Raw genomic sequence first — 142,798 nt, 5'->3', positions numbered from 1 at the left:
ACTGCCATGTTTTTGCATCAATAGTTGTGGAGTCATATTACAGATACTAAATGTACATTTACACTTTGAAAATATAGCAGACATTTGTTTCAATGAATGTTTGCTTTCACATGGAATGACATGTTAAACAATGTTTTGGTGACTGATTTTTGTTTGTTTTAATCTAGATGCTAAATATTTGCTGCTAAATCTGAATAGAGATGCTATATATTTGCAGATAGCAATTCATAGGATCAATATTGATCTTTATTGTTTCTTTATCCCTAGTGAAGCCTGGCCAATTTCACTTTAATGATTTTTAACCATTTTAATAGTTGGCTGTTAGGTAGTGTTCGGCTTTACTTAAAACTCTTACCACTGGAGAGGCGGAATAGAAGCATTTTCAATAATTAAAAAGAAGCAAGAGTGGACCCACCACAAAACATGATAGTGCATCCCTGGTGTGCAGGTGTTACCTGAGCCTGTGGCTGAATATAGTGAAAAAAAATGTTAACAACAGAGACAGGCGTGCCTACTCTATTTTCTGCAGTTGTCTGAGGTCATCCATAAGAATGGGTTGTGCACCAATCATGCCCCAGGAAGACAGGAAGCAGAATTTCAAAGCAGATGGTAATAACTGGTAGATAAGCTGGAGGTGCCAAACCTCCAGTTCTGGACTGCCGAGCTACAAAGGTTAGAGAGAGAGACTTGGAGAAACAAACAGTAGATCAGCCCAAGATAGAGAGAAAAAAAGGAGTAGGATAGCGGAGACAGAGGGAATACTAATACCCTGGGAACTGGCCTCCTCCCACAGATGGCCTCATGTTCCATGGAAAGAAGACATCTGCAGGTGGGCCAGATGACCTCAGACACTGCAAAAAAGAACCCTTCACAGGTAAGACCAATGTTTCTTTTTCTACAATTGTTGGAGGTCATGCTTAACAATGGGACATGCCTAAGCAGAAGGAAAAATAGGGAGGGAAGAGCGGATGTCAGACCACCTGTTGTAATACCGTACAGCCTAGAGCTGCCTGGGCCGAGTGAAAGGAGGCAATTTTTCCATCCATGAGTCCCAAATTTCAGTCCTTTTTTGAAATAGTATGTAGATAAACCAGAGAGTTTTTCTAGTTCGGAATGTTAGGACTGTCCATTTTTGATTGCATACAAATGGAAGTATTTATATATCCCCACCCCAGGTTTCCCCCATTTCCTGCCCTCCAGTGTTAAAGAGGCTGAAACCCAAAGATACAGCCAAAGCTTGCTCACTCCTTTGTCTATGGTGCTGGTAGCAACATTTCGCCTGCATCACGGACAAGGCCGAGGAGTTCCTTTTCAAGCGCTTCACAAAGCACTTCCTCTTTCTGTGATACTTTGGCTCAACAACTGGTCTTAATTTTTAGCAAGGAATGAATGTGTCACTGGCAGCCAAATATTTCTCTTAAGAACATGCACAAGAACTGGGTGTCTGGGGACAGCTGGCTAACAGCTGTAGGAAGATTGCACAAGGGTCTGATATTTTGCATTTCGGAAGTATCCCCTGGAATGATGCGAGTTATGCACATTTTTCTCCTTTGGGGTTGTTCTCTGGAACGGCCGTCCTTTGGAGGAGAGACCGAGGGATCCCCCTTGCCATCCCACCCACAGTTAAAAGGAAATAGCTAGGATTCCAAGTGCAGAGTCATTTGCGTTCATATGATGCACAAACACGATGGCTGGAAAACACGGCAACCAAGCCCAGAATGTTTCTATGAGCTGCGGAAGAGGCCCAGGAAATAGCCTCTGGTTTAATCCAAACCAGTGTTTGAATGGCGGGGGAGCCCGAGGGGCCCCAGTCCCCTGACTCTTTGAGCAGCCGCCCCGCTTTCTGCTACTGCTTTTTGGAAGGCTGTGGCAAAAGCTACAGGGAGAGGGGGTTAGGACTTGGGGATATCATTAAGGGCCAAGCTTACCCTTCCCCGCTCATCATTCAAGCACCGATTCAAATGCCTCAAGCACTGGAGAACCCAGCTCCACACAGGAAGCTCCAGTGGTTAATCCCCCTGGGCAAGATGCCCAGCTCCCCATCTTTTCTTAGGACTTGCAATAATTTGTAAAAACAGACCTGCGCCGCTAGAAACACCAGACACGTGGAATGAGATGGTTGAAAGGAGGGGAGGGAGGAAGTTAGTGCTGGTTGTGTGTCATATCACACAAACAAAATCTACTTTAAGAGGTGAGGATATTGAAGCCCTGCCCCTTTGAAATCCTATCCAAATCCTATCCAACTCTCCTCTCTCTTGAGCTTATCCAGACCTTATGCTGTACTGTATGTGCTTTCAGGTGTGTCTGTACACATGTCCATGTTGTGTGTGACTGTACGTGCCTATAACTGAACAAGTGGGGGAAAGCAACAAGTGTCTCTGGGCCCCTGAGGGAGAGGGGGCCTGCCAGCTGAGTGAGGCGGGCTCTTCCACCTCTCTGAAGGAGGCAGGGGCCCATCTTCATTCTTTGTCCCAAGACCCATTCCAGCCTTGCTGGGCCCTTCTGCACATGTGTTCATTTTTAAAATGAACCTGACTACAGGCCCCCTCAAATGCAGGGTACAAATAGGAAGTGTACTACCGTACATGCCCTGTGCACAACAGTACATGTGTACACCAATTGTGTGTTGCACATAACACGTGAACAGGGCTCCAGTGTGCTTCGGTTCTGTCCACACCAGACATCTAAGAGCCATTCTTTACAACCCCAAGCATTCTATGAGCAGGGCAAGACATGATTTAAGGCTGTTTGCTTTCAAAGGAATCCTCCTGGCAGCTTACTCTGTAGCAGTAAATAGAAGAGGTGATCCATGTACTCAGACCACAGCTGTGGTTGCATCCCTGTTCTGCTGCTGCCCTGAAATGTATTTTGAGCAAGTCTGCAGTTACTTCAGTTAAGGGTTTTTCTTAATAATCATTAAAAAACCCCACCATTCTGGGCAATTGTGCACTTCCTTGGAAACTTAGCAAAGGTTCCTCTATGGACAAGCCTCCCCTACTTACCTCTCCATGCAATGTGCAATTGCAGAAGAGTATTTGATGGGTATACTCTTTGTTTGTATTTTCAATGCAACCAAGTCCAGAGAGGAGTAACATGAAAGCCAAACAGGCCCAGCTAGTGAAGAGTGCACGCACACAAACACAGGCACCCCCAAACCATCTGGAATGTAAGAGTCCTGTGACGGGCAAATAAGGGCTCCCTGGCAGCAGAGGAACCCTTTGGGCCGGACTTCCAGGTGGACATCCGGTCCTCCACATGGGTGTGTGTGTGTGTCCTGCCAGATGCCGGGGTGGCTGAGCAGCCGAGCACATGATGCTGAAGGTAGCGGCGGTGGCCTGCCCACCGATCTCTACTCGTATGTGGCCACTGGCTGGGGGCTGAAAGCCAAGTAGGCCTCCCTACGGCCAGCCCTGCTCAGGGCTGCCTACCTCAATGGCAGCTAAATAGGCCTAGCTTGGGCCTGGCCAGGTGAGTAGCCTGGAGCACTTGAGTTGCTCCAGGCTGCACCTGCGCAGTGCAACCCACAAGCACATGATGTGATGCATGTGTTGTACAAGGCAGGCAGCAGGCAGGGCGCAGGCGAAGGAATAGAGCAGAGGGAGCATTGTGACTGAGGGAGCACTAGCCACTGTGGATGCGAAAGAGGGATAGGCAGGCGACCACAGCACAGCAGTCACTGCATGAGTCCCTGTCTGACTCCCAGCTGTCCCACAAGCCAGTGAGGGCAGAGGCAGTAGTGAGGTGGCCGGCCCAGGAGGCACATGGAGCCAGCCAGCGTGTACTTCCCTTGCTGGGTGGGTTGCCAGCTACACCCCCTGACCAACAACCAACATGTGATCAAGAACTGAACAACAACGACTGAGTCCTCATGTTCTGTTCAAACCCCTTTCCCATCAAACAGAAGTCGATGTGAAAAAATGTCACAGTCCTCAACTATGGTGTGGGAAAGAAAATAATCTCATGTTTTGTGCAAGGCATCTTCTTCCTTCCTTTTCTTATTTGCTTATCCTTCCTTCCTTCCTTCCGTCCTCTTTGTCTCTTAAGTTCTTTATTCCTTCTCTTTCCCCCTACCCTGGTCCCCCATTAGAGTTTGGGAGATGCTCACAGGTTGGGAATTTGAAGGTATGCCCTAGGTCTGTGTTGGACTGTGGGGCGGCCTGGGTGTCCTTCGAAAAATATGTTGCTCAGTATTGCTAGGCTCTCGCAAGTGTTACGCTAAAGTTAAACAGAGCATGATCCTGAGATTCATTTGCGGTGGCAGTTTGTTTTTTATATCCAATGTGTTGCCTGCTTTACTTCAATGTTGGTTTGGCTGTATGGTTACTTGCAGGGTTCCTGTACCTTTCATAGATAGCTTTTCCTTCTGAAGAGTTTAAATGGTGGGGAAGGCTTCACTAGTTTGATTTCTGCCTTCCAAGAAGTTTCTAAAGGCAGAGAAGACCTGCCTCAAAAGCAGGTTTCTTACATGGTAAATAGGATTGCAGAGAAAGGGATTTTCTTCACTTGGTTCAGAAAGGTGTATCTATTAGTTGATTCTGTATTTCTGAGGTAAAAGCACCACCCTTCAGTTCTCATTACTGAGTCAAAATAAATTTGTTTTGTGAAAACTGCAGTAATGCTAGTGGCAGGAGTGTTCATGCAACATTTGGCATCTGTAGGTGGTGTAGGTTAGAGTTATGGATCTCCTATGTACCTTTAGTTGGGACCAGTAGTTTTTAAAAATGACTTGGAACACTTTATATCTGTTAGAAATAATTCTGTTTAGTCAAGGAGGTGCCCATTGCTTCATTTTCATCATGGAGGAAGTGCCTCTGTGTTTGTCACTGCTATTTAAACATTGGCAAGAACAATGGTGAATGCCTGTTTTCTCTGTAAATGCTTGCTACACTTTGTTTATTCTGCAGGTGTATTCATTATGTCTAAGTGTGCATATCCAAGTGGGTCTTCAAAACAGAAATTGGCCAGATCTTGTGGAGGAGGGAGCGACTGAAAAGCAGAAGAAAGCTCTTGGTCAGTGGCTGTCTGGCAGCAGCTGTCGCTTCTACATCAGAAGCTGGGATAGCCAGTGAAGCAACAGGAGAAGACCTGCCAGAAGCTGCTGCTTCCATACAACGAGTTGAGACAGCCAGTGAAGTTGGAGATGATACAGTAGACTTGCAGATCAAAGGATTTGGAACAGAGTCTCCAGATTTTAAATTGACACATGATCCTGCCACTTGGTGTTTTCTGGTGGGAAAAGGTCCTCAACAGGATTGAGAAAGATTATTCTTTTTGCAAAAATGAACATGGCCGACAATTTAAGGCAAGCTGGTTTTACAGAGTCCTTCCAAATGGTGAAAAGATAACCAGAAGCTGGTAACTATTCAGTGAAATAAAGAAGGCACTGTTTTGTTTTGCTTGCATCTCATTCATGGACAAATCCAAAGCTCCTACTACTTTCTCAGATCTCAGCAAGGGTTTTGCCTCATGGAAGCATATGAGTGAGGCAATTCCACTTCATGAAAACTCTTCCTTGCACAGAACATGCATGTGGAAGTGGAAAGAGTTATCCAACTGGTGAAAAAAAGGATGCTATTGATGATTGTTTGCAAGTCTAGATGGACAGTGAAAGAATAAATGGCATGCAATACTGAAAACATTGCTGCATAGTATTCTGTACTTGTGTGAAAGAAACCTTTCCATATTTGGAAAAGTGAAAACATAAGGTGAGCCTCGCAATTGAATCTTAGGATTCGTGGAGCTCTTAAGTAAATTTGATTCTGTTTTGCAGCAACATGTTACTTCTGTAAGGAAGTCCTCTACCAGGGTAGTCTCGTACTTCTCAAGCAACATTCAAAATGAATTTATAGCCATTTTAGCAGAAAGAGTAAAAATCACAATATTGGCTGACATAAAAAGCAAATAATTTTCAATTATGATTGATTGCACTCCTGATATTTCTCACATGGAGTGAAGCAGCAAAATCATTAGGTATGTGAAAGAAGGAGAAACATAGCTCGGAGTTTAGAAGCTGAACTACAACAGGAGGGCCTGATATGGGATGACTGTTGAGATCAGTGCTATGACAATGGATCAAACGTGGCAGGGAAACTTAAAGGAATTCAAGAAAGAATTCTGGCCCAGTACCTTGCTTTGCACATAGTTTAAACCTAGTTGGAGTTCATGCAGCATCACTGATTCCACAGTTCATCACATATTTTTAAATTTTAATATGTTTTTCTCTATTATTATTTTTATCTTTTTGAATTTTAAATGTGTTATATTTTATGTTTTAATTCTGTATACCGCTAGGTATTTTTATACTAGGCGGTATATAAATTCAATAAATAGACAGATAGAATATTTTGGCATTGTGCAGCAATGTTTCAAAATTTTCTCAGGTTCGACGTATCATTGGGATATAATGAAATAGTATCTCAGTTTTTCAGTGTTCACTCAGTTGCCAGAAACATGCCATGCACAGACTGCAATAATGACACTCCGATTAAGGGTGAGTCAAAGGCTGAGGCAACATAACTAAGGAAACAGTTGTCAAAATGCCCATTCATCGTTCTCTCTTTGCAGTCCAAAGAAATGCATGTGGTCTTATCAAAATGTTAATTGACTCTGCAAGCAATGAGGTGTACAACAAAATGTGAAGAGTTACTGGCAGGTGTAAAACAAGAAGCCAGAAGGATTGAAGGTGCAACGGAAAGCTTTGAAGAAACAAGGAAGAGGGAAAAGGGGTTTTTTAAAAATGAAAAATCACATGATGAAGCACAGACTATATGAAGAGGATAGGTTCCACACTGACAGCTTCTGCAGAGTGCTAGATAATATTGCCAGTAAACTAGAATGTTGTTTCAATGCTGTGTAGAACATCAAGAATACATTTTATATGCTAACAATGGCAACTTTAGAAAAAAGGATTGAGGTAGAGCTTCAGCAAAAAAGTGCAAAATGCTTTATCAAATGTATCGAAATGACCTCTCTGCAAACATTTTCTCTGATGAGCTTCACAACTTCAAGCATTACATAAAATCTATCAGTCCAGAGGCAACAGACCCAGTAAATCTCCTGAACATAATTAACAAACACAATTTGAGAGATAAATATTCTATTTATATCTATGTAAACAGCTTTGGGAACTTTTGTTGAACAGTGGTATAGAAATATTTGTCGCATTCGTATTTGTAATATTGACACTGCTTTAAGCATTTTCAATAGTCTACACATATCAGTGTCTTCCTGCAAGTGAAGTTTTAAGTAAACTGAAGCTGATAAAGAATTACCCGAGATCAACCATGACAGAAGGGAGATTAAGCAGTCTGGCCATCCTGTCAATTGAAAGCAAACTAGCAAGAGAAATTAATTTTGATGTTATTGAAGAATTTGCTGCTAGAAAAGCCAGAAGAGTAAGTAGCTACAGTTTGGTTTGTTTAATGCACACTTCTCCTTATAATACTTGCTCTGTATCAGTACATATGTATTTTCATTTATTTTCAGGTGGCAGACAATACCACATGTTATTGTTGACAACTCTTTAAATGGTTGCTAGAAGATAATAATGTTCCCTGTTGCTTTTGGATGTGTTAGCATGATACAAGCAGGAATTTGGCCCAAGTTTAGGAATCAATCAGCAGGTGAGCAAAGAGGGAGGGAGGGAGAGTATTCATTGTTCTTGCAGTGTACAGTAAATATGTGTTTCGTTTCTTGTGTTGCAGCTTTTCAGTTAGCAGATAGGGCCACAAGTAATTGTCGATGACAGTTCTCAAGATGGTTGCTAGAAGTTGTTGTTAGGTTCCAGCCATGTTGTATTTGAATTCACTGACATGGTGCAAGCAAGTAATTAACTGTATGCATTATTCAATTATAGGGCATTTATAAATGTTATTTTCTATTGTGGACCAGCCACCTTACTAGAAAGCTACTAGTGCTTGACAGAGCAGAATAGCCGGATCAGTTCTGCTGGATCAACTCTGCAGATGCAGAAAGCATGGGGGAAAGGAATATGTGGGACGGGAATATGTATGTGAAGTTACATGTTGGAATGTTTCGGCTAATGCATATCTTCATAAAGAGTCTTGTTTTACATCTTTACATTCTTGCAAATTTAGTTGCTTAAATACTGCTTAGAGGCAGAGGGGAGAGTAGGGAAAGAAATATATGGGATGAAAATATGTTAAGTTATGTGTTTAAATGTTTCTGCTAATGCATATTGTCATAAATATACTTGTTTTACATTCTTTTGAGTTCAGTTGCTGTTTGTGCCCTCAATAAGCCATGTGTTAAAAATAGTACATGTGTCATGGTGTGTGTGTGCGCGCGCATGCACGCACGCGTAGGGGAATGATGCTTACTGTTGGGGGGGGCGGGCACAAAAGATCTTTAGGTCCAGGCTCCAAAATTATCTAGGTGCACTTCTGCTTGGCAGACAAGCCAATATGAAAAGGATTCCTTGAACCAGCAAGTTGGGAAAGTTCTGCTTCAATTTAACAAACCTTCACAGCTCTGGTTGAGTGTTAGAAGTATGAAGGCAGCTAGTAGCCTGGCCTCTAAAGTGTGGCCTCCAGCTGCTTTTGGACTACAACTCCCATAATCCTCAGTGGCCAGTAGTCAGGGATTATGGGGGCTGTAGTCCAGCATCTGCAGGAGAGCCAAAGTACTCCTGCTTTAAGGAATACATATACATACATACATCCCTCTTTTGAACTGCCAGCTTGCATGCCTATGAGTAGAATAGCAATTACTACAAAGCGTCTTGAGGCCCTTACTATATTTACCTGAACTCAAGGTTTTTTCCAAGTTCTCTGATGTTAAAAATGGGGTGTGTGTGTGTCTTAAATTGAGTCCTCTTCCTTTTGGGTCAATACAGATACCTGTATTTTTAAAGGGGGTTGTCTTAAATTCAGAGTCATCTTCTATTCAAGTAAATACGATATTATAGCATCACAGTCCACTTCATGCATCCAATGAAGTGGACTCTAGTCCAGTATTTCCCAACCTTTTTAGTCCTGAAGCACACTGAAATTAAAAAACAGGACACACTGGCCCCCACAAAACACACCTTTTTTGTGGCAGTGTGAAAACCTTTGTGCTGCATTGACTTGCTCTGAATTTATACTCTCCGCTTTTGGAGCTGGCTCACTCCTATGTGCACCAGAAAGGCCAGGCTCCTCCCAACACATTATGGGGTGAGTCAGCCCCAAAGACGATGGAATTTAACCTCGGCACAAGTCAGCACACCAGTGCCAGGCAAACTGGTTGGGAACATTGCTCTAGTCCATGGGAAAAAAACCAGGCTGCTTACCTGTAACTTAGGATCTCTGTGGGGATCCATGGTCACTCACAATTGGGTCTTCTGTGCCTGTGAAGAATCCATAGCTCCGTACAGGTGCTCTCTGGCCCTTTAAAGCCTAGCAATATTGGAGGCTACAAAGCTGGCTGTAGGGCACCTCCCTCTTCGGTTCCTGAATCGGCCGCTGCGAAGGGACTGGCAACATTGTTAGAGAAGACAGCAGACAAGCCACAGCAGCCTAGGTAAGTAAACAGTTCATGCCAAACTAGCAGAGGGAATGGCTGGGTGGGTGTTGTGAGTGACCATGGATCCCCACAGAGATCATAAGCAACCTGTTTATCTCTGTAGGGATCCATGGTCCCTCACAACTTGGGTGAGTGACTAGCTCTTATAAAGATGAGGTGGGTGCTAGCATTTACAGTATTTTTTAAAAGACTGCCCTACCAAAATTGGCCTCTGAAGCAAGATGCAAGTCCATAGCGTAGTGATGGACAAAGGGCAGGTCTGAGGACCAGGTGGCAGCCCTGCAAATGCCATTCATACTGATGCCAGATATGTGGGCTGCTGAGGTAGCCAAGGACCTAGTGGAATGCGCCCACATTTTAGAGGGCAGCCGAACACCTTGCTTCTTATAAAAAAAGAAAATCAGTTGCACCAGCCAATTGGACAATATTTGTCTAGAAATGGTGAAACCTTTACTAGCTCCTGCATAGAAGATGAACAGTTTGTTAGAATGCCTGAACGCCTTCGTGCAATCCAGGAAATAAAGAAGACACCTGCGGACATCTAGGTCATGCACACAATGCTTGAGAGGTATAGATGGGTCACAGAAGAACATAGGCAACACAAATGTCCTGATTGATATGAAAGTCCAAAACAATCTTTGGACGAAAAGCAGGGTCTGGATGCAGGACTACCTTGTAGGGGTGTGCATGGAACCGACTGGGGGGCTCGGTCCGAACGTGTGGGGGGGTTTCAGTTCAGCCCAGAACAATCAAACCCCTGAACCGAACCCCCAAACCAGTTCGCACATCCTACTACCTTGTCCGGGTAAAACTGTGTATATGGGGAATCGGCCCTTAGAACCGTGAGCTCACTTATACGTCTTGCAGACAAGGCAGGCAGTCTTTAGGCACAGCAGTTTCATGGAGACCGACAACAGGGGTTCAACGGGGCCTTTGTAAGCGTGGATAGCACAAGAGAGAGACCGAGGCTCAACTGGTGCCAGCACCAGGGGGTACAGGTTGTTAACTCCTTTCAAAAAAAAAAACAATGCTTAGAGTCAAGGTGAACAAAAACCAACTTGCTGTCCCAGCCCAGGTGGTGAGCCGAGATGGCAGCGAAGTGGACCTTAAGGGAGGTGTTGGAGAGACCCAAACCCTTGAGAGAGGTGAAGTAGAGCAGTATCTGACAGACTGGAGCCTGGAGCGCGTCAAAGACCTTAGCAGACGCATAGGATGCGAAATGCTTTCATTTGCATATATAGTCCCATCTTGTAGAGGCCTTTATCTCATTTAACAGTATCTTGTCTAAAAGTTCAGCCTCCACGCTGTTAGTGAGAGGGTCCAAAGGGCATGGTGTAGGACCACACCTTCATCTCTCGTGAGGAGGTCCCGTCAAGGTGGAAGGTGAAGGTAGGAGTTCTTGCACAGTTGAAGAAAGTGAGCCAGGAACCAGGATTACCTGGGCCGCCAGGGACAGACCTGTATTGACTGCATGCACTCTTGCAGTATCTTCCCCACCACTTTGCACATTAGCAGGAAGGCGGGGAAAGAGATAACAGTGTTTGTCCTTCCATTGCAGCTGGAAGGCATCCTCTATTGAGTCTGGGCCAATGTCCGCCCTAGAACAGAACAGAGGACACTACACATTTTGTGCAGTGGCATATAAGTCAACTTCATGGACACCCCAGGAGTCAAACACATCTGACAGAACAGAGTCATTCAGTTCCCACTCATGAAGGTCTGGGTTACTTTAGAGAGCGCGCCTTCTTCTACATGATCCCCACCGCATGTTAAGGAGGAGGTCCGTCTTCAGTTACCACAGGCATGTCTGGTGGCAACACAGAAGCAGGCCATCTGAGGTGGTCCGTCTTCAGTTACCACAGGCATGTCTGGTGGCAACTCAGAAGCAGGCCTTCTCTGTAGTTGCTCCTGGGCTGTAGAATGCACTCCTAGCAGAAATCCGTAATCCAAGTTCATTATTGGCCTTCAGGAGAGCTCTTAAAACCTATCTGTTTGGCCTGGCCTTCCGCGGTTTTTAAATTGTAGATGTTTGGCCTGGTTTTCCAGGGTTTTAAAAACTGTTTTAAATTTTTGAATTGTTAATGGCTTTATGTTGTTTTTACAGTTTCCAATGTTAACTGTTAATTCATGTTAGTAGTTTTAATTTTAATGTAAATTGCCCTGAGCCACTTTTGGAAGGGTGGTATTGAAATGAAATGAAGGGTAGAGATAGAGAGATCTCAGCTAAGGGAGTCAGCCAAAATGTTATCCTCCCCCTTAAAATGTATAGTCATGGGTAAGATATCAAATCTCAGACACCACTCCCACAATTGCAGTGCAAGTTTGTTCAGGGACAAAGCCCCCTTGATGGTTCAAGTAGGCGATAGCCGCAGTATTATCGATATGGACCTGAACCACTTGGATCTGGATAACAGGTAGGAATGCCTTGAAAGCAAGGAAAACTGCTAGGAGTTCTAAAAAGTTAATATCGAGCTCCTGCTGCTGGGAGTTCCAAAGGCTTGGTGCCCAGAGGGAACCACAGTAAGCACCCCAACCCTGCATGGAAGCATCGGTAGTGACCGATATAATAGGGTTCAGTTCCTGAAAGGGAACCCCTTGAGAAAGGAAGTAAGGCAGAGGAGGTCTCACAAGATATTCTCTGGAATGACTAACCACTTGTTTTGACTGTATGTATACGCAGATAGGCAATGACGGCCACCATGCACTTAGTGAAAACTCTAGGGGTGATACAAAGGCCAAATGGGAGCACTTTGTATGGTACACCCTTGTGCCCAGGCAGAAATGTATGAACTGGCCATGCCAAGGCCTTATGGAGACGTGGAAGTAGGCATCCTTTAGGTCTGGGGACACAAACGGCTCCTCTTCCCACAATAGTGGAAGAATGGACTGCAGGGAGATCGTGCAAAACTTGAAAGTTTTGACAGATTCGTTCAACTCCCTTAAGTCCAGGATGGGACAGATCCTGCCATCATGCTTAGGAACCTGGAAGTATCTAGAATAGCCGGAATGCATGCAAGATGATGGAACTGAGAGCCAGAGTGGTATAGTGGTTAGAGTGCTGGACTAGGACTGGGGAGACCAGCATTCAAATCTCCATTCAGCTATGATACTTGCTGGGTGACTCTGGGCCACTCACTTCTCTCTCAGCCTAACCTACTTCACAGGGTTGTTGTGAGGAGAAACTTAACTGTGGGCTCCTTGGAGGAACAGCAGAATAGATATGTAAAAAAATAAAAATAAAATCAACTGGTTCTATGGCGTCCTTTAGGAGCAGTGAAGGCCTCGGCATCACCAGTTCCTACATTTCTCCCTGGGCACAAAGGTGCTCTCATTTGGCCTCATCTGTGTCTTTAGAGAATAGCCCTTCGCCGAACAGTAGGTTTTCAATTTGATCTTTCATGCCCGACTCCAAAAGGTGTGGACCTGAGCCAAGCATGGTGACAGAGAGCGATGGACCTAGCCAGCACTTTGGACTCCGCTTCCGTTAGGTGTTTAGTCGTACTCAGATGCTGCCTGGTAAGATCAGCAGACCTGGAGAGTGTTGATGGGAATTTGGCCTTAAAGGGCTCAGAAACATCAGCAACTTCCTCTTTCAATGTGTCCCATGCAGGCCAAGTAGTTGGCAACTTTAAAGGAAAGGCAAGCCAAGGAGTAGAACCTTCTTGCCATAGTCCAATTTCTGGCCTTCCTTATTCACTGGTGCTGAATGTTTCCGTGTGGACTTTGCTTGCAGCGAGCAGTCTACTACCAGCAGGTTTGGTGCAGAGTGTTTGAACAGAAATGGACAAGAAGCCTCTTGGACCCGATACAGACTCTCCATCTTTTTACAAGGAAGAGTGGATGCAACTGGGGCAGACCAAGCGGTTTTATAAGGCCAGAAGCATTTACTAAGGCCAGAAGGATAAGCAGTGCCATAGGGGGAGCTACAGATGTAGAAGCCAGGTAGCCATAAACAGGATCTTTTATCATATCCTCAGGAGGCGGCGCCTCCAGGCCTAGGGCCTTTGCCATCTCCTGTATTTGCATACGGCAAGATTTAGTCTCCTCTGTTGGAGAATTAGACGGTTGCGCAGCTACATTATTGTAACGGAGTCCTTGGACAGGGTCCCGAGGAGGAACAGCCTGTGCAGGCATGGGCAATACTGACAGCACAGGCATAGGCGGTGGAGCCCTGGACAATGGCGTAGCCCTTGAAAGGACAGGCAGTGTGGCAGGGCATTTAAATTGATCAGCCAGATCTGGAATAAAGGATGCTGGAAGAGTCTCTCAAAGATGCATCAATTTCCTTAGCCCATATTCTTGGAAGTCATATGGCTATGCCAGGGAGCTATAAAGGGAGTGAGTGCAGAAATACTCCCTTGTCCTCAAATCTGGTGGGTCAAAGGGGGTCCCCTTGGGACATGGGAAGCAGAAAAGTGGAAACATTCCTTCCAGGGCACAGCTGATGGACAAACCAGCATCGAGATGGAAGGGCCACCTGTAAGAGTGTTGGGAATAGGCAGAGGTGAGCTGGGTTCATCAGTGCCAAGACCTTGGGAAGGTGGAACCCTTGAAAGTGGAGCCTGATGGTGTTGAATTTGTAGACCTGAGTAGGTGCTCCAGTTCTTGTCGGAGTAGGTTTGCCAGCACTGGAGAGTCTAAAGAAGGTGCAGCAGGCTGCAATAGTGAAAAGTGGAGAGGAGACTGGTCAGGCGTCGACTCATGAGAGATGACAATGGGTGAAGGTGGTGCCGAGCATACAGGAGAGAGATGAAGAGCAGTTGACTTGGCGCCGAGACACATCCTTGCCTTGTGGTGTTGACACTGCTCCCAATGTTGGAGGCTTGGAAGAGGATGGTTGAGGTGAAAATGAAGTGGTCGGCTTTACTGTAGAAGGCGACAGAGTCTTAATGGTAGATGTCGATGACTTAGGCGTCAAACTCGGGGCTGAGTGTGACTTCGGCAAAGTGGAGAGCATCGAACTCTGTACTGAGGACAAAGAGTGCTTCTCGTGTGGCTCTCCCACAGACGAGCGGTGTCGGTCATGCTTATGTTTCCAGGAGTGCTCACGGCTTCTCTCCAAGGGCTTCTTAAAATCTGCACTTAAAGACAAGGTGGTCATCAGTGGGGTTGGCGCAGAGAGGCTAGATGGTGCCGATTCCAGCTGCGATGGCGGCCTTGGGATCCCAGAACAGAGAATATTTTCATACAACGAGACCTTCAGTCGTAATTCCCTGCTTCAACGGGTCTTTTCTTAAATGACAAACAGACCTTGCGGGTACTGGTATTATGACTATTCCCCAAATAAATGAGGCAGTCAGCATGGCCGTCATAGGAGGGAATAGTGCTCTTGCAGCTCGTACACCTTTTAAAACTTTTAGAAGTAGACATAGCCAAGTCCAAAAAACTATCAGAGGTCAGAGATAAATTGCCAAGTCTAGAGAGCAGTCAAACCCAGTTTGAGGTCAAACAATCCAAATAGCAGTAAATTCAAAAGACAGAATAGTCAAACACACAGAATAGTCATTTTTACCTATGTTATTGTATTGTACTGTATTGCTCTTTGCTGTAGTGTTTATTTGGTTGTTGACCGTAAATAAATGAGTTCAGTTCACAGAATAGTCAAACACACAGTCCAAGTCAAAGCACAGAGTTAGATAAAGAGTTGTCAGAAGACAATCCAAGTCAAGACCAAGAAAACAGTACAAACAATATCCACTTTCTCACATGAATGAGGGAACAGGAACAAAGCCTTCATGAGGCAGCACAAGCAGTGGATGAGAAGGAACTGAGGCACTCTACAGCCGGCTTTGTCGGCTCTGATATCACTATGCCTTAAAGGGCTGGAGAGCGCCTACACTGAGCTATAGATTCTTCCATGGGCCTCATGCACAGAAGACCTAGTTGTGAGGGACCATGGATCCCTATTGAGATCTTACGTTATCATAAATGTGTTGTCTTTAAGGTATCACAGGACTCACATCTTTGCTTCAATGGACAAACACAGGTACCCCTCTGGATCTAGTAATTACTATTAGTACCATCCTTTCCCAGTTTGTTGCCTTCCCCCTTTGAGAGAGGTACTACTTTATAGAAAATCCAACAAAAGGAGGCTCTGGGATATTCTTACTAACTAGTAAATGTCTGTGTTCACAAAGCATGTATGAACTGTGACGGACATAATGAGAAAAACTATTCAAAGTAGTTCCATTGAAATTAAAAGGACAAGTTAGACAACCTGAATAACCCGCACAGAAACACACTATTTGCCTTTGTTCATATGGATGCAGCCAGAAAAATCAAGGAAGTTGCTGCAACTTGAATCTGAGCTCTTGCTCAGAACACATGCCAATTTTAGTAAGACCAAGAGCAGCCTAGTACAATACCTGAAGTAACCCTTAGTCTAAAAATATGCATGGTCAGACTTTGGAATGTTTATGGGAATATCATGAAGAACATTTTTTTTAAAATGGGGTTTTTTTTGAGAGAGAGAGGAGACAAGGAGAAGGCCCATCCAAGTGCAAGATCCTTGTTATTGAAGTGATTCCACATTGTTGAGTGTCAATATTTTACAGTCCTCAATTACAAGTTAGAAGTATATGAAGAGATAATTATAGGGTGATTGGAAAAAAGCCTGTGAGAAGGCAAAATAGAGGCCCAGATGGCAACCTCTCTGCTCACATTCAAATTAGTCACCTCATTCCATCTGGCTGACTCTGAAGGGTAGGTGAAGCACCATAATGTTGTTAAAGGATAAAAGGGTGAATCTTCTTTTACACCATGCTTTGTTCATATACTTGCAATGTGGCTAGGTCTTTAATCACAGAAAATTGGATGAGTAGGTTACCTCTACTTATGCCAGAGGCACTTAAAAGGGACAAAGTGTATCCTACTAGACTAATGGAAGGGGAAAAAATCATTAATTTTTGTTAAATACACTCCACTGCTTTAAACCAGATAAGCTTGTTACTGCCACTAGAAATCCTCTAGTAGAAATGTAGGATGACACTTTGACAGGACTAAAGGATTTAGCTTTTTATTTCCCCCTCCTCTTTATGCTTTGTATCTGCCTACTGCTGATGGTTGTTATCCAAAAACCAAACAAGGAAATATGGGGCAAACTGGTCTTAAACATTTATAGGCTGGCAGCAAGAGAGCACAAGGCTTACTTCCCTATTCAGGAATTAATTGATTCCCCAACTCCCAGATGGGTTCAGGGTTGCCCTGGTTTTTCTGATTCTCCTTGCTTATGTTAGCAGTGGATAATGCGCAGTGATCCAATAGACATTTATTCAGAACTAAGCTCTACTGATTTCCCTGGGATTTATGATCAAATAAAGAATGTCTAGCACTATAGACTTATATTATTCCATGCCTTTCATATACAGTGGAGTAAGAACATCATGCTTCCTCCCTTTCTACTTGTATCTTGATGATAGTTTGCAGCTTTCTCTCACCTTTAAAGCTCTTCAGGACCTGGGATCCACAACTGCGAGACTGCCACTTCTTGTAGGAGCCTCCATGGTAGCTGCAAGTAGCAGGTTAGGCAATGCTCCAAATGATTTTTCTAAGTGAAATTAGAATCTCAGCAGCAAGATATTGTCTCTTTTCTAGCACACAACAGTCCAATATAGACAACCAAGACACTGTATCAACTGGAAAGTCTGTGATGTTTTTGCTTGACTGCCTGCATGCATGAAAGTTTGGTGTGACTTTTGTTGTCACACCTAATGTGTGGTACAGTGTGGGAGCTTTATCTTTCCCACATTTACTGACATATTATCTCAGTGTTGGACACTCATATAGGATGCTTGTTTGGCATTCCTGCACTGTGACTATCTAGGCAAAAGGATAGGGTAGGGTGTCAGGAGGCAATATTTACTGGACTGTCCCGCAGTTTCCAAGAGGACGCCTGCCCAATGTTTTGGGAGTTGATCAATTTTAATCTAGAAGACAACTTGCCACAGCTGTTAAAATACTTAGAAAGCATTGCACTTAGCTCACCCTCATACAGATATTGAGAGTGGATTCTGTTATATCAGTGTAATAGTCACATGATTCTGCCCCTTCACATAGGAGATGTACAATTTGTCTCTAGAGGTTCTACTTCAGAGGAGATAAAAGGACAGGAACTATAATGTATTAGACTCCAAAACCACTCTGTTTGGTGGCCTAGTATTTCACTTTTTCTCACAATAGTTGGATCCTATGGACAAAAGCACTTTCAGTCCAAATCTTTCACACACTTAACATAGTGAAGCATAATCCTGTGCTTTGAAGAAAACTGATCCAGTGTTTAGCCTCCGACATGCCCCTAACAGGGTAAAAGCAACTAAAGACACTTATTGTCAGTTTTGCCCACTGAGGGTTCTGAAGCCAGAGTAGGGAGGAGGAAGTGCTGGCACATTTTATAGAGAGACTTCCTGGCTCTGAACACAGCTGTTTAATAAGAAGACTCTAGGAGCCCTCTGGCACTTCTAGAGTTAAACAAATGCTAGCTTTCACCATCTTTTCCTTGGGCTTTTCTTTTCCTCTTCCACTGTGGCAATGGCAAGGAGCCTTGGAAAGGCACAAACATGTTCAGACTGCCTCTGAACATGAACATTCTACATCAGAGATAGACTGCCCATCTATGAATATATAGTCTCCACTCAGCCAGCAAAGAGCTACTATTAAACTTCATTTTCCCAGTGCCCAGTCAGATTTTTCTTTTCAAAAAGCCTGCAAATATAGTTATCCAAAATCCTTTGGCATAAGATGAAAATTTAAATGCTTTCATTTTCACTGATGCCCTAAAAAGCATGGAAATTGCAAGTTAAGGTGCCTATCTTAACTTCAGCACCATATAAGCTATACAGACTCATATTATGCTCCTTTAAGCAATGAGGCTCCATGCACTTACATCTTAACTCATGAGTAGACCCATAAACTCACTCTGAAAACTTTGCAGCCTTGCTCATGGGTAAGTAAGGGTCTACTTAGAACGCAATCACACTCACCAGTAAGCCCCACCTTCTACTCCTGAGTAGACCACACCCATATTTCAAAGTAGATTTGCAACCTTGCTCACAAGTAAACTTTACATTATCTCTCAAGAGTAGACCTTGAATATTCTTTGTGTCCGTCTTCACGGCAGAGGATACTGAGCATATACCTGTTCCCGAAACAGGCTTTTCGGGGATGGAGGCTAAAGAACTGAGTCAGACAGAAGTGTCAAGAGATGATGTTCTAAACTGTCTGGAAACTGAAAACTAACATCGCTAGGGCCGGATGGAATCCATCCAAGTGTCCTCAAAGAACTCAAATGTGAAATTGCCGACCTCCTTGCTAAAATATAGAACTTATCCCTGCAATCGGGCTCTGTACTGGAGGACTGGAAAGTAACAAACATAACACCAATTTCCAAAAAGGGATCCAGGGGTAATCCGGGAAATTATAGGCCGGTTAGCTTAACGTCTGTTCCAGGCAAATTCATGGCAAGCATCCTCAAGGATAAAATTGTAAAGCACATAGAACAACAGGCCATGCTGGGAGAGAACCAGCATGGCTTCTACAAAGGGAAATCTTGCCTCACAAACCTTTTGGGAGTTCTTTGAGAGTGTCAACAAGTGTGTGGATCAAGGTGATCCAGTTGACACAGTATACCTGGACTTCCAAAAAGCTTTCGACAAAGTTCCTCATCAAAGACTCTTGAGGAAACGTAGCAGTCATGGGATAAGAGGACAAGTACATGTGTGGATTGCTAACTGGTTGAAAGACAGGAAACAGAGGGTAGGGATAAATTGAGAGTTTTCACAATGGAGAGAAGTAAGAAGTGGGGTCCCCCAGGGATCTGTACTGGGACCAGTGATTTTTAATTTATTCATATATGATCTAGAAGTAGGGTAAGCAGTGAGGTGGCCATATTTGCAGATGATACCAAACTCTTTCAGGTAGTGAAATCCAAAAGAGATTTTGAGGAGCTCCAAAAGGATCTCTCCAAACTGGGTGAGTGGGCAACAAAGTGGCAAATGCAGTTCAAAGTGTGAAGTGATGCACATTGGGACGAAAAACTCCAAGTATACATTGATGGGATCTGAGCTGTTGCTGACTGACCAGGAGAGGGATTTTGGGGTCGTGGTGGCCAGCTCGTTGAAAGTGTCGAATCAGTGCGTGGCAGCTGTGAAAAAGGCCAATTCCATGCTAGGGATCCTTAGGAAGGGGATTGAAAATAAAACTGCTAATATTATAATGCCCTTCTACAAAACAATGGTGCGGCCACACCTGGAGTACTGCGTACCATTCTGGTCACCACATTTCAAAAAGGACATTGTAGAACTGGAAAAGGTGCAGAAGAGGGCAACCAAGATGATCAGGGGCCTAGAGCACCTTTCTTATGAGGCAAGCCTACAACACCTGGGGCTTTTTAGTTTAGGAAAAAGAATGCGGGGAGACATGATAGAGGTCTATAAAAAATCATGCATGATGTGGAGAAAGTGGATAGAGAGAAATTCTTCTCCCCGGGGGTGCAGCAAGGTTGGAGTAGGCCCAGAGATAAGATTTTAAAATGGGCCTCCCCTCACTGAAGCTCAGCTCATGGAAGTAAAGAAATCTTAAATGAGGCTGAATAGTGGTAACAAAAAGCATAGTAAAAAAAAAGTGTGTGTGTGTGTGTATGTATAACCTATGTGCCACAATAGATCATCATCCTAAATTATTTTTTAAAAGGTTTTGTAAATTGTGGACGATGCAAGTCATTTAATGGTACTAGAGAAAGACATGCTGTTCTGGTAGCTCCAGGTCTTAACACTCACATCAATTTCAGAGGATGAATACCACTGAAGGATGGGTGGGTGCATGGCTGGGGGAGTCAGTCATGTGACTTGCCTGGGGGGGGGCTCCCCAAGGCAGTGGGCCCTCAGACAACTGTCTCCCCTTGCCCTATTATAGTTATGCCCCTGCTTCTCCCTCTCACATAATACAAGAACCAGGGGTCATCCCATGAAATTGATTGCCAGGAAATCTAGTACCAACAAATGGAAGTACTTTTTTACACAACGCATAATCAACTTGTGGAATTCTCTGCCACAAGATGTGGTGACAGCCAGCAACCTGGATGGCTTTAAGAGGGGTTTGGATAACTTCATGGAGGAGAGGTCTATCAACGACTAGTTGGAGGGCTACAAGCCACCTCCAGCCTCAAAGACAGGATGCCTCTGAGTACCAGCTGCAGGGGAGTAACAGCAGGAGAGAGGACATGCCCTCAACTCCTGCCTGTGGCTTCCAGCAGCATCTGGTGGGCCACTGTGTGAAACAGGATGCTAGACTAGATGGGCCTTGGGCCTGATCCAACAGGGCTGTTCTTATGTTCTTACCTACTTGCAAATAAGGGTGAGGTCTACTCACAAGGTTCAGGTGCTACCCATGAGCAGGTTCAGATCTACTGGTAAGAATGGAAGGTCTACCCACAAGTAAGGGTGGCTATTTATGAGTAAAGCTTCCAAGCCCTGCTGTAATACATTTCATTTGGCACATTTATACACCGCCAACACACATATCTATAGGCAGTTTACAAAATGTTAAACACACAGAACACACACACTTAACAGTTAATTTTTTAAATTAAAAGCCTGAACAGGTGCATCAAGATTTTGTTTTAAAAGCTAACAGTAATGGCAAGGCTCTTATTCCAACAGGGAGCACGTTCCAAAGCCTTGGAAGTAGCTATAGCAAAGGGCCCAGTTCTGAGTCAATGGCAGCCATAGATGGACCTACCAGGACTATCTCAATAGACAGTGGGCCTGATGATGAAGGCATTCTCTTAAATACCCTGGGCCCAATCCATTTAAGGTAAATAGGTAACAACTAGTACTTTATAGTAAATAATTATATAGGTAAAAACTAGCACTTTGTAGCCCAGAAACATATTGGTAGCCACTGTAGCTCTTTAAAAATAGGAGTACCCTATTTTTGTGCATAGTCCCCACACACAGCAACTGCCCGCACCTGCCTAGAGCCCACACTTGAGGAGGATACTTGTAAAAAGGATATTCGAAAGCCTCACCCAGCTGCTCTCCGCAGGGAAGAGGCAGAACAGAAAAGATCGTAGAACATGTGAATAAAAACAAACTTTTAATATACAACAGAAAATTGGACAGCATCATTCTTATATTAAAACAAAAGATTTCTTTCCTATATTACATATATTTACATTTGCATACTGAGGAGGTAAAGTGTCTAAGTGGCTATTTTACAGTTTTTTTTCCTAACAAAACATATAAAACCTGAAACAAATATAAAAGATCAAGTAGGAGCCAGTGATAGGAGGAGACGAAAGAGGGAAAAGTGTAGTAGATGGGAGAAGGGAAGAGAAGCAGCAGGGTTTTTTAAAACCTGTAACTGATGTTCTTCAAGCAGTCATCTGTGCATTTACACCCAAGGGAACTACTGTGCCTGCGCACAGCTCCATCTCAAAACTTTCAAACTTTGCCTCAAAGGTTTTTGGTGGTAGCCCCACCCCTGCTACTGCCAGGCCAGCCTAAGGCAGCATGGCTGCCACCTCTTCCTCCTCAGTTCTGACGGTCTGCCATAGCAGACTCCTCATAGGGAACAGAGCCACTCAGCAGAGAGGGAGGGTTGTCTGAATGCACAGGGGACAAAAGAATGCAAATCACAGATTTAAAAACCTCTGCTTTTCTTCTTTGTGATTTCTGTGCATTCACACTTCTGGGAGAGTGTCAAGCTTAATTACTTGGAAAGAGGGTGCAGTGAATTAGATACAGAGACAGTTCAAAACAAGCCTCCTCAAAGCAGAAAGCATCCTAGTAGCATAGATTAGGAATGGCGATGCCAATATCAAATGTGGCAGACATGGCCACAGTGCATATAGAACGTGTGCAAAAATGTTGTAGCACCTGGACTTCCTTGTTGGGATCAGAGTACCAGACAAATGGAAAAAGAGTGCTCAAAGGAAGTAGATTCCCTATAGAAGACAAAAGCCCTTCGCATGTCCAAGAAATGCAGAGTTCGCTTATCTACAGATGTTAATGAAGGGGAAAAACAGGCATATAAAGATATTTCATATGTTCTACCTATTTTCACAGGTAGAACCTATGAATGACCATGATCTCAGTTCACTCTATTTTGAGAGTTTCCGGCTTGCTCTTACCTCTGCCTGTAACATGCAGTGTACTTAGAGCGCTATGCTCCAACCACTCCTCCCTTCTTTGTTTTTTTACAAGGACTGTAACAAAAACAAGACTCTGCCAGACTTCCAGAACAAAGATAAAGGATCTGACTTCCAATGAAATATCTGGAGGCCATTGGAAGCCAGATCCCTCATCTTCCTTTTGAAGGTCTGGCAGAGTAGTACTTTGTCCTTTTGAAAAACAAGGAATAGAGGGCTGAAGCATAGAGCTCTGCTTGCACAACATGTTACAGGCAGAGGTAAGAACAAGCAGGAAACTCTCAAAAGAGAGTGAACCGAGATCATGGGCAGCCATAGGTTCAAATGGTTTAGACACAGGTAATTTCAGGGAGGGGGTACTGTGGTTTCCAGATGGTAAAGATTTGTAATCGTTGTAATTTGTAAATGTTGTTAAGAACGTCTTCAAGAATGGTAAGGAGAAGTGAAACAGATGGAAGATGGTCATGATATGCTGAACTGGCAAACTTTTAGGAAAGGGCTACTGAGCCTCAAAGCTGCCAGGGAAGGAAAGGAGGAGAAGATGAGCTCCTGTATACGTTGGGAAACATCCCAGGCCATAACAATGTTCATGAAAGATTTTCAGTTGGCCACATGACATCTGCATGTGGATGGCCTCCATGATTACAGTACAATGTCCAACATCTCTGGGAAGGGTCTTGATTAGGCTGTTTGTATCCCATTCTGTAACCCCATTTTGGGTACTAAGACTCAGGCAGGTATCAATACAGGTACTTATACAGAGAAAACTAATGGCCAGTAAATAGAGCAAGACATAAGGTATGCACCCTGGTCCTGGAATTAAGGACCATGTTTAGTACTGAGGTGTGCATGAGGATTAGTAGGAATCTGGATATGAAAGACACCAATATTACAGTTTATTCTTGCATACTGAACTACATGTACACATCCCATATAAAGAGGGTAAGAAACCGAATGTAGTCAGAGATTGAGACTGCAAATTATCTTGGTATCTAGTCTTTGCTGCAGAGAGACTGAAGTTCAGTATTGAGGGTTGTACAGTCAGTACTTTCAGGAACAGGCGAAGAAGTGCTGTACTTTCTATATGGGGGTGGTTTGGCTTAGGTACATAAATGGCAGTTAGGTACAGAGGCTTTGTTTGTATACTGAAAACGAGGTGCCGGGGGTATGCTAGATAACATGTACTGAACTGATACTATAGCAAGGACTAAGCACAGAAACTACAATTGGGTGTCAAGGAATAAAGGAATTTATACCACAGAAAGAGTTAATAACAGAAGCTTTGAAGAGTTCCTACAGTAGGACTTAGAAACCAAGACCCGTGTTAGATGCTGTGGTTGTTCAAAAGACTGACGGCTTGTACAGAGAGAGTTAGGTACTAAAAGTTTAAACTGCAAATAAAATATGGTTTAATAACCAAGATCTAGCTAGAGCTAGGAAGTGCAGTTACAGATACCAAAAGGTTAAATTGTCTCTATACAGCAATAGTTAAGTGCTAAGGGTTTGAGCAGTCAATACAGTGAGGTCTAGGGACCAAAACTTGAATTAGGTCTCTAGTCAGCAGGGCAAATATAGCTTTAAATGAGAGATTAACTTCTCATAGAACTAGCACTTGTTTGTATTGTTACGAGAAGCTGTAGTCAGCAAATCTGACAGCAGTGAACAACAGCAGTATCAAGATAGAAGCAGAGGCTGGGAGAGCTCTGACAGGCAACTGTTGCTACTGAGGCTAAATGTCTTGGGACACTGAGAAAAGAACCTCTGGAACAGTATGGAATATAGCCAGATTTGGGGCTGAACCTTCAGGATTAGAGTTGACCACTCCACATGAGTGTACAGGTAGCCATCCCTCCTGGATGGAGGCTGTGTAAGTAGCTTTGAGTCACAAGACTTATATCAGAGCCTTGGCGTCATCCTTTCCATATAAGCCTGAATGCCAGAAATAGTCTTGGGAAGAAACCTGTTTAGGCAGCCTTGATTAAGGTGGCTTATGTCCAGGCCTCAGTTTCAGTAACAGTGCTGAGGCACTTTGGAACTGCCAGGTCCAAGCTGGTTCACCAGTATTATATGGCCCAGGGTTAGAGATGGAAGAGCCTATGGGGGAGCCAATTGATATCAGGTTCCAAAGCAGACAATAACTGTGGTTGATGAAAAGTCCCAAAGAGCTGTGATAGAAGGTGCCAAAACATTATGCAGCAGCAGTCAGGCAGGTGTATTTTGATTCTTGGTCAAGTAATCAAAGGCCAATAGCACTTCCTCAGGAGGATAATGTCTGCAAACAAGGGTGAACATATCATGCTCAACACATGAAATTCTGATAGTCTCACCGCTGCCCCCAAAGAGTAGATGTTTGTTGGGAGTTGCTCTCACAAACAGACACACTTTTAAAAAGGAAATCTCACTGACCATAAGCCTACAGCCAGGACAGTAGCAGCAAGAAGAGGGAGGAGAGATAAGAAATGTGAAAGATTAAATAATGCTGAAAGGTATATGTGATCTTAAAATTAAAGAATATAAGCAAGATACAGAAGCAAAACAGTTTGGCAGGGCAAGAAACGTCCAAAAGCATTCACGAAGCAGCTGCTGTGAAGCCTGAAGAAGAACTGATGAGGCAGAAGCCATGCTGGCCCTGCAGCAGCAGGGGGATGGAGCTGCTATCAAAAATATTTGATGCAAAGCTCTGGAAGGTTCCAAAACAGAACTCTGCAGAGGCACAGTATTTCCCATAGGTGTGAATGCACAGAGATCATGAAGGAGAGAGAGACAACGGTACAAGAATGGTCTGTTCTGAAGCCAGGGTGCCACCTGCCACAGATTAATAGCACCAGCTGAGAACACACACCTTCCATCTTTTACATAAGAAAAAGATTAAGGACACACCTGCACTGTAAATTAACTCTTGCACTTCGAACGGCTATCAGACTCTTTCGTGTCTGATTGATGCCAAGATGAATCAGACTGTTTGTTCCCCAACTAGAATTTCGTCTTGTAACCTCCTTGATGTTCAAGCAAACCTAAAGGATGTCTGGTTGGGGTTATTGATTTCCATTGTTTTTCTGGATGCCCTTAGTATGAAAAACCAGACAGAAATACACTTGGCAGAGCACTGCACCACTGTTCTTCCAGAAGAAGAAAAACCACACATGCATGGCAGGTAGTACAATTGTGTCTGGTTGATTTTTAGGGGGAAAAGCAACCATCAATAATTTGTGTAGGTCCTAGACTTCTCCTTTTGATGCACAGGGGAATGGACATGAAAAACAGTCCTGTGAAGTTTCATACCAACGTATTATTGTAACAAGAGAAAGAGAAGCAGGGAAATGTGTTTCTCTTTAGCCTAGTGTAAGTGCAAAATGTAAATTGCACTCATTTTCACTGGATAGGTACATGTTACAGTATCTCAGTGTCCTATGAGCCCTGCCCTGAATATAGTGTGTGTGTGCTTTTATGCTCTTCAGCTAGTTTATTTATTTATCATAGTTGCCTTGCTCCTCCTCTTATATGGCTGCAGGTTGGCACTGAGCAATGTTTCTTCTGCACATTTGCAGGGCTCTTTGGGCAGAGTGTTGTATAAATGCTACATGGATTATTTTTCATACCTCAGAGACCCAGTCACATATACAGATACATGTATATGCTATAGAACTTTGAGCCAGCAATTGCTATTCAGCCCAACCCTTGTAGACTTTAGGAGGCAACAAAACACAATTAAGCTTATACATGAGGAGAAAGTGACAGCTGCTTACATGTATCTTGCATGCATGCACACATGTGGGGTGGGAGCAAATTCACATAAGGCAGAAGTGAATTACACCCCCATTTCAAACTGCCTTTACATGAAAGCATATCTCGCCGATTTGAATTGAACCTATTCATAAGTGTGTGCTTAGGAGGTCATGAAGGTAGTGTTCCAGAAGAAACAAGAAATGTGCTCTGGAAGAGGATTTACTGCTTAGCAATAGCACTTACATTTATATACCGCTTTTATAGCCGGAGCTCTCTAAGCGGTTTACAATGATTTAGCATATTGCCCCCAACATTCTGGGTACTCATTTTACCGACCTCGGAAGGATGGAAGGCTGAGTCAACCTTGAGCCCCTGGTCAGGATCGAACTTGCAACCTTCTGGTTACAGGGCGGCAGTTTTACCACTGCGCCACCAGGGGCTGCTTGGGAGAAGTATGTGCCTACAAGAATGCTGGGTCATTCAGCAGCAGGTTAATTCCACAGGCACAACTTTCTCAATGTTCCACACCATCAAGGTCAAGAAGTCTAAGGACAATGGCTCTCTAAAGAGTTAAGAGAGACCCTCGCTCAATGGGGGACTCAGCAATAGCGCTCCGTCTCTATTGGAAAACAACGGTGTATTTCCCATTACCCAATTCTCACATTTAAAACCATATGATGTACAGTTTTAGATTTCCAGTGTCAGCAACCAACAGATCATTCTTCTCATTTACTGCATAGGAATACCTGCTCTAGAATGATTTCAAGGTGCCTTTAATTTTAGATCTGAGATGTAGGAATGATTTGGCAAGCTGTGTAGTAGCCTCTGGCTCCAAAACAATCAGAAGAAAATCAGCGAAGAAAGCATGTTTTACAATCAGAAGCGCAAACACCACATACCCTTCTGTGAATAAGAGCGCCTGAGATTTTCAAAACACAGCCCTGGAGGAAGCAACAGCTTGTTTCAAACCAAAAGGGAGCATGAAATAACTGACCCCAAAGTACAATCAACAACTCTTCAATGTTACACACCAACACAGTTGCAGACAGGAAGATGGGTTTGAGGGAAGGGAGAAAGACACACACTCACACTCACACACACACACACGCTGCTCTGTAGTCTTAAAAAATGTCCTGCATCAGAATGGAGAGATCACTTCTCCTCTTGGAAGCCAGGGCTCATGGTTTGAGTAGGAACAGTTCCAGTGTAAAATTGAGCTGTGCGCCTTTTTTTCCAGGTTTTTTTTTTTTGCAGTGATTTCTTTATAAACAGAACGAGAGGTAATCACCAATGTTACTTATCTTATAAAGAACAGTAAAAAAAAGTTAAAATCCAGACTCTTCCAATAAAATAATAATTTTAAAAAATCAAACTCCAGTTAGAAGTTATGGCTTCGGGAGTTATCTACCACACATATCCAACACAACTCACAGAGTTTTTGCTGCACTCTTTGCATCATAATACAGCCTCTGGCTGTCTTCCACACAAATGTGACAGCCAAATCAGTCTTCTCACACCCTGATTATTCAGTTTAAACAAAATGCATGCAGTTAATCAATTCCCAACTTTCTCCTAACCCACCCTCAACTGACACATAGTTGCTTCCAGAATATGGGAGACTACATACACACAGATATACACTTCTTTTTAAAAGACTCATTTGCAGTCGTCATTCTTTGAGAGAGAAATCTTGCCAGCAATCTTCTGAATGCATGTTTCCACATAGATGCTTCACTGTTTAGAACACCCAGATTTAATACACTAGAATTGTTCTGCCAAAGGCTCCTTGAAAAATGAAAGGGCCATGATCCCAAGAGGTCAACTTCTTTTCTCAGCCCTCCTTTTGCCTTATTTCCTCTCACAAGATCAAGACTAATTCCTGGCATTTGTTCCTCCTGCAGATCACTCTACTTGCTAGACTATAATTGCTACCCAGCGTTATCAAAGGGGGAGGGGGCATATGTGGGGGAGGGGGAGAGCTAAAAAACAAAATAAAATTCCCTGCTTTAACAAGAGGGGAAGGTTGGCAGTGAGATAACTTGTATAGTGTCCCTAATAGGTCTGACAATTGGCAGGGTACATCCATACCCCTCCCTAGTAAGAAGAAAGCTAGATAATGATCAATTAGTGGATGAAGAGGGCACTAGCACCTGCACTTCACAAGAGGACAGTCTACAGTTGCACATGCACAGGAGCACAAGCGGACACAATACATACCTTAGGGGCACAGGGACACGTACCTTTGCACATGCACACACCGTTGAGCACTAAGCGCTGCGCTGGCTTAGGACCTGTCAAGCTAGAAAAGGGCCAAAAGCTTCAATATGGCCAAATGGGGAGCACACAAGGCTTCCGATGCCTAGTGTGTGTACAGGTTAGCTCTCAAGAACATCCTCCACACCACCCCCAGACTACTGTTCAGTACACGAATAAGTCTTTTTCTCTCCCAAGCCATAAGGCTTTCCCCAACAAACATGTCACTAGAATTTACAGGGATTTCCGTCAGAAAAAACCAAGATTACAGTTGTGGTCAACATCTCTCTATACAAGCCCCTCTTTATGTTCTCAGGAGGGGATCAGGAAAAAAAAAGATGCATTTCACTCCTGAACCAGGAAGAGAGCTTAAGTCTATGAAGTCCACCCTCCTCACCGAATCACCTGCAGGCCAAGTTGTCCAGCTGATAGCAGCAGGCTATGTAGAAATACGAGGTAGGCCTTCTTCACCATATATCAATTCTAGCATGGTAGCTTTTGTGCAGTTTCCTCAGGATGTGGCCTGCTGGCTAAATTTTCACATCTTCCTGGACACTCAGCTGAGAGAGAGTTTTCTTGATGCGCAAAGCTGTTAGTCGTGCTGCCCCATTAGCATACCAGCACTCACGCATCATTTTCCCCATTACTCGCAGAGCCTAAGAGCAGAGGAAGAAAGATGCAATCAGAGATTTCTCCTCATCATACAAAATCCTATGGCTCTTTTAGTTTACAGGCAGTTAAATTGCTGGCCATTATGGAGCATCTTCTGTTTATCTGCAAAGAATCTAGCATACAAGGAACTATGTATGCAAAAACATGACCCTGAGATACATCTTCTTACAATAAAGGGCATTTCTCTAACAGTGCTTTTCATTCTCGACAGGCCTCGTATCTTTTGGCTAGCACACCCAAGGTACCATATGCATATTTATTTATTTATCACATTTCTAGACTGCCTAGTATGTGAATGTGAAAATAAACTGGTATTTATTTATTTTTGACAGGATCCACTGGAGCACTGAATCAAAAACCCATAGGATAGTGGAGAGAACAGGCTTACTGGTATAATCCTAGACTTATCAAACCTTACTGATGAACCCAGTAAGGATGCAATTCTAAAAACACTATCAATACTTTATCTATGCAACTAAATGGTCAATTTAGTTTGTAGGTTTATTTTCAATTAATTCTGATCTATTTATCAACCTAGATCTTGATAGATCTGTGTCAACCTTGCTAGATGACATGGCAAAACAGCCAAGCAAATGCTCCAGCACATTCCCAGACTATTATGTAGTGCAATGCCAATGGGACATTTCAAAATGATTATTTAAATAAAGACTGGCATACTAAACTGGGATCTAGACACTTGGTGGAATGTTTAGATACCACTTTTATCATGTGTGCTTATCCATCTGGTCTATCAATGATGACTAAAAACAAAGCCCAGTCTTGCTGTGAATTATCCCTCAGTGGAAACATACATGGTATTTTCAAAATCACTAAATGGGATAAAACTCTCAAGATGACCCCCGTTCCCTTTAGCACTTTGAAGAGCTGCTGTGCCATGGAAAATGATTGGTTCTCTTCTTAGTGAACCCTTCCCCCTTTTCTCCCAAAAAGTAGATAGGAAACAGTTTCTGAAAGTTGCTCTATCTTTCTGTCAGGTTGTTGTTTTTATTATTATTTCTTGTTTACACAGTCAGGCAGGTGTTACTGACTGGTTTGTTTTATCCAGACATCGAGTCCTTCCCAAGGACCTGGGATGGCTGAATTTTATTGTCAATTGTTATAGATATCGTTGCAGAATATAGGCTGTTCCCAGTAAAGCTGCTTTTTGTAATTGACTGATGGTGATTTCTGTGACCCCTATGGTGTTGAGGTGCTCTTCAAGGTCTTTTGGAACTGCACCCAGGGTGCCAATTACCACTGGGATTATGTTGTACTACTACTTCTACTTCTATTTATATCCCGCTCTTCCTCCAAGGAGCCCAGAGTGGTGTACTACATACTTGAGTTTCTCTTTCACAACCTTTCTCAGGTTAGGCTGAGAGAGAAGTGACTGGCCCAGAGTCACCCAGCTAGTTTCATGGCTGAATGGGGATTTGAACTCAGGTCTCCCCAGTCCTAGTCCAGCACTCTAACCACTACACCACACTGGCAGGTTGTTGGAAAGAGAATTAAGGTAGGAACTGCAAAGCACTTTGTATACTGAAAAAATGGCTTGGGGACCAGGTTACCTGAGAGAGCACCTTGCGCATGTCTCTACACGAACCTTAAGATCTTCTTTGGAGACTCTCCTCCAGGTGACCCTGCCAAACGAGGTGAGGTGGGTGGCTACTAGGGAAAGAGTCTTTTCAGTGATTGCACCCCATTTATGGAATAGCCTCCCCAGTGAGGTTCACTTGGCTTTGTCACTTTGCTCTTTTAGACACCAGGTAAAGACTTTTTTTGTTCACCCAGGCCTTTTAAGTTTTGCTTTTCAGTTTTGATCTGATTTTTAACTACTTTAAAAATGAGTTTAATCTGCTTTATATTGTAATTTCTTTTTTGTTATGATTTAATTTGTTATGTGTTTTTATTATATGTTTTAATCTTCTGTTGTGAGCTGCCCGGAGAACAATTTGTTACGGGGCATCTAACAAATAAAGATGATGATGATGATGATGATGAACACACTATAGAAATGCTTAGCATGTAGGTTTTATGGATTGCCATAAGGAGCATGCACAGGTCTTACTTGCCAAATTACAGGAAGTCACTTAATCTCTGGGTGAAGCACTGACTTCTGCACTAAAGGTAATGAAAACTTCAGGGATGAGTTTAACAGGCACCTTCTTTCTATAACAACTGCTGCCAAATTTAATGCCAACTGTACGGTAGGGTTTCCCGCTAAGTCCTAGGTAATGACGACAAATACTATCCTGTACTAAAAGTTACGTTTCTGTCAGGATTGCCTGCCCTGCAGGTGGCATTCCCTCTCTTTTAGCCCTCAGTGACAGATTATACCTCATAACTCTGCCACCAGTTGGGGATGTTGGGCCGCAGCTTCTGGTCACACACAACCTTTCGCATTTCTTCAATGGAGGGATCAGAGGGCACAAGGTCATAGTATGGAAGTTGATATTCTTCATGAATACCTGATGTGGGGGTAGAGAGATACATCAGATTGTCATTTCAGCCATTTTCCACAAACGCAGTAGCCACACATGGTTTAATTCCATATAGCCCTTCAGGAAAGACACAAAGGAGTCTACAAATCTTAAGGGTGAAGTTACAAATATGGACTCTAACAGAGAATCTGGTAGTTGCTATCCTGAGAAAGTTGTGTTTTTAATAATTGAAAATTCTCTCTCTCTCTCTCTCTCTCTCTCTCACTCTAGCTTTCCTACCAAGAGATAAACACTACTCTCTGCAAGCATGTGGGCTGTTTCTGCTAAATATGCCAGCTCAGAATAAGCTCTAACCCTTCCTTGTGGCACCCCCCACTGCCCCAATCTCTTATACTACCCATAGACTTTCACCCAAAATATGAACTAATTACCCCTTCTGGGGAGAAGATTGGTTTTTGATTTTTGTTTTTTTAAACACAAACTAATTTGTGATCCCAACGATAGGCAAACTGAGCAATCTATACTGGAACAAGTTGTACAATCTTGTAATGAATTTTTCCAATAATATTTTAAGAAGTCACAAGTTCTGTAGAGAGCTATGCCAATGCATAAATTGCCAAACATGGTGGCAAATACTAACCATACTAGATGTGGAGAGTCTGATTAATACCATCATGTTCATCCAGAACACTGACTTCACCACCAGAAGAAATGCCCATAATCCTCCCAACCTATTAGCAAGATTCTGATTAGAATTCAGATTTATTAAAATATCCAGAATCAACAAAGCAACTTTCTTCTCCAAATAGGAAATGTAACTCCCCATGCATCATATCCCCAGCATACCATAACCTCAAGCTACTTCCTTATACATTTGGATGATACCATCCATCCATCCATCCATCCATCCATCCATCCATCCATCCATCCATCCATCCATATCTCCTGTGTGTGCCCAGGGAAAATGTGTCCCGGCAGCCCAGCTGATTGGCTGGGCTGCAGAGGCGCCTGATTGGCTAAGGTGCACCCAGGAGACTTGGATGGCCCGGCAGCAGAGAGGAGAGGTCTGGCAAGACCGCAGCGGGCCCAGCTGCGCCATCACTAGGCCTGGAGACGGGGACATGGGGTGGAGGGAGAGGGGGCCAGCCGGCGAGCTGGCGAAGCCCTGCTGGCCTGAAGAGGTGGCCGGCGGGCGGGCAAAGCCCTGTCATCCTGAGGCAGCGGCTGTTGTGAGGAGGAGGCGGGCGGGCGAAGCCCTGCCGGCCTGAAGAGGTGGCTGGCGGGTGAGCAAAGCCCTGCCGGCCTGAGGATGTGGCGGCTGTTGCGAGGAAGTGGCCGTTGTGAGGAGGTGGCGACGGGCGGGTGAAGCTCCGTCGTCATGAGGAGGTGGCCCGTCGTGAGGAGGCAGTGGGCGGGTGGGCAAAGCCCCATTGTCATGAGGATGTGGCTGGCCTGAGGAGTAGTGGCTATCTGTCTCATATCAGTTGACATAAGCAATATGTACAGGCACTCCCCGAGTGACAAAACCTGACTCCATAGCATATGACATTAAGGAAGTCCCCAACTTAAAAACACCAACTTGAACATATAAACAAGTCATGTTCTTAGAAATTATATGCATTCAGAGTTATGAAGATCTAACTTACAAACTTTTGGAACACTGGGGCAGAAGACCGGGGGGGGGGGGCGGATGGCAGGCGAGACCCTGGGGCAGAAGGCGGGGGGGGGGGGGTGGATGGCAGGCGAGACCCTGGGACAAAAGGCGGGGGGGGGGGGGTGGATGGCAGGCGAGACCCTGGGGCAAAAGGCAGGTGGATGGAAGGCGAGACAAAAAAAAAGACAAAGGGGGGGGGCGGGTTTTTAAGGACAACACTGGGGCAAGAGGCGAGGTGGATGGAAACCAAAACACTGGACTGTGAGGGACAAGGGTAGCCAGTCTTACCACCACCACCAAAATAAAAAAAATAAAAAAATGAAAATTAGAGGGTCTACAGTAGCCACACTCCCCACAAAAACAAATAATATCTAGCTACTACCTGACCCTGCTAAGAGGGGGAGAAAAAAACCCCACAAAACAGCAGGGACAAGAAAAAAACCCTAACCAAATACTTGAAACACCAACCTCCCCCAAAGAGTGCACTGATGCTCAGAAAGAATTGCAAAAAGACAACAAAGACACATGGGAAAATAAAGAAACAACTGAACAACCAGCCAAATTCTCACAACACAACTCCAAGAAGTAAACAAACTACCGCACAGAAGCTCTGTGCGGGTTCAGCTAGTTTTATTCTAACATATGAAGCCAGCAGAAACTCTCTTGATTACTAGATGGACAAAAGGAAAAATCAAATTATTACCTCCAGAATTGCATCTGCGAGCAATTTCCCAATAGACCAGGCCCAGGGCGTAGATATCAGCACATTTAAATGAATCAAAATGCTTCATATTAATAGTTTCATCAAGAACCTCAGGGGCCATGTAGCTAAAGCAAAATAAAAACCACATTAATTGCTATAGGATCTACTAGGAACACACATGATAAGAACTATAACTAATGATGGTATCTAAGTGCAATGTGGACATTCACTTGCTGCAGACATGGCTCAAGGATGTGGCAGGGTTCCTCGGAGGAAGGCCAATCCAGCTAAATTGAACCTTTGAAGGAAGGGTGTTTTTTTAAAAAACCAACCAACATAGAATGTATAAATTGCAGCCTTGTTCATAAAAATAACTCATAAAGAATTTTACTTGCCTGCTTGGAGAAGGGGGCATCTAGTGGCAGTGGTGGGGTTCCTCTTTTTTCCTTCCATGTCTCTGTGGGCAGTGGCAGATTCAGCAATGTTTCAAGTAGAAACTGTATTCCTAGCAAGTTAGCTGCTACTAGCTGCCTTTTTTTTAAAAAAAAAGTCTCAAATGAGACTAAATGGCCTAGAGTTATTTCCTGCCTCACTGTAGAGCAGGGCTTACAAATTTGACGATGAATATTTATATACTGCTTTTCAATGAAAGTTCCCAAAGTGGTTTACCTAGATATACATAAATAAATGTTTATCTTTAAACTTATAATTATATGTTGTACAGGGCTGCACAACATATGGCCCAAAGGCTAAATCTGGCCTGTGGGTGAATTTCTGCCAGCCCATGGTAGAGGTAGACCACCGCCAGCACCATCCACTTCCTGCGGGTGGGTGATAGGAATGGTGGTGAAGTGGCATGCTGCTGCAGGTGTGTTGCTGCTGCTTGCCTTGGCTCCCGAGCCAGCAGCAAGGGAAGCAAGCAGAGCTCCTGTTACCCATCCAACTGGGCTCCAAAGCCCTCTGCCTCCATAGGGTGCCGGGAGCAAATGGGCTGAGATAATCAGACTGAAAAGGAGGACACGCATGCACCCTGTATCTCCATCAGGACACATCTACACCCTCATTCTCAGGAAGCCTCTGGCCAAGGCAGAGGGGCTTGGGAGCTGGGGGCAGTGACAACCTTGCGTCTGGCAGCAGTAGCTGCCCAATGGCTCAGGAGCCAGGGTGAGTGGCGCCATACCTACAGCAGTGTGCTGCCCCATCACTATTTTCTGTTGCTTGCCCACTCAAAAGGGGCAGAAAGCGGGGGGGGGGAGCTGAGGAGGGGGCTGAGGGCCACTGGCTTCAACCGTTAGTTTACTATTAATTCATTTAATTAAATTTATTTAAACAAACAAATTAATTAATATCAATTGATATTATTTAATCATCAATGCCCTAAATTTCAGGCCTAAAAAGTGACTTCGGTCCCAGCACAGCAAGTCACAGCTGGTTTTGGCATATGAGTTGTACACCCCTGCTAGAGAGTAAGAAAACATGGTGACTGATGGCAGCCAGCTGCTGGGATTGCTGTTCGTGCTTGAAATGCTGCTGAATCCATCACTGCCCATAGAAGCGTGGCAAGAAAAAGTTGAGAGAGAGAGAGAGAGAGAGAGAGAGAGAGAGAGAGAGAGAGAGAGAGAGAGAGAGAGAATATCCCTGAACCACTGCCTACCTGGATATAAACTCCAGGTCACCAATGGTGACTAGGCAAGCAGGTCACAAGACTGAATTAATCACCTGTTTAAAAGAGGGAAAAGACACACAAGGTGACATGAGCAGCCAAGTTGCTGCTTCCAACAGTGCCATGTAGTTCATTGCAAATATGGATATAGGCTGGCAGCAGGTCAACTATTTTATTGGACTGTGGCCAAATGTTCCATGAAGATAAGAATGCCACTAGGTAGGTGGCAGCTTAACTTTTCTATTTCATTATGGAGTCATTTGTTAGCAAGGAATGAGGACTACCTGACCCCTAGCCCCTGAAACACTTTTTGAATTCTTTTGCCAAGTGTCCAGCTACTGTTAAAGCCAGATTATCACATTCAAATAGTAAAATGGTCTCATTTGTAATGGTCTTCTCTAACATTAAAAGTTATAATACATTACATTTTTTAAACAAGTCCATTTCATTGATTCACAGTAACTAACTTGTTTTTTTAATTAGCGTAAGTATCAATTCTGTTAATTAAAATATTTTTGTTTTAATAAAGTTAGTGTTTTTTTAAAAAGTTGATTAATATTCTTTGGCAAGTCAAATCCCCAACCCTAACTTTGCATGTAGAAAAAACTGTGGCTGGCAGATGGGAAACACAAATCCATCAACACCACTCCCCTCTGGTGAACATGATGAGATAAACTCCAACCCTGAAGCTGAGAAGGGGGTGGGAATAGTGCAGACTCACTCAGAGAACCTTGGAAGCAAAGCACAACTGCTGGGAGAAATACCACCACCCTCTCCAGCTCCAGAAGAAGGCTGGGGCTTGTCATTTTTGTGTTGGGCTTCAGAGGCTGTGCAATTTCAGGGATGGTCTCTATCCCCAGCTTCAGAGTAGGACCTGAGGAGGGGAGCAGACTGCCCTTGACCTTGTGTGGAGGACACAGGGTGAAGGCAGGGCACACATTTTGGGATGGATACCAAGGCCAGACCAATTTTTGGACTTCCTGGGTGTCTTGAAATAGCCAGATACCCAGATCATTTGATATCCTGAATACTAAGTTGACAACCAAGGAGTTGCAGAGAAAGGGGTAGTATAAATGAAGCATTTGCAACACTTTCAAACATACTTTGTCTGCCCACACAAGGCTACCAACACTTAAACCCCAATCAGAGCTAGTTTTACTTTTCTCTTACCGTTTTGTTCCAACCCTCTGATTGGGTGCAATGTCGATTGTATCGGTAACTGAGTCATGGCGGACAGCCAAACCCAGGTCTGCAATGGCACAAGTTCCATTCTTCTTCACTAGTATATTCTTGGATTTCAAATCTCTGTGTGCAATCCCAGGTTTCCCTAGCAAAACATAATGAGAGAGAATTCCACTGTAAGCTCTTTTGCGCATCAATCAATACCTATTTTTTAAATATAGAGCAAAAAAGGGGGCAACATCAAAACTGACACTCAGCTCAGTCAGTTTTAACTACTTTTATGCTCTGTCAAATTGATTACTCTGAAGCAGCTCTACTATTGACCATAGTATCCTTCTGGAGGGGGTTGGGACCGGGAGTGGGAGGCATTGCTTTGCGGAGGTTCTGCTCCTACCTATCCGACAGGTTCCAGATGGTGTCCCTTGGAGAAATTTGAACTTTTATATGGTGTCTCTGATGTTTAACATCTACATGAAACCGCTGGGAGAGAACAGCAGGAGATTTGGTGCAGGGTGCTATCAGTATGCCGATACCCAAATCTATTTCTCCATGTCAACATTGGCAGAGGGCATAACCTCTCTAAATGCCTGCCTGGAGGAAGCAATGAGCTGGATGAGAGATAACAAATGGAGACTGAATCCAGATAAGATGGAGGTACTCATTGTGCAGGGTCAAAACTTGGAAGATGAGTTTGATCTGTCTGTTCTGAATGTGGTCACATTTCCCCAGAAGGAACATGTATGCAGTCTGGGGATGCTTCTGGATCCAAGCCTCTCCCTGGTGTCCCAGGTTGAGGCGGTGGCCAGAAGTGCCTTCTATCAGCTTCGGATGATACACCAGCTACATCAATTTCTTGAGATAGATGACCTCAAAACAGTGGTACATATGCTGGTAACCTCCAAACTGGATTACTACAATGCGTTCTATGTGGGGCTGCCTTTGTATGTAGTCCAGAAACTACAGTTGGTCCAGAATGCAGCAGCCAGGTTGGTCTCTGGGTCATCTCGGAGAGACCATGTTATACCCATACAAAAATACAAGGTGCTAGTTATAACCTATAAAGCCCTAAATGGCTTGGGCCCTGGGTATTTAAAAGAACATCTTTGTCATGAACCCCACCACCCATTGAGATAATCAGGAGAGGTCGGTCTGCAGTTGCCACTGGCTCGTTCGGTGGCTACTCGAGGACAGGCCTTTTCCGCTGCTGTCCCAAAGCTTTGGAATGCACTCCCTGCTGAAATAAGAGCCTCCCCATCTCTGACAACTTTGTAGAAGTCTTTAAAGATGCATCTGTTCACCCAGGCTTTTAATTAAATATTGTTTTAATTGTTTTAACATTGTTTTAAAATTTTAAATTGCTGTAATGTTTTTAACCTTTGCTGTTATTTATTTTGCTTTGTTGTAAACCGTGCAGAGACGTATGTTTTGGGCAGTATAAAAATATGTCAAATAAGTAGAGTAAAGTAAGCAAGATTTTAATCAGACTCCTATGTAGTAAGGGTGTGAGCTGAATGGATTTCCTGCTGCCAACTGGTTCTAGTCAAGTTAGTATGTGATGCAGATACCTGTCTGTAGCTAGATTTAAGCCTTCTCAAATCAAATTTTTTTAGCCTAGATTCTCCTAGTCTCATTAACAGCCTTGAAACTCCTTTCTGCTTTCATCTTAAGAATGAACTACTTCATTTCTTTCAGTTCAAGGCTTTCACCCATCACAGGAACCTTTCATTTTCTAACCCAGCACTGTAGAATTTATCTTTTAACAATCCATTTCTTACCTTGGGTTCCCACAATTTCCATGTGCAGATGTGCCAGTCCGCTGGCAGCAGAGAGAGCTAGTTTAATCATCCCTTCAATAGTTACAGTGTATCGGTTGAGGTAATCAAACAATGAGCCATGTTCATGGTAATCGGAGACCAACCACAACTGAGTCCAAGTGCCATTATCTGTTGGCAAGATAAACGGGGGAAAGGTTTGTTAAACTGGCTGGGGAACTACAGACACATTTCATTTAAGAACAGAAGATGGCATAAGCAGCAATGCTAGTACAATTAAGCAGAAGCTGTTTATTACAACTGCATCTGTACTGCCATGTTCTATGCAATGTTCCCCCTCTTCAGGTTCATTTTAATGCCTCAATATTAAGTACTCCCTGAAGCTTTCAACCAGGACTGGACAACTGCATCCTTACAGCTGTCTCTGGATTACAACTCCCATCATCCCCAGCAACAATGGCCAATAGTCAGGGATTATGGGAGCTGTAGGCCAACATCTGCAGGAAGGTCAAAGCTGTGCAGTCCTGCTTTAAATAATCATGGGAAATTTATGACTCCAATTACTTCCTCCTAGCAACCAGCAACTGCCAGATTGGCTCTGTTGCCAATACCTCTCACAACCATGAGGCAAACTGGACATACTATGAATAGCACGAAAGTATTTGGGGATAACCATGACAGACAGGCAACCGGAATTGGTCCCAACACACAGGTTTTCTACCTTGTCCTTTAAGATAAATGGCAAGAGGCAATGCTGCCTGGGAGGTGGAGTACAGGGATAGATCCCTAAGGGCTGGCTCTCCTAGCTACTAAGAGAAGGCAGTGTCCAACAGTGGTAGAGAAGCATAGAAATTTATCCATTTTATACAGCATCTACAGTACCACGGTGAAGCACTTTATTGTGGTGATGTTATGGGATAAAACTATTGCCTGTCCTCAATGGTCAAGGCAAAGTACAAACATTTTATATTGTGTACACTTGCATGCATTATAGTCTGTCAAATAATTTCAAAACTGGCCTGTTCTTGCATCATCAAACAGTGAATACTCTTAATAGCTGCTAATAAGGGCTGCCATTAAATGTTGCTTCCTGATAAGGTCATCAATGTTGTATGAGATGCACAGGACCAGTGCATCTACAGGAACTATTTCTCAGTATTGACAATATCTATGCAGGAACTATTTCTCAGTATTGGCAATACCTAGGTTGATGATACAGAGACAATTCCAAAAGAAAGGTATCCACTATTAAAAACAACATGCACTGAACTAGAGTGATTTTTATAAGAACGAAAATCTTTGCAATAGGCTGAATATGTCTCCAGCAGTGGGAAATTTAATTGTCTCAACAGAATGAAGAAACCAGATGACCTTTACATGAATAAGGCCCCAGGCACTGTTCCCTCTAAACCTAAGGCGTGCACACGTGTGCGCGCTCACAAGATTTTGGATGTCCACTCAGTTCATTTTAGATCCCGCTCAGGTTGAATCAGGAAGGCCCCACTCTAAATGCAGGTGCGCACACACTGTCTTGATACTGCTGCCCAGAACAAAACTCATTCTGCACCCAGATGTGGCGCCAGGACTTGTTCAGCAGCAAGCTATTCCAAGGTTTTGCCTGAACAATGCCTGATGTTCACTCACAGGCAAGACATAAAGGATTCAGTCTCAAAACTGGCTGAGAAGGCAGGAGTTCTCATTGCTTTAGAGAGGTTAATCATTTCTGAAGGCCCAAGAAGAGTAATTTACATGCTGGTCTATAACAAAACAGTTTTGCAAAGAAAATTATTTGAACTAGTTAAACTGACTGCATTCCCAAGGCAAGGGAGAATGCTGAAATATTGAATGAGTAACAGGCCACAGCCATATAGCGAACCACTCACATGTTCCAACTATGTTGTCTGACCAGTTGCCCTTTCTTACCATCACTTATAACTAGAGTCCAGACTGCTATTGCAGTCCATCTGTGGGCTGTAACACTGAGAACGCTTTATATACTCCTAGCTGTGGCAGCAGCTACACGTCTTCAAAAGCAAAGCTGCCACTGCCATGGTGGAATCTGGGAAAAGTGAAAGCCAGTGCCACTTCTGCTATCACTATTCCAAAGAATGACTCCATCCAAGGTTTGTCTCTCCTCCCTCTGTGATGGCTGGTTAGCTCAAAATGAATGTGCAAAATTCAGCTCCTCTGCTATCTCAACATTACATCCTTTGGATTTTCCAAGTCAGGACTCCTTAAGAGTCCTGGGAGAAGATCCCTTAGAGTTGTTCAGAAGGGAGAATTTCATGAAGTGTAGCTTCTCTGCTTGCAATATGAAAAACTACCCTTGCTGAATTTTCTTGTGACAGTCTTAGAATCACAGAATATAACAGAAGTCACAGAAAGTACTTAGGACATGGAACTGGCACTCCTATACCACCTTGTTTCCCTAACCCTCAATCCTCCAGCTTTCCCAGTTCTTCCCTTGCTTGTCTGCACCCTTCTGCCAACAGTTCACATCCCTCCCGTTTCTAGATTGTGTGAAATTGCCCTTTTACTTGATGCCTCCTTTCTTCAGCTCTGTACTGCCACCACTCCTCATTGCTCAAAATCCCTGTTCTCCCCTGCACTGCCAAAACCTGTGTGAAGTTTTCATCCTATTACAGCCCCCTCTCTCTAAAGACCATCTGCAAAAATGTCATGTTGCTAGTTTCAGTTTCACAGCACTTAGTAATTCATGAGCATTTCAAGACACTGTATCCATTCAGCCAATAGGCACCAGAGGCTTCATCACTACCAGTCTGTTGCTGCATTCCAATATAGACTACCTATAAGCTACTAACACAAAGCAACAATTTAAAATAAGACGGTTTTAGACATGTCACCCAACATAAACATCACACCAATTTAACTTTTAAAGGCACCCTTGTTTGTTTACTGCAAAGTAGAGGGAGCAGGATACCTTTGTTGTCCGCAGCAATAAACCCCAGAATATTCTCATGCCGCAGCATGACAGTTTGGTAGATCTCTGCTTCCCTGAACCAGGATCGCTCTTCCCGCGAAGAGAATATTTTCACAGCTACATCACCACCACGCCATCGGCCACGCCACACTTCCCCAAAACGACCTTTGCCAATTATTTCCTGAAGGACAATTGTTCGAGCCACAGTGCGCTGGACAAAAAGTGGCAAACCTGCCAGTAAAGGATAGAGAGTTAACAAAGATACGGCAGGCAGTTCAGTTTAAAAGACCATCTTAGAGAATTACCTGACCTCCATTGCATCCAAGAGACAATCTCAAAATTTTCCTAATCTTTTCAAGGGCCAAGTGCTGCAATCCTCTCAGAGATCTTTAGCATGGGAACCAACCTCCACAGAAGCAGCCACGCCACTGAAACGGGTGCTAGGAGCCAGTAGTCCTACAAAGGGAGTGGCCTGACGATTGTGGCTCACTGCCAGTGCTAAATCCTCTACTGACATCAGCCATGCAGGAACAAGGCGGAGGGAGGAAAGAGGCTGGCCAGCATGACTTCCAACTCTCACAGTCAGCCTACTTTATTGCTTCATTACCTTTGGGGGATAGCTGCTTGTTTCTATGTGCTGCTGGCCCATGTAGGAGCTAAGAGTGGGAGCAATCTCACTTCAGCCATGAGTTCACTAGGTCAGATTAGTGGCTTGCCTGTTTCTCAGCCTTCACTCCTCATTTGCAAAATGAGAACACCACTGATGTACTATGGGGCTGCTGTTGGAATTATTGTGGCAATATGAAACATTCTAAGTGCTCTAAATGCTAATTATTACTGCAATAAAGAAGCACAGCAACAATGATGCAGCTATGACAAGCCTGATTTTTAAATATACTTTACAAGGGAGAGACTTGCATGGTCAGCAATGTACCCCATATATATGGGCACATCCTTCATTGCTGTGCAATGGGAAGGAAAATCACTGGTAAGAGCTTGCTTTGTGGAAGAGAGTATTCTTCTCTTCAGCTTCAAATAAAATGTCGACTTATGGGGAGAAAAAAAAACAGGTTGCTTACCTGCAACAGGGGATCTGGTAACATTAATAAAAAGTGGGTTTTGCACCTGCGTGGAAACACTTCGGGCAAAATTCGTTAGCTCTTCTTGTCGCCAGCCAACTTCCACTGTGCTTGCTCATATCGTCGGTTTGGTGCCTTATAGCTCAGTTTCTTGATGGCTGCTCCAATGCAGCCTTTCTTTTTAAGTGTATGGACTTGGAACTCTCTTGAGTACACCCCTCCCAAAACTAGCTGCCGCTCCTGAGCAGAGGTCCACCGTATAATGCTTTACAAATGTCTCTTCCAATGCCCACATAGCAGCCATGCAAATATCTTTGAACGTAATTCCTGACAAGTGTGCTGCCGAGGACACATATGCCATCAGCTTTAGGTGGAGCTACCTTCTGTATCTTGTAGGCCAGGGAGATAGCTTCCACTAAACAATGAGAGATCCTTTGTCTAGAGACTGGATTTCCTCCATCTTTCAGTTTATAAGTTACTAGCAGCTGTTTTGTTTTTCTAATTGCAGATGTCGTCTGCAAATAGAACAGAAGAGTACGTCGTACATTTAGGCTATGCATTGCTCTTTCCAGTGGTGATTCAGGATTGCGAAAAAAGGTAGGTAGAACAATAACCTGATTAATATGGAAGTCAGAAACAATTTTTGTCCTGAATTCTGGGTCCAATCGCATCACTATTGTCATCGTGAAACTTTGTGTATGGCTCATCAATTTGCAAAGTGGCGAGCTCGCTCACTCTTTTCACTGTTGTAATGGCAATCAAAAATATTGTCTTAAGTGTAACCATTTTAAGTTTAGCCGTCGCCATGGATTCAAACGGCCCTTCTGTCAGAGTTGATAGGACCAAAAAAAGACTCAATCTCTCCATACTGGTGTCCATACTGGTGCGTACAGATTGTTCACACCCTTTAAGAACCTTTTATTATTGGGATGACTGAACACAGCTGTCCCATCACACCCTCAATGGAAGGAGGAAATGGCAGCCAAATGAACCCTCAGTGAGGTGTTTGCCAGGCCACTTGCCTTTAAGGTTGTCAGGTAACATAAGATGTCCCTTATGGAGGCATCCTCAGCCTTGAAGCTGTGTGCCTTAGCGTACTCTCTGAATCGCTTCCATTCCACACTGTAGCTTTCTCCCATGGACACCTTTTTATCATTTAGCACAATGTTGTCTAAAGGTTTATCTGCCACAATGTTAGCCTTAGCATTTGCAGGTTTGGATGCAGCAGACTGCATTGCTCTTGGGTGAGCAGATCCATTGTTTGCTTTAACCGTACGTGAACTCCTGCTGATAGTCTGAAAACCCATTGAAACCAAGGTTGCCTTGGCCACCATGGGGTGATTAATATGCAAAGGGTGTTGTCTTATACAATCTTTGCTACCACCTTGTTGAGCAGTGGATACAGAGGGAACAAACAGAATAAGCTGTGCACCCACTGGAACTGGAATGCATCACCCTTCGACCGCCATCCTAGATCCGCTCTTGAGCAGTATTGACTGCATTTGGCATTGTCTACTGTGGGTTGTCCCTAGGACTGGAACAGACCTTTTAGGCAGCTTCTGTTTATTTCCCACTCGTGTTGTTGAAGGAGCACTTGAGACCTGCTCAAGGCATATGCCAGGGTTTTGTTTATCCCTTTTATGTGTATTGCCACCAGATGTATCTTCCGTGGTATGCACCAGTTCCATATCTGCTGGCTTAAACTGCAGAGGGAGCGGGGCACCGGGCCCGCTTGCTTGTTCACATATGCTATAGCAATTGTATTGTCCATCTGAAGCTGGACTGTTTTCCCCAGCATATGTTTTTGAAACTACTTCAGTGCTTGAAAACCACCAGCAACTCCAGAAAATTTATATGCAGATCTCCTTGAGTAATGCTTCAGAGCCCCTGAACCTCCAAGCCTGACATGTGAGCTCCCCATCCCATCAGAGAGGCAGCTGTCATTATGCAAACCTCTGGCATCAGTACTTTGAATGGTGTTCTCTCCAAAAGGTTCTTCTCCTTTATCCACCTAACAGTGAATTCAGAACAGAGTCTGGAATGCATATATGAAGGTTTTGGCTGTCCACATCTGGGTGAAATGCCACCAAGTACCATTGTTGTAGTTTTCTCATGCATAATTTGGCATAGCGGACCATGGCCGGGAAAGAGGCCATCAGACACATTAATACTTGAATTGTCTGAGTCCTTTGTACTGGGCTTAACTGCATTACTACAAACAACTTCGGTATCCTTAGAAAACGGTCTCTGGGTAGGAAGGCTCTCTGCTGAACCATATATAGAACCGCACCTATGTATTGTAGTCTTTTGATGGGTACCAAATGCAACCTCTTCCAATTGATTTGGATGCTCAACATTTCCAGAAGAGCTGTCGCGCAATCTGGGAAAGTAATTCTCTTGTTTTTGCTGTCAGAAGCCAGTCATCTAGATAGGGATAAATTGTCACACCCTGTATGCATAGATATGCCACCACCACAGCCATGCATTTGGTAAATACTCTGGGTGCTGTCACCAGTCCAAAAGGTAGCACATTGTACTGGAAAATGTTGCTGCCCACTGTGAACCTCAGATACTTGCTGTGATTTTCCTGTATGATGATGTGAAAACACCCTTTAGGTCCAATGTTGCAACCCATTCCTCCATGTGTAGAAGAGGCTGGTTAGCTTGTAACATAGTCATCCGGAATTTTCTCACATCGACATATAGATTCAGCCACCTCAGGTCCATTATGGGGCGAATGCCCCTGTCCCACTTGGGGATTTGAAAGTACTTGGAGTAAAATCCCCCATGTCTGTTTGCCCACTGTACTGGAGAGATTGCACCTTTCTCTAGCAGTGTCTCCACTTCCTCCATCAATGTCATTGTTGATGTGAGCTTCATGCCGACATAGGACTTGCAATGTCTTGAACTCGATGGCTAACCGGTTTGGACTATATGAAGCACCCACCAGTCTGATGTCATATGGTGCCATGCTCAAGCCTGACTTGCTAGTCTGATATTGTGACCAACATTGATGTTTGATGTTATTGTTGGAGATGTCACTGGTGTTATTAACATCATTGCTGATAGGGAAGAGGGTGTTGTCTCCCCCATCAATTGTTGTACATGTGGTCTCACTATGCAATCAAAAATGTTTAGACTGCTGGGGAGCCTTAATACGAGCCCCATGGTTGCTCTTTTTCTTTTGAGAATATGGCTTCTTATTGTACTTTTGGAAAGGTTTCTGGAATTCTCTTGTCATACTCACAGTATGTACCTTGTTTACGACCATACTGTTGATACCTGGACAACGTAAAGGATTACATCATGGATGTAAAGGTCTTTGCTGTATATTTAGATTTTTTCCATTTCTCCATAGTTGTATCAGTGTCATTGCAGAACAGACCCTTGCCATCAAAAGGCAGAGCCTCTATCTTGTCTTTCATGTAAGTTTGTAGACCATAACCAGGCATGTCTCCTTAGCAGGGCTGCTGTTGCCAAAGAACGAGACTCAGTTTCCACTAAGTGCTTTGCATTACATAGCTGCTGTCTTGTCATCGAAGCTGTCTTAGCAAATATTTCTCCAAACTTTTTCTGGAATTCCTCTGGTAACATATCATCCTTTTCCTGAAGGAGAGAGTCCCATAAGGAATGTGTGTATTTTGATAGGAACATCATATATTTGATCTTAATGGCCAGACATGCATTTGCATATTCTTTACGGCCCAACACATCAGCTTTCTCCCCTCTATCTGCTGGAGTAGTATGATGTCTCGACCCTTTAGTGGTGGATGTGTAGTCAATAACTAGAGTTTGGACTTGGATGTTTGAGCAAGTAATCACTGGAGTCTCCAATGGACAGAGTCTCCAACCTTTTCAAAGTTGTTGTTGACATGTGCAGCACTTGCCAAGCTGACTGAGCAGCCTTCATTATCACCGAAGTATCATACTTACTTATAGGCCTTATGTGAGCCACATTCTTATGTGAGCCACATTCAATTTTTTCATAAAATTATATACAGGGTGTATGACAAAAGTAAAATACATAAAGATTTTTTGAATCACTATGTAAGAAGGAGTCTAATGAAAGTGTGGGTAAAATATAAAAAATGGCTGGAACCTAAAACTCCGTTATGGTTATCCCTGATTGAAGCTTTAGTACGTAAAGAGACAAATATGCAACCGCAATGAGGTACCTATAGGGATCTGTTGCTTTTTCAAGAAAAAGGCTGTAAGCTGAAAAATCTAATTGAAGTACAAAATTTCATTAGTAATTGGTTTCAGTACCATCAGTTAAATGAAGTTTTTAAGAAGGATGTCAAATTTGGATTTGAGGATCAAATGTCCAGATTTGAGAAGGAGCTATGTGAAAATGATGAAAAATTAGTGTCTAAGATGTATAAGCTGTTGCTTTTGGAGGAGACAAGAGATGAAGTGGTTAAATCATCTATGATAAAATGGGCTCAAGATGTGGGTCATAATATAGATATGGCAGCTTGGGAAAAATTATGGAAAACTGATTTAAAGTTCACTGCATGTTACACTTTAAAAGAAAATTATTATAAGATGATAGGTGGTATTTGACGCCTAAAAAACTGGCGATAATGTATAAAAATGTTTCAAAAAAATGTTGGAAATGTGGACATTGTGAAGGAACTTTTTTCCATATGTGGTGGTCTTGTAGGAAGGCAAAGGCTTTTTGGGACATCATATATAATAAGTTTAAAAAAAAATTTTAAATGACATTTCCTAAGAGCCCAGAATCCTTCCTGCTGGGAATAATGCAAGGAGAGTTTCCCACAAGAAATTTAACATTCTTCATGTATGCAACCACGGCGGCCAGAATAGTATACGCACAAAAATGGAAGGACAATTAACTGCCCTCAAAAGAAGACTGGCTGATAAAAATTTTGGAATACACAGAGATGGCAAAACTTACAGTACTGATAAGAGATCAAAATTTGGAAGGTTTTAAAGAAGATTGGAAACCATTCTTACTGTACTTAAAGAACTATTTTCCTAATATTGATTTTTCAACTGGGTTTGAAATTTAGCAATATTAGCAGGTTGAGTAGATTAAAATCGAGTTTGGTAAGGTAAGGATATATATTTTGAATTACTATAGCAAGGGTTAATTGTATAATTAGTGATTCATGCTGATTAGTGAGCTGGAAGTCAATTTTTTGTTTAATGTGTGATGTAATGAGATTCTTAAGATATTGTTAAAATCAATAAAAATTTAAAGCAAAAAATAAATAAATTATATACAGGGTCATCCAGATAACTAACTTTCTGTTTCCAATCCAAACCAAGCACCTCTGCAATTTGGAGATAAGACTTCATTTCCTCTGTTGGCAAAAATTAATGGTCCCGTTGAGACATCATCCTTTGGGTCTGAATTGTAACCTGTCGATACTGATTCTGAAGAGTCAGAATCATAGTCATTCTCTGAGGACACTGGCTGTGCAGGACAAGCCCCAAACTTGCTAGTGGAAGATGAACGGGCGCCAGAACCCACACTCTTATCAGTTCCTGAGCCTGCAGTGACTCACGTCAATGTTTTAACTAGAGCACTTCCAGTGCACAATTTTTTTCCTGTTTCATGTTCCAAACATGTCTGTGTAGACATAGACATTTCTTTTGCAGGTTTGGGTACCAACAGTGGCAAGGATGCTTGCATACCAGCATTCTAACTCACATAGATTGGTCTCACATCTTGTGTAGTAACAGGTACGGTAACCTGAACAGCAGCATCTTTAATCAATACTCTCAGAGGAGTCATTTGAGTAGCAATTTGTCTTTTAAGAGGCTTCACAACTCTAGGGAGAGTCATCTGCTTTGCCGTCTAGACCAGCTCCATACGCCTTCTAGCTGCCTTCCATTTCCTAAATTCCGCATAGTCAGGTGGATGCATAGGGGTGGAATTTGTAGACGCATCACCCCATCCACCAACAGGCAATAAGCCTGTCACAGAAACCCCAGATTGCAAGGAGGTAAATGAAGGTGTTTCCGGCACTTCCGTTAACTCTCCTTTCTTCATATCAAGACCATGACATAAGAAGCCCTGAAAAGTCGATGCAGAGGGAGTACTGTCATTTGACTCCAGCATGGAGAGGTTGTTCTGTGCCGCCTCAGGGTCAAAAAGTGCCTCGGCGTCATCAGCAGCCTTGACGTCGAACACCACCAGAGAGTGTTCGAGAACACTCTCTCTGCTGTGACATTGACGGGGATTGGCATGGGATAGGTGCAGGCGACAAAGAAGCAGCTTGATGCTGAGGTGCCGATGTCAACATTGTAGCTTCCATTCCCCTTTCTGGCATCAATGGCGATGGATGTGATAGACATTGTAAGCCAGACAGAAAGGGAGTCATAGTGCTTGGCACTGATAAACACTTTCTCCTCTGTTCACTCTTATCCCTGTGCTTTTTTGGGGGGAGGAGAGTTCGAGTCATCCTCTCACCTGCACTTCCTATCCTTTTCACAATGGTGAAAAGTGTGCCCCTCAGGAACTCTTAGCTCCTTAAAGGGAGCGTTCTTCAATGTCGATGGTCCTGGCATCGGGGATTTATACTGTTTTTGGATTGCAGTGCCGAATGCAGATTTAAAAGTTTTTATCACCTCCTCTGGAGATGTGGAAGCACCCCTTGGAGTTAGGTCTTCCTCCAATAATACTACCCTTAAGCGCACAGCTCTATTTTAAAAAGAGTTTGTTTCAAGAACAAGCTGCAGACAGAGTATGTGACTGCGGTCGTGACCGTCCACAGAGGGGATTTCCCCCCCTACACTGTGTATACCTCTTAAAGGTGGTCTTTTCCCCAGGTGTAGGGCTTGAAAACGACATTCCGAAATCAAAAACATTACCAGTTCGTAGTCATACTTCAAATCGCTTTGCTGAAGTACTGATAAACGTTACACAAAAAATAATCTTTTTCCAGTCAGAGTCATACACAAGAGGATACAAATGATTTCCAAAGAATAGTCCGATAACAAGTCCAGTCACAGTTTGAGTCAAAACCATTAAATTTAACCACTAAAATATTTCTGAGGAGCCAAAAACTAAGGAAGACCCAAACCTACTGGCAGTCAGAAAGAAACTGAACTACAAGGTGCAAAAACTGCTGATATGAGCAAGCGCGGGGCACGTGCAGTGGTGGATGGTCAGTGCTGCGAGGAGCTAAATATTTTTGCCTCAAGTGTTCCACTCAAGCCCCACTTTTTATGGATGTTACCAGACCACGAACCAGATCTGCTGAGATGCTGCCAATTTTGGTGGCAGAGCAGCTTAGCAATTGGCTTAAACAACTATTTAACTCCAACTCTTAGGAGTGAGAATGATTTCAGAATGCTTTAAAAGGAGTTGCCTGCTTTTTATTGGGCCATTTAAGTGAAAATGTACTGCATAATTACATATTACAATTTAGACCTATGTTCAAAGCAAAGCAGCATTAAAATAAACCCTCTGTTGGGGAGAGAAGGCATCCATACCTGAGCCAGAGCCAGAGGTGGACAAATCATACACTAGGTCTTGTAGGGTTTTGTCCTTGGATAGGCACATCTCACAAGATGGATCCTCCATGTCCAATCGCTGACGATTGTGATATACTCGCTGGTGGTGGTGAAAGACAAAAACTACTATGATCATGATGATGAACACAAGGAAGACTGGGCCTGCAATCACAGCCACCAGCTCCACAGGTCCCCAGCTAGAAGGAATTTCATCGTCTTTCACATGTCCTTGAGGCGAGAGAGAAAACAAGATTGATGAGCAGTCCAAGCAAATATTGGCGGTTGGTTATCGTCTTCACATTCAAAGCCAATATGCATCCCCATCATGATGGTGGTGGTGGTGGTGGTGGTTTAATAGTAGGCTAAAAGATCTAATAGAGCTGAAAGTATAGAGCAGATAAAATATGGAAAATCTGACAAGTATTTAAATCAACTTAGAAGAATAACCCTATCTGTAAGTTACTGCTTTCAGTAGTTTATTGCTTGGTTTTGGGAGACTACCAACAGTGATAGACAAATGGAATAGTTACTCAGTACAAAGGCAGCAGGCATGTTTTCTATGTATGATATGATTCTTTCACAGACTTCAATATTTCTCTCCAAGCCCATATTCTTTCTTCAGTTTTTAAAATTCTAGAACCCTGGAGATTTGCCTAATTCTGATGAAAGCAACATCTCCCATGTATTTGAATGTGTGGTGGGAAGACATTTACCCCAGACATTAACTGGTAAGAGGCACTCTTTAGAGCAGTCGCTCTTTTATATTTAGCGGGGGAGAGCAACTGGCCCTATTCAGCCCAGCACTGAGCGGCCCACTGAGTGGCCGCTTTGTGGCCCTATTCAGTCCCACGAAGTGGCTATTTCTGGTGGCGTGTGAGTGTGTGTATGTTTTAAGATTATGAGCCCTTTTGAACAGAGAACCATCACCTATTTTCTTTTGCTATGTAAACTTATTTGAGAACTTTTTTTGGTTGAAAAGTGTATAATAATAATTTAGCAGGTATGGGTTTTGCCATTTCAATATTCTATGGAAAACAGGAATTGCAAACATAAGCAGAAACTCTACTCTAACATGCAACAGTTACCTACTTAACAAAAAAATTGAGCTAATGAATCCATAGCAGATATGCAGGCTAAACTTTTATTAAGCATCCCTTGACCAGTGGAGAAGGAGTCTTTCTTCATCCTATTTGGCTTAGTCATAGTTAAGCCAAATGATCTGCCTAACACACTGCATGTCTGTGTTAATCTTGGCTCAAGTGTTCTAAATTTCATAACTCTGAAATATGGCATGCAGATAAGCTGTCTCTGGTGTGCAAAAGGAAAAAAACTTCACTGCATCTCGTCTTGATGCCACAAGGTGGAGCCCAAGCTATTCCCAGGCATGCTCCCAATACAAATACAAGACCTAGTGAGGAAGCATATTCAAATGAAATCCCAAATATACATCCAAATACTGCCATGGAATTTAATAGACAAGTACTCTAGCCTAATCATGACCAGAGACTTAAACATCTGCTTGGCTGTGACTGTGCCATGTAACATTCTTATCTATAGTTTCCATTTATATTTTATTATTTTCTAATAAAAACACACAATATAAAGACGCAGCCAGGATGCAAGTCACAGACACAGCAAAATGCTGAAATAAAATGTTAACAAAATATGGTAATTTAAATTTTCATTGCTTGAGTTTAAAAAAACCCTCACACTATAAACCCAGCACTATAAAACCAAACAAAAGCATCCAGCAAAACCCTAATTTAAAAGGTGCAGGTACCTTAAACCTATGTCCCCAGATGATGCTGGATTATACCTCCCATCATCCCCAGCCACAAGAGCAAACCACTATCGTCATAGGGGGTGATGGAGTTGTGGTCCAACAATATCTGGGGACCCAGAGATGGGAATCTCTGCTCCAGAGGATGCAGTCATACAAATAAAGTGTTTTTCCTTTCACACAGACCTTCAAAGAAAATTTGCTAGTTTAAAAAGGGACCACCAGTATTTCTTTGCTGGAACTGAAGAGTCAAAAACCAGCAATCTTCATGTCTTGGGTGTTTCTGATTAAAATCAGACAAAATCTGTGTGCAAAACAATAATCTGGCCTGATGTGCACCGAACAGGTATTAACACTACCACAATCAAGCTAGTAGCTAAGTGTCCCAAGGGTGCTTATTAGAGCCCTGATAAAGGAATTCTAGGTGAAAAAAACAAATCCTTTCTAGTAGAGAGGCAATCTGCTTTTTATGTTACTAGCAATAAAAATCAGAGTTTTTAAAAGTGCCTGAAAAGAAATAATGCAACTATGAAGATTCTCACTTACCACTGGGTACCATAAGATCAATTTTGTTACACAAGTCAGAGTAGCAGCAATGTGTATTGCGCACATCTTCTGAACCTAGGCAGAAGAAGGGTTTTCCAGCAGGAATCAGCTTTGCTTCAGGTATACAGGTTCGGATGTGATGCTTGATCCCATTCATGTTTGATATTGAGACCATGCAGGCACCATCTGTTTCACATGTGGCATTTCCTTGGTTGCATTCAGAGCACAAACACAGTAAGGCTGCAGAGACCAAGAAGAGAAAAAAAATATCTGTGATTATTTTTCCACACAGAAACACAACTGTGGTCTCTCTGCCCTTGAGGTGGGACTCCAGATTGCTCCAGTGAGGTGGAAATAGCTTTTAAGCAGGACCAATAACATTTGCAGAACGTTTTAACATAAACAGACTAATACTACATGCAAAGCATTTACTGTTACTTGAGATTTCCCATCTGTCCAAGTCCATAAAAGAATGACTCAGTTCCTAGTCCCTGTAATATGATAAACTCAATTGCCACCAGGAATAAAAGAATCCCACATCTATTTCACTTATAGCTAAGTACACCCATATTTAATGGCTGCTCAGACAATTCAGTTTTGAGAATCATCTCTCTAATGGCTGTACTTTACTAGTGTAGGTACAGCAAAGCAAAGTACTGGAAACAGACATGGCACTTAATTATCTTAATTTCTCAACTGCAAAAGAAAGAATTTCCAAATGATAGTTTTACTCAAACAATAAAAGGTGTATCACTTATTGCTCTGGAGGACTAGTGCTCTTGAATATCCTAAGCATACTGCATGATCAAGATATGTTTGTCAATAATTTGGTTCAACTTAAGAGACCACCTTAAGAGACCACCAGAGCCCCTGGTGGCGCAGTGGTAAATCTGCCGCCCTGTAACCAGAAGGTTACAAGTTCGATCCTGACCAGGGGCTCAAGGTTGACTCAGCCTTCCATCCTTCCGAGGTCGGTAAAATGAGTACCCAGAATGTTGGGGGCAATATGCTAAATCATTGTAAACTGCTTAGAGAGCTCCGGCTATAGAGCGGTATATAAATGTAAGTGCTATTGCTATTGCTTTAGGGCAGAAAGCAGCAAACAAGGCAAGATATAGATCCCTTTAAGGAAAGAAGGGATGATAATTTTTGTCAGAATATGAAGCATCATTTACTACAACGCTCTTGCAAATCCTTTCTTAAGATGTTCATCACAATCCACCCCTGAAATGGACAAGTTTTCTAACACACTAAACACCTGAACTATAGTCAAAGATAATCCTGTTCAAATAATGATTTGAACAGGCAAGGTCAGCATCCTGTCTATGTAACTTGGAAACTTTAAAAAAAAAAAACCCACTATGCTTCAGCACTAAGCAGTTTATTTGAAGCTCCAGCATGTGCGTACATGTACATACATACATACATACATACATACACACACACACACACGAATGGGGTTACCTCAACAGGCATAACAACGCACACATTTGCAATCCCCATTAAAATTGCTTGAATCAGTTCTAAAATCCTGCAGTGTGAACGAGAGCTGGCTTCTATAGGCCTTAAGACTGTCTGAGGGAACACCAGTGTCTAACAAATTCAGATCTAGCCTCTGTTGTAAATTCATTAGGTGGCCTTAAACAAGCCATGCTCTCTAACCTCAACCCCTCTCCCATTAGCAAAGCAAAATAACAGTGCTCCCACCCCCTCCAGTGGTGGTGGTTCTTTTTTTTAAAGATGACTAGGACCATAGCTGAATTGAGATGATCCTCCAAACCATGGTTTCTAATAGGCTCACCCCACAGGCTCACACAGTTCCTTCTCTTAATCCTCAAGTTTCTCATTTCCTTTGACTACAACACCTGAATCTGACAAACTATGTTAAATGCTAACTTCAAAACTCTAGGTTAGCACTAAACATAGTTTGCCAAATTCAGTTGTCACAGCATACTATAGTCTAAGAATACCTGGAACTTTAGGCAATTAGGTGTGCGAGAGATGAGGGAGGGGAAAGAGCAGATGAATCCACAACATGTTTTAGATCCCCCAAACTATGGTTTGGAGGATCAGAATGTGTAACTGAGTCAGTGCAATATCATGTTGGAGCAAATTAACCGAGCAAAGAGGGATCTTTTTAGTGGTGATTCTCTTTATTGAGCAGGCGGAGAGCAACTAGCCCTATCCATCCCTAGCACAGCATCCTTCCAGTGGCTGTTGCTGGTGTCTATCTTATGTTTCGTTTTTTGATTGTGAGCCCCTTGGGGATAGGAAGCCATTTTAGCCATTTTTATTTATTTACTTTATTTCTATATAAACCGCTTTGTGAAACTTTTGTTGAAAAGCCATATATAAATGCTTGTCATATTCATAATCAGTTTTACGCTGAAGTCTCATGTGCGGATGGAGCTATGTTGCAAAGCCAATACAGGATTTCCAATCTGGTGTTGGAAAAGATGGTGATGGTGGGGAGGTTTGACTATTCTCCCACCCATTAGTTCCCATGTAAATGCCACCCAGGTCATTTTGAACACTTTCCCCTCCCAAACAGGCTCCAAAACTGGAATCAGGCATGGTTGGAACTGAATTACTTGGGTTGAGGCAGGATTTAAAAGGAGACAATTGCCATACACAGGAGGGCTTAAGATTATTTCCCTCCCTACAACTCTCCCTTACAAGTTTCCCCCAATACCACATTTTATCTCAGAAAATCAGGTTTGGGATCATGTGTTCACCAAGAATGCATATAGTTCTAGTCAGGTATGCAATAGCATTTGTTTTCTCTGAGGCAATCATTGCTTGCAATGCCATGGGATAAAGTCTGCATTCTACCTTTTAGTCAGACACAAAACAGCTGCCAAATTCCACATCTCAAGCCTCTGAGCAGTTATTGCTCTCTCAAGGTGCCTGGAAAAACACACAGCCAACATCCCCAAGCAACAAGGATGAATTTAATAATGTCAAGAAGGGTGGGAGCACTGAATAAGTACACTGTACTTCCTCCAACTGTCATTGGATTCTGTTTCATCAGAGGGGATAAAGGAGCATGTACATACCTGCTGCACAAAATTAAAAGGCAAAAACTTAGAAGTAACATTAAAAAGTGATTAACTATTTGCCTACGCCTAACAATTTTTTTCTTAAATCTACAAATAAGTTACTAATAGGTCAAGTCAGTTTCAAATTTCTTCCCATTTCACATGCAATTGTGCTGGCCACAGTTACACCACTGTTTATTTTCACAGTGCAAACACACTGTGAAGCTAAACCTGCAGTGGACAGATCCTGATTTGCCCCAGCTTCACAACACATCCACTGTAACTTTAGGAGCATACATATGCCCTCTACAACATGTGTTTACACTGCAGAAAGAACTCTTGCCGCTGTGGCAACCATGATTGGGTGTAAATGTGAAGCAAATATCAGACTGTAATCTAACACTGCCTATTGCCCTTATTGTAAGGTGAACAAAAGAAAAAAGGTGACTCATCACAGTATCTTGGGCAATGAACATATCTAACAAATTAAGTAGGGTCAAGTCTGGGTCAAATCTTAGAATGACAGTTTCAAGAAAAACTCCAAGATGCTACAGGAAGTGAAGACCTATAGATGAACACTCCTCAATGTCAGCACTGTAAAGAAGCTCTAGCACAGCACTGGACTCACAGGCAACACAGAAATTTAAGGCCTTGGAGGACTGCATGACTCTTGAGAGGGGTCTGGCTAAATACCAATTTGAGTAATTACATTAAGACTTCCTGTATTCACCTTGCAGCTTAAACTGGGCATGGCTTTCTTAATTTCCTCCTTGAATTCCTTCAGCCAGCTGCAAGAGAGTGATTACATTTAAAGGCTATGAAGATCCCACTAGAGATGGATTTTGTCTGGACCAAGAGTTATACAAGATAAGCTTTTTTTAAAAGCCAGTTACAAACTAAAGAAGAAGTTAAAAATAAAGTTTTCCTCTGAAGGAGTAGTTCACAAGAGATAAACATAGATTAGTACTTCAGCCCTGCTGTCTGTCACAGACAGATATCCCTTTCTATTTTAGGACTGGAAAAATGGAAATTGAAGCCAAAAATCGTCACTGTTCAAAGATGGAAAGAAGATCCTATGCATTCAAACTATATTGCTCGTAAAGGAAAACTCTCATTTTATTATGAATAATCAGCCAGTTTACTTAAGGTCTGTATGATCATTAGGTTAAACAGTTTTCAGCAAGTGGGCTGACAAAACCTCACCAATGAACACACAGCATAACTAGATAAGGCACAGTGGGTCCTACTCTCTGGGTATTAAGACAGGAAGCATGATTCCTACAGTGCACTTCTGTCACTATACAATCATTAAGTGGCTGGGCTAGTTCAGGGCAGGGAATGTGAGATCTGAGCCATCCCAAATCCACGAGCTCTCTTCTCTTATCTCCTCCACTCCACTGTTTTCTGTTTTAACAAACCAGGATTTAACCAGGAGGGGGAAGAGGAAGCATATGAGAACTGGGAGAATTTAGCCTACGTTCCTATTCCAACAAACTACAGTTCAGTGGCCTGAACCATCCATCCAATTCTGTGTTAAGAACAAATGGAAGACACTACAAACATATTTTATTCTGTTTACTTTGGGTGTTAATTCAACTTGGAGACAAGGTTAATTGATGTGACAAGAATGAACCATGACATTGTTGAGGTATCCCCTCTTAAGCTTCTAGCAAGTGTAATAATGTTGTAAATAACTTAAAATGGCAGAAGATGAAGAGAAACAATGTTAAAATCACCATAACAGACATTTTATTTGGATCAGGAATCCCTGAAGAGAACATCTTTTTAGGAAATATCAGTTTGGTTCAAGTCAATTGTGATAAACAACTTAAAGTGACTTACAGACTAAGAAGCCCAGCAGGTCTATGAAAATAAACATTTGTTTTAAAGTCCCACAACTTTATATCAGGATTGTTTTTTTCTATTTTGCACTTCTTCCAAGGAGTACAGGATGGATAAAGGAACATTGGGTCTTACCTGTGAAGGGTCCTTTTTCACCGTAATCGGAAACCATCCTTTAGTAAGGGTATCTCCTCTATGCCATCAGGAACGACAGGAAGTTAATACAGCAAAGATTTCCTGGAGGGCTAGGTTGATCCCTAATCCCCAGTTCCGACTGTCGTGCAGAAGGATGCTGTGAGTAAGACAATGGAGGGAGGGAGGGAGGGACGGAGGGAGAGAGAGAGCTCCTTTCCGAGGTTAGTGTTGAGAAAAAACCTTGAAGATAGTTTGAATTCCCTGCCCATAGCTCTGCCCATCCGCACCATGCCTGCTTGTTTTCTTGTTTAACTCCTCTTGACGATCGCTTCGTTCCTTAAGTCAAGGTCTCTACAATTCTACTTATGACTTTATTTTAAGGTTTTGGTTTTGTTGTTGTTGTTGTTGTTGTTATTTTTGTTATTTTTTTTACTTATTCTATTCTTTTTATTGGAAATTTATCTCTCTATTTACATATTGGACATCCAACCATCTATTTATCTATTACCCAATCTATTTTCCGTTGGATGAAAATTGGTTGAAATTCTGTTTCTACTTCCGCAGGGTGGGGCGGATGGTCTCCGATTACGGTGAAAAAGGACCCTTCACAGGTAAGACCCAATGTTCCTTTTTCCACCGTAATCGGAGACCATCCTTTAGTAAGGGACATACCCAAGCTAGGTGAAGACTGCCTGCTAGCCTGGGCGGGTCGCGGAAGTGTACTACACCACCTGTTGGAGCACCGTGTGGCCTAGGGCTGCCTGCTCCTCGTGGAACATGGAGATCTTGTAGTGTTTTATAAATGGAGTGATAGAGGCCCAGGTGGCAGCTTGACAGATAGTCTGAAGTGATGACCTGGCTGAGAATGCTGCTGAGGTCGCTGTGCTCCTCGTGGAGTGTGCAGTGATGCCACATGGAACTGGAATCTCGAGAGACTTGTAGGCCAGTACGATCGTCTCCCTGATCCATCTCGCCAGGGTGGTCTTAGACACCTTATTTCCCATAGTTTTGGAGTTATAGGAAACGAAAAGGGCCTCGGTCTTGCGGAACGGTTTTGTTCTCCGTATGTATATGCGCAGAGCCCTCCTGACATCTAGCGAATGCCAAGCATGCTCCCTGGGATGTGACAGTTTTGGACAGAAGGAAGGTAGTATGACTGTCTGTGACCGGTGAAAAACTGAATTTATCTTGGGCATGAAAGTGGGGTCTAGGTATAGAATCATCGCCTTGTCCTGGAAAATGCACAGTTCCTTGCACACCGAAAGGGCGCTAATTTCAGAAACCCTGCAAGCGGAGGTGATTGCCACCAGGAACAGGACCTTACCTGTAAGTACCCTGAGGGAAGCCTCCTTCAGTGGTTCAAACGGGGAACTCGTGAGTGCGTAGAGGACCTTGTTCAGGTCCCATGACGGAAATCTAGGTATCGGAGGTGGTGCCAAGTTAATGGCTCCCCTCAGGAAGCGTTTTATGTGAGTGTGGAGCAGGAGCGAGTCTTTAGATTTCAGCTCGAGAACAGAGGCCAGAGCCGAGGTTTGTCTTCTTAGGGTGCTTGGTCGTAGCCCTTTATCCAAACCCTCTTGCAAGAATAACAGCACGTCTTGAACCTCTGCTGCTGTGGGCCGAATTCCTCTTCCTCTTGCCCATATAGAAAAGGCCCTCCAGGTTTTCTGGTATATTCTGTTCGCGGAGGCTCTCCTTGAGGCCAAGATTGTGTTCTGAACTTTGTAGTCATACCCCAGTGCTGCTAGACTCTCCCGCTCAATGTCCAGGTGTTGAGTTGCAGCCAGTCTGGGTGAAACACTGGTCCCTGACATAGCAGGTCCTTTTGTCCTGGAAGCAGCCAAGGTGGTCGTATTGACATGGACACTAGGTCGGCGAACCACGGACATCGCAGCCACCGGGGGGCAACCAGGATGATATGGGCTCCCTCGTGACGTGTCTTCTGAATTACTCTGGCGATTATCGCTGTGGGAGGGAACGCATAGAGCAGGCCCGCTGGCCATCAGGTGGACAGCGCGTCCCCTCTGGGTTCATCTCTGGAGCGTCACCTGGTCTCGCTTCCGTGGCGGCTGCAGTACTGAGTCTGACCGGAGCCACAGTACCCCCGCTTTCATCCAGAACTGCCGGTTCCGTGCTCAGGGGAAGTAAAATGGTGCCCGTTGCGACGTCCGCCGCTTTTTCGGCTTGATTTCCCCCTTGGTGAGCGAGCAGCCTAGGGGAGGGAATCCAGCACGGCTGCCGCTGTTGGCAGACAGCCTGCAGCAGCAGGCGTTCGCTGAGCCGAGTGACTGGGGGTTTGATTGTTTTCCGGCGGTTCCTGGCCGCCCGCAGCTGTTCCACCGCCCCTTTCTCCTTCCTTTTTGCCTTCTTAGCCTTTTTTCTTGGAGCGGTATGTATCTGCCCCCTTGGAAAGAGTGGCGCTCGGCATCTCCTTTCTCTTGAGTTCCCCGCTTACCGCCCCCATTGTGAGGGTGGCAACTGAAGCCCCAGCGTGGGGAAGGCTATCGCCCCGTTGCTCCCCTTCCGACAGAGGCCAAAACGGCGTCAGCGGCATGGGAGCGCTCCATCGGAGGTAAAGTAAAGAAAAGGGCGGGAGATGAAGGGGGGAGAGTGAAAGGTCTAAGAGAATGCCTGTGCTTGCAACCAGAGGAAGGTTAGAAATAGGGGGCTTTGAAAAGGAGTAGTGAAGGAAAAAAAAGGATCAGAACTGTAAGAGCTCTCTCTCTTTGCTGCTGTCCTGAGGCGAAAGGAAAAGGAACTGGGGATTAGGGATCAACCTAGCCCTCCAGGAAATCTTTGCTGTATTAACTTCCTGTCGTTCCTGATGGCATAAAGGAAATACCCTTACTAAAGGATGGTCTCCGATTACGGTGGAAAACATGGACTTATCCAATTTTAACTTAACAATAACTTTGTGAGATAGTTCATGCTGAGTCAGTAACTTGCACAAACCTATCCTGCGAGTTTCCAGTTTTGAGCTGGAATTTGAATGCAGGCCCCACAGTCCAAACTCAATTCTCTGTCGGTATAGGGCCATATTTTTGCCTACACTACCGTCTTCAGATGAAAGCTCCAGTCTTTTATCAAGTGTCAGATAGTGTTGAATAAGCAGATACTTGTCCCATTAATCCATCACTCCTCCTTATTCTCGTTATACTCTTGTCCTTACTCCTGATACTTTAATAACCAATAACTAAAAAAAATTAGGCGTGTAGCATATCCTGACCAGACTCTGCTTAATAGGTAAATTCCTTCCAAAGTCCTTGGTCTGCTTGGAACAAAAACTTTGGACCATCTAATCATAAACAGCACTCTCACATGCCCTCTGGCCGGAGTTACTTAAAAAACAAAATTTAATGTTTATTTCAGCCATGCAAAGAAGATTTTGTCCACACTGGATATACACAAAAAAATTGTAGCATTTCATTTTTTATATGTTCTCTGCAGCAACATTTTTACTGCTAATTATATACTAGTAGCAATTTGAAGTTTTCTAAACAAGCATTTTATCTGTGCCAGTGCAGGCCATTAGGGCTGTTCACACAACTGTAAAGAGGGTTGGAGGATCTCCCAGCCAGGGTAGATTAGCCATACATGGTCCTGATTGGCGGTTGTGCAATTGCAAAGATCAAGATAGAGGGGAAAGTGATTGTGTAGGATGGGTGTGGCCAACGAACATCATGCCCCCAGCATTTTATTGAGGATGGGCAAGAAGCCACCCCTACCCCAGCTCACATATGATCACTCTGCCTTCCTCCTTCCTTGATCTTCACAAACATATGACTCTAGATCAGGAGAGCACACAACTCTCCTACCCTAGCTAAGTACTCATCCAACCCTGTTTAGGGTTATGTGAACAGCCCCATGGTGTTCCCATGCTAGAAGCTGTGCTAGTTTGAAGAGGGGCAAATTTTAGCTTTTCAAGTTACTGTGCTAAACTAACATGTAAAGATGAAGCCCATGAATTAGAAACTGCAACTTATATCTTAAAAAAATTAATTACGTCTTTGTGCCATAGTACCTGGTTTATTTCCCCCTAATTTTCTGCGATTGAGCCATAAACCGCCCTGAGCCATTTTTGGAAGGGTGGTATAGAAATCAAATTTAATAATAATAATAATAATAATAATAATAATAATAATAATATAGCAATGGAGTTTGGACTAGACAAGTGTGCTGCATTAATAATGAACAGAGGAAAATAAGAAAAACAGAAGGAATAGAACTGCCCAATGGAAGCAAGATCAAGAACCTTGAAGAGAAAGAACATTACAAATACTTGGGCATTCTCCAGGCTGATAACATTGCACACACTGAAGTTAAAAGAAAAATTGGAAGTGAATACATCAGGAGAGTTAGAAAAATCCTCAAGTCCAAGTCCAAACTCAATCGTGGGAACACCATACAAGCCATAAACACCTGGGCTATACCTGTTATCAGATACACTGCAGGAATAATAGACTGGACCCAGGCAGAGCTAGAGACACTGGATCGTAAGACCAGGAAAATAATGACCATCAATCATGCTCTGCACCCCCGCAGTGATGTAGATAGGCTACACCTCCCTCGCAGCTCAGGTGAAAGAGGAATGCTGCAAGTCCATCAAACAGTAGAGGAGGAGAAAAAAGGCCTTGAAGAATATATCAAGGACAGTGAAAAAGATGCACTTCAAATGGTCAATAACGAGAAACTATTCAACACCAATGAAACAAAGCAGGCCTACAAAAAAGAACAAGTCAAGAACCGAGCAGAAAAATGGAAAAATAAGCCCCTGCATGGTCAATATTTGCAAAATATAAGTGGAAAAGGAACATTGGTCCTACTGTGAAGGGTTCTTTTCCCCTGAAGTAGGAGGCCCTCAGGAAGGGTGATGAACTGAACAGGACTGGATCACGTGATTTTGTTGGAGGCGTGGTCATCTCCCAGCTCCAGTTCCAGGGCTGTTGAGCGAGGAAAGGAGAGTGCCAGGAGAGAGAGAAATAGAGGGAGAGAGATCTCTGTGGTAGAAAAAACATGTTATCGCGAATAAGAAAAAGAGAAAGTCAGAAGACCGGAAACAGCATCAAGAGACAGGCTATGCAGAAAAAACTACAACTAGAGACCCTGAAAGCAGTCTCATCAGAGACCCTCGAACCCATCCCTCTGAGGTAGAGAGAACAGCGATAGAGAGACATTCTCAGTGAGCGGGCTCTGTTCCACCCAGAAGAATACATCCGGGCGGGACTGAGGACCTCCTACTTCAGGGAAAAAGAACCCTTCACGGTAGGACCAATGTTCCTTTTTCCCCTGAGTAGGAGGTCCTCAGGAAGGGACATGCCCAAGCTAGTCTAACAGGTCCCGGGATGGGAAGATGTATTCAGACGACCTGTTGGAGGACCGTGCATCCAAAGGTCCTGAGAGAAATCCGAGATTTTATAATGCGTGAAGAAGTGAGTAATCGATGTCCACGTTGCCGCCCTGCAGATTTCAGCCAGAGGGATGTGTGCAGCAAAGGCTGTAGACATAGCCATGCTCCGGGTTGAATGAGCAGTCACTCCTCCCGGCATAGGAAGGTGGAGGGAAGAATATGCCAAACATATACAGGATTTGATCCACCTGGCTAATGACGATTTGGAGGACCTCGTGCCCAAAGATGAGGGGTGGAAGGAGATGAACAGGGCATCGGTCCTGCGAATGTCCCTAGTGCGACGAACGTAAGCACGCAGGACTCTGCGTACATCTAGCTTGTGCCACAGTCTTTCTTTCGGGTGCACTGGAGATGGACAGAATGAAGGCAGGACGAGAGGCTGAGACCTATGGAAAGATGAGTTAACCTTCGGAAGGAAGGTAGGGTCTAGGCGCAGCACTACGGAGTCAGAGTGGAACGTACAGAATTCTTTTTGCACCAATAGGGCCGCCAGTTCGGAGACCCTGCGGGCCGAGGTCACGGCTACCAAGAAGAGGACCTTAAAGGAAAGTATCCGAAGAGGAATGGAGGACAGCGGCTCGAAAGGGTCCTTCGTGAGAGCATTCAAGACGCGATTTAGGTTCCATGTTGGTAAACGTCGAATGGGGGGAAGAGCAATGTTGGAGGCACCTCGTAGGAACCGTGACAGATGCAGATGAAGAACAGAGTGCCCGGAGGAGGAGGAAATCTGTAGAACCGAAGCGAGGGCCGAGGCCTGACGTTCAGAGTGCTGGTACGTAGGCCTAAATCTAAACCCGCTTGGAGGAACCCCAAAACCTCGGACACCCCTGCAGAGAGTGGGTTGGTGCTGTGGGAGCCCGCCCACCGCATGAACGCCGACCAGGTAGTCTGATAAATACGAATCGTCGACGGACGGCAGGAGGCCAGGATAGTGTCCTGGACCCGTTGTGGGTAGCCCTTAGCCGCTAGGAGCGCGCGTTCAACCTCCAGGCGGACAGCTGGAGCCACTGGGGGTCTGGGTGAAGTAATAGTCCCTGGCATAACAGGTCCGGCCGGAGAGGAAGGCGCCGGGGGGGCAGGCTGCGAGGTTGAGAAGATCTGGAAACCACGGACGACGCGGCCAGAAAGGAACCACCAGGATGAGCTCCGCCTTTTCCACTATGAGTTTTCTGATGAGTTTTGCTATGATTGGGCTTTTCTTTTTGGGTGAGGAGTGCTCCGCCAAATGCTTTGTCTTTTTAAAAACCTTAACGGAGCGCAGGCCCGCCAGATCAGGTGCCGAAGGCACAGCGGCAGAGGCCAACAGTAAGGCGGGAGGGGGCGAATCGCCCGAAGCCGCAAGAGAGGCGGGACAAGCCGTGGTGGCCATTGAGCTACCTAGGGGCAGTAGCGGTTGGGTTCCCTCCGAGAGGGAACCCTGCATAATTTCTTCAGCATGAGCTGACTCCATAGCAGGGAGAAAGGAAGAAATAAACAAAAAACAAATTTGATCGTGCCAATTAGGAATTGTAAAGAAAAAATTAATTTGGAGATGGAATTTGGCTGACCTGATGAAGAGACTGCTCTCTTCCCACCATTGCACACACTAATGAGCGGTGAAGGAGGATAGAATAAAACAGGCAGTAGTTAGCAAGGTAGCAGTCGATAGGCAAAGCAGTAGACAAGAACTCTCTCCCAAAATGTCCTAACTCAAGCGAGACAGAACTGGAACTGCAGCTGGGCGATGACCACGCCTCCAACAAAATCACGTGATCCAGTCCTGTCTCGGGCATGCTCAGTTCATCACCCTTCCTGAGGACCTCCTACTCAGGGGAAAAATCAGACATCACCAAGACCTGGCAATGGCTTAAGAATGGCAACTTGAAGAAAGAAACAGAGGGTTTAATACTGGCTGCACAAGAACAGGCACTAAGAACAAATGCAATAAGAGCAAAAGTTGAAAAATCCACAACAAACAGCAAGTGCCGCCTTTGTAAAGAAGCGGATGAAACAGTGGACCACCTAATCAGCTCTTGTAAAAAGATCGCACAGACTGACTACAAAGGCATGACAAGGTAGCAGGGATGATACACTGGAACATCTGCAAAAAATACAAGCTACCTGTAGCCAAAAATTGGTGGGACCATAAAATTGAAAAAGTCAAAGATGTAAAAATATTATGGGACTTCCAAATACAAACAGACAAACATCTGCCACACAATACACCAGATATAACTGTAGTTGAGAAGAAAGAAAAACAAGTGAAAATAATCGACATAGCAATACCAGGGGATAGCAGAATAGAAGAAAAAGAAATAGGAAAAAAAAATCACCAAATACAAAGATCTACAAATTGGTTGCAGTTCCAAAAGACCTTGAAGAGTACCTCAACACCATAGGGGCCACAGAAATCACCACCAGCCAATTACAAAAAGCAGCTTTACTGGGAACAGCCTATATTCTGTGACGAAATCTATAACAATTGACAATAAAATTCAGCCATCCCAGGTCCTTGGGAAGGACTCAATGTCTGGATAAAACAAACCAGTCAATAACACCTGTCTGACTGTGTAAACAAGAAAGAATAATAATAATACCACCCCAGATATAACTGCATATCTGGGGTATACCTGCCACAATACACCAGATATAACTGTAGTCGAGAAGAAAGAAAAACAAGTCAAAATAATCGACATAGCAATACCAGGGGATAGCATAATAGACGAAAAAGAAATAGAAAAACAACAAAATACAAAGATCTACAATTTGAAATTGAAAGGCTGTGGCAGAAAAAGACCAAAATAATCCCAGTGGTCATTGGCGCCCTGGGTGCAATTCCAAAACAACTTGAAGAGCACCTCAACACCATAGAAGCCACTGAAATCACTATCAGCCAATTACAAAAAGCAGCTTTACTGGGAACAGCCTATATTGTGCGACGATATCTATAACAACAACAACATTGATAATAAAATTCAGCCATCCCAGGTCCTTGGGAAGGACTCGATGTCTGGATAAAACAAACCAGTCAATAACACCTGCCTGACTGTGTAAACAAGAAATAATAATAAAAATCTGGTCTAATTTGACACAGGATAGTGAAATATAAGATCGCTTGTGCCATCTAAGCTCAAAGGATGACAGGCAGAGGGGGGGAAAGGAGTGGAGGAGGGACAAGAGCTCTGAGAGGAGCAGAACGTATGTTAAATATGCTGTAGGCACTGCGGGAAAATGACCTGACTAGCAAGCCAGAGGTTGCTGGTTTGAATCCGCGCTGGTATGTTTCCCAGACTATGGGAAACACCTATATTGGGCAGCAGTGATATAGGAAGATGCTGAAAGGCATCATCTCATACTGAGTGGGAGATGGCAATGGTAAACCCCTTCTGCATTCTACCAAAGACATGCACACAGCTCTGGAGTCGACACCGATTCTTTGGCACACTTTACCTTTAGGTCAGTAGAGCTTTTTTCTCCCCTCATCAAAAGCAAAAAAGTGACGCTCCCTTCCCACTCCTCACTTTGTACTGGGACTCAGTTTTTACTAAAATAGAGGATGAAGGAATGAAAATGATGGCTTTTCTAGAATCTGCCCGTAGCATCTGTACACTATAATAAAGACTGGCCCAGGTATAGAACTTAGACTGTGTAATATAACCAGGACAGCCTGCAGCCTCAACTATGTCAAGATTTTCTTCAAAATGTTTTGAGTTCTTATATCTAAATGCCTTTTGTTTCTAACATATAAAGGTTTACACTAACTTGCCAGTCTGTGCATACTTTTGTTAAATCACTTGTGGCCAACCAGTGGCCTGAATGAAAACAAAAAAGCAACTCTCTTCCAATCTCTCTCTACCAGTGTTCCCTCTAAGGCGTGAGCATGTATGCCCACTCACAATTGTTTGGATGTCCACTCAGTTAATTTTAGATCTCACTCAGGTTGAATCAGGAAAGCCCCATTCTGAATGCACATGCACACACACTGCCTTGATAGTGCCGCCCAGAACAAAATTCATTCCGCACACAGATGAAAAAAAAGAAAGAGAGAGAGAGAACACTGCTCTCTACCTGGAGAAGATTCTTACTTTCCTCACTAATGTCCAGGTGACGGGTTATTTACAAACCTCTACTGGAGGAGCAAAAAATGCTTGGGAAGATATTTCTGTGATCTCTCCTCATTCTCTAAAGCTGCATCCAGATGGCAGCTTACCCAGTTACTGATCTAATGTTATAGCACTATAACAGAAAAATGTGGGATTCTGCATAGGACTGTGCCTCAAGGAAGAGGTACCAACAGAGCTCTGTAGAACAGCCCATATTGTGGAAAGGGACATCTGCCCCAATCCCGTTGGACCATAGTCTGCAATTTGGACAAAACAATCAGCATAGCTACTGGCATAGCCCCTATTAAGCATACACATGTCATACATGCTCAGTGCATCTGACTCTTGCAAAGGGGGTGTGTGTGTATGAGTGAGAGACACACAGACAGAATTTTCCATCTAGAAGCAATTGTTAGATATAGACAGAAAGTCACTGGACAATTCATAATAAAAGCAAGTGTGACTATCACATCACACTACTATACTAATATTTCCATATGCAGGATTTTAAAGATGATTGTGGGTTTCTCTTTAACACTAGACTGCAAAGAAAAGCCCTTTCAGAATCCTCTGTATTTCTCATTCCTTGGATATCTGAATTATTATTGTCTTCTGGAATGCTCCTGAGTTATGAATAAATCAACCACAAAGACACTATATGCTACTGCTGTTCCAAACAATCAGTACAATACTAGAAGACTTGCAGACAAATACCTTGAACTGGCAGTTCAATGGAGCTGCAGTTATAATGCAACACTGTTTGCAAAGAATAGGTGACTGTACTTTTAAATGAAAAAGGCATGTCAGCCTCAACCTCTATAGGGAAAAAGGAAACTTGGGCAGCCAGCAAAAAACTGATTAGAAGGCAACTTGGGCAGTTCCAGCAGTTCAAGTTCTTACTAGCAAAAGAGGGAAAGTACTTCCTGCATCTATAACATCAAAAGTAAGCTGATTGTGATGAATATTTCACCTTGAAGAATGTTCAGAAAACAAGAGGTAATTCAAAGAAAGATTCAGAGTATGGCTAGCAATGTTTGGCTAAGCTCAATAAATGAACAAAAGCAAATTCAAATCAGACTCCTCACAGCACTTAAGGGAAATTGGAGGCGAAAGACACCACTTACTGAGTAAAACATACAAGCTACTTTAAAAAGGGGGGGGGAGTTCCTGGGTTGGACTATAATAAGGAGAATTCATGTGAACAAGATCTTTATCTGTACCTCTAGTAAAGTGCGAAGAGATGCAGCAAAAGAAAGCTGTAACACAAGCTTGTTGTGAATTGTATTTATATCTCTTTGGCATGCCTGTATCTGATATTCTGCTAGGAGACAGACCCAACCCCAAAGGAGCTGTTTAAACAAGCATAACATTAAGCTTCAGAGCCTCAGAATGAAATCTTTGTTCTTGCTCAAGAGATCTATCAGGTATGCATTTGTGCCGAAGTGAACCGACACTGTGATTTAATGAGACAGAACATAGACTTGCTATGACACAAATTTGGGTGGCAGAGCAAGGGCTCAGCTCAGCTTCTTTTACTCGCTTTTCCCAATGGGACACTCTTTTAGCACTGCCATAAACAGGGTGAACACATAAGGACATCTTCAAATTCCCAATTTACAAAAGCGGGCTTTTCAAAACAATAAATGCAAACACAAGTTAGTATTAACAAATATGCTGCAATTCTAACCACTCTCCAGATGCAGACAAGAGTGTCTCCAGTTTGTGTCTTAGACTTAGGAGGACTGCTAAAAGCAACAGAGCAGAGACATGTTTTTATTACTACAATTTGGTGGAGGTGGGGAGGAGATAATTTACTATACAAAATCCTTGGACTATGGACAACTCTCATTAGCAAACAAAATTCAAAAACATGGGAGTTTTAGACTTAGAATTCTAGCTTCTAATAAGCAATTTAAACTGAAATTCCTCAGTTTTTAAACACACAAAGATAATCCGAGATGTACTTTGTGACTGCTCTGCTCTTTAAGGATTCCTGTCACAATTATTTCTAAAACTGAGAATTCACACAGTTTAATATGTTGTATATTTTCTGCTTTTAGAAAACTTCCTTATCGAACTCCAAGCCTGTGCAAGGTAAAGTAGAAAACACTCAAATTTCTGCTCCCACTCCCAACATTTTATCAGAAGTGTGTGAACAAGAAATCTTTGAAGAAGGAAGTCCACAAAAAATCTCATTTCCAACCCTTAAAACCCTCAAGGGTTGCTCATTTCCAACCCTTAAAATGAAATACAAATTTTTCATTTTTTTCCCTCCCTGCTACCCACCACTTATAACCCACATAGCAAAGGCAGAACTTAGGGGAAATCCACACATTAAAAATTTAATACTATGATCAATTGTAAACCAAATGGTTTAAGGAATCCTATCTTACCAGAGTTACCATTCATTCTATTGAAAAGCAGCTTATAATGAGGTAGAAGTAAAGGCTGGATTACGCCCAGGAACAACAGGAATCTTTAGATTTTGGTAATTGGCATCATACCAAGCCAGAACAGGAAACACTGTAGCCCTATTTGTTCCTTTGAGAATAGGAGTTTAGGACAGAAGTGGTGAAAGTTTACAATAGTAACTGCAACACTGAATTCTTTCAGAAGAGTTCTATATCCTATATATATGATTTGGATGCCATACTATCTATGGTCAAATATTCTATGAAGCCAAGATTTATTAATTCCATTGCTTAGTTCTACTTGCATAACATCTTTAATGCTACATTAAGTTACAATTAGAATTTTAAGAAAGCATAAGTCTTCAATACATGAATTTTAAAGTACTTCTCCATTTTTGAAAGTATTAAGCAAAATTTAACCAGTCAGTTAAACCAAGTTTTTTTCCCCACCAAATGTGCAACTATAATATCACAACTGCCAACATTTTGTTATGATTTTGTGTAGTCAAGACAAAGTGTTATGAAAGGTGGCGAAGATAAATGTAGTCCATCTAGCATCTATATAGTATTCCACAAGCACTCTATGATTAAGCTCCATAAAGCTTCTGCAAGGGAGGAAGAGATTAAACATCAGTAGGAATGTGCAAACCGTTTCGAAATGGGTTGCTTCAAGTGTTTTGGGCTGAGAACAAAACACCCTTTAAATAAAAGGCCAGTTTCAAGCTCAGAACAAAACAACCATGTTTCAATTCGAAATGTTTTGACCTTCTGAGTGCCATTTTGGAGGCCTGTTTGTCCCTTGCTGATTGGCTTTCTGGCACTAGCTTCCGATTGGCTTGCAGTCTCCTTGCTTCTTGGTTGGCTAATTGGCTTATCATACAAATCAAGTGTTGCCACAGGCAACTGTGCCCCCACTGGCTGCGGGGAGGGAGCAGGCAACACAAGAGGAGGGAGTTTCAAAATGTACTCCAAGTGACTAGGAGGCAGAGTTAGCCCTATAAGGAGTACTATAAGTGTGCCTTTCTTGAAGAGAATACATCAGGAGGAGGAGGAAGGCAGGCAGGATTGGTTTTGTTATTTTCTTTTCTCAACACTGAGAATAATGTGCTGTACTATCTGGTTTTGCTGGATCTCAAAAGATCTTGGGTGCCCTCCTTCCTTGAGTTACAGTTTGTTTTGTTTGTGAGATAGTGTTGTGGTGAGAAATGAACAGTGGCAGCTGTGCACGTGCATATCCTTAACCATCAGAGGTTCATTCCAACATGCTGGAAAACCAAGCCAGGCAAATAGGTGACCATTATCAAACAGGAAAATACATTTTGCATCTGTGCCCTTTCACATCTCTGTGTGTTAAAAGATGAATTAAATGGTAGGGATGTGCCCGAATAGTTTCAGTGCCTCTTTGGAGAGGCGCCAAAATGATTCAGCTCCCTGCTGCCAAAATGTTTGGGGGCAGAGTTCCCTTAAGAGGTGACAGACAGGTCTTACCTGCCCATCCCCCAAACCTCCGCTGCCCCATGCCACCCCACTGCGGTGCTATTCCCATTCAAGATTCTCAGTGAAAGTGGCAGCCTGTGCCACTTGCTCCTTTAAAGTGCCGCAGAGACAGGATGCTTCCCCCAGCATCCCTTGTACGACATCAGCACACAAATGGTGCCAACGCATGCCCAATACCATTTGTGTGCCAATGCCATGCGAGGGATGCTGGGGGAAGCATCACATTGCTGCGGCATTTTAAAGGGTCAAGCAGCACAGGCTGCCACTTTCACTGAGAAGCTTGGGTGGGAACAGCGCCACGATGGTTTGGGGTGGCAGAGGCTTGGGGGATGGGCAGGTAGGACCTGCCCACCTGCTCTTAAGGGAACCCCTCACCGCCCTTGGGATGGTGCCGAAGCAATTTGGTACACATCCCTATTAAATGGTTAAAATATGAGTTCAACAGAGATTTTCAGAGTTCAGTTAAGACTGGAATAACTAATAAGAGAAACAAAACTATTTTTCTTTCTGCTTACTCATTAGTTTTAAATTGTTCCTCCCCCCAAGACAAGAGAGCAATTCAGATTCAACAACAAATCTTGTTCTGTTATGAGGACAAGCTATGGTGAACCTTGGACTCACATGTTCCCATGCCTCTGTGTGATAGGGGATGAAATGAGAATCTTTTGCTTTCACTTTGTAACAATCACAATGTCATTTTATCTGAACGTAGTAAACTGTGGTTTGCAAACAAGCTATGGTTTAAACAAAGTATTATCCGAAATGACAGCTTAATTCTGGAGAACAGTCCATCGGACCTTGGCAACTCCAATCAGGAAAGGTGGGTGAAGAGATAGTCTTTACAGAAATCCTCATATAGAGGGAGGAGAGCGATACAGGGGAAGCTCTTTAGCAAGGGGGAAAAAACCCTGCTAACTGGGCAAAGAGGCACCTTTTAATGTTGTGATTCTCTTTATTTAGCAGGGGGAGAGTAAATAGCCCTATCCCCCCCAGCACAGTACCTCCAGTGACTGATGCTGGTGTCTATCTTATGTTTCTTTTTAGATTGTGAGCCCTTTGGGGACAGGAAGCCATCTTATTTATTTGTTATTTCTCTGTGTAAACCGCCCTGAGCCATTTTTGGAAGGGCAGTATAGAAATTGAATGAATGAATGAAAGAAAATAGCTGGCACGGAAAGTGTTAGGCAAGCATCCTACTCTTCACCGACTTTTCTTTTGCTCCTGACTGCTGGGCTCCAGCAGTTGCCTTTAAATGAAAAACATATAAACCAGGGAAATGCTACACAGAACAGAGTTTAGTGTGGAATTTGACCCTAACATATCATCATCTCACACAAAATAGCTCTAACATATTCCTTGCCATTATTTCCCAAGCCTAAACATATACGTTTTAATTTTATACCCTTTTTGAGCAGTTTATTTTTTAATGATTTTAAAATCATTTAAATTCTTATTTAAAAAACAGTGAGACTCCCTAAATAAAAACATTCTATATTTCCATCAAACAAACACTATATTTTACTGGAAAGCACTAAAACTAATAACTTAAGACTTGGCATCCACTATTGATAAATGGAAGCTCTCCTCCAGGTAGTACATACCTTTTAAGCTCAGTTCAGTTCAGTTAGTTTATCAAATTCATAGCTGCTAGCACTCAGATTATTCAAAAAAAAGATTAACCCAGTGAGAGCAGAATGGACAATAGATCTTTAGCACACTGGTTTTTATTCCAACAATTAAATTCCATCCATATTTCAATTCAAATCTTAGCAGACATGCCTTATCTGGAAGCATTGTGAGGTTGCTGCCTATAGTGCCAACACTTCACTTTTACTGGCTTTAGTTCTATGTTTTACTATTAAGTGAAAGCTCACAAACCCCCCACCCCTTTTTTTCTACTCTCCTGGGTTACGAGAACACAGAACTATTCTGGACGTAAGGAGAAAATCTTACTCGCTGATACCCTATGAACTTTCCTTAATTCTATCACAGAACTGATGTTTTACTTCAGGCCTTTTGCAAGTGCAATTTCCACCACTGCATTCAGAACTGGATATCCAGATTTACTGCCAGAAGCAAGGGAAAAGAAAATCTCATTTTTCTAGCCAAGATGTTTAAAGAGGGAGTTTGAGAATGCTTTTTTGGACAGTGCATTTGATTTTCAGTTAAGTGGTGTATTTCCTGGAAAGTAATAAATTTATATATACATTTCATTCAGAAGTAATCTAAGCTGAATAAATCCTCACTAAGAAAATAAAGAACATGCCAATTTATTCAAATAATATTGCACTTTCCCCCTTTAAGTAATGACACTTTGGAGGTTGTTGCTGGGCTTTTGAGGGCGGCGGGGTGTGTGTGTGTGGTTATCAATCATACAAAGCACTGCATATTAAAAAGCTGTGGAAACATCAGCCAATTTTTCCCCTATGCAAAATAATTGGGAGGCTCTTATGTAAAAACATAAACGCACAGCATAGCAGAAAGCTACTGAAAACCCTCGTTAGCATTAGTGAGGCATACAAAGCATGTTGTGGCTGCTTAAGCAGAGAATAGTTAGTTTTCATATAGTCCTTGCTGCTTACTTCACCTAGTTCTTGCTGTTTCACCTTTTGAAAGGTTTTACCTACACGCATTTAGCAAAATTAGTTCCCCATTCACATCGACTTACAAACATCAAGTTTTATTTGCATATTTCCTCCTGCCTATGAGACCATGCTGCATATACAACTTACAAATGAACTGTTAGCAAAACACAGACTCTGCATTTGCTGGAAACAACGCCTATCAAAACAAAGCATCAAAAACTAGGGAAGTCAATTTCCCAATTCCTGTTTATTTTTGGCCAGTCATAACTTTTAAGGAAATCAATATAAACTTTTCAGAGGGATCTGAAGCACAACACTGATGGACTGGCTCACTCTTCAGTGGGCTTCTCATACAAATTTTTGTAAGCCATTATTTTTAAAAACTAAACTAAACACCACTTCACTAGATCCTTTAAAACCCATTTTCATCCACTGTGCCAGAGGCTAACAATTCAGAGACCTTATTTAACATTAGATCCGAACAATCCAAATTTGGAACAATTATTTGTTTGAAGGCATATACCAAATGAATTGAATCCCTTAGTTCAGCTCTCACTGGAAAGGTAACTAGACTACAACTGTCAATGCCATTACTTGCAAGTCACTTCAGAAGGTGCCACAATGAGAACTGAAATGGCCAAGAGATCTCTTCCCTACTATAAGAGGTAAAATTACTATTGACAAATCTCCTAGAGGCCACTTTAATTAAAAATCTTGTTACCTGAACATGCAAGCACACCCAGTTTACATGTTCAGGACTATGGTATAAAGTTCCTGCTCCTTCCTTTAAATGACATATTTCTAACAAGAGACTTTTAAAGAATTTTAAAGAATTGTTTCTAGAGGAGATAATATATGTGAAGAATCTTTGTGATCGGTCCTTTTAGAACTTGCAACTTAAGGGAGAGTTTTGAGATCCACTGGCTGACATCTAGACCAACACACCAGGGTTTTTTGAAGAACGAGGGGAGATATTTGACGATTTGCCCCCCTCCTTCTGCAGCTGCCCGTGCTTTCAAAAACTATGTTGATGTTTGGGGAACCCTCAGAGAGTTTCAAAAAGGGGTGGACTGCATGAGGGGGAGGGGCAGTTTTCTGCAACAGAAAACCCTGGTGTATCAGCAGAGGCAAGCAAAGTCTGGCCATTGACTCCAATGCTAAAAAGAAATTTTCCATTACATCTTTTTGGAAAATGAGTAAGGCCTTTAGATAAATCTGATGAGAATTCCTGATGGCAGAATCCCTTCGATGCTGTGTTCTTTCAAAAGGTAAACAATCAGTCTTCAGAAACCAAAGCAATGAACTCCTTACTAATAAAAAAAGATTAAACTCATAGCCTTGGACACCATCGTTCAGTTATATGGCAAGGTCTTCTTTCAATCTCTGCAAAGTTTATTTTCAGAGATAGCATATTGACATCCAAAGCCATTGTTTCTGATCTTTCTGCTTTAAAAAGCTATTTGATACCTTTACCTAACTCAGAATAAGCACAACTCTTCAAACGTTCCAGTGAATAATCTTCTTACCATCACTTCCCAAACTCAAAATTTCTAACTGACAAAATCTTTCCTGTCCTTACAAAATACTAAAACCCTACCAGGAATATCTCATCAACAATAAACTCTATAGGAAAAGAAACATTATGGATTCATCTGTACCAATCATTACTTAATCCTATGCTAGGGATGTGCACAGACCACACACAGTCCAACCTGTGGTTCGAGCACAGTGGCCTGCATCCCCAAAAGCCCCACACGGCACCAGCACGCACATGGCATCTGCACATGCGCCATTTCCATGGTTAGCATGGTGTTGCTGATTACACAAATGGCACCTACACATGCGCAGACACCATATGTGTGCCGATGCTGTGCGGGGCTTTTGGGGATGCACGCCACCCCACCAGGAAGCTGTATGGGGCAGCCGAGAGCAGTTAAGGACTTGCTCTCCACTTTCTTAAAGCTCCTGAGCTGCAATACTGAACTGTGCTCAAACCACGATTCGTGCACATCCCTATCCTGTGCCAATCTATTTTAGTTTCTCAGAACCATTGCAGAGTGGTCTTCAAGTTTCTGTAATCTACATAAAATAAGGATATCTGAATCCTGGAGGAATTAGATTATCCACTATCTGGATCTATCCAGTCCTCATTCTCTTCTCTTCAAGGAGCCAAGTCTCAAATAATATACCTCATTGGCTTCACAGCAAAGGCATCTCAGAATGCCCCTTGTGATGTTGTTCTTCTAATGGGAATCAGTCCTCAAGCTCCTCTCCCACAAGAAGTAGACAGAGTGAGGCTGAAGCTGGTTATTTACTCTAGATCCCTTATACATAGCTAGATTATAGAATTCTTTTTACACATATCAGGCTTTTTGCAAAGCTCATGGCTATGGGAAACAGCAAAAAGTCAGCCTTGATTCTACCATGCAATAAACCAATAGTTCAAGTAGTTTTATACAAGCACAGTTCACCAGAAAAATCTATAGAGTAATGAAGAAGAAATGGTTCAACAATCACAGGCTTATTGCTGATCTGGACACACGATCAAACATTTAGACAATCAGTTAATTATATAACAAAAATCAAAAACTGAGAATGCATTCAAGCCAGATTTAAACTTGTCAAAATGTGGGTCTTTCAGTCAAATTCTAACCAGCCATAATTTGAACCTTTGGGTTGACAGACACAAGCACTGTTCCCTCTAAGGTGTGCATGCGCTCACAAGTTTTTGGATGTCCACTCAGTTAATTTTAGATCCCACTCAGGTTTAATCAGGAAGGCCATATTCTGAATGCACGTGTGCACACACGGCCTTGATACTGCCACCCAGAACAAAATTCATTCCACACAGAGATGAAAAAAATTAGAGAGACCACTGGACACAAGTAGCATCTATCTAAACATACATGTCTTGTTGAGTGGTAACAATGCTAGCCTGGTCTGAGAAAAAGCTTTGTCAATACAAAAGATGTTTTCAGGGCAGTATCCCAAACTTTCATTTAAAATGCATTAACAAACAGATCTGCAGATAAGGAACTGGTTTTTGAGTGGGTCCTCATTTGATTATGTTTTTGTTGAGGCAGCAAAGAAGAATCTGCAATCATCAGGATTGATTGCAGAGTTTTGTGGTAAAATGAAGCATAAGGTCCATCAGAACCAGGCTATTTGATGAAGTTCTATTCATGGATTGCAGCTGGTTAATGAGACCAAAACACAGTCCAATATTGTGCCTCCTTTTAAGTGTTATGATTCATTTGGAGTTTACATATTTGTAGAGATGACTGACAATCTTAATGTTTTCTTATCAACTAAAACATACTGTGTTGATCTAGGGGCAGTCCAAAACATTTTGCTGACTGAGGCAGAGGACAATATGCCACTCCACCATCTGTGGGTGAGTGCTCAGCAATCAGGCCAAACTATCAAGGCAGCAGCAGTAGCATGTAAATACTCTTAGACGATGTCAGTAAACCAGGCAATGGCAGAAGGGACATAAAGGGGGTGGAGTGTGGGGTCAGAAAAGAAGAGGTGTGTCTCAGCGAGGTGAGAAAGGAAAAACCAACAGCTTGGGCCAGTGAGGTTGTGGAGAAAGGTGGTGGCAGTGAGCAGTAGGGAGGTCTCTGGGGAGAGGGAGGCCAGCACTTTCTGCCTCTGGGCCCCTCCTTGTGTCTGCGCCTGAGGCAAGAAAGGGCCACGCGCTGCTCATCAGTCACAAAATCTGATCTGCAGTAATTTATAGAATTTTATTTGATTTAGATCTAATAGGGCAATAGGCCCATGCAGCCTCCAACACCTCCACAAAAGGCTGTATAAATTCACTAAAGAGAAGAATCCCTGTATCTTTCCCAGAAAATAAGGGAGGCGGTCTTCTAGCACTCCACTGTCTCCCTCAATGAATTAGCCCCAGGTTGCTATGCCAGCCACCACTGCTCCGAATTAATTTCACATTAATTTTAAAATACAGAGCATTGTCAGACTCTCTTCCCCACTCCCGCACCATACCTTTTTCAATTCATGCACCTCGCAAGCAAGGAAACACGCACCACCCCCTGCACACCTCTCCTAACCCTCCCACCTGCGGCAGCTCTTCGGGAACGAGCCCCGGCCCCCGAGGGCTGCTGGGGCAGACGGAGGAGGCCGTGCGCGGGGTGTGTGCGCGGGAGGGGCGGGGGTCGGACCCCAAAGGCAGAACCTCCACTGAGGGAAATGCCAAGGCGGTGCCGGGGGGGGGGGCAGAGAGGAGGATCAAGAAGCGAGAGAAAGAGAGCGCGACAGGGGATCAGCGCTTTCGCATTCAGTCCGATTAAGAGGTCTCCCAGGCAGCCGCCCTCTCCTCACACAGACACACACGCCCTGCCGAGAGGCAACGGCTCTCCTCCCAGTCAGATCTCCCACACAGGGAAGGCGCCCCAATGTTACCAACTCCATCCCAGGCTGAAGCAGCCGCCGCCATGTTGGGTAAGGCTCCGCTTCCTTCCTTCCTTCCTTCCTTCTTCCCTCCCCACCCAACCCCCTCCACCACCTCTCCCTCATCCACTCACCTTGGGCCCCCCGGTGGCCCCCGAGCCCCAGCCCCAGCACCACCAGCGCCAGCCCGAGCGGCGCGGGAAGGGGACGGGGAGAGGCGCGAGCCGAACCCCCCGCCATAGCAACGGCCTCGCGGCGGTCGTAGTAACAGCAGCTGCAGAGGCGGGCAGGCGGGCGGTGGCGACAGCCTCGTTTTCGCCCCAGCTCGCGCCGGGCTCGGCTGAGACGGCAACGACGGCAGCAGCGCGAGACAAATCAGACACAAATCAGAGCGAGAGCTATACTGGAAGAGCCCGCCGGGCTTAAAGGGGAGGTGGCGCCGAGCCTTAAAGGAGAGGGAGGGAGGCGGCGAGTTAGCCGACAGTAAACCAGTGCCCGCAGACAAAGGGGAAAGCGTAGTGGGCCGCCGTGCACGCGCCTGAGACGGCGGAAAGGCGGGCTCGTGGTTGTTTGCGAGCATTAGCTTGTCGGTGCCCACAGTTTGCCAGTTTGCATGTACGCAGTCGCTCTGGGGGCGATTTGCAGTGTTGTGGTCCTCGGTGTCGGCAGGGACAGGGAGAAGCGTGCAAATGTGTAAAACGAGCATTTTATAAAATGTGTGTGCGTGAGCGAGTTTTTGTTCAGCAAACGTTGAGAAATTCGCTGGCAGTGAAGCACTGATTTGCACATCGTGGGTGGCGGGCAGATAATAAACGAGATCCAGTATCTTTGGCCTGGCTCACATGTGTGCATGTTGACTGCGGTGCATGTGTGAATTGACCATTGCTGCAGATATAACGCCATAGATAGAACTTGCATATTCTCTCAAGAGACAATACTTTTCAGTGAAGTCAGTTCATACATTCAATGGCAGTCACCAGGAGCTCAAACGAACACTTGATTTCATTACAGGTAACACACCCTTGACAACTAGCAGCTGAATGTGTGAAAGGACTCAGTTGAAAGGCACTGTTCAAAGTTAGGAAACATAGGAAACTGCCATATACTGAGTCAGACCATTGGTCTATCTTGCTCAGTATTGTCTTCACAGACTGGAAGCCGCTTCTCCAAGGTTGCAGGCAGGAATCTCTCTCAGCCCTCTTGGAGAAGTCAAGGAGGGAACCTGAAACCTTCTGTTCCTCCCAGAGCGGATTCATCCCCTGAGGGGAATATCTTGCAGTGCTCACACATCAAGTCTCCCATTCATATGCAACCAGGGCAGACCCTGATTAGCTATGGGGACAAGTCATGCTTGCTACCACAAGACCAGCTCTCCTCACCTAAGTTATGTAAGGTAATCTAATCTTCACTATTTTTCAAGTGGGGGTGACATTGACAAAACGTTCCATGTGAGAGCCATATCTCATTCGGTTAACCTCTGCGCTCTTGTAATGTGTTGTGCTTTTTCAGCACTGGGTGGGACCTTTAAAAGAACCTTTTAAGCCTGGTGACATCTGGGAAGTGTAGTGCTTTGCATACTTTCACCATAGAGCTCTACTTGCCAGCATTCCTGGTGCACCTTCCAAGATGGCACTGCGGCTCAGAGGGATTCAGTCCAATTAAGTAAAGAAGTCGCACTGGCTCTGAGCAAAGTACAACGCTGCCCAATGGGAGCAGTCACCTCCATGCAGTGCTGGGTGTGTGTGGAATATTTCGCTTTGGTCAAAGCTTTATGTAGGCCTAAGAAACAGGGAGCCACACCTGGGATCATTGGCTCCCAGGCCTTGCAGTGAAGAACATCAATCTGTGAGTCACATCTAAATGGTTCATTCACACATGCAAGTAGCCACTTGATGTCAAGGAGTGATGACCATGAAGGTGAAGCCAGACCTGTCTCTGTAAAATAACCAAATATGGAAAGATCAAAAGCTGTACATGTGTGTCACACATGTGTGTGAACCCAGGCCTTTCTGTTTAGGAAACACGTCTTCATGCCACTGTATGTGCAGTTCATATATGGTTATTACAGAATATAGCTGACTAATTGGCCAGTGCTAACTGCTTTGCCATGTGCTTGCACTTTGGGGCGAGTCAGGGAGGAAGAAGAAGTCTTTGCTTCTGTGTGCAGTATTTGTGCCATGTGCAAGCGGGGTATGGTGCAATAAGGGCATGTCTTCTGTACTAGTAGGTGGTTTACTACACCTAAAACACACTTATCTGAGGCACACACTTGTAACACACATCTTCGCTGCATTGTCTGCACTGGTAATAGCTCAGTATTGTTGCAGATATGATGTTATACCGTTACATTGTGCTAACTTAAAGAAGATCACATTTCACATCACACAGAAGTCGTCTATATACAAAGGGTGAGTGTTCAGTGAATGCTATACACATGCATGGATAAAAAGCCAGTGTCTTTGTTATGCTTGAACTATATGTGCTGCTGCTGGCTCCATACAAAGTGCAGACCCAATACCTCTGAAGTCTGAAGAACTATTTTCAGACTTCAGCATGCAAACCAACAGTCATGCTAAATGTAGGAGAGCAGGGTACTGTTAGCCTGAAGGGCCCTTCCCAGACCATGTTAGTGGCTCTCCCGGGATGCATCAGAAAATATTATGGGATTCCAATTAAAATGCATCTGGTTGCAGCAAAGGCAGAACTCGGTTTTCTCCTTTCAACCATGGTGTATATGCCTTGTGCTGCTGGTCCCTTGGGGAGTCGGTGCGCTGGTGGAATGGTTGCATTTCAGACTTAAATAAAATCCTGTCTTAAATTCTTTCTGGAGGCTCAGCTCATGATTCACTTGTGGAATTTCTAGTCTCCTTGTGTGTGCGCACTTGGACAAAGTTACACCAGACCTCCAAAGACAGTGAGGGTGTCCAGCTGCAGGGACCTAGGGGTTTAGAGAGAGTGCAAATAAGGGATGGCTGGGAAAGAGAAATGCCCCATGAGAAGAAAGGAGGGAAAGTGTTGGGACAAAGTTTTTGATACTTCAAAGTAATTTGTTCTTTGTCCCTCTGCTGTCATTATGAAAACATTCCTCCATATAAAACAAAAAAACCAACACAAAACCCTGCTGCATCAGCACATAGTTGAAGAACAGTGTTAATGAGGAGACAGGCTTGATCACAAAGTGTGAAGTGGACCTCCCTAAAGGAACATGGACTGCACAGTTGTCAGGGGAGGCCAGAGTTCTCTGTGAACCCTCCCAACAAATGTTGCTTTGGAATGAAGACAGTGATACCAGATGAACCATGTTTCATCTTATTTATTACTAGCGCATGAAAGCAAATAAGAAAAGCAGGGACGGCTACGCAGCAGGAGCCAGGGAGGACAGCTGTGCATGCAGCACAGGTAGAAAGAGATTGGAGAGCTATTAATGCCAGGCACTGTTTTCCTAGCCATGGACCCTGGGATCAAATGTTTACAGCCTGTACACATATATCCTAAAACCCTTTGTGTGCTTTTGCTTGATCTTTGGATAGTGCAACCATGAGCGCCCTCAGGACATTTTCCCAGTGGGGGTAAAATATAGACAGACAAAGTATGTAAATGGACATCAGAACACAACAGCCAATATTGGCTCAATTAGGGAAGGGGGCAACTCCCCCCCCTTGCCCCATCCCCCAGATGCCCATGATTGCAACCTAGGAGGTCTGGGTTTATGGGGAAAGGAGAGTGTAGTTTCAATATAAAATAAAATTTGCTTTCAAAAGCAGTTTTCAAAATATTATGATTTCAGCATTTCTGCTCCATTTAATCTGCTGATTTGGACTCACCAGGAAGGGTCCATGGCAAAGTACATTTTTATTTGCATGCAGAAAATTCCAGGTTCAATCCCTGGCTCTCCAGGTAGGATGGGAAAGAACTTTCTCTGTCTGAAATGCGGATGAGCTGCTGCCAGTCAGTCAGGCACATGTAACTGCTGCAGCCCCATCTGTCTTCCTTTTAAAGGGGACAAGCTCCATAGCTTAGTGGTAGGACATATACTTTCCATGCAGAAGGTCCCAAGTCCAATCTTGGCCATCTCCAGGTAGAGTGGGAAAGACCTTCTTGAAACCCTGGAGAGCAGCTACTAGGGGTAGGCAATACTGACTTAAATCAGAAAAGTGATTTCACATGTTCCCCATTGTTTTGCAATCATATCTGTTCTCTAAAGTGAAAAATGAAGTTCTTGGCAATTTTTTCCACTGAGGAGGCCTGGAAATTGCCAACAACACAAATCATGGCAGGCAGCATCTCTTATTTGGCTCATGGCATAGAGTTTGAAAGGCTAGTGGTTATTGGATAGGTCAGTCTGCTTGTGTGTACTTTATAATGTTTTGCAACATTACTGGAATTGGGAGTGGAGAGGGGAAACCACATATTCCAAGAAGTGTCATAGAACCATCTGGAATTTTATCAGATCATAGAAAGAGTCATGTTATCAACATCTTTGGGCTAAGTTCCCTCTTCTTCTTTTTTGGCCCTACTTGCTGCTGCTATCAGGAAACTCCCATGTACTAAATTAAGTGGACTGATGGATAAGGGCCGGAGTAATGCAGGGTGAATTAGTCTACTTTAAACATTGGACATTACAGTAATTTCCCATGACTGCAGATGTGACTTGCTGAATCCATAGCTATATACATGGTAGTGTATCTACTACAGTTGAAGGGGAGGGGGGGAGGAACTGCATCAGAAAAGCGATGTCCTGTGCCCTGAGTGCACTACGCAAATTAATGACACTTTCTAGTTCTGCAGAATTCATTCTGCTTCTCCTAGCCATATTGTAGGATGAGGGCTGTGCCAGATATGAAAGTCATGTTTTTTGATGATGGTCAGCCCTGCTTAGCCCAAACCTGAGATTTCATGAGGTGCTAATTACATGTTTCCAGCCTTATTGGTGCCCCCATAAGGGCTGAAGACTGGCTGCTGCTTCTTTTTAAAAATGAAAACAGAGATTTGCAGGATGATGGAATCTGGGCCAGTTAGCAAATTCCTCACTTTTACAGTACACAAACATGCAGAATACATGTTTTTGGCTGTATGCACAAGGAGAAGAGAGTAAAAGCAGGTAAGTGGTTACAGCTCTGTCTGTGATTTGGCACTTTTAGAATGCTAAACTCTCCCTAGCTTTTGCAGAGCCCAGGGTGAGCATAGTTTGTGAGACCCCTCTTATAATGAATCAGTATTGACCCAGCTCCGCCAGAACTTGAAGAGTCTCTGTTGCTGTGCATGAGATCCCCCAGTAACAATACTTTGCACATCTTATGTAATTTGTTTATTTGTATTATTGTAAATAATGATGCTTTGGGTGCCTTGGTCAAGGGAGAAAGGCAGTATAAAATGCAACAAATAAATAAGGACAGGGCCCAGAGTGACCTCCTCCCCTGCCAGTCCCCTTCATACTGGCTTGAGAGTATTGCTTCTAGCTGTAGTACTACAGATGTTGGGGAAAAGGAGATAGTTCAAACTTCAAAGATGAACTGCAAAGGAGGTGGTTGGGAGAAACTTGCATGCTGCCTCTTACATCCCCCCCCCCCCAGTAGCACCAATAAGTAGCACATTTTCAACAGAGTGAAAGATTTCTTGATGGTCGGTAAAGTGTGCCATCGAGTCGGTGGTCCTGGCGACCACAGAGCCCTGTGGTTTTTCTTTGGTAGAATTCAGGAGGGGTTTAACATTGCCATCTCCCGCTCAGTATGATATGATGCCTTTCAGCACCTTCTTATATCACTGCTTTCCAATATAGGTGTTTCTGGAAAACATACCAGTAGGGATTCGAAACAGCAACCTCATGCTTGCTAGGCAAGTCATTTCCCGCTGTGCCATTAGGTGGCTTTGGTACCTCACCTTAAAGGTGACAAATACCAACCTCTCAGCCTGTACCTTTGCCATTGGCTCATCAGACTCTTGAAATTTCAGAGCTGCTTCACTTTGGCCTAAAGCAATTAAGGCAATTTTGACTGCTTAAACATCCGATTGAGAGCAACGGGTGGCCTATACATTATTTTAATCCTAATGTTGTATAAGAAAACTTGAATGCAATACGAGTGCACACGTGCAATCCAAGGCATACATTTACCGAGGAAAGCTCTGAGATTCTGATATGTGTGACAGGTGCAACAAGGGTACCATATCTATGTTAAATGTGAGCTGCACATTTAAAGATCAGCCCTACCTGGAGATGCCGGGATCAAGCCTGGAATTTCCTGCAAACAAAACAGGTTTTTCACTTCGCAGCTGCAGCTCCTTACTATGAGCCGCCCTTCTATTTGATCTAATAATTTCATTCTGTAGTTTAGTGCATTTCCGATTGCAGTCAATATCAGAGGCTATGGAGGCTGTGTCCCCTGCAGAGAAGCACCTTTCAAAGTGTCTTATGTTAAGCAGGGGGAAAGCAATTGCCCCTCTTCAACCCCAGCACAGCATCCCTCCAGTGATTATTGCTGGTGTCTGCCTTTGTGTTTCTTTTAAATCTAATTCTTTAATAATTATGACAGGCAATTCTTCTTCTTCTTCTTCTTCTTCTTCTTCTTCTTCTTCTTCTTCTTCTTCTTCTTCTTCTTCTTCTTCTTCTATTAAAATTATTATTATTAGAGAGCATTTTCACTGAAAAGTGATATATAAATAGTAGTAGTAATAAGTGTAATAATCGTAGTCATGTTATTTATTTCTATTAAAATGTATAGGCCACTTTTTGAAGTGTCCATTCCATGCTTAGCCGGAGACTTGTCCCTCTATCTACAATATGCATGAAAAGGCTCCTTTCGGCATGTGGAACAATTGATATTTACTCATTCCTAATCAGAATTGCTTTGGGTACACAAAAGTTATTAGACGCATATGTGATTGATGTGTGTCTGCAAGCTACTGACTACAAGAAATATGAGGCATAGCTTCTGTGTTGATGGGGTCGTTCTGGGGCAAAGCTTTGGTAGGAAGTTGACTAGAATGAAGGTTTGGAGGTGTACTGGCACTTTGAAGTCCCATCCAAGTTTGCCAAGCTTGTCAGTGTGCTATCTTTGTGGCTTGGCCCAACATCCTCTTTTGGAGCTGAAACAAGATACGGGGTCCTTAATGTGCAAATATTTGTTCACCCACAGCCGATAAAACATCCAGCCAGAGCCACATGGAACTTGGAGTGTCCTAGGCTAATAAAAATAAAACATGGAGCCAGCCATAATATTTTGGACACACGCATATCCTCTGATAGCCAACTGCTTGTATTACTGATTGTACACCGCTGGCTATACAACCAGGCAGCTTTTGAGTTCTTGCCCTCCTGAGCTGGTGACAGCAGCAGAGGGCTTTCCTTCAACCCTTTTGCTTGGGAGTTCCTTCGTTCAGGCAGAATGAACAGGAGAACAAAATAGGAACTTCTGTGCAAAAGAGTTGGTCTGCTTCTATTCCTATCCTCATCCCAAGTATCTGGTCACATTCAGCAGCTGAAATTTTCATTTAGCATTTGAGAGACCAACTCCCCAGGCTTGAGCTCCACATGTGCCCTAATGCACACACAAAAGGTCTATGCATAAGATCTCTCACATTCATTTCTACGAAAAAAACAGATCAGCCGTGCACTTCTTTGTATATGTGGAGCTGCTGAAGCTCTTAGACCTATAAGGGACTGCTAGATCAGAGCATGCAACTGCAGATTCGAAACATAACAACATAGGAGTTAAAGCCATTTCACACATCACACAGTAGCAAATCTCTTCGCTGCATGTCCTCTTAGGATACACATATTTGCAAACGCTTGTTTTATCACATTTCACACTTTACACTTGTAGGTCTGTCTAAATATCTGTCTAAAAATGTAATGTGTGAAGCAGGTCATCATTTCCTGGAAGTCAGTGACACCTAGACCTGTTCTGCATATACAGCAGAATGAGGTAGAAACGAACTGTACAACTTCAGACACTTTTTCATGCCCCCATATTCCAAAACAAAACAAGAAACCAAAAAGCTACAAGGAGAAACGAGCACAGCAGGGAAAGAGCTGGACCAGAGCCTTTCTCCCTGATGTTAGTTTTGTAAATGCAGGCAGTTGGGACACATTCCAAAATGTAACCCATACCCATGCAGGCTGAAGTTCTTTCCACTCTACCACCTCATGTGCAGCCCAGGCTTTTTTCAAATACTGCAGATGTGTTTAAAATCAGGGTGCCATAAAATCTGCTGGCAAATCCCAGCTGCCCAAGTGCCCAAGTGTGGTTAAATTCCAAGCAGCATTGATTGAGGCAGCAGTGGCTTGCCCTAACAAGCAGAGGGGTGGGGTGGGGGGGGGGGAGAGAGATACTTCCTCTCATTTCCAACAGCCTCAGTTCAGTTGTGCCTCTCTCTCACATACCTCCCAGCCCTGGCCCCAATGAGAGCCACCACACTTCCTACAGGCTGGTTAAATACTGCCTTGCTTGCCCCACCTTCTCTTTGTTAAAGCAAGCTGCTACTGTATAGAAGTTATCCTGGGATCATATTCTAGCTTAGCTGTAGGCTTGCTTTGGGCACGTACAAGGCCCGCCTGTCCACTCGGCAAACTAGGCAGTCGCCTAGGGTGCCAAGCAGAGAGGGGCGCCGACGGCCTGGGTTACATGCTACACGGTGAGCCAACGGGGAGGGGGCTGCCCCCACAGGCATGCACACACACCTCTCATCCAAGTGGGTACTCCCCATTCCTGTCGTCTGCCCACTTGCTTTCCCCACCACCTCCGCTTCTGCCAGCCACTCTTGGGCAGCCAGCCTGGCATGGTGCATTATAATCACTTTGCTGTGTCATGTGGCAACGTGATTATAACACACTGTGGCAGGCCACCTGCCCAGAAGCAGCTGGCAGCGGCAGGAGCAGTGGGAGAAGGCAGCAGAGTGGCGAGGACAGCAAGTGAGTGGGTGGGAGGGCACCAGGGACCACACGCCTGCCCACTTGGATGATGGGCCTGCATGTCCACCCACCCACCCTCCCACCCAATTCTTGTGCTAGCCCTGGGCATGTTCTTATCCCTCAGCAAATAATTCTGCAATATGTACTAGCCTACAATTTTATATAGATTTTTATAAATCTATAACAACCCTCTTCATTACTCATTTTCTGAATGGAAAAGGGAATAAGCTTTTGTAAAGTTGCCCTAATTGGTAGTCAGGAGGCAGATATTACTTACAGGAAAGTGGCATTTAAGTGGCCTACCTGCATGTTGAGTGGCAGCTTCCGCCACCCCCACCCCACACTTCAGTTTTCTATAATATTTGATAAGTTTTAAAACATGCTGGTCGTTTTTCTTTCCTTTGTGCATCTCCCACTTACTATTACAGAACATTTTATTAGCTCCAGTTGTGTTTTTTCTTCCCAAAGAAAACTCTGTAATGTCAACTATCAAAGACCCCAAGCAGACATTTCCCTGCACATTATCTTTTGTTCTTGAAACCTTTGTACAAATGTAATATTGCTCATGCAAAATAACAAATTCTGCAAAACAGGTCATGCCTTTTTGGGTGCAACTTTAATAAATACCACATCACTTCTGTGCAAAACAAATGTCTAAGCAACTTTGAGTCTTCTTTGTGAAACGAGAGCATGTGTCATTCACTCAGGTTTTCTCAGTTGCCCTGTCGTAGGTATACTATGTGCAGGTATAAATACTTCTGAGTAAGCTAATGCAGGAAAGGTCAGTACAGGTGGACCTCGCTATTTGCAGCTCTGCACATCCGCGAGTGTCTAATTGACACCCGACCTCATTATCCACAGATACAAAAGGGTTAAAACCAGGCCCGTCCTTTGGGTGGGGTGGCCGTCCTGAGCCCTGAGCTTAGCCAGGCCCTGTGGCCGGACCCAAACACACCACACATTCTCTCTCGCCCTCTCAATATCTAACATGTGCAGCATTCATGAGTTCAGTCGCCTCCCTTGTTCTAGCGATAAGAGTGGGGACCAAACTTCCCAGTTCCACACAAACTCGATACTAAATGAGAGGTGAGATGATACTAAATGCACCCTGATTAGGCATCAAGAGTGCACACACGCCTTTCAGTGGATATGCAGGTCACACGGTGCTGGGAAGTTTTCCTCTTTCCTTGTTTAAGCGAGGAGAGAGGCAGCTGAACTTTCCAGTGCCATGGGAGCTGGATACTAAATGAGTGGGGAGTGCCTCTCCCACAGTTTGTGCAGTGCTGGGAAGTTCGGTTGCTGCTCTCATTGCTAGAATAAGGGAGGTGATTGAATTTAGTGCTGCGAGTGCTGGCAGTGGCAGCAAAGAAGGAGCGCTACTGAAGGGGCGTGCCACTCGCCCCCAGCCCCACGTCCTCCTAGGGATGGCCCTGGCTAAAATCCACATATCTCTGCAGCTCATGGTTTAACATCTTGGTTTGCGGCCAATCCTTAACCATCACTTAGGCATTCGGATGTGATATTTAGTCATTGTTAAGCCATGGTAAAACATTGTGTCTGCACAGGGCCTGTGTGTTGCTTAGGTCTAGTACATGTAGGTATTACCTCTGGCCACTTTTCTCCACCATCTGGCAAACAGAGAAGCCCTGAAGTTCACAGAAGTTGGACATCTCAATTTAATCCTGTTCATCTTTGGATGGATGGCATTGGAACAGTCTGAAAGAATTTTAAACAAATGCCAGCAGCTATCCCAGTATTCACCTGTATGTGTACATACAAGCACAAAGCAGAGACATACGGTGCATTAGGATGTCTCCTGCAGGCCAGGCAGGAAGTAGGAGCACCCTTGCTTATCTGACCTGTCTTGGCTTCTGTAGCAGCTATAATAGGGGAGTCTCTGGGATCCTAATGCCAGCTCTAGCAAAGGAGGGGGCATTCTTCCAGGCTGTAACAACTTAGCATAGCTCATCTGCTCATACACACTGTGCAGTGCAATCAAGTTATTGTCCACATCAAATCCATCAAACCCCCAGGCCGATTTTGTAAGATTTTGCAGAAGTGAGAGGGGAGATCATGTTTAAGTGAAAATATGCATATCCCTCCACGTGGTCTTGAAAGCACAGAAATTCCTTGCACACAGAAAACCACAGACTTAAAGAGAGATTTCCCCCTCATTTGCATGCTTCTGTCTGTCTAGACATTCTTCCATGTGCAAACAGCTGTAATATACACATACCAATCCCAAACACCTCTGGCACATGACGCTTGCATATATGTGCACTAAAATCTGATCCCGGCCTTGCAAGTACATGCCTCTGCATATCTCTCCCTCTCCCCCCACCCCTCTCTCACTCTCTCAGATCCTATAGGCACAATCTAAAAGCTGGCTTATGAATGATCCTTAATTGGTGTTTCCAAGGCAGCACCCCCTTTGGGCAGAGTGCTGTGCTCAGGCGTTGGTGGCGAGACGAGACGGGCTGGCGTCAGGTTACAGATCCAGGGGGTATTTATATTAATGTATGTTCGTGAAGAGGTGGGCGGGTTTTCTTTACCCATTTTTGTTAGAGAAAATGAATGAAGGATGCCTGAAGCAAAATGCATGGCGGTCATCTGTTCTGTGAATTTCCCCCCTGCAAAGAATCAATCCCAGCCACAGGGGCTCTAGCCCAAATCCTCTTGGCCAGATTTCAAACAAGGTTTGATGCAGCCATTGACAGAGGCCAGGTCCAGCCCTGGAAGTTGAAGGGGTGACCTTGAACTTTTTGCTGAGCCAATGAGTCAGAAATTTGATCTCTGGTCCCAGAGTGTGTCCCTGCAGTTAGGAGTGTTGTTTGGGTTTGTCGAACGAATTGCTGAGCTTTTTCAGTGTCTTTTTAATCCTCAAAGCTGTAAGTCTGGCTGAGGGGCTCTGGAACCAACATTCCTTCATGATCTTAGCCAGGGCAGACAAAGTCTGAGGAAGGGGGTCGGGAGAGGGAGGGAGGGAGAAAGAGAGGAAAAATTACTGCAATGTAGAAGCAACGGCAACTTTCTGCTATTCTAGACTTTCAGCTGGTATCATTCTATGTAACTAGAGTCTTGCAAATGTGTTGTGTTGATGAGGGCAGTGTGGACTCCCTCCCCTCCCGCCACCCCCAGGCATTGACAAGTCTAATCAAACATCTTGTTTCTTCCCTCAGAATTTTTCAGAATTTTCACTTCTGCAGGAATCTCCAGATTTTCCTTTTAAAAAACCACTTTAGACAAAATTTGGTGGAAGCTCCAGGCAGAGATCTCATCAACTGTGCCCACTGCATAGAGGGTTTCTTCATAAACTCTGAACTTCCAATAGGGGATCCAATGCTGATAAATGACACCCAAAGCTAAGCTTGAATAATGTTCAATTTTTGAAAACAATTCAAAGTGCAGGTGCTTACCTTTAAAACCCCAGATGGCTTAGCACCTTGCCCCACATGAACCTGCCCATAACAGAGAAAATTTTTGGAGGTTCTCCCATATGTGTCCTGTCTCAGAGATTAAGAAGAACATAAAAATAGCCCTGTTGGATCAGGCCCAAGGCCTATCTAGTCCAGCATCCTGTTTCACACAGTGGCCCACCAGGTGCCTCTGGGGAGCCCACAGGTAAGAGGTATGTGCATGCCCTCTCTCCTGCTGCAACTGGTATTGAGAGGTATCGTACCTCTGAGGCTGGAGATGGCCCACAGCCACCAGACTAGTAGCCATTGATAGACCTGTCCTCCATGAATTTGTCTAAGCCCCTTTTAAAGCCAACCAAGCTGGTGGCCATCACCACATCCTATGGCAAAGAAATAAGAAATAAATTAGAAATATGGCAACTGGGAGGGGCTTTGTGGTGGTGCACCCCCCTCCCCAGAATGCCCTCTTGAGAGAGGCTTTCCTGGTACCTATACTTTTATCTTTCTGGAGAAAAGTTAAGGCTTCTATTTTTCTAAGTCTTGTAAACTGTGGTTCTTTTAGGTTTTACTCTCCTGCTGTATTTTTCATGTTTCTATTATTCTGCTGTTTTACTAGACTTCTTGTTATATTGCTTTAGATTGTTTTATTGACTTGTTTGTTGCCTTGGAAGTGACATTCTTAAACAGCATATAAATTAATGAGACAAACATATAAATGTTTGCTTCTGGGCTGGGAACCATTCCTCACTGCAAGGGATATTGCTTGTCTTGTCAAGATTATTTTCTTTGCCTCACAAATTCGAGAGAGTGCCCACCAACCTACTATAGCAAAAGGCTTTCATTTACAGACTGGAAAATGGGGGCCCAGATGTGTGTGCGCACGTGTGTTTTACGTGCTTTACGTGTGTTTTACACGTGTGTTTTACGTGCACACACGCGTGTGGTTGTTTTTGAATGAGCACAAAGAGAGTTAGTTCCAATATCTTTGGAGTTTGTCTTGGGTCATCTCTACATATCCAGTAATTTTCAGGGGAAAGCTACTTGGAGGTTTTCCACATGTTCAACCCCAGATGACTGAATGCACAAAGAGGGGAGACTGGGTGGTAGGCCCTACTCCCGATCTATGCACATTCCTTCACATTTTGGAACATCCTGTGCACGTACATCAGTATGTACTTAGGGCTGTCTCCATGCGTTCAAAAACTCTGCTTCCTACAGGTTCCTGTTAGCATGAAGAGAGCCTTACTTGTATGCATGTAAAGGGTTTGTTCTGGCCTTCCTTGAATGTCCATAGACTGGGGACAGAGGCAGCACCTGTGATCCTAATTCCCACTCAGAAATGGTCTGAAAAGGGCTGTGGGTGGAGAAGCCCTAAGCCTAGAGACATGAGGGCTGTTCTGATGGTGAGGAGGAGGAGGAGGAGGAGGAGGGTAGGAGAAGCCTCCGCTCCTAATTCGGAAGCCTTGTGTGCTCCCGACTGGCCATCGTGAGAATTCTACAAGCAAGGTAGGAGAAAAGGAAAATGCTTGCCTGTGAGCTGGGTACGCAGGCGGGCGCTCTGGGGATTGCTTTCCTTCCACCCTCACTCTGGAGATGGATACAAGTTCTGAGCTTACCGCTGCTGCCCGCCTCTCTCTGTAGCTCACAAATGAACATACTCCTCTTCTCCTACCTTGCTTGTAGAATTCTCATGATGGCCCACTGGGAGTAAACACCCCTCCTGAACTAGGGTTGGAGGCTTCTCCTACCTAGCAATCATTGTGAGAACAGCCCTAGTTACATCCGCTTGATGCAACACTTCCTGGGCTCACCAAAGGAGCTGTAAGGCCAGCAGCCACCATATTAGGAGTAGGGGAGAGGCCTTAACACACTGTTTGACCCAGAGTCTCTCTTAGCTACCCTACTACTGAGAGATTAACAGGGAACTGCATTCCATCTGGTGCTGTGTTCCTGTTTTTTTTTTTAAGTCATCTTGAAGACTGTTTGATCAAAATCTTTAAAATAGATAAATAAAGCTGGATATTTTAGCTGCTTGCATGTGACCTACATACAGCAGCTGGAATCCCACAATAACATTTGGCAATAACATAGATGGAACTGGGGGGGGGGCAGGCAGGGCACGTGCCCTAGGCGCCACTGAGGTGGGGGCACCACACCAGTTCCTGCCACCCCCACCCCATTGCCCACCTGCCCAGCCCCAGGGCCCCTCAGCCACTTGCCTCCAGCTCCGGCCTAGGATCCGCAGCGAGGCCTAGGATCAGAGCTGCCTGCAAACTGCAGAGCAGCTCTTCTCTCCCCGCCTCTCAGCTGATCGGCGGGTAGGCGGGGCTTCCAGAGAGGCCTCCCAGTAGGCCTCCCTGAAGCCTGAACTCGGCAGGCCCCAGCAAGCCAGGAAGGAGGCTGGCAGAGCTCCCTGCAGCAGACCCGACCATCCAGCACAGCTTTTGCAAGGTAGGCTGTGAATTCCTTTTTGTGGTTACCCCCCTATATAGGGATCTGCTTGCCATAGATGGGGCTTTGCTATGGGGGGTGGGGCGAGACTGAGAAGTCTCTGAATATTTAATTTAAAACAGACTGAAAAATGTGCTGGCTTTAAAAACAAAAACTATCTAAAAAGGCCTATAAGTGGCTTGTTTCATGTCAGAAAATTATAAAAACTTCTGGAACAAGTATATTTTATTTATGTTCATTCATTCATTCATAAATGCACTTATGTTCAAGTTGTTTTGCAACCCAGAAGGTCTGAGTGAGAACTGTGAAGCATGTGTTGTGCTTTTATTTTATTTTTCTTGTGTGTGAACTGCTCTCCAATAACTTGCAGGGACTTCAGGATAAATCTAGCCAACATGTGAATGCAGCACCTCTTTTCCAGAGGAGATGTGTGTTAAAGGGCTTTAAAAGCCTGGTGTGAAAAACCTCCTGGAATCAAACTTTACTGAATTTGTTCAGAATTCTGAGAAAACAAACATAGGCTCACCCTGCATGGTTGAAAGTCTCCTTTGCTAATCTGCAGCGAGGGGGCCATTTTAATAATTAGCGTTGCTAGTGTGTTCTAGGCATTAAAAGTAGCACAAATATATAGTACTCAATGTATATATCACTATATACTGTGAAGTGTGCATGTGTGTATTCAGTGAAATGTATTTCCAGGCAGCATACTTATTTTGGAATATCAGACTTAAATCCTTGGGGGCCTGGGATGTGTGGAGGCCCTGGACTTTGAGGGGCTGGGGGCCCATTTTAAAATCTCAACTTGGCCCATTCCAACCTTGCTGTGCCCCTGACGGTCACTACACATGGGTTTATAGACACACACACACACCCCACCACCTTCTTCTTCCCCTATTTTGCTAGTGGCTATTTGGGCAGGTGATCCTCTAGGACAAAGTCATGTTTTTTAAAGAATGAGATGAGACAGAGAAAATGACACTTGGAATCCTCTGATAACTCCTGACTGTTGTTCTAAGTCTTTTACAGAGATGGGTCATGTTTTCAGGTTTTGATCAACAACCACGTCTAGATGGTACAGTGTTCCTTTTAACAAGGATTTCCAGATATTGTTGACTACAAGTCCCATCATTCCTGTTTGGACAGGGGCGCAATTTCAGTGCTTGCCCTAGGCGCTATTTTCCCTAGTTACACCTCTGGGCAATAAACACTGTTATCAGCTTGGGCCAAGATTTGGAATAAAATATATAGTTCCTTCTTCCTCTATGGATTACAGTGCCTTGGATGGTGGTGACTGTGGAAACAAACTTTTGCAACTCATTCTGGATTTATTTTCTTCATATGTGCTGGATACCTTATTTGGATTACTTTTTCTTCTTGATTTATGAACATGCTACATAGACTCAAAAGTGTGTATAAATATTTATATACGTTAACATTATTAGAATTTATTGTGAACAAATAAGTTTAGTCTGTTTTAAGTTAATTAGATTGTATTATTCTTCCAAACAAAGTGGCAGTGTAATCCTTTGTTATTATTATTTCATTATGAATATCCCCTGCTAACTGAGCAAAGAAGCACCTTTTAAAAGTGGTGATTTTCTTTATTGATCAGGAGAAGAGCATCTGGCTCTATCCATCCCCAGCACAGCATCCCTCCCGTGGCTGTTCCTGGTGTCTATCTTATATTTATTTTTAGATTGTGAGCCCTTTGGGGACAGGGATCCATCTCTCCTCCACCCCCACCCCGTCTGTGTAAACTGCTTTGGGAACTTTTGTTCGAAAGTGGTATTACATATTAATAGTAAACAACGATGAAAAATAATGCTCAGTTAGCTAGCATGCTGAGGACGTGAGACCTCAGATCTGTGCAGACATATTCAAGAGTAGGAATCAGGGAGCTCAGAAACTACTGTCGGTTCCCGGGTTTATCTGAATTTTACTTTAGATAAATTTTACTTTAGATTATTTTACTGATTTTATTTATACAGCCCTGCTGGATCGGGCTCAAGGCACATCTAGTCCAGCATCCTGTTTCACACAGTGGCCAACCTGATGCCGCTGGAAGCCACAGGAAGGAGTTGAGAGCATGCCCTCCCTCCTGCTGTTACTCTCCTGCAACTGGTCCTCTCCTGCAATCCTTCCTCTGCAATCCTTCCTCTGGCTTTTAAGATTTGAACAAGTCTACCTTTAGTCCTATTTCATTACAAAAGCTAGGTGCTACAGCTGGTCTGCTGAGTTTCAACCCAGAGATTTATTCTGCCCACTTAAAATTATGATATAAGTGGGAGAAGCAGCAGCTGCCGCTTGTCTTGCCTCTTTCTTCTCCAGCCTTTTCATCCACCTGTTTCCAGCCTGCTATGCGGCACTCCTGGAGTCCTGCAGGCTACGGGAGACGTGGGGAGCAGAGCGGAGAGCAGACAAAGAGACCAGGGAAGGAGCAGGTGGGAGAAACTGAGTATGACTTCCGTGCCTCCTGGTTAACTGGTAATTTCAAAGCTATGCTGCAAATCTTCATGTTGCAACCTGGCAATCCTAGCTGCTGTTATGAATGTTCTTTTTCTCTGGGCACAGAAGGTGCCACTCAGTTTCCCCTCAGGTTGATTACATGAATTTGACTGGGAGCTTAATTCATATCCTGCTCTGGTGTGAAAAACTTGCTGGACAGTGCTGTCTGGATAGCAGTCCTGGCTGGTTGGGTTCCCTGCTGGCAACATCCCTCCCTCCCACCACCTGCTGTTCTTTCTGTCACTGTATCACTCACTGGGTCAGAGTAGAGCCGATTTGGGATGGTGGGCGTCTGTTGGTCAACACAAACCACTTTTTTCATATCTTCAAAGCTGGGGTCGATTGGCACCATGTCAAAGAAAGGAGGCTTGTAATCTTCCACAATCCCTGCAAGACAAAAAGATGGTGTGAGGAGAGAGAAGCCAAGGCAGATCACCCAGACTGTTGTGCACCAGACTGTCTAACTCAGGGGTGGGAAGAAGGTCCATTGGGATGTACTGGACATAGGTCTCCAGGTTTCCGACTCCTCATTGTTTAAAAATAGCAGCATGAAAAAGCTTCCCTCCTGCCCAAATTTAGACTGCCAAAACTAAGAAAGCCGGGGTGTGTGTGGGGGAGAATCAGAAGTATATTTTTTTGTGAAAGGATTGTGAGCAAGGCTCCAGGGTGGAAAAGACATTCCTGGGCTGAGCAAGTGCTCAGAGGCACCTGGATCTTTAATTCTAAAGGCGGGTCCAAACGACATGCCAAAAGTCAAACCTCCAGTTCTGAGAGTTTGGCGGTGAACCCAACTTCTGTTGGGGAGGGGAGCAATATATTGACACTGGTTGTGTCATGCGAACTTGCTGATGTTGGCATGTTCCACCCTACTTGAGGTCCGAAATTTGACATCTGTAACCAAGATTTGAACTTGGTTATAGATTTCAGTTCTGGAACTGAAAGTAGGATAGAACATGTTGATGTTGGCAGCTTTGCACAACATGACCAATGTTCTGGAACACAAGTTTGCCACTGAACTCCACACTTGACACTGGAAGTTCCACTTTGGCATCTCATGGAAGCCGCCCTAAGCATATGTTAAGCATTGTTAACCGCCCAGAGACGAAAGTTTGGGCGGTATATAAGTTAAATAATAAATAATAAAAGTAAATAAAATATGTCTACCCCGGGATACTATTTTGCACCTGGTTCTGGTTGGTGGACCTTGGGGTTCTAATAAAATGCAAAGTAGATCCTGAAAGCTTGCCCAGTTTTTATTATTTATTTATTTATTAGAAGCATTTAATATACTGCCCACTCCAAAGACTCCAGGCGGTGTACAGTGACATGTAAATAAGGTAACATTAAAAATTACAATCAAAAATCACATTAAAAATTGCAAACTAAAATAGAAAATGGAAAGGAAATAAAGTAAACTACAGGGCAAATGCTCGGCAGAAAAGAAAGGTCTTCAGTAAGGATTTAAAGACCGGTAAAGAAGGGGCTAGACGAATCTGAAGGGGAAGAGAATTCCAAAGAAGTGGGGCGGCAACCGAACAAGCCCTTTCGCGGGTCCTAGAACTCCGAACCTCTTGAAAATCAGGGACCGGCAAAAGGGCCATCTGAAATGATCTAACAGGACAGGATGTAACTGGATGGGAGAGGCGATTCTATAATCAGGGATCCTCAGCGTTGGGCCCCCAGATGTTCTTGGACTTCAACTCCCATAATCCCCAGGCCCAGTGGCCTTTGGCAAACAGGCATCAAGCCCCGCAAGGCTTGGAAGGTAAGAACCAGGACTCTGAATTGAATTCAGAAGCAGATGGGCAACCAGTGCAGCGACTGCAGGAGAGGTGTTATCCTCTCATATCTTTTGGCACCCATAAGTAGGCAAGCCGCTGCGAGCCATTTTGGTCTAATTCATCCACTGCAAATATGTGCTCCATCCATCCATCCATCCATCGCAAGCGCAAATGTTCTGTCACACTCTAGTTAGTATTCAGGGCAGGGATATGCAGAAGCAGAGACAGGTTAACAGGCTGAATTTCCAATGGCTCTTCGAGTTCTATGGAGAAATTGACTTAAATGGGCCGCAGTCTGGAATGCAGTTGAGAGAAGGGTAAATTCTGCCCATTACCACAGACGAGATCACCAGGAATATGGAGCGGGTTTTGCCCCCATCCCAGTGGCATCTCTGAGTTCACTCTTTTACTTTCCAACGTATAAGTGAGTGGTTGCCATTCACTTCAGAGGGTAGTAGTGCAAAACTTGTGAACACATCTGCCCTCTTCTACTGCCACTTGGTGGCCCAACCTTCACTGACATGAATCCTGCAGGAAGTGCAGAGATACCCACAGAGAGCAAGATATAAGAAATCCACATGCCCTTTTCCCACATGCACCCTTCCATCATCACAGTCTAGTAGAGCAGCTTAAGAATGTGGGAAAGAGGCAGAATATTCCACATAAACAGTTTTTGTTCTTCAGTGGACATTTCATCTGTCAACAGAACAGATGTACATACAACAGTGCAAAGGTTTGTTATGCACAGTTGATATTTCTCTTTGAGAATTAGGCACATAGATATATTTTAATATGGTGGTTTCTTTCAGGAAATGCTGAAATGCTTTTTAAAGCATATGCTTCAAAATGAAGTACTTCAAATGGTTCCCTGTGTTTGGAAAAGTCTTTGCAAGGATATGATCTGTGTCATACTGGCGGTCAAAGACAGACATGTCATCAACCATACAAGCTAACTTCAAGAGAACAAATTACACCTATGATTTAACTATTCCTCTTTTGAGAGGCCACATAGCACAGCCTTTGGCTCTGCACAAACTCTATTCAAATATATAGAGGCGTCGTGGTAAGTCACAAGATTCTAGCAGCAGCCTAGTTTTATGTTTTGATTTGCCAACAGTCACCCTCAGTAAGAATTGTCTTCTTTGCAGTCCTTGTTAGTGTAGAAGAGGATGGAATCAGTGGTTGTTCCTGTTGGTCCTTTACAGTGTTGCGAGACGGTTTTTAAAATGTGAGACACAATGTGATTTGTGGGCAGCAAATATTCAAGTATGGTTACTTTCTCATATCACCTGCAGTAGATGCACAGTACCATCAAATATATAGGAGAAAGGAGACCCCATTCAGAATAAGTATGAAGATCCTGCTTGTTATGTCTTACAGGTCATCAGGTCATTTATCTGTCCAGAGAATGAAGCTGCCATGGATCTTATGGATTTTAAGGCACCCAGCCTGCAGTGAGATCAATTTTACTATCAGCAATCATCATCTGAAACCTCAATGACTTCCTTGCTCAGAACTGATGTGTGAGACTCCTCTGAAGGTTAGGATATCAAGAGGTAGATATGTGCAAGATACTGTGCTGTTTTGGTGGCATTTCATAATCCTTTCCTAGTTTATAGAATATATTCAGTTGAATAACCGATAGCTAGCACAAGGTGAATGCAGATGAAGCTGAGGAGATCTGCAGAGAATACAACTAACAAGATACAATCAGTAGTGATGAGAGTGCTAGAAGAAGGGTACTGGTACTTTAAAATGGTGTAGCCCATCATATTGAGACACACCTTATGGCCCACTCAGGTGTTTCTCATCAAGCACATAAATCATGTGATAAAATCATGAGCTGTGCACATTGCCACTATCACTATTTGATCCTCTGGGGAAAGTGTGCTTCCTCTCTAGGAAGCACTCTGGATGTCACCACAGCCAACATGAGTTCTAATGGACATGAAGAAACTCGCTGTGGTTTTGATAGCTGTGCATTACTTCATAGACTGTCATGGACAGAATCAAACACAAGTGTAATTGTCTTAAGGGTAGAGGAAATGCATGTTGCAAAAGCATTACAGAACAATTACAGTGATAGATATGGATCTTCCAATGCAAAAGATATGGTTCATCACTGATATACAAAACAGTCTTGTGTGACAGGAACGTTTCAGGTAATTCTCTGGTTCTTATCAGCAAAGCATCTCTTCCAACTGCCAATTTGGGCAGCTACTTACTGGGCAAAGGTCATAAGCAGTTCATGCTACAGCTGATGTGTTTTCTCATTGGGAAAACTGCTTTAAACATGGCAATATATAGACACATCAGAGTGGCTGCTGATGGCACTGATACCATAATCTCATTCCTGTATCCCACACAAACAAACATTTTGATGCAATCTGTTAGGCACAAATGAAATTTGTGATGTTAAAGCCAAGAAAGAATTCATACTTGAAGATGGATGCAAGATTATCATCTTTGCACACACTTGAACTGGCTTGACATTCCTAGCAGCTTGTTACTGTGACAATAAAGCAGCAGCATTTCAAGAGCTCCACAAATCTGAAATGTTGGGCCACTCAGGCATCTTTCTGTAATCATGAGAAAGTGTTAGAGCTGATAGGCATTGGTTGCAAAATCCTAGTATCTTTGTATAAGGGAAAGCCAAAACCATACATCCTGAAATATGTTGCAAGATGATCTTTATATGAAGAAAAATATAGTGCAAGCAATAAATTCAATGTTGTATTTTCCCCTCCATTAGAAAAATGTTGCATGCCATCACCTGCTGTGGGTACATTTGCTGCACATCATTTGGAAAGCTCCCAATGGGAGTATTCCTGATCCTCTACTCTGGGGGTGGAAAACTGCACGGAGAACTCCAGCTAGTAACAGCTGATATGAGTTGTGCACCAGAAACAATACTGAACATGATCTGTTGCACCTGGAAAACTAGCATTAATTAAAAAGGCAGCATCAGGGACACATGCTAAAATTATGGTAGAAAGTATTGCAAAACTATTATGGAAAAGTCTCTACACTCCACTTAGTGACTTTTAAGATGTCTAAATATGAAGTATAATTTGGTTTAGAGGTGTTAGTAGAAATATAATATGTTAGAAACTTGGAAGTTGCATTGAAATTGCATGTCATATTTCTCACTGTTGCATATGCAAAGGTTACTAGCAACTTTCTTTTCATGCATGAGCTTTACTCTTGCAAGGATCCTCTCTGTGCCTGATTTTGGCAAATTCCTTTCTCCCCCTGCAGCTCCTTGCAGGCTCACACCCCATCCCCTTCTGGATAGTTCCTCTGACCCCCAGGAGATACTTTCTGGGGAACAAAGGAGGCTAATGTGGGGCAAAGAGGGCAGGAAAATTCCCTTGCATTCCATAAGGTCACACATAATTTATGTGCAATTCATCAAGCACAATGGTTATGTGGCAGACTGCGATGGTGGCATTCTGGACTGTCCCACTCCAGCCTACTGTGTGTGTGTGTGTGTGTGTGTGTGTGTGTGTGTGTGAAATAAATGTTTGAATGCTCAACTTGCAGGGAGGTTTTTATAAATGGAAGCATTCAAAAATATGTCCCCGCCCCTCCATTTACAGCCTGAAGTGGCACATCCTGTATTCTACTGCTTCTGTCTACCATCTCAGTCTTTGTCACATCAGGTATAGCATAGCAAAAGTGTGAGATAGTTTTTAATTTTGTGTCCAGAAGAGGACACTCACAGCGAAGCTGGAACAACAGATGCAAATATTTTCTGGCAGGCATAAAGAGGAAACAGGTGCTTGCACCTCAACCAGCTTTAAGCAGAGGGTGGAAATGGGATCTCCTCTCACTGGGCAATAAAAGGCAACACCTGAATGAGCTCCTGTTAGGGAGGTTTTGGTCACAGAAAGCCTCACCAGGAGTTTCTCCCAGACCGATGGTCCCATGGGGCTGTACAGAGTGCAATCTCCTTCTCCCCCCAATCCCAGCAAGTTATTTGGAAGCTGTTGCAAGAAGCCAGCTTTCCTGCACATTATTCCCAACACCCTGGGCTTCTGGTGCCACCTAGCGACTAAAATTTCTGTTCAACTAGAACCTCTAGCAGCTGCTCTTTTAGATAATCTCAGTGCCTCCATATGTCTTCAGTTCTGAAGATGTTTACTCATTTGGGGATGGCACAACATGCTTTTAAATGTATTTTGTTGTACTGCTGCCCAAGGAAATGCCCCTCTGAGCCTTGCTGTAACCATAAGGGGCCAATCAACTTCCAAAGGCCATCTCCAAGCAAGCGGGGGTGTTTATCTGTTTATATTGCATAGGATTTCACATTGGGCCATAATTGTGGGTCAAGCAGGGTAGTAGCAGCGGCTGCAGCTTTTAGGCACTTAACAGGCATCCAATTAGAGGCCATGAACTGAGAATATAATAGGCTTGTTAACTGGCAGTATTTAATCTGAAGGAGATATAGGATTAGCCTGGCCAATCTGTGCTTTGTTTGGGAGGTTTCTGCTGCTTTTTAATTAATGATGATGGTTTTCTTTGAAGAGTCCCATTGTATCTGACCTTTGTAGCCAGAGGTCAGATAGGGGTGAGGAATAGAAAAACATAAGGCTCCTTTCCAGCTGCAATATAAGATACACTCACAGGAAGAGAAAAAATGAGACATGGCTGTCATCGTTCTCAGTTGGTATCTGAGAAGGGTCCAGAAGACAGGCATTCAATGGCAGGTTAGTGAGATCAATGGCAGGACTCCAAACAGGCCCTGAAGCTGATATCTGATGGTTATCAGGCACAGACTTGCAGAAAAACAAACCAGGGCTGCAAAACAAACCCAGACATCTTCCCAGTGACAATCCCTGTCCTCTGTAGGAATTTTCAAGTGCAAACCTGGTCTTTTGGTTTTGACCAGCAAAGAGACTTGATTGGCATCTTTTTCTTTGTGTGTGTGCATGAATACACATAAATCCACATACAAATCAGCACCTACTATGGTTTCTTTGAGCCCAGCTTGTCCTCACCTCTGCAACCTATTTGGCAGATGTATACAGTACTAGGCACTTTCCAGACTGTGGGATGAAGTGCTGTAAAATCCCACAGCTTTTGAAGGATTTTGAAAATCCTGACGTTTTGAAGCCACCGTGGGATTTAACACCACTTCCTCCTAGGAGAGAGAGCAAGAGAAGGTGGCAGGTGACTGATTGCTTTTCCTCACCTTCTCCCCACCCCCCACACCACCAGTCTTCTGGGGACTGCTGCCCACCACCTCTCCAACCCCCACATGTGAGGCAAATCAGGGAGGAAGATTGCAAAGCTGGGGAGTTGTGGTGGAGTGGCAGGGGAAGAAGAGAATTTCCTTGAGGGCTCGCTGGTGGGAGTTGCGGTGGGGTGGTGAGGAGAGAGAACAAGAGAGAGGTGAGGGGCAAAACAACCCCCAAGTGAAGCTGGCAAATCGGGGAGGGAGACTGCCGGCAAAGCTGGGGAGAAGAGAGAGAGAGAGAAGAGTAGGTGGAGAGGCTTTCCCTCCTCCCCTTTTTTGAAACAGTGGAGCAACCCTCCTAGAACGGAAAAATACTGCTTTCTTTTCTTTTTTTGCAACACACATGCAATGTTATAGCACTGAAATGCAAAGCTAATACCTGAAAGAAGGCATTGGATATGTGAATGGCATCTTGCTGTCCGCGCAGCCACTGCAATGTTAAAACCCAGGGTCGTTCGGAAGCATACTGAGTGAAACTGTTGTAGTGTCTAATTTGGAAAGCACCTTGGCCAGCAAATTCAGTGCTGATTCAGTAGCCTGCCTTTCCAGTTTTAGGAGGGCTGCCCATCCTTTTAAAAACAGTGTTAAAGTACTGCATGTAAGGCTATGAATATGTGATGGGACTCCCACTGGGAATGATGGGAGTACCAGTGCAACTGCATTTACACACTGCTTAGTAGTCACAGAGCAGCCCCACCATTGCAAGCAACACAGGTGTGCTTTAGGCTTCATCACAACAGGAGCACGCCTCTCCTTTATAGCTGTGGGTCACTGAATGGAATGGAAACCATTGTATTTCCACAATAGAGTGACAATTAAAATTATGCTCACCCTTTCTAGCTTAATTCTACAGATTAAAGAGCTGGAAACCTGCTTCCCCTGTTCCTTAAATGAGAGCTGAAAACCATGAGATGGTGAATTCTGTCATTCATATAAGCTTCTGTGCAATTGTGTGGTGCAGGCATGGACTACATACAATAATATTTTGCTTGGTACTTCTTGAATGTGCAAAGGACTTCACATTAATTATCTTGATGTAATCCTGTATATTAAATATTATTATCTCCATATAGCACCTGGGACTGATGTAATGGAGTGGGTTGCCTAAGGATGCCTAGGCCGAGATCAGACGACATAGGAAACCGGAGGTCCCTTCACCTCTGTTTTCCAAAGCTAGTTGTCTGAACTCAGAAAACCAGAGTTAAGGGTGAAAAGGGACCTGCAGTTGCCCTCCACTTTGAAACATCGGTCAGAATGGAGTTTCGCCCCTCTTAACTCCGATTTCATGGCACCAGTGTTACGTATGAATGCTGGCACTCCAGTTAGGGGCCTATGGAACTAGTGTTGAGGGAGGAAGCTCCTCCCTCCCTCTGGCCCGACTGGCAGTGCGGGCTGTCTTTCTGTCAAGAAGGAAGCCTGCACAGCCAACTCCCTTGCCTCTCTGCAGTCTCGCTGACTGCAGAGAGGCAGCTCTCCCTGTCCGAACGTGGATGGGGTTGGGGGGTTACATCTGAACTGGGTGTTTGTGAATTCACAGCAGAGCACCTAAAGAAACAAGAGTTCATATAGAATTCACCTAGAGAATTCAGAACAGAGGTTCAACCAGCAAAATCCTGATTCACAACTCTTGTCTCTTAGCCACCACACTATACCAGCTTTCTACAACCTTCTCTTGTAGAACCTGCAATCCCTACTATATCAAATGGTGATAAGGCTGAGTTTAGCAAGAAGGCTGTTATTTGTGGTTTGCAGGGATGAGATGTATGGACTGAGCACTGTTGATCCTGAAAAATGCAGAATGTAGACACAGTCTTACTATTTCCCTTAATGATTGCATTTGCCCAAGTAGTAACTGGCAGCACCAAAGTGCATTAGACCTGCTCAGCCTTCAGTGTGCCATGCTCCCAACCTGTCTGAACTGCGGACTTGCATATTACAGTTTGCATTTTACAAAGTTGTATGGCTGCGATCCTTTTCTGATGTGTTCTCTTAATGTAGGTAGGGAAGAGGAAAGCAAGAACTGGCCATCCAAGGCCTTTGCATCTTTATGAAGACAGGAGCAGGGCTGGCTTTGCTGCTCTCCCCCCCCCCCCAGGCTGGGTTGGCTGGAGGATTCCGGAAGTTCCATGGATGTGGACAGTTGCCAGACTGAGCTGTGATGCTGCTTGTTTCCTAATCCGTGCTGAACAAACAAAGTGCTGATTGAGTCTAATGGTCCCTTTAATCAGAGAGCTGGGCGCTGACACTAGATTACAGTGTTTATAATTTACAGCTAATCATTCGCATAGAAAAGGAAACAAAATATAAACTGCAGCAGTTGAAAACTTTTCACATTAACAGGCCTACTTAGTGATTATTTCTGAGCAGGGAGCCAAGTGTAAGGGAGATGTCGGCGAATGGGCCAGGCCCCCTCTTCCATCTCGCAGTTGTTATTGTAAGTCCTAAAGAGGAGATTTGCCCAGCTGCTGCTGCATTAAATGTTACTGACTTTCTTTCAGAAGAACCCAGAGTCCTAGTGTTGCTTCCAGACAAGACATGGAGGGTCTATTTACAGGACCCTGGAGCGCACAGTGCCAGCAGGAAAAGCACACCAGAAGCCTGCCCCTCTAGACTCCTAATCTGTGCCTGTCTTGAGCTCCATCATATGTAGGAGCTCTTTGCATCATGTCTCTGCAGTTTTTAACCATTGGTAACATCATGCCAAAATCTGAATCTCACACGTCGTGGCAAATACACACGGCTGCTTTGCCATGGACTGGGATGACTTCCAGCCATGAGCATACAGATGATTGTGGCCCTAACCTGTAGCAAAATGGCTATAAGTATGTGAGGAGTCAAGCTAAATGCAGTCACCATCTTCAGAGGAGGAGTACCACTGCCTCCAGGATGCTGGGGACAAAGGAGGATTGTTGCCCTGCTCATGAACTTCCCAAAGACGTCTGGCTGTCTGCGCTGGAATGGCATGCCATGCCCTCCAACATGTCACCGATGAAAACAGGGACATGCCTGTAGCATGTTATTCCTGATTCCCAAAGCAGATGAGCCAAGCACACTCCAAATTTTTACAGATGAAAATAGGGATACACTTCTAACAACCAATTCTCATACCAAGGATTACTGCCCAGCCCTTCATCTACTATTACACATTGCTGAAGACTGGATTCCACCTGCTGTACATGGTGCGCTGCATAATGCTTTGGAGCTGTGCACCCATTGATGTGCAAGTTCCCTAGAGACACACAATTCATCTATCCACCCACCTACCCACTTGGGAGTTGTAATTGCTAGAGACTCTGGAGAGGAAGCTGAATCCTGAAGAATGGCAATATGACAAATCTAGCAACTCGCATTAAAAAGAATTAAGAAGGCCTCCCCAAGAGCCAATAATAGCAATTTACCAGGGATGGATTCCAGAAAATAGGGACTATCCCCGGTAAGTAGCCTATGGAATACTGGATGAGAAGGATCTTTGGCTGTATCCAGTACAATTCTGCATGTTCTTTATTATTTCAGCAAAGGACTTGGAAAACAGATCAAGCCTAATAGATTGTGCCACAGGAGAGCCAGGCCCTAAATAGATAGGCCAGCAGTAGTGCCCTGAGGGGAAAGGTTCCTACTTCAATCTGGCCCAGGCCTCATCCCCCTGCAGCCTCCTGCCCTAAGCTGATTGGCCAGGAAAGACCACATGTGACAGGGTACAACTAAGCAGTGTGCATGCCGAACACCACGGGCCATGCTATTTCAGCTGGCCACACTCTGCGCCAACTATGCCACTGCCCCCCTTGCTGGCCAGGCACAAAGTGCCTTCCCTCCAAACAAGTCAAAGAGATCTAGGCGTTATAAAGCTCTTCTTTCTAGCCTAGATTATTGTATTTTGACTGATTGTTTGTGTATTTTCCATTCACTTCTGCTTACCATTAACAACTGTTCTTCGGGCTAGCTCCCAAAGGACAAGGCCATATGCCCAGATGTCAGTCCGTTTGAAGGATTCAAAGCAGTCCATACGAATCTGTTCATCTAAAACCTCAGGTGCCATGTAGCGTTTGGTGCCCACCCGTGGGTTGTTCCCAATGTCCAGGTTGTCGTTGCTCTGGGAATGCATGACTGCCAGACCTGAAAGGGAGCAATTAAGCCAAAGATTAGAAGAAGGTTCGTCTAGGAAAGCAGCCTTCAGTCCAGTCCTTTTATGGGAGCCTATTTCTTCCCTGCGTGACCGGAGACAAAGTTCATAATGTCCCCGTGCCTCAGTTTCTCTGACATGGGATACCAGCACCATCCTCCATCATAAGGCTAGATATTGGGGTGATGGGGAGAAAGGCATATAGGGAAAGGTTTAGCAGGATGGCACAACTTTTGTGATGTTTATTATATAACTGGGAAACTTGAGACTGCAGGTATGACTTGGTGTATTTATTTGGTGAAGAGTGCACGTGAGTCTTCATGGCAGACTTGAAAGGGCTAGCATGTGTATCCAGTATACATGGTTCACATGTGCTACAACCTCAGCCAATGCTTGTTTCTCACCTCCCCTTGGCCACCTGGTGTGCTGATCAAGAAACCAACAAGATTCACCCTTTAGGCAAGGAGATTTCTCTTCTTCCAGGAACTTGTATGATCCACTTCTTGTTTTACAGAAGTCTAACCAGAGTTAGGGTAGAATTCTGCTGAATAGAATTTCCTTGGAATTCTCAGTAGATGGCTCTGACATACATTCCTAGGACCGGATTGATTGCCATATTTGATATCAAGAAGTAACATTTTATTTGAGTGAGGTTGTGTAGTGACCCTGGCATGATTTTGCCTTCCTCCATAGATTGGCTCAGTTGTAAGAGTTACCTGTAGATACTGCAGGATAAGCACCTCAAAAAGTGCATTTACCCTTTTCCTGAACGACCTGTGTCGTGTAAATATGCTTTTTATGGGGTAGCAGAGTCAGATGTGGTAGAGATCATGTTAGGCTAATGACCTGGGAGACTTGTGGGTCAGAGGCTGGGAATCAATCACCTCAGGTTTCCTAGGAAGCTTCCTTATGCAGAGGTAGGCAGAGGCACATTTGCCAGAAGGGCTTGGTCAGCAACTGTCGCCCACTCACCCAGATCAGCAATGCAGCATTGTTTATTGCTCTTGACCAGGATGTTCCTGCTCTTCAGATCCCGGTGAGCAATGGCTGGTTTGCCCTGGGTGCCAAAGATCTCCACGTGTAGGTGAACAAGCCCGCAGATGATGGAGGCAGCCAAGCGCAGGCAGTTCTCCACATCCAGTGCTGTGTACTGCAAGTAGTCATAGAGGGAGCCATGTTCATGGTAGTGGGTGATCAGCCACAGCTGCGTGCTTGAGTTCCTGGATGTCATGTCCGAGGCAATGAATCCTGTGGGTTATGAAGGAGGGCAGTGCTCAGGAGTGGGTCCAGGCAGGCAGATAGGCATAATTATAAGAGATTTCAGAAAGAAATGAAAAATGGCTGCCTGTACTGAAAACAACTGAGAACACTATTGAATAAACACTTGACAAAATAATCCCATACGCTCCTGCCACTTTTTTTTTTTTTTAAACTAATGGTTCATCTAGACCAGCACTGTGAACCTTGACTGGAAATGGCTCCACATGGTCTCAGGCAACAGTCTTTTCCAGGCCCTGATATGAGAGACTGCTTTGTGCCTTACTCAGACAAAGCATGGACCAAACTAAACTGTAATCTCTCTCCACTGTGGCCAGTCTCCCCTCTCTTCTTTAAGTAGAAAAAGGAGGAGGATCTGCTGGAAAGGGCTCCTAGCATGATTCTTCCTGGTTTCTGTTTAGTGTACCATTAACATACTACGTCATCCAACAATAAGCCTTAATATTTCTGAGCTTGATGGTCCCTCTATACCATTATCTTCTCCATTCACCTTTTTTCACTCGAGCTGCAACATTTCATCAATTAATCAATTCAAACCCTTTTGATGGACTAAAAAGGTGCCTCCAGTTAAATGAACAACAGTGCTTAAAAACGTTAACTATTTTACAAGTCATTATATTGGATTGGTTCTAAGAATGAAAGTAATCTCTTACAGCACCTGTGGACTGTCTAATTTTGTTGTTGATTGATGCAGGTCTCTTACTTCTGATTTGGGAATATCAAAGTATGAAGCAGATGGTTGTGTGTGTGGTCAGGTTAATACATAGGGATAGCCTGTACGTCTAGGTCCACTTGGGGCAAGCTAGACAGTATGCCTATTACATGATTGGGGCCTGTGCGTTTTGATTTTCCAACACAACACATATTGGGGGGCCCCATGAAACCCTTTGGCACCATGGTCTCAATTCGAGTTGCCCTCACGTAACTTTTATTTGCTTTTATTTCACGTAACTTTTTATTTGGTGCCCATAGGAGCTTTTCTCCTGGAGCAAACAAGAACTGCAAGGGAACCCAATCTGGATTAGGGGTGGGGCAGGCAGCCCCCTGCACAATCCTGATTGGGATTGTCCCCATGTGAGATTTACATTAGAAAAATTAAGCACACAGGCTCTGATTATGCAAGAGGAATACTGTCTGTGTTTGCTCAATGCTGGCTTTTCTGGAGGGACAGCATTAGCATTACTTCCACTCACCTAAGATGTTGTCGTGCCTCAGCAGCACAGTGTTGTAGATCTGTGTCTCACGGAACCACGACTGTTCATCCCGGGAAGAGAAGATCTTCACAGCCACGTTCTCCCCATGCCATATACCACGCCATACCTCCCCATAGCGTCCTTTGCCTGTTATGACAATTTACAATGGATTTTGTTTAACTGCATCAATGTTCTTCACTCTGAGCTGGGTCATGGTTCACCAACACACACTTGAGTATGCCAACATACTCTCTTGCTATGCCATAGGCATGGAAAATTAAGATGAGGGGGTTTATTTCTGCCTGAGAGAATGTAGGAACTGTCAACCTGGATCATAACCCTAATGAATCTAATCAGCTTCCAGAAATAGCTGTAATATTTTCTGTACACAAGTGCAGTCTGAGATTGAGGGTACAGACAAATGGAAAGCAAGAAGCAACTCCTAACATTTTTTGGTGGAGAAGAAAGAAACGTTTGGGCGGGTGGGAATATGTGGTGTTAGATTTGGCAGGGGAAGTTCAGTAAATGAGGAAGGAACTCATCAGATACTTAGGGAGGGTTCTACACCCCTGGTCTGAATGGCTTAAAAACAGGATGGCAGCACACAAGCCTGCTTATCATGTGACCCAGCTCTCACTAGGCTCACTAATTCTCGAGGATGCTAGCCTAAGCAATGGCTTAAGAATGGATTTTTATCAGAGAGCTGGGATTTATGTTCCTCTTCCCACAGGTGCTAGACATAGGTGACAGTTTACACACTGGGTTTTGCTTACCAACGCATTCAGCCAAGGTGATCTGCCGAGCCACCGTTCTTTGAACAAGGAAAGGCAGCCCAGAGCCACTCCCAGTAGTACAGTCATCATTCAGCAAGTCCTGAGGGCAATTTGAAATGAAAGATAAAGCTCTGAGCAAGGGAGGCACACCTTGGAAAATGGCATAACCTGACATCAATTCACCAAGCCTTATTGCCACACCTTGTCCAGATGGGGATCATTTGGATGCAGTCTGCTTCTCTGCCTTTCCATCCTAGACAAACCCCACCCTCACAACCTGCCATAAAAACCAGCTTTGAAAGGAGCTAAGTTGCATCTCACAAGCTCCTTCCTAGTGGAGAAGATGAAAGCACTCACAAGGTGGGACACACTGCAGGCAAGTACCTCTGCCCTATGGCTGGGGGGGGGAAAACCAGGATGTGGGGAGAAGAAGAGCAGGATCAGGGGAATGCAAAGTGCAGCCAGGCAGAGAACAGGCAGGCATACTGACTGGGCAGTGGGAGAGGCAGGACAAAGGCAGACACAGGCAACCAACAGATGCCTAGACAGGTTTGAGGCCTGGCCAGGGAGCTCAAACTGGAGTAGATGACTAGCCTGTCAGCAGACTCTTCCTGCTTCCTGTTACAGGGGCCTGCTGGGAGGCTGCTGGAGCCGAGAAAGCAGGGAAGCTCAAGGGGTCTCAGGGTGGGCTGAGGCCCTCTTCCTGATGCCTACTTACATCTAAGGTACTGTCTCCAACCGCTGATGCCTTCAGCATGAAGTCCAGGTCCCCCAATTCATCCGACCCAAACAGCATCTGTCTCCGTCGACTCTGGGCCACCTTCCATGCAGAGAGCCCCAGCAACACAGCAAGAATCAAAACAGCAAACAGTGGGACCAAAGTCATCAGGAGGAGGTTCTGAAGAGATGGGATCTCTCCCGGCTTCTCTGTTCCTGATTGGAAGGGAATGAAATGAACCCATTTGCTTATTCTGAGTCAATGCAATGTTAGTTCCTATCACAGTGCAGTCTGCTATCTGGCCTACAGGGCTGAAGGCTGCTTTCTAGAGGCCAGCAGCGTGAAACCACCCTCTTCGCACTGTGTGTACTGTCCACTGCAGGCTCTGACCCAGCCCCAAGGCCAAGTAAGGGGGAAAAAAAAACTCTGTTCCTTATTAACCTGAAAAGGAATACTACATTTTAATCCTAAATAAGGAACATATCCTTGGTATAGGAGACAGGTGGCAAGCCAACATTATCTTGGGCCACAGGGATCTCTAGGGTGAAGCCAGCTATTGTATTAGGGCAGTAGTTATTTTTATGGGTGCAGCTCCTGGCCCACCACCGTCACCTTTGGACCATTTGTCTGCAAAGCACAATTGTCATTCCGCACCGTAAACCCGATGCTCCCTGCAAGCGGTGGATCTGGCTGTTCTGCTGAAGATTGCACAGAGGCAATATTTTCACTTCCCCTCACCGTAGGCCTCTGACTTCCTCTTGGACCTCAAGGAGGCTGAAATGGCTCTGGTGAGTAATCACACCATGTAAAGGACTAGTCATGTGATTGCTCCCTTGTGTGTTCCAGGCCCCTGTTCCTCATACAGTCGGGTGTGCCTTTTCTGTGCCAATGCTCACCAACTCTCAGCAGCTTCTGTAGGAGTGTCGTAAAATGTCAGCTCATTTACAGATTGGATCCGGGACACATGGCAAAGCTGCCACAGACAAACATTTCACTGCATATTTAAACTCCCGTAAACTCAATCCACTTTTCTGCCTATTTACAGAAAGCACTCCTGGATCCATGAATGATTGGAACCCAGCTCAACTATGAGACAGATACACTTGTTATTCAGCTGTGATGTCAGACCCCTTAATTATGCACTTGCACTGTGCATCGATGCATTTTATGTGATATGGTATCAGTTCTTGCCAACTGAACACAGAAGAGTTGTTTCCCGCTAGAGGGTGACAATGAATTCATTGCCAGTAGAGTGGCAGCTTTTGCAATAATGGGACCGAATGCTGCAAGGGGTTTGTGAGAAATAATGCTGTTAGAAGTGCATCTGAAGTTGTCATTGGCCAACATCCCAACGAATGAAGTGCTGATGCAGCAGTGTTGTGTTCTAGTCTAAGGCTGCCGTGGCACACGTGGTGCAGGGCAGTGGTGGCGGCGGCTGCTGCTTTGGGGGGCGGGGGGGCAGAGGGGAGGGTAAGGAAGGAGTGAGGGGTAACCATAGGCGGGATTAATAATAGGCAGGGACAAACCTAAGTTTAAAAGAAGTGAGTCACCAGCCCATGGCTTTCTCCATCTGTAAAGTTGTTTACGTGTCTCAACCCAAATCTCCATAATCATTCATAAAAACACTTGGAAGCTGGCTATTCAGTGCTAATTTAGTGCTCAATTCACCCCTTGGTTGGCTGTGAGTAAAGGAATCCTGCCCTTAGAGTAGTTAGTTGTAGATGTGTGGAAAGTAGCAATGCCCTCACTCTTATGCAATATGGCCAACCAGTAGGTGGCATTAGCATTTGCTAAAAGTGATCCTAATTAGAGGCAGAGCCCATACCTGCTTCCTGCCTGTACTGTTTTGTCTCTTCCTGGAACACAATAAAAACAAGTCTTATCTAATAATGGCCGCCTTCCTCTGAACTCTCATGACATGGTGTCAGAAGTCTGAGTTTTAATTCCACAAATTGCTCACTTTCCTGCACTAGAAGCCTTCAGCTTCGACAATCCTGCTGCCTGGCCAGAATGGAAAGAAAGATTTGCCTGCTTCATACTAGCTACAAAGCTCCACAAAGAAGAAGGCATTGTAGAAGTAAGTGCCCTTCTTTATGTCATGGGAAAGGAAGCAAACAGCGTCTATAAATCCTTTACCTTTGCTGAAGAGGGTCATAAGAATTACGGCGAGGCTGTTTTGGCTAATTTTGATGCCCATTTCATCCCAAAATGCAATGTGCTCTTTGAGAGGGCTTGCTTCTATCAAAGGACACAGCTGCCTGGAGAAAATGTTGAGTCATTTGTTAAAGGGCTGTATGAGCTTGCTGAGCACTGTGATTTTACAGACAGAAAGGAAGAACATCTTGGAAACAGGCTTATCCTTGGAATTCTAGATAAAAGGCTATCAGAGTGAACGCAGCTCACAGAAAATTGAACTCTTCATAAAACCATTGAAATGGCAAGGCAATCAGAGTTAATAAAAGCACAGACCAGGGAGCAGAGGAAACCTGAAACCAGTTTGGAAGAAATAGCCTTTTCTCCACAAAGCACTAACAGCCAAAGCTCCTCTGGAAATTCAAAATTCAAGTCTGTAGCTGCAAGACCTGAAGAAAAGAAACCCCAAGTAAAGCAGCCTAGCCATTTCAAAAGCACATCACAGCAAAAAGGCATACACTCCCAGTCTGCATGTACATGATGTGGAAGGATGCATAGCATTCAAGGAATCTGTCCAACTAGAGGAGCTCAGGGCAAGAAATGTTTTACAATAGGATACTTTGCAATTGCATGTCGTGCACGGATGGTACAAGAAGTTACCACTGAAGTGGAGCACCAATTTTTCTTAGACTCAGTTTTTTGCAAAGACTGAACTCGCATGGAGGACTGATTTAACAATTAATGGCAAGAGTGTAAATTTCAAAATAGATTCAGGCATGGTTGTTTCTATTATCTCAGAGGAGACCTATGCTAGCTTCCAGAATCCTCCTCCACTACACAAAGCAGAGACTGTTCTACGCAGCCCAGGTGGTCCCTTAGACTGTATAGGACAATTTATAACACAAACCAGTCATAAAGACAACCAATATGAATTGTCTGTGGATGTGATTGGAGCCCATGGCCTGGATAATCTCAGTTGTGGAGTAGCTACCAGAATGGGACAGATGAAAGCAGTGGGGAAAATAGAAGGGGTGTTTGGGGACATTGGCTTACTCCAGGGAGACCTTGTGGACACTGTCTTAAGACAGGATGCTAACTCGTATAGCATCCACACACCCTGCAGGATTCCCATTCCCTTATGCCACAAAGTTGAAATGGAGCTGAAAAGGATGAAGGCACATGGCATAATTAAAGAAATCACAGAGCCTACACCATGGTGCACTCCAATGGTCTCAGAAAGAAAAATGGGAAAATCTGTATCTGTGTAGGCTCAATGCTCAATGAAACAATAGTTAGAGAAAAATATGTACTCCCGATGCTGGAAGATCTACTTCCAAAAGTGACTGCAGCCAAAGTATTTTCCAAATTAGATGCTTCAAGTGGCTTCTGGCAAATGCCTCTGATAGATCACCAAACGAACAACATTTAGAACATCCTTTGGGAGAATCTTTCCAGTGCTTGCCCTCCAGGATCACCAGTGCTCCCGGGATCTTCCAGGAGAAGATGACAGAACAATTTAGGGGCATAAAAGGGGTCATCGTTTTTATGGATGACATTTTAGTACATGGCACATCACTAGAAGAGCATGATCAAACTGTAACCCTCTTCCTAAATCTGATCCAGGAGTCTGGACTTGAACTAAACAAAGAAAAATTGCATTTTCTGCCAAACTGAAATAGAGTTCTTAGGACAAGTGATTACAGAACAGGGTATGAAGCCATGCCCTGAGAAAGTAAAAGCCATTCAAAACTTAAAAGCACCTACAAACATCACCGAATTGAGATGCTTTCTAGAAATGGTGAATTATCTCAGTTGATACCTGCAGACCTCTTTACAGAGACACAGCCTCTAAACCTGTTACCACGATTCAATCAGGGCCGGATTAAGCCAGTGCGGGGCCTGTAGCATATGTTATAAAGGGGCCCTAATTTTTTTTTCTAATGCACATAAATATTAAAATGTAAATTATTTACTTGCATAGTAAAGTAATTCAATTTTTTTCATTTGCTATATTTTGGAGTATGAGAGACCAAGCCACAAACTCACACTTACTACAACAACAGTGAACATTTATATACCATTTTTCAATCAAAATTCTCAAAAGTGGTTTACATAGAAAAATAAAGAGTGGATAGATGCTTCTCTGTCTCCAAAGGGCTCACACACTAAAAAGAAAAATGTGGTAGGCACCAGCAACAGCCACTGGACAGATGCTGTGCTGGGCCTGCTCTTAAAAGGCACATTTAGCAGAAAAGGGATATTTTATCTAACATGGACCAAATAAAACAGGTAAAGTTTTAACTTTAATTCCCAGTTGGAAGCCGGGCATGTGGCGCCCTCAAAAACACAGGGCCCGTAGCAAATGCTACATTTGCTACTACGTTAATCTGCCTTTGGATTCAATACATCCTGGAGTTGGTGTCCAGATCCAGAGGCTGCATTTACAAAAATAAAAACCTGATCATAAATGCCCCAGTTTTGCACCTCTGATGCTAACAAGCCTACAGTGGTTAGTGCTGATGCAAGCAGTTTTGGACTAGGTGGTGTTCAACTCCAATTACACAAGTCAGAGTGGATGCAGGTTGCATTCTGCTCCAGGACCCTTACAGAAACAGAACAACATTATGCACAAATAGAGAAAGAATGCTTAGCCAGTGTTTGGCATGCAAAACCTTCTACAGATACTTGTGTGGTCTATCATCCTTCAGACTACTCACTGAATACAAACCATTGGTGACCCTAATAAAGGGGAAATATTTGGATCAAGCACAACTACAATATCAACATCTTTTGATAAGGATGAGGTTCAACCCAATAGCTGAATCGGTTCCAGGAGAAAAGCTGGTACTTGCAGATGCTTTATCACATAGTCCCATACGGCAGGAAGACACCTATGACCTACAGGAAGAAGTACAAGCTTATGTTGATGCTGTGCACAACTTCACAGCAACATCTGACAAGTGACTTCTCCAGATCAGAACAGCTACTCAACATGATCCAGAACGTCAAGAAGTCTTACAGTATATCAGAAATGCGTGGCCTGAATATATCAATGACAATTCTGAGCTACCGGTAAGTGAAACTTTTGTGAACATGGCCAACTTAGTTAATCAGACTATTAACGAAAGGAAATTGTATTGTGCTGCAAATTATGAGGAAAGAAATCCTAGTCCTGATTTACCAAGGCCATCAGGGCTTAACCAAATGCCGCGAGCATGCCAAGCAGACAGTGAGGCCCTACACATGATCAGTGTGTAGAGCCTTAAGGGGTTTGACAAGGAGAGCAGCCTTAGCCTGCTGTTCCCACACATGAGCAGTTGCTTGTTGCTGGGCGGCTGCATCGGCCGCCCAGACGAGCAGCAGCTTCAGTTGGGCGCTCCCGGCCATGGCTGCCAGGGAGCTCTGGGGGAAGGGGAGCGCTGCCACATGGCCCCCCAGAGCCCCAGGAAGGCACCACACAAGTGCATGGTGCCTTCCTGAGGTCCCCTCTCCCACCCACCCAAATGTGTCAGCCGCAGCTGCTTGCACACAATCAAAATAACGAGGTTAACAGAGCACCCACTCTGTTAACCTCATTTAGCGGGAGGGTTACTTAGGTGGGCTAGCCTCCGTGGAACCACTGGGCTCACCCAGTGGTTCCGACAATCACTAGAAACCGGGCTGGGCTCCCTTAGCCTGGTTTCTAGTGATCGTGGGAATAACTTCAGTATGGTGGCCCAGTATTCGAAATGACTTAAAGACTAAAGTCTTATCTTGTGATTATTGCAGAAAGAATAGACCAACTAAATGAAAAGAGCCTTTAATTACCACATCTTTGCCTACTAGACCTTGGAAGAAACTTGCAGCAAACCTCTGAATTTCAAGGCCAGTATTATTTGGTCATCATAGACTATTTTTCTAGGTATATCGAGATACTTTCCTTGTCTACCATCATGTGCCGTAGCGTCATTACACAACTGAAAAACACCTTTGCCTGTTTTGGCATTCTAGAAGAACTCATGACTGACAATGTGTCCCAGTTTATGGCAGCAGAATTCAAGCTCTTTTGCACGTCATTTAACTTCATCCATGTTACTATGAGTCCTCACTACCCTCAGACAAATGGGGAAGTGGAGAGGGCAGTACAGACTGCTAAGAAAATTTCGCACCAGGATGACCTGCATCTAGTTCTCCTGAGCTACAGATTCACACCATTAATAGCTATTGGAAATAGCCCTGCAGAACTATTAATGGGCAGACAAATCAGAACACCTGTTCCAACCCTAGAAAAAATCTGACTCCAGGGTGGACCAATCTGTACAAAGTTGCATCTTCAGATTGCAAAGCCAAGGACAGCTATGAGCATTTCTACAATAGGCAACATTCAGTACAACCACTCTCACACTTAGAGCCTCGTATCAGAGTCTAAATAAAACATTATAGAGAAAAGTCATGTCAGGCTCCTGCTACAGTTGTAGGAAGGAGAGACACACCCAGATCGTATTCAGTCAAGATGGATAGTGGAATTATTATTATTTCTTGCTTATACAGTCAGACAGGTGTTACTGACTGGTTTGTTTTATCCAGACATCGAGTCCTTCCCAAGGACCTGGGATGGCTGAATTTTATTGTCAATGTTGTTGCTATTGTTATAGATATTGTTGCAGAATATAGGCTGTTCCCAGTAAAGTTGCTTTTTGTAATTGGCTGATGGTGATTTCTGTGGCCCCTATGGTGTTGAGGTGCTCTTCAAGGTCTTTTGGAACTGCACCAAGGGTGCCAATTACCACTGGGATTATTTGGGTCTTTTTTTGCCACAGCCTTTCAATTTCAATTTGTAGATCTTTGTATTTTGGGATTTTTTCTATTTCTTTTTCTTCTATTCTGCTATCCCCTGGTATTGCTATGTCGATTATTTTAACTTGTTTCTTCTTCTTCTTGACTACAGTTATATCTGGTGTATTGTGTGGCAGATGTTTGTCTGTTTGTAGTCGGAAGTCCAATAATATTTTTACGTCTTAATTTTCTTCGACTTTTTCAATTTTATGGTCCCACCAATTTTTGGCTACAGGTAGCTTGTATTTTTTGCAGATGTTCCAGTGTATCATCCCTGCTACCTTGTCATGCCTTTGTTTGTAGTCAGTCTGTGCGATCTTTTTACAAGAGCTGATTAGGTGGTCCACTGTTTCATCTGCTTCTTTACAAAGGCGGCACTTGCTGTTTGTGGTTGATTTTTCTACTTTTGCTCTTATTGCATTTGTTCTTAGTGCCTGTTCTTGTGCAGCCAGTATTAAACCCTTTGTTTCTTTCTTCAAGTTGCCATTCTTAAGCCATTGCCAGGTCTTGGTGATGTCTGATTTTCCTCGTATATTGTGTAAATATTGACCATGCAGGGGCTTATTTTTCCATTTTTCTGCTTGGTTCTTGACTTGTTCTTTCTTGTAGGCCTGCTTTGTTTCATTGGTGTTGAATAGTTTCTCGTTATTGACCATTTGAAGTGCATCTTCTTCACTGTCCTTGATATATTCTTCAAGGCCTCTTTTCTCCTCCTCTACTGTTTGATGCACTTTCAGCATTCCTCTTCCACCTGAGCTGCGAGGGAGGTATAGCCTATCTACATTACTGCAGGGGTGCAGAGCATGATGGATGGTCATTATTTTTCTGGTCTTACGATCTAGCGTCTCTAGCTCTGCCTGGGTCCAGTCTATTATTCCTGCAGTGTATCTGATAACAGGTATAGCCCAGGTGTTTATGGCTTGTATGGTGTTCCCACCATTGAGTTTGGACTTGAGGATTTTTCTAACTCTCCTGATGTATTCACTTCCAATTTGTCTTTTAACTTCAGTGTGTGCAATGTTATCAGCCTGGAGAATGCCCAAGTATTTGTAATGTTCTTTCTCTTCCAGGTTCTTGATGTTCCTTCCATTGGGCAGTTCTATTCCTTCTGTTTTTGTTATTTTTCCTGTGTTCATTATTAATGCAGCACACTTGTCTAGTCCAAACTCCATTGCTATATCGCTACTGAATATACGGACAGTGTTTAGCAGTGATTCAATATCTGACTGGGAATTTCCATACAACTTCAGATCGTCCATATACAGCAGATGGTTGATTTTACTTGATGTTTTAGATGTCTGGTATCCGAGGCCTGTTTTGTTTAGTATTTGTGAAAGTGGGGACATGGCGATTACAAACAACAGAGGGGATAGTGAGTCCCCTTGGAAAATGCCTCTTCTAATGCTAACCTGTCCAAGTGTCTCGCCATTGATTGCTCATTGCTTTTTCTATAAATATAAATGAATGCTTTTGATTATTATTATTGTTATTATTATTTTGTTATCTACATTTTATATCCCGCTCTTCCTCCACGGAGCCCAGAGCGGTGTACTATATACTTAAGTTTCTCCTCAAAACAACCCTGTGAAGTAGGTTAGGCTGAGAGAAGTGACTGGCCCAGAGTCATCCAGCAAGTATCATGGCTGAATGGGGATTTGAACTCGGGTCTCCCTGGTCCTAGTCCAGCACTCTAACCACTACACCATGCTGGCTTTATTTATTTAACATAAATTGCAGACATCTCCTTGTCATACTTTAGAAAAAACAACCTTCCAATGTGGAAACAGCACCTGCAACCCCAAATTCCTTTATAGAGACTGTGCCAGAACCAGCCACCAAAAATAATGATTCTAGTATTCGGCTCACTACTCATTCCAATTGAATTATCCAGGAACCTTGAGGTTTCAAGATGAGTAATAGACTTACGAATTGCCAATTGTTCAGATGTGCTGTTACTTATATTATATTATATATATAATATAATAGTTGTTGGTTCAAGAAAGGTGGTGGGTGGGGGGAGATGTGTTTCAATGTTGTTGTAACATACAGTATGCTGCCAGGAGGTGGCACTAGCATTTGCTAATAGTGATCCTAGTTAGAGGCAGAGTCCTTACCTGCTTCCTGCCTGTACTTCTTGTTGAAACTGTCTCCTCTTGTTAACAAAAAATAATTCTTATCTAATAATGGCTGCCTTCCTCTGAACTCTCCTATGGGCTGGTGCATCACTGAACTCTCAGTGAGACACCAGCCCATAGCTTTCTCCATCTGTACAGCTGTTTACTTGTCTCAACCAAAATCTTCATCATTCACACACCAGCACTCGGCAGTTGGCTATTTAGTGCTAATTTAGTGCTAAGTTCACCCTTTGGTTGGCTGTGAATAAAGGAATCCTGCCTTTAGAATGGTTAATTGTAGGTGTCAGTGTGGAAAGTAGAAATGCCCTCTCTCTTGCTAAAGTCCCCATGCATTGCCTCCATTTCTCCCTCTCCTTGCAATCTTAGCCCTTTCCCCCTCACCCCATGGCATGCAGAACTAGACTAAGAAGATCAACTTGTGGGTGGTGGGAGGTTTTAATCTTGAGCGCCTATTTGCAGGTAGCATCTGCTTACATACTGCTTGAAAAGACCACAATGTGTTTGGCAACACACAGAGCCTACTAGCTTTCTTTCTTCTCACACATATGGACATACATGCCTTTAAAAAGAAAAGCAAGCCTTATTTCTCCCTTTCTCACAACATAAAACATTTCTGGGATATGTCCTTGGGCTGCAATCCTATGCACACAGCAGTTACTTGGGAATAAGCCCCAGTGAGTCCATTAAGGCTTTCCTTGGAATAAACTGTATAATTTTATGCAACATTTACTTGAGAGAATACTTTATCAGATTTGAAAAATTAAGCCATATAAATCACAAACCTGCCCAAAGAACTCATGCTGAGGATTTCTCATTTCAACACTACTTCTATTCAACAACCACAAAAAAATGTAAAACACAAAATAACCAACTAACAGCAAACAAAAACTGGCATAAGGACTATAGAGCAGTGTTTCTCAAACTTTTTGGAGTCAAGGACCGCTAAATTCTTCGTGCAGAGTTTCAAGGACCGCTACATTCTTCATGCGCAGTTTCCCGGACCAGCAGTTAGTAAAGGGGTTGGTTTCAAGTCTATCTATCTATCTATCAGACTTCTATACTGCCCCAAACATGCATCTCTGGGCAGTTTAGAATGAAAATAATATAAGCATTAAAATAATTAAATTTGGAATCTTTTGCAAACATGGAATATTAGGGGTTCTTAACCTTGGGTCCCTCAGTTAAACTCCCATAACCCCCAACAACAATGGCATTTGGCCATTATGGCTGGGGATTATGGGAGTAGAAGTCCACCAACGTCTGGGTACCCAAGGTTGAGAACCCCTGAATCTAAAAGCCTGGGTGAACAAATTTGTCTCCAGTATGTCTTCAGTATGTGCGGGGTGGGGGTGGAGGTGCTTCTGATTACTCAGTGGAGAGGGTATGTTGGGCCATTAGAAAAATTCAAAAGCTACATGGGGCCAATGAAAACAACATACAAGCAAGCCCCACTGATGCAAAAGGGAAACAGCGTTCCCTCTCAAGGCGCCTTGACCACAACAGGCAGCTGGGTTTCAATCAACCAACCTTTGGCTGCAAATAATGAGCATGCAAGAACCAGCAGCCCTTCAAGTGGCACCCACTGCCATACTTTTTCCTCCATGCCCCCGCACTGCATACAGTCTGAAGCTGTAAAGATAGGGAATAAGATAGCTGTAGGAAGATCTCAGCAGCACATGGAGGCAAGGCACAAGAAGGGTCCCATGCCTCCGTGATACTCTTCCTCTTCCGTGCCATGTGCAAAATTGAGGAAGTGAGTGCCTTGATTTCAGTTGGGGGTGGGGGGGGGTTGACTCCCAGTCAGGGACCGGCACTCAAGCCTTCGGGGACCGGCAGCGGTCCAGGGACCGGTGGTTGAGAAACACTGCTATAGAGTGTGGGAGCTACTTGATTATTTTGGACTGGCCTGGTTTCCCAGGTGTGCCTGTTAGGTTGCCCACAAAGAGAAGGCAACAATCACAGAATTCGTAAAATAATAATAATAATTAGACACACGTTTCAATTAGGATAAGTTTGAAGTTGTCCATTAAGTAATTTTAGTTAAAATGCTTTGTTTTATTTGGAAGCTATAACCTCCTCTCTCTCTTTAACCCTCAAGAGAGCTGAGAGAGTAAGAGAAAGATAAAGGAGCTAGCACGAGGCTTTGCTTAAAGTCGGGAGGATGCTTGCTTGTTTGTTTGTCAGTAAAGTAACTACCCAGAAGAGTGCCAGTCCACCATTTCCCCCATATTCTCTAGATCTCTGAATTTTGCCAATATTTGCTCATGGCATTTTTAAAAAGAAAAAGAAAAGAGCTCCTCACAAATGCTAGAGAAATCCAGTGCCTCCTAAGGGCTTGGCTGGGGTACTGAGTGAGGAGAAAAGGGCTGGCTTCCCTCTGGAGAAAAGTAGCCAGGACTCCTACCTGTTCTGAACTCCACTTGCTTGCAGACTGAGTGCTCTCATTTTACATAGGCATACAAATCTCTAGAGAGCCTGCTCAGCCTGCGCAGAAGGACCTTAAGAATTCCGATTACTGGGCTAGCTTTGTTTGCTGGATATTGGTCCAAATAGGTGCTTGTAAGCTATTCTGACTTCTGATTGGTTAGGGGCTAGACTAGCCCCTACCCACCCTCTGGGGGGAAAAGAAAAGAAAGGCACATCCTGATTGGTGCTGAGGCTCTAAATATGCCATTTGAGTAGTGACTAAGTATGGTAATTACTTCATTTGGGGGCAACTGATCCCACTGAGCACCGTAAGAGGGAGGAAATGGCTTTACAAAGGAATTTAGAAAAAAGACCAAGAGGCAGTGCCATCTACTGGCAAGCAGTGAAAATGCAAAAACAACATTAAAGCAAGAGGGACATACACGTAGTACAGAGAAGAAGAGATGGTATGTTTGGTGAGAGAATATGGGGCTGACAAGAATATGGGGCTAGCAAGGAGTGGGAGGGGCAATACCCCCTCTCCCCCAAATGAGGAGCTGCCTCCGGGGCAGGGTGTGATCTCCTCTTCCTTCCACCTGTGGGATATATTTTTGGGTGGCACAGGCAACTATGGAAGGAAAAGGAGATCATCTTCCCTCTCTGCCTGGTGTGCATGGCTGCAGCCTTAGTCTGGACTCAGCACTGTTGCACAAAGCATTTCATTAGTCAGGGTATCAGCCACTGTATTCTGTACTGCCATATTTATTCTGAAAGTCTGTGTTTCAAGCTTGTTAACTCCATTTATTTCAGTGATTCTCCAAGCAGCCAATTCATCTGAAAAATCTGGGTCTCTGGACCGACCTGTGTGTTGTGAGAACTTTACAGGCGATGGCTTTTGGGGGGCAGCTACAAATCCCACTTGGGACATACGAGTCACGCAGTTTTAGGCATGGCCTGATGTACATGTGCATGGAATGAGGTGGTAGAATAGGCTGTATGACTAAGACTGCACGTAGGAGATTCCTCTTTGAATGTTCTTTCATTCCACACAAATAGCCTAGCCCTCTTTCTGCTCTGCTAGTCTAAAGGATTGATTATGTATTTATTCATTGTATTTATGTATCACTCAACTGACTGGAGTCTTCAAAGTGGTTTACAAAGTGACCATTAAAGCAAACTCTGAGACCAGAACTCATAGTTCTAAAACAATTAAAACAGCCAGTAAGATGTTCTTCATTCAGGCGAGCATTTAAAAATGTGACATACCTGCATTCTGAGATGGTGCAGTCCACTGTACCATCTACAGGCCTAGCCCAAGCTTTCCCTGGCCTCTGAGTTGGATTAGCGAGTTGCCTTTAAAAGGCAGGGAGAGTCGCTCCGGCCACGATACAAATGCAGTGCCGGCCAATTTCACTCCCAAACGGGGCTGCGTGGCCCTGAGAGAAACCACGCCTCCTGTGTCTGACGTATTATGCATGGGGCGTGGCTAAATGCGCCCTGTGTCATGTGTCAGATGCAGGGGGCGGGGCTGGGGGGCCCACGGTGGCGGCAGAACCCGTGCCGTTGTTTGGTTCCCTCTATGCCTGCTTCATTCTGTTGAACGCTTAGACCCAGTCATAGTCTAGACATTATTTCCAGGATAAGAGTAGGCCCAAGAGATTGCTCCCAAACAAAAAGCCCCATTAGCAGTCCCATCAACAACAAATGAGATCCCATTCTATCCAAGTCCAAGTCTGTGTGAGGAAGAAAAGAGGCAGCTGTATTGGTGGTATAACAATATTTTGTTTAGGGGCCAAAAGTCAGAAAAGGTGGGGGGGGACTATGGGAGGCATCATCACCTCTTTTCTCTCTCCTTGGGCACAATGCCTGCAGTAGCATACCTGGCAACTGAATGGTGAAATTCGCATTACACATGTCGGCCCAGCAGCACCTTATGCCATAGGTATCCGTGTCAGAGCCCTTGCAGTACACGCTCTTGGGATCCCTTAAGCATCCTTTCTTGTGAACAAGGACCCCTTCTTCCAGATGTTTGCTTTCAAAACACACTTCCCCTGTGCAATTGCTGCTTTCGCAGTCTGGCTGCTCACAAACACAGGTCAGATTAGCTGTGGGGATACAAAGGACAAAATTAAAACATTCCACTGATGCTTAATTCTTTGTTCTCCTGCCTCCTAAACTAACCAGACAATGCCAGATGCCTATGTTAGTGGCTAAGTTTTCAGGGAAGCAGAAACTGCTGTGCTGTTGCAAGAAGGTCCTGACAAGGAAGGTGGCATATATAAAATGGGCCCAGGAACTTCAGCCATGATTAAAGTAAGCAGGTCTCTGTCTGGTTGGCACTTGGCTGGAAGACCATCAGGAATCTTAACATAGACCTGCTTGAGTTCCCCAGAGAAAAGACAGGATGCAAATGTCACACACACTCACACTCACACACAGCACTCTGAAGCTTCCACTTCTATTTATGCTGAACTTCTGGTGTGTGTACGCAGCCAGAGCTGGAGTTGCTAAATTGCTTCTAGTACTAGATGAGGACACTGCAGGGAACCAGTCCCTGCAGCTCTGTGGGGCAGGTCTTTGTCATAATCAGGCTGTGAGGATTCAACAGATACTGCTTGAAACCACAGTGCAAGCAAGGCAACTGGGTGCTGAAAATTGCGCCCTCCTCCTTGCAAATAACAAACTAGGCAAGACAGCTGTGAGCAGCCGGCAGAAAGGAAGGGGAAAGGGAGGAGGACTGTTCTCTCTCTCTCTGATCTGTCTAGTCTATCTATCTAGTCTATCTAAAACTCTCTCTCCCCCCCTGTCTCAACCAGGAATGAAGGGCTGCAGGAAGGGAGGGAGAGATTTCTTATTGCTTTAGCACCAGGCATCCTTTCCTTCAAGCCACTGATGATGGAGAAGGGGAAAGAGAACCAGAGTGCCCCCATGAGCTCCATCATGTCCAATAAATCCATCCCAGCCTTACCCATAATTCCTAGTAGGCTCATTACTAATACTTAATAAAAGGTTGTTATTTTAGGGCAGAAACTGGGGGGAAATTAACAGGAGAGAAAGTAAAAGCAACCCTGAGCACCCAAAGCAAGAGAGATTAGAAATGGTACAGCCATGCTCCAATAGTCAGCCAATCAGATTTCAAGTATTGGCTGGGGAAAAAGGCAGGGAGGGATATATGTCCCTAATTTCAGCTCCTGCTCTTTGTTACCCAGCCTAACCCTGGATCATATCAAACAATTTAGAGATGAGAGTGTCCACGTAGGCCTTTCCTACAAGCTCTTGGACTACTCGATTCAGGATATGCATCTGAGGTTCTTCCAGTGATTCCACACTCTTTTCCTGATCCTATGAAGTGAGTGATGCTTTTCACAGCATAAAAGTGAACATTATCATTTGCTAACTTCTGCAGATCCAAACAGCTTAATTCTATGCTGCTTCTGCTTCCAGTTTGCTCTCAGCTTTTCTTACCGGCTATGATGTATCTTGGGAGACTCAGGATAGCCAAGGAAAGGCCCACGATAGCTCCCTGTGCCATTTTTCTCTGTAGAAAAACAGAATTCATGAATAAAAAGGATTCAAAGAAGCATTTTTCATACACTGCGATAGCACGATTAATATTCTTATATATAAATCTCAATCATGTTTTTTTAAATAAGTTGGGTGTGGACTTTTCAAAGGAACATAATGAAGATACCCTCTACTTCAGGGCTGCTCGATTTCAGCCTTCTTGCAGATGGTCACCTACTACACCCATAACCCTAACTATTGGTCATTGTGGTTGGGGATTATGGGAGCTGTAGTCCCAAAACAGCAACAAGGCCAAAGTTGAGCAACCTTGCTTTACGTTGTCAGCCTACTAGACCGTCTAGCTCAGTATTACCCACACCAGGGTTTCCCAACAAGGAGTACTAGTGTCCCTAGGGGTACTTGAAGGGCTCCCAGGGGGTATTCAGAGCCCTCCTGCCTCCGTAAACAGCCACACTATTTGATTCCCATCTGGGAATCACCAGCTTGAAGCAGACATGTCTGCTGCAGAAAGGGAGCGAAGAGGGAGGCAGTTGAAGACTCTCCTCTTCTGTTTCTGATTGGCTGGCTAAGTGCTGAAGCTAGTATATTCCTCCCTTCAACCTGACTGATAGGCTTTAGAAAACTAGCACTGAGTACTTCCATTTAAATTAATTTCAATAATTATGACTTAATCTGGATGTGATCCAGTGACTGGAGTAGCCTGTCTTCCTAACTATAATACTCAAATATGTGTTTTTATGTATATAAATATGTGTATACAAACACATATTTAAATGTTACAGTTATGAGCTGGGCTACTCCAGTTACTGGTTTTCATCCAGATTGAGTTACTCATATAAGCAGTCTTACTGAAATCAATGGGAGCACTTTACTTGTTCTATCCATTTCAAGGGGAGTACTTAGTAGTCTGGATGTAAGCCAGTGACTGCAGTAGCTTGTCTTTGTGTGCATGCATCACACACACACACACACACACACACACACACACACACACACACACACACACCTCTTTGGGGTACCTGAGCTGAAGGTTAGCAACAGAAGGGGTACACTTGTTTAAAGAGGTTAGGAACCCCTTGGCTTGCACTGATTGGCAATAGCTCTCTAGAGCTTCATACAGTGATCTTTCCCAGATCTACCTGCAGATGCCAGGGACTGAACCTGGGACATTCCACTAGGGATTTGTGGAACTGGTTCAATTTGAACCAGGTTCTACTCAAACCAGTCCAGTTCAACTGGTTTGAACTTGAACTGGCTCCCCCAAAGAAGGAGCCGGTCTGAGTTTGAACCAAACCAAGCCCAGTTTGAATCAAACCAGTTTGAACCGGTTCAGTAGTTCAAACAGCATTGGCAGCTGCCATTTTGTCTGGTGTATTTACAGTTTTCTCCCTTGCTGATTGGGCTTCTGCCACTGTCTTCTGATTGGCTAGTGATTTCCTTTCTCCTGGTTGGCTTGTTATCATTCAAATCAGAGTATTGTTAAGGCAACTCTGCCTCCATTGGCTCGTGGGGGGGGGGAGGGACAAGGGAAGGGGGAGCAAAAAGGAGGGAGTTTCAAAGTGTATTTAAAGCCAGGTGTGCCTGCCTGGCTTCACTCTGCCTCTCGATTCTGGAGAAAGAGAGAGAGCTGCCTTGCCTTTGTTGTGGACACCCTGGCTCCAATATTAAACCCAGGGTTACCAATCCAGAATTATGTAGAATCCAGGCCTGTGTCTGATTCCATTTTATTAAGGAATAAATTAATGCCTGAACTCAGATGAACTGACCAGTACATGACACCCAGATCTCATGAATTTTCTCTGGGACAGATGGTAATTGCTTTGTGAAGGAAGGGGCAATCCAGCATTGTTTCTCAATGTTTGTGAAATGGGTGATCGAGAGACACAATGGCCAGGCTTGGTTTCTTGTCTCACACGAATCCAAATACTATTACTGTGGAATGCCTTTACTGATGCATAGCAGGAAGATTTACACACACTAGCAATTTGGATATGTTGGTACCCAGCTCATTCATGTTGAATAAGAACTCATAGCCCAGCGGGCCAGGTTGAGTTCTGATCTTTGCCAGTACTACTGAACTCCTTGCAACAGGAATTCAAATGGAGTAAAATTATTAAACTCCTAAAATGTGCCTGAACTTGCTTTCAGGTAATGTATTTGGGGGAAGCTGGGAGCTGAGCTCACATTTCCTCTTGCTCTGCTTTGTCCAAAGGGGATAATCCTGTCTTTTTCTGAGGAGATATTTGCAACGTAGAACTAGAAGCATTGTCTATATCCTCTGGCTGTTTTTAGAATTACACACGAAGTAGATGTACACAAGAAGTAATTTAATTGCTGTCTCACACATATAGCTTAGCTTCTTCCTTCTTAAAGAACCCCCCTTTTTTCAACCTTTTAACACTCTTTGGAGCAAGAGGCACCAGGAGCTTGCCTCTTAGGCAAAGACAGACCAACAACTTAAGAAATGCATAAGTTTGGAGAACAAAAGGAGCAAATGGCTTCATGACAACAAAAAGACAGCATGCAGAGGATGCTGCTATGAACTGGTCTAACAAAGAAACAGTTTTGTCATGAGAAGGAAGTTTTATGATTAGAGCGACTGACACTTTGGAGATCCAGGACTGAGACTGCTATCTTGAAAGAACTCCTAGTGCAGGTCTGTAGAAGCCAGCTACTATAAAAATGGGTCTCTGGACATGGCAAATCAGCAAGCTTTGCCTAACCAGCAGATCTGTGCTCATGTGCGTATCCCAAGTGCTGCTGTCTAGCTGTGCAGCTAGCAGAGACTTAGAACCTGCAGACAAGAGGCTGCTCAGTGATTCTTGCCGCGGGGCAAAGAATCAAGGGCAAACTCTGCTGTGAAATCCAGCACTAGCCTTTTTCCAGCTGAAGCCTGCATCACTCTCAAGCCCCAGCAATGAACAAATCCTTTGAAGACTTCTTTATAAACCTGGTGAGATGCCTATTCAACGCACAACCCAGCCTGCTGCCCCACTTCCCTCCTCCCTACTAATCACTGCCACCCCTTCCCTAAGCCTTCGCTTGTCTTCTTCTCTCTCTGTTTCTCTCTAAATGTTTTAGTAGGATTTATTAGACAGCTGTAATTATTGATTGCACACACATATGATAGCTAGGCACATTGCACTACACCTTGAATCAGAAACATGTTCAATTTGGATGACCTGTTTTAATTTTATCCTGATGAGCAACTTTCTATAATAAAGCCCATTTAATCATTTAGCAGTGTTTTGGGTGTTCTTTCTACCTTCGTGCCCAGACTATACATGGTCACCGTATAAAGAACTGGTCATTTTGTGACACTAGTGAAACCAGCCTAATTTCATATGCTAGCTCTGGAGCATATCTAGTATACAAATCAGGCTTGGTTCACAACACCTTGCCTTGGCTTGGCTTGCTGTCACTGACTTGCTTTTGCTGAACTTCTGCTCTGCTGTTGGATCACCTTACTGCTGAATCCCCTAGAGGCCATTGTGCACAGGATCACCTATCCGGTGCCACCTGCGCAAACGCTTGTGGTGGCTGAGGTGGTTCCCTTGGTGAGAGCAGAGGAGAAGGTGTTGTCAGCTGCTAGCCCAGCAGCCAGATCACTCTCTCCATCCTCCTCCCCACTAATCCCCCTTCTCAGTGCAACCCGGACCCCCTCCCAGTAGAAGATTGAGGAGGAGCAGGAGGAAGTCATTCCTGTTGCACCTGGACCTCAGCCCCAGATGGAGAGAGGTGGTGGCCGTGGCCCCCAGCAGGGATCAGTAGGTCCAGTAATACCACCTCCACTAAAATGGTCCAAGACTGGCAGCAGTAGCACTGTGTGGGACCACTTTGAGCGCTGCCATGGTAAGCCTACACATGCTGTCTGCACCTACTGCAGGGCACGGGTCAGCAGGGGCAAGGACACCAAGCATCTTGGGAAGTCATCAATAGAGAGGCACCTCAAATGGCATCATCCAGCTGGCAGCACTTGTTCCTGCTGGTAGCACTAGGCTACCTGGTGTGTTCTCGACTAGTGGTGGCAAGGCACGTGCTCTTGTCTCCTGCTCTCAAGGAGGGACCGTTTCCAGTCATGCAGTGGGTGCAGTCGGTGGGCAAGTGGTCTGGTCGCCCAGAGTCACGCCTCATTACCCAGGCCATTGGAAAGATGATGGCTCTGGATGACCAGCCATGACAGATTGTGGAGAATGGCAACTTCCACCATATGCTCCAACTGCTTGCACCCAATGACAAGATTTATTTTTTATTTATTTTTATTTATTCTTAAATTTATATACCGCCTTTCATTAAAAACAACCCCAAGGCAGCTTACAAAAATAATAATAACTAGCCGACCCGCACAGAGCACCTGTGCGCTCTTTGGGGCCGGCTGTTCCCCCCCACATCCTGTCCCACACTCTCTTTCCCCCTCCCTCTCCCCACTCTTGACACAGTGACAGGCTGCCCCTTCATCGGCCAGACCGAGTGGCTGCCGCCGCCTCCTCATCCGGCAGCCGAGCAGCCAGCCGAGGCCGCCGCTGCCTCCTTACCCCTGCCGCTGCCTCCTTGCTCAGGACGGCCTGGCCAGGCCAGGCCACCCCGCCACCGCCTCCCAGCAGCCAGCCGAGGCCGCTTCCTCCTCCTTTATCAGGACAGCCAGGCCAGGCCGTCCCGCTGCCTTCGCCTTCCAGCGGCCGGCTGGCTGCCGCCTCCTCCTCACCCAGGACAGCCTGGCCAGGCCAGACCGTCCCACTGCCACCTCCTCTGGCTGTTTTGCGCCGGCCAGCCACCACCATTTTTTGTTTCCCCTGAACTCTCGCGGCTCGCCCAAGCCTGGCCGGAACTCTCGCAACGTGAGAGTTCCGCCACCAAGTTCCTAAGGACAGGCATGCCAGCTAAGAGAAATAAGTATATAGATAATAGAAAACTGACAGTTAAAAGTATTAAGCTAAAAATATGACAACAAATCTGATTTAAAATATATAAAATACAAACATAAAAACTGTACATGGATCCCCTCGTGCATCACTTTCAATAGGCGAGTGGTGCTCTCCCTGTACCGGGCAGGCAGAGAGGTTATGTTAGGGCTAACTTTGGGTTGACCTACTGACTCAGGAAAAAAAAATCATTTAAAATCACCCAATTGCCTTGCGGGTTGGGTGGCAGGTAGCACCCATCATGCCCTGCCACCTAAACCCACTTTTGTGTCCCTAGGCACTACCCATGGCAAATAATGGGCTGTTTCATTCCCCTCATTATTCTCTATGGGTGAACTGGTCCGAACAAGCTTGAATTTGGTTCAATTTGAACTGAACCAGTGGCCTGTTTGATCAAACCAGTTCTTGAACTACTAGTACTACTACTACAACAAATATTTATATACCTCTCTTCAACAAAATTCTCAAAGCGGTTTACATAGAAATATAAATAAGACATAAATAAGATGGTCCCCTGTCCCCAAAGGGCCCACAATCTTACAAAATCTGCAGTCTGGTTTGAATTCAATTCAAATTCGAACTGAACAGCAGAAACCAGTTCTGTGCACACCCTACATTCTGTATGCAAAGAAGGTGCTTTACCACTCATCTACAGCTGAGCTCTTTCTGGGATTTTTCTCAGCCCTATCGGGAGATGCCAGGGAATGAACCTGGACCCTTTTGCAGGAGAGCAAGTGCTGTACCACTGAGCTACAGTCTCTCCCCTAAAGTGGTTAGCTTCTGTTCACTTCACATACTAAGATGCCTCTGGGGATGGTGCACCAGAGGGATGGTCATTAAACCTGACTAATGGCCATGCTGATAATATAAGAAGTATTCTGAGTTTGTTTGCAAATTGATTTTCAGTTCAATTTCTTTTGAAATGTTCTTTTAGGAAAGGTAGATTTCCCGTTTTGCTCATTGGCAGGATCTGGCCTCCAAGGGTGCTGAATTTATCCTGCACTGTTGTTGTGGCTTTGGCTTTATTCCAGCTTGTCCCCTCTATCTCCATTAATTGAGGCCAGCTGTTGATTTCAGAGACTTGGGGCGGGGGTGGGGTTGTAGCAGGCTTATCAGTGATATAAAAATACTTTCTGCAGGAATCCAAAAATGTCCCAGCTGCTCCAACTGAGGAGACAGGCCTGGGTTTTTAAAATTTGCTTGTTTGTTTATTTCCTCATGAAACAGAAACTCCTGCCAAGCTAAACCAAGTGGAGTCTTGACCTCACCCATTCTCTCTCCAATTCTGGCAACTTTCCACTTGTTAAAAGTGCAAATGCTGGGTCCTGGGAGTCCAGGACTATTTTGTCCTGCGTCGTCCACAGATTCCTACCACAACCTAGCACAAACAAGCCGTCTCTCAGCTTCCTGCTATTCAGAAATTCCAGCATGTAGGCAGGGCGTTGCAGCCTGCACAGGAATCAAGATTGTTTAGATTCTGCCCTTGATGAGGGGAAATGGAGACATGCACAGACCAAGAGTCAAAAGCTTGCAAATAACTATCAGAGCAAGACAGAAGCAGCATGGCTCCAGCCATCAGGATCACAAACTTCGTAGGGTCACAAACTCCCCAGAAACTGTTTGCTTTGTTGTTGCTAATGGGAGAGGGGGCGTATACAGTCTGGACTTCAGACAAGCTTGGCCCATAAACAGTGAGATCAGACAGAAACACTGATATCATAGTTCAGTACATTTAGAATGCAGGATCCCTCCAAAGCAGGCACCAGCATCAGAAGCAGGCAGGCACATCCTCTTCTCCAGTGCAAAATCCTCCCCTTCCTTTCCCTTCTGACTTGCCAATCCCTGTTTGCAGGGAACCAGCATGACATGTGTGCTACATCTTTCTCTGCAGAATCGTCCATCTGACTTTCCTCCACTAATTTAACAGGTCAAGGCCATTCATTTTTTTTCTGACCAAGTTACCCAGACTCAATCATCCTTACGATCACCCTGTAAAACGGGCCTCACAAGTGGCCAGGTTTTTCTTACTGCCATGGGGCACATCGCATACGTACTGCATACATATCAGGGGTGGAACTACGTGTTATGCTGGCACTGGCAAACATCTATCAGTCCATGCAAATACAGGGCTGGAGAGGCAGGATGTTGCATAGGATTGGTGGGTGAGAAAGAGTGTTTATCCCCCCCCCCCACATGCTACTACTGATTCTCCCCTCCAAATGCCCTCCCAGGTCATTTTTTTCCCCCTATAGCCAGGCTGCAGCAGGGCTTCTTCTTCTCAGAGCCGGGGTGGGCAGCAAAAACAAACAAAAACAGCCAGGGGGGATTGCAGGGAATAAGTGGCCAGGAAAGGGTTAAGCACTCCTCTGCTGACTGCTTAGTCTCCCCTGCAAAAGCCCTCCCTCCACATGCACACTTGGGTCGTGAGGGAAACATGGTATTGGGAGCCATGTCACTCAGCCCAGGTTCCAGAGTCTCGTACTCATGAGATGCCACTACCCTCCTCCTATAACTGGGTTATAAGAGAATTCACCTCTTGGTTGAAGATCCAGGCACACAGTTGCCCTGGAGTGGAGGCCTCTGTGATTAAAACCTCTGACTGGAGGAGTGCAGCACCTCAGACACACAACTTGTCAATCAGTTCAGATCTTCAAAGGAAGGTGGCAATTTGAGAAAAAGCCGTTTTCTGTGGTGGCACCCAAACTGAGTAGGTTCAGATGGCCAAATAATCCGTGTTTCATTCTGATTTCAAATGCTGGTTTAATGGTCTAGTTTCTCAACCACAGTGAATCCGCAGCTCTGGGTTCAGGCAACCCACAGCGCTGTGGTTAAAATAAACCATGATATTGATGTCAGAGACAGTGACAGAGCTGAGGAAGAAAGGAGAGGGGGCAGGAAGGAGAAACGGAGGTGACATCTGTTGTCTGAACTCACCTACCAGGGGTGCAGTTGTATTCTATCTGATGGGATCTTTTGTGTTTTGTTGTTTGGAAGTTTGTCCCAGTGGGGATCCCGTAGAGAGTGTGGGGAGTGGGTCAGAAAAGAAAAGGGAGGGAATGGAGGAGGAGAAAATGGAGTTGTTTATAAGGGAAGCGGTTATAAAACAGGAGGTACCTTGTTCATAAGGTGAACTGAGGTGATGACCTCAGGTGTGCGTGCACTGCAGGCGGCAAATGTAAGCACCCCATCCTCCTGCCAAGGCATCACCCTACCTACTACCTGCAGCTGCTCTGCTGCTGCTGGTGCCTCTCCCCTTTCCACGGCTCCCTACTAGGGAGATGAAGAAGCAGACAAGTGCAGCGCTGTTCTGGAGTGCCAGTGGCAGCCAGAGAGCAAGCGAACGAAGCAACAGCTGCTGGAGCAGCCGGGTGGTGACAGCAGTGGACCCCAAGGGGGTGAAGCTGGGTGCATGTAGCCGCCACTGTGACCATGAGCAACTGACTGAGAGATGGGGCAGAGCGCATTCGGGAGGGGAGGCAAGAAGGGAAGCATCTGTGTGCTCCAGCCCCTTGGAGGGCTATAGTGTGTGTGTGTATGTGTTGGGGTGGGGGGTGGGTGGGTGGCAGCTCTGAAGCATGGGTAGGGAAGGTGGCAAATTGCTCCTTGCCTCAGATGGGAGCTGTTCTTGGGCCACCTCTGCTACCAACTACGGCACTTCCTCCCCAGACGTACTTGGTGCCAATTCTATTCTGCTTCAGGCACCAGGCAAAGTCTTAGGCTTTTAGTGGTATCTGAGATCTTTTAATGGCCATTTATCTGCTGGTTTCATATGTCATATTTTTATCTGCTATTTTGCTCTTTTAACTTGCTTGTTGAATAGTATTTATTATATTTTGTTGCATTTTGTTATTGTAAGCTGCCTTGAGGCAAAAGCCATAAATTTGAAAATGGATAAATAAGTACATTAATGGACCTGACAGAGAGAGGGTGGAGGGAGGTTGCATTGGACCTTATTTGCCCCCAAGTTCTAATTCTGCTCAAGGCCGGCTCCAGGTTTCTGGGGGCCCTCAGCAAACTGCCCCCCACAGGCCCCCTGCTAACTAAGGAGGGGCACCTCAAGAAAGTTCCTCTGCTACTGCCACACAAAGGCTATTGGCCCAAAGATAGCCTGGGATTGGCAAGGGGGCCCCTTTGAGTGTCCTGGACAATCAGTAGCTGCGCAGCTATGCCCGCTCCTGGAGCCAGCCCATTGAAGTGGAGATCATTTCCTTCTCAGGCTTCTTGAGGCAACAAAAGTATAGTAGGCAAAGGTGCTGCTCTGCTGACCAAGAAAAGCAGAAGGTCTAGTATTTAGACCAAGCCTGGCCAATCCAGGGGCTTCATAGTAAGGTCACTCTCATGACCAATACTGGGGCGGGGAGGGCAGGCAAGGGGGGAAGGCAGGGTTCAACCTACCTTTCCCCAGGCAATCAATCATTGTGTCTTTAACACACGAGCCGCACGCCCACATTATCTGTACTACCAGGAGCAGCACAGATCATCATCCGTGCTGCTCCCAGCAGCATATGTAGATCAACAGAGGCTGGGACTCGTTTTCCCAGCCTCTGGATATCCCACAAGGCATCACGCAATGAGCGTGGTACCTTGGGGGATTCCCCTGCCAGAGGGGCACTCTAGGCGCCCATCTCTGTTTCTCAGCCTGAGGAGACACACGATCCAAGCAGCTGGGTTAAGGGAGTGCTTGCGTAACCGCAGTTAAGAGCCAGGCTCGGAAGTGGGGTTAGGCTGGGCAGGAGCGCCAGGATCCACATGGATCTTGGTGTTCCACACAAGCAGCCTAGCCCTGTCTAGGCTACTCATGAGAACTGCCTCACTGACGGCTAATTTCACAGAGTGTTGTATATTCCTAGGGTCACCTCCAAGTTTCAGAGGCCCCTCAGCAAAATGCCCTTTATGGGCCCCTCCTACTACCTGGGTGGGTCCTGAGAGAGCCACTTTTCCAACCCACCAGTTGAGGGCTATGGGCTCACAGGCAGTTTCAGGGATTGGCAGTGGGTCCTTCTGGGCCCTCAGGAACATAGGAAGCTGTCATATACCAAGTCAGACCATTGGGCAATCTCACTAGCGGAGTCAGACCATGGGAGGCCCGTGTCCGGCGGCCACTGTGGCCCCGCTCGCCCCTTCCCCTACGTCTGATGTCAGACGCGGGGGGTAGCCACACCCCCACGTCTGACATCAGATGTGGGGGGCATGGTCTGGCTCCTGAACGGGGCTGCACGGCCCCGTTCAGGAGTTAGATCCAGGCCAGTGCTGCATTCGCAGCGTGGCCAGGAGTGGCTCTCCCTGAGCCACTTCTGGCCACGCTGTGAACGCAGCGCTGGCCATCCAACTCCCAAACGGGGCTGCGTAGCCCTGTTTGGAAGCTAGATCGGGGCCAGCGCCGCGTTCGCAGCATGGCCAGAAGCGGCTCTCCCTGCCTTTAAGGCAGGGAAGAGCTGCTCCTGGCCGCACTGCAAATGCAGCACTGGCCATTTAACTCCCGAACAGGACCCTGCGGCCCTGCTCGGGAGCTAAACCAGCACCCCCCACGTCTCACGTCAGACGCGGGTGCGTGGGGGGGGGGGGGGCGGCCCGGGTTTTTTGAACCCGGTCTCCCAATTGTGGCTACGCCCCTGGTCTATCTAGCTCAGTATTATCTTCACAGACTGGCAGCGGCTTCTCCAAGGTTGCAGGCAGGAATCTCTCCCAGCCCCATCTTGGAGATGCCAGGGAGGGAACCTGGAACCTTCTGCTCTTCCCAGAGTGGCTCCGGGGATTATCTTTCAGTGCTCACACTTTTAGTCTCCCATTCAAATGCAACTAGGGTGAACCCTGGTTAGCTAAGGGGACAAGCCATGCTTGCTACCACAAGACCAGCTCTCCTTGCCAGCTGCCTAACTACGTCAACCCCTAAGTCTGGCCCTGGGCAGCTGGAAAGGTAATATATCCCTCACAGCACAGGCTTCCTTGAGGGGAAGCATCTGGATCCTGCAACTGTCCATTTATTGTGCTACAAAGTGATCCCCTGGAAAGGCCCTTAAAGGGCCAAACGACCTATGACAGCAGCAGAACTTTCTCTCTAAAAGCAGGCCTGTCCCCCATCAGGTATGTAAGTGGCTTCAGGGATCAAGAGGCTCTGGGGCCTTCAGCAGCTGCCCAACAATACCCCTGATGCCAGCCCTGGGGCACTTCACATTTATTCTTCCGACTGCAACACAAAAGGGTTTGGAGACTCATAATACACAGATCCTCTTTCTGCCTTTTGCTCTTCCTCCCACTCTTACTCTAGTTCTGTTCTCTTTCAGCCTCTTGGACAGCTCAACAGTTATAACACTTCAACTCTCCCTTTGCTCCAGCTGCTTCCCAGACGTCTCTGCCTGTAAGGCAACCCTGTGACCTCCTTGTTTCACAACCAACCCTAGTTCTCACTGACACTGAGCTGTAGTTCTCATAGATACTGTCGGCATCTGCATCTCTGGAGCACGCCCAAGAGGCGCCTCATGTCCTCTGTCTTCCTTGTCATCTTTATAGAAGACCCCTGAATTGTACACCAGGCCATTCTATACATCTGCTCCAGAAACTGGGAAACCATTGGGCTATCACATCCCAGAAGGTGAGAAGAAAGATCAAAAGGGGTCCTACTGTTCTACCCTCTACCAAATAAACTAGGGGGAAATTCTAGAGGGAGGTATGAGACTAGGGACAACTTTTTCAAATGGGTCCACGGAACTCATTGCTACAAGTACGTTTGGTTGATCAGACAAAGGCTGTTCTAAACCTGTTTAAGACACACCATATTCTGTAGCCTCCTATACACAAATAAATTGTGCCAGCAATTCATATAATCTCCTTAAACTGTCTCAGACCAATCAGTGAGGCATCTAAGCGGCTTGGGCCACCCAGAGTAAAATCAAATCTTGGGGACTGACAGGAGACTTTCTTCATTCAAGGGATCCCCCCATTCAGAAAATTGGGATTGATGCAGCAAACTCCAGGACTGTAAATTAGCAAAGTTAAACATCTCTACAGCCTGTTATCCAGTAGAGACTCATAAAAGTTCAATTTTCCAGTTGTTATGGCTATTGATACATCTGTTGACCACAAATGTGTGTTCTTCTTTTTAAAAAGCCACCTGCAACCCTGAAAAAGATTACTAGTTGACAATCTGTCAGTTTAGGGCTTGCATGTTCTGGATTCATCCTGAAGTAGTGACATTCCAATACAGTGTACATACATACGAGGAATTCAGCCTCTTATGTTATATTATAACAGATGCAGAGAATACTCACCCTAGTGGACATAGTGTTCCCTACATCTGTTGGTTCACAACTTCTTTATTCTTATTTTACCTCTGCTCCATCAGATAGTGTTTAGCAACATCTCACACTATGGGAAACTTGAATCCCTATGTATGGTGGGTTTGGTTTTTTGGGTGTTTTTCTTTTTCTTCTTTTTGTCATTTTGTGCAATATTTTACCCTTAAATGACATGAAGCTGAACAGGAAGTGGAACTCACACCCCAAGCTAGAATTTGCATTCGGTGCAGTATTTAATTATTTTAAGTGCTGGGCGGAATGGATGCTTGCAGCATTGGGCCCATACTGATAACATGGCCAGCTGAAGCCCCAAAGTCATGCCCCACATAGACCATGCTACTGGAAAAATGGTTGGGTGGTTGACTGCAAAGTGAAAGCATCACACTCTTGCTTTGCTGCAGGCAGTGTTCTACACAGATCATCTCAAGCCATATTTTCAACATGCCATTATCGTCATGTGAATTGGTTCCAGTTTTCAGTTCCCAGGATCTTCTTCTGCCTTGTGATTTTCAGTTCTTGTTGTTCTTGTTCTTTCAGGCTGATTTCAAGCCTTTTGGTTTTTTTGTTTTGTTTTTGTTGACCTTTGGCTTTTTTCTCACTCTGATTCCTTCTTTCCCAAAGGTTGTTCCACTTCCTACAGTTTAGAGAAAATCTTGGTCTTCTGACCACCACAATGAATGTATATGTGTGTGAATGTATATGTGTAAGTATTTTGTTGGAGTAGCACAGAAGTGAAGCTTGAGCTGCAAGCCTCTGGTTCAGATTTCGGCTCAGAAACAGGCTCATGAAATGCCCTGAGACAACCTACACTCTCAGTCTCCACCACACCCCAATCTGAAATATGGTTTGAGTATAACAATGTAGGCCTACCTTACAGGGTAATTGCAAGGATGACTAAGACAACTTACATGAAGCACTTTGAACTCTTAGAAAAGAGCCCTTTCAATCAGGGCTGACAACAATATTTCAAACAAGTGGAATCAGGGGCAGTCCAAGGTATTGCAATCCCTGAGGCACAGCGCAAGATGTTGCCTTGTGCTATACCCCTGGTGGGAGACAGACTCTTCCAGACTAATCCTTGCAAGCTCTGAACGTGCATGGGGACCAGGGAGGAGGGAAGGTTTCCAGCAACCTCCTCTTCTTTCCTTGTGCTTCTTGCAAGCTTTGCAAGAAGTGTGAGGGGAGTTGCTTTTTGCAATGTTTGCAAGGGCCAGGTCAGTCCCAATGGCCTTCTTGCTCCCCTACTGTCACCCCAATAACCTACTGTCTGAGGCGACTGCCTTGCCTTACCTCATGAAAGGGCCAGCCCCCCTGAGTGGAATTGGAAATGAATTTCAGGGTCCTTCCCAAGGAAAAACACCTGAGCATTTCCAAGGGAAGCCAAGTGAGTTGCTATCAAGCATGTGACACTTCACAGTGGGTGCCTGCACATTCCTGGGGCAGGGCACTGAAATTTGAAATTTGAAAATGAATTTCAGGTTTCTCCCATAGTGAAATGCCTGAGAATTTTCCGTAGAAATCAAGTGAGATTTATTAATTAATTACATTTGTGTGTGTGTTTCTGTGGTGTTTCTGCGCATTTGTTGCGGGGTTCAGCGCATTCCGCCATGCATTATTATGTGGCTGAAAATCTCAAAGCCTTGAACTCATTATCTGGTTCTGCTTTAATTTAAAGATAACACTCATAACTTGGTTTGTTTCTCAAACAATTGGAAATTGTTTCCAATCTCCAGGGCATGTGACTTCAAGGACAGCTTTTGGCCTTGTTTCAAGGTAAGGGGCTGGAGAATTTCTCACAGCTGCAATCCACCAACCAATTACCAGGATTAAAGGCCAGGGACTGTAATGGAGCAAAGTGTGAGGAACTGAGTGCCAGATCTGCAGTACAAGAGGGCCCTAGATCTTACTCCATAGCTCTTGCCATGTTGGGTAGTTCCAAAAACTTTTGCAAAATGGGTGAAAAGTTCAGTTCACATTTCAAAATTCAAAGGGTTTTTTAACCCTTTCTAGCGGCACTAAAGTACAGATCTGAAACTTGTGCCACACAACTAAATTATGGAATCCACCACCCTCAGTTATGGCAATGGCAGCTTGAAAAAAGGATTAGACAAACTCATCAGCCTACCTGAATTCATAGAGTGGTAGTAAGAATAAGATACAGTACTGTACCGTATTTACCCAAATTGAAGATGACTCTGAATGTAAGATGATCCCTTTTAAAAGTAGAAGTTAAATACAGGTTATACCTCAGGGCTACACAACTTGGGCCCTCCAGCTATTTTTAGACTACAACTTCCATAATCCCCAGCCACAGTGGTCAGTCGACAGGATGGGAGTTGTAGTTCAACATATGCAGGAGGGCCGAAGTTGTGCAGCCTTGTTATACCCGATTTTACTTGAAAGGAACAGGTCTCTGAATTTAAGATGACCTCCTGATTTCCAGTATTAAAAAAACTTGGGGGGAAAACCAGTCTTGGATTCAGATAAACACAGTATGAAACTGACCTTGAGTCTGCTAAATCAGGCAAGAAAGAAATGGTAAACTCAGCCCTGTTTGGCATCACCAACTGCAAGAAGGGCAGGGCCAAACTAAGATATTTGTACCCCTAGGAAAACCTGCAGTCCTACTTGTGGATGGCTGCCAGGACAGAGACCGAGCTGAATTGCACAAGTGAAAGGTTGATCAGCATATTACTTTACTCCAGGAGAACAACGAACATAATACATAGACAGTCTGCATGCAGCCATTCAAGCAAACGCAAATATTGTGGAAGCAATCAACACAGAGGGTGAAGAAAACTTCTGCACAACTCTCACCACATCCTGCCCCAGATCCTAGAAGGTGCTGCTGCCAAATCTTGCCCAAGCGTGCTGCTTCTTACACACTGTCAAGTTAGGTGTTTTTCGATATGAGTCTATTAATAAAGCTGGCCCTACAAACGGGAAAAGTTGTTCCTTGGGCCGTTAAAACCTTCTATGTAATCTAGGTTGAACTTTGATCACAATATGATTAAGTTCTCATGTCTATGCCATTCGAGGCTTAGACATCTAATTATGTTCTAGTACATAAAACAACTATGATTTTTATTGTCATTAACAGTCAGCATTCAAGGTGCTGGTTTTGACCTTCAAAGCCCTTAACGGTTTGGGCCCAGAATACCTGAGGGACTGCCTGCTCCCAAGGGTTGCTGCCCGCTTGACGAGGACATCTGAGGGGGCCCTGCTCCGGGTGCCGACAATGAGAGAGGCCCGGCTGTCGTGCACTCGGGACAGGGCCTTCTCTGTTGCTGCCCCCAGACTTTGGAATGCTCTCCCAGTGGCCATTCGCTCCTCGGACTCCATCACGGCTTTTAGAAAGCTTGTTAAAACTTGGCTTTTTATCCAGGCTTTTACATAATCGTTTTTACTGCTGCTTCTGTGTATTTTTACCTGTTGTATTGTTTTTATGCTTGTATTTTATAGATTTTAAATTTGGTTTGTTTTTATATTTTTTAGCTTAATATTTTTATTGTCTTTTTATTGTATGTTTTAACTTTTGTAAACTGCCTTGGGGTTGTCTTTTAACGAAAGGAGGTATATAAATGCAACAATAAATAAATTCTGTGCAGTTAAACCTTGGTATTAGCAAGCTGTTGGGGCTGCTGTGCATGTCAAAGGCAGCCCTGGGGCGGTTACAGAGCACACAGGCACTTGTGTTGCGCTACATTAATGGTTTCCAGTGGTAGCATCATGAAGTGCTACCTGCCTCTGCAAAAGCCCCAGAGCTGCCTTTTACTGGTGCAGCAGCCCTTGCAGCTTGCTAACGCTGAGGGTTCACTACACAGAATGTTGGCCATTATTATTAGTGTTTAATTATTGATTGCTTTTACTATGATTGTGTATGTTGTGAGCCACTTTGAGCATTTTATTTTAAAGTAGAAAGGCAGGGTATAAATATTTATAACAAATACATAATCTTATCATTATTATATGAGTTTCAGGGCTGGTTCACGTGAAAGTGGATATGGGGGAAGGACTCTAAGAGCACATGCTTTGCATTTGTTATTTAGCAATCCTTCTGTCTTCCTTTTCCATCCCAATGATGTGATATCCAAAGCGGTTAATGAACAACTAATTATTTAAAAATATTTAAATTAATATTAAAATATTAAAATAAAATTATTTAAAAATGTTAAACATCAAATATAATATCAGGGACATGAAAACAACAGGTCAAAATACAGCAGTAATGAAAACATGGGTAAATCATTTGGGAGAAAGGTAGCATGCATGATCCCTTGTTAGATGGCAAGGCTCTCCAGTGAAAGGATCTCAGGTACTGGAACTGGGAAAGCTCCTTACCGATCAGAGTAAGAGGATAAGTCTACTGATGGATCAATTCTACCAATGGTGACTAGTAATGATGGCTATATGGAAACTCCAGGTTCAGAGGCAGGATGTCCCCAAATATCAGTTTCAGGGTAGGAACCGCAGGAGAGGAAGCAATTGCCTCCATCTCCTGCCTCTGGTGGGCCACTGTGGGAAACAGGATGCTGGACCTGATGGGCCCTTGGTCTGATTCAGCAGGCCTCTTCTTATATCCTTGTTCTGGTCAAAATGATGGAATGCAAATGGATGCTTCATCACAGAGGTGGCCCTTTCATGAGGCAAGGTGAGTCAGTCACCGCAGGCAGCAGATTATTGGAGTGCCAACAGGTGGCAGGATTCTCCCAGCCATTGCCACTGGAGTAGCACTTTGGGACCCAGGGGTGGAACCACCATTGTGCGAATGAGTTCAAAATACCCAGGCCACCGTACTCAGGGACATTGTCTCGTGTCCCAGCCACTCCCCCTGCATCTGATGTCAGATGCAGGGGTGTGGCTTGGGGGCCCTGCTGGTGGCAGGCTAAACTGGGGCTGCCACTGGCCTCCCTACACCAGTGTTAGGACCAATCGGATCCTTGCAAACTTTGCAAGGAGCACCTCTCCTCACTTTCCCCAAGGAAGCACAAGGATAGAAGAGGAAGCTGCAAGCAACCTTCCCTTCTCTCTTCTCCTCTTTCACTTTTAAAGCTTGTAAGAGTTTGTTTTGAAAGGGGCCTGGCCCCCAGGGACATGGGGCAAGGCAGCCTCGGTCACTGCAATATCTTGGGCTGCCCCTGCTTCACCATGTCATTGCAAAGACTTGTGAGGGTTGCTCATTGCTGTCATGGGAAGATGGAATGGAAATATTAAACTG

General features: G+C 44.3%; 2 protein-coding genes and 2 long non-coding RNA genes across 7 annotated transcripts in view; 2 read left to right on the top strand and 2 right to left on the bottom strand.

Moving 5' to 3' along the window:
- Positions 1-21,595: 21,595 nt before the first annotated feature.
- ACVR1B (activin A receptor type 1B) lies at positions 21,596-78,465 on the bottom strand. Of its 2 annotated transcripts, none has more exons than XM_053298119.1 (9): positions 78,102-78,465; positions 52,564-52,803; positions 50,217-50,465; positions 41,674-41,904; positions 38,736-38,903; positions 36,949-37,105; positions 34,116-34,240; positions 31,655-31,785; positions 21,596-29,301 (listed from the first exon to the last, which is right to left on the bottom strand). In XM_053298119.1, exons 1-9 carry the CDS (start codon positions 78,205-78,207, stop codon positions 29,176-29,178), a joined length of 1,533 nt encoding a protein of 510 aa, XP_053154094.1. In that variant the 5' UTR covers positions 78,208-78,465; the 3' UTR covers positions 21,596-29,175. The 2 variants fall into 2 exon arrangements, with proteins under 2 accessions (XP_053154094.1, XP_053154095.1); XM_053298120.1 differs by lacking the exon at positions 78,102-78,465 and adding an exon at positions 77,563-77,617.
- On the top strand, positions 77,793-108,319 carry LOC128345736 (uncharacterized). 3 transcript variants are annotated; one of them, XR_008316612.1, is made up of 3 exons: positions 77,793-78,018; positions 98,409-98,584; positions 104,266-108,319. It is a non-coding gene; the product is annotated as an uncharacterized LOC128345736 (long non-coding RNA). The 3 variants fall into 3 exon arrangements; XR_008316613.1 differs by lacking the exon at positions 77,793-78,018 and adding an exon at positions 92,596-92,742; XR_008316614.1 differs by lacking the exon at positions 77,793-78,018 and adding an exon at positions 94,971-95,183.
- Positions 87,473-133,240, bottom strand: ACVRL1 (activin A receptor like type 1). Its single transcript, XM_053298121.1, is given in 11 exon segments — positions 87,473-89,695; positions 89,697-89,828; positions 95,504-95,634; positions 106,183-106,380; positions 107,360-107,635; positions 108,859-109,005; positions 109,632-109,731; positions 110,350-110,564; positions 123,719-123,943; positions 125,304-125,376; positions 133,224-133,240. Coding segments are annotated over 10 exon segments (1,533 nt in total). The 5' UTR covers positions 125,371-125,376; positions 133,224-133,240; the 3' UTR covers positions 87,473-89,653.
- A 3,583-nt stretch (positions 133,241-136,823) lies between these two features.
- LOC128345739 (uncharacterized) overlaps positions 136,824-142,798 on the top strand; it is an 11,685-nt gene continuing 5,710 nt past the window's right edge. Inside the window, exon 1 of the long non-coding RNA XR_008316618.1 lies at positions 136,824-136,877. This is a non-coding gene — a long non-coding RNA (uncharacterized LOC128345739). The remainder of the gene's footprint in view (positions 136,878-142,798) is intronic.

The sequence above is a fragment of the Hemicordylus capensis genome, chromosome 2, assembly GCF_027244095.1.
Source record: "Hemicordylus capensis ecotype Gifberg chromosome 2, rHemCap1.1.pri, whole genome shotgun sequence".
Classification (NCBI taxonomy): Eukaryota; Metazoa; Chordata; class Lepidosauria; order Squamata; family Cordylidae; genus Hemicordylus; species Hemicordylus capensis.
The sequence above is the reverse complement of the archived record's forward strand: the minus strand, read 5'-3'. Positions and strand labels throughout refer to the sequence as shown.

What these genes read in the sequence shown, in the direction of transcription:
- ACVR1B (XM_053298119.1), bottom strand. Translation starts at nt 78,207, where the DNA reads ATGGCGGGGGGTTCGGCTCGCGCCTCTCCCCGTCCCCTTCCCGCGCCG. An exon ending in GGGCCACCGGGGGGCCCAAG is followed by an intron (nt 52,804 to 78,101) that starts GTGAGTGGATGA and finishes TGGTCTCTGCAG; the next exon opens with CCTTACTGTGTTTGTGCTCT. An exon ending in TCGCAGATGCAATTCTGGAG is followed by an intron (nt 31,786 to 34,115) that starts GTAATAATTTGA and finishes CCCCCACATCAG; the next exon opens with GTATTCATGAAGAATATCAA.